The 121896-nt window shown below is 36.7% G+C and overlaps 1 protein-coding gene and 1 pseudogene across 1 annotated transcript; one reads left to right on the forward strand and one right to left on the reverse strand.

The window, feature by feature from the left end:
* Positions 1-65992: 65992 nt before the first annotated feature.
* On the reverse strand, positions 65993-111095 carry LOC106003695 (60S ribosomal protein L23a-like). Its single transcript, XM_045073243.1, has 2 exons — positions 110613-111095; positions 65993-66078 (listed from the first exon to the last, which is right to left on the reverse strand). Exons 1-2 carry the CDS (start codon positions 111088-111090, stop codon positions 65993-65995), a joined length of 564 nt encoding a protein of 187 aa, XP_044929178.1. The 5' UTR covers positions 111091-111095.
* On the forward strand, positions 94132-94215 carry LOC123390103 (annotated as a pseudogene).
* Positions 111096-121896: the final 10801 nt, after the last annotated feature.

Below are 121896 nucleotides of genomic sequence, written 5' to 3' on the forward strand. Positions count from 1 at the left end.
ATAGTCATTCAAGGACCCAGGTTCCTTCTATCTTGGTTTATGGAGGGGTTCCCTAGGACAGTGTCTTCATGGGCACAGAAGAAGCTGAATAGCAGCATGTCTGTGAGGGAGGGATATGGCCCACAAGTGATCCCATCATCTCTGTTCATATTCTATTGTCAAGAACCTAAGAAACTTGGAAGAAAGGGAAAAAAGATTTTGGTGCACAACTAGCAAAACTAATTATAATAATAAAGACATTTTTGGTATCAAATAGGTTAACACAGTTTAACTTACAAGTAGAACATAGCCAAAACAACACCTTTGCAGGCCAGGAAAGCAAAGGAATTGATGTCCCTCTGCACCATATATTTATATCCATGAATTATAATTTGCCAAATTTATATAGTATAGTCAGTAGACAGTAGGAATTTATTTTATAAGTAAGAAAAATAGAAGCTAGTCTATAGAAGCTAGAGGAGACTCTAAGAGTCTCATAGAACCAAAAGTCTTAAGAAAGAATATTGTTTGACTTAGACTTATATAAAACCTACTAAAAATGGGAGAAGAGAAACAGTAACTGAAAATATCTTGTTTAAAATCTTAGTAAGGATTCCTAAATTGAAGTAGTTTATAAAAATGAACCCCAAAACAAAGGTACAAACAGGATGTCAATAATAAACAAAAATGATAAGGACCTAAGGCCTAATAACAAGAATCTTATTATTTAATAACAATACATTATCAATTCTTGTTTAACCTATTAAACAAGACATGGAAAAACTAGCAAAAAGAAAATAATGCACAAACTTTTTGGTTAGGGATTATTGTTTCCCTTCATTCTATTCTCTGAGCAAGATTAATAAGATGTTCAATGTCCATATTCTAAGCAGAAGGAGATAACATGCAAAAACAGATTGCCAATCCTTAAACAGTGGCCAAATGCTAGAATATATATTTCTTTAAACAATATCTTTTTTAAATTCAAAAGTAGAACTAATATGTATTTGAAATTTGGAAAATGAACTCCATAGTATGTTATTAGAAAAGCAATGATTTAAAGATTTATAATAAGCTTTTGTTTTTTTAATAAATTAAATTTACATTAAATAACATTTTTAAATATGGCAAGTCATCACAAGTTGTGGGTTCTAGATTCTTTCTCCTTTGTAGTAGAATTTTTATAGTCATTTAATTAACTGATAGAATTTTTTAAATGATTAGGGATTCACTGTACCGTAGATATTCAGGTTCTGTACTATAAAGAAGCCACTTAAGAGGTTCACTTAATTTGGGCATCTTTGCAGTAACTACACCTGGCGGGTGAGTCCACCTGATTCAGAGAACCCTCATTAACAGTGGTTAGCACACACTTTAAACTCCAGACCAGTGCCTAGCACAAAGTAAGCACTCAATAAATGTAACTATTATTATTATTGTAAAATGTGCCCTATTTTTTAACTAATTATTTTTTAAAATTAACTAACTTTTACTCAATGAAATACTTGTGAAACCCATAAAAAGTATCTTTTCTAGATCAGATCACAGACATTTACCAGTTTTACAGCCTTTAGTTTTGTAATCCACCATAGTCCACCTCAAGCTGACCCATGTACAAATACTGACACTAAGTACCTGAAAATAGTCTGTGTGCACAGTTGCTCAAAGTTGTATAAAGAACAGAGTTTTCCTCAACTGTATTTTATCTCTGAATCTTTTAACTATTGTACAAACCTCAGTAGACATCAGATGAAATGGAGTCCTCTGTTGCTGTCCATTGCAAACATCTCTGCTCTGAGTTATTAGAAAGGGAGTTGTCTTTTGTTTGGTTATTTGGCTCTTTGTAATACATTTTATGCAACAAAAAAAAAAATAGCTTCTGCTTTGTGCTATGTGATAGAAATCTTAGTTCATAATTGGGTATAAAAATTATACATTTAGTTTTTTTTTTTAAAGATTTTATTTATTTGACAGAGAGAGATCACAAGTAGGCAGAGAGGCAGGCAGAGAGAGAGGAGGAAGCAGGCTCCCCGCTGAGCAGAGAGCCCGATGTGGGACTCGATCCCAGGACCCCGAGACCATGACCCGAGCCGAAGGCAGTGGCTCAACCCACCGAGCCACCCAGGCGCCCCTATACATTTAGTTTTTAACAAATTATTTAATCCTTTGTGACATATCTTGACATGGGAAATGAAACACAGTCTCCATAAATTTTTCTCCTTTCATCATGTTATAATGTTCAGTGAGAGAGGGTGCTTATGGTGCACATCTTTTGGTAATTGATGGTGGGGAGCTTTATCTGATTTTCAATGTCATATGACCACAAGAGTACCTACACAGATGTATGTCATCCCATCTCATCCTATCTCATCCCATCGTGTCCTCATCAATGTATTCCGGTTGCCCAGCAACATTCCTCCTTGCTCTCTGGCTCCTGCAAGAATTTAGCTCTCTGTTTCATCAGTGACATACTTGATGTCATGAAAATTTCTGCAAGGCTAACAAAGATCCCAGTTTCCTAAGTAAGACCTTGCTGCATTTGCCCCAGGGGTCTTGGGGGTATCTTCCCAGTATGATGTCTTTGAGGTCCCTCTTGGTCAGGTCTACTACTGTCCAGACACTTGTCACCTTGCCTTGGACTCACTCTTTCCTGGCTTAGCAGAAATTTCTCTATCTTCAATGGCTCCTCACAAATGACTTTGTGTTTTATTTGTTTGTCTTATAATTTGTGGACTCCTTCCCACTCCCATACAAGTGTGTGAAATTTGGGGATACATGTTATTTTGCAAAATCAGAAGTTCTCTGTGTGAAATTTGAAACTTGCCCCCCCCACACACACACAAAAAGAAAGACCCAAGGAAGAGGCCCAGATTTGTAGGTGGCAGATATAATAAGCAATGGAGCTTACAAGGCTGGTAAGATGAGTAGATTGCCACACCAGCCTGCCAGAATCTTGAAATTCTATATAAAGGCCTTTACGTGGTTCACTCACATTATACTATCTACATGGTCTCAACAACACATTACTCTCTCAAGGCTGCATCGTTGAAGCTGCTTCTAATGTGGAAATAGTAGGTGGAATATATATTCCAAGGACAGGGAGGGGACGAAGAGACTCTGATTCCCCTGGTCCAGCTCAAGGGTCAACTGAAGGTCACTTTCTCTCCATGATCCCCACTTTCTCTCCACTTTCTCTCCATGGCCCCCTCCAACAAAGTGAAAGCCAAGCTTTCATGGGATTCATTTTCCAAGCTTCAGTTTCCTTAGGATACAGGTGCTAAGATAGAGATGTGGAGAGTGCTCTCAGGAATAGTATCTATTAAGAATCAGAGGGGAACTGGATGAAGTAAAGGGGGAGTTCAACAGGGTACAGGTGCAACAGAGGCCACAGCTGATCTGATGGAAAGTTCAGAAGTAGGTGCATCTCTTAAGAGATGTCCCAAATTATAAAAGTGGAGCTTCATGCCTGCTCACCAACAAATCATTGGATAAGAGAGGACTTATCCTTGGACAAGCCTACTCCTTTCAGTCACAGACAATTGCTAGAACCATGGATAAGCTACATTCCTAGCAGCTGAGGTAATAATAAGCATCTCAGTCCTAAAGAGAGATCTGCTTCATCCATTACACTAGGGGTTCTCAAAGTCCACTGCATCAGAGTCACCTAGAGGTGACTCTAGGTGATTGTTTTTAAAACACAGAGGTGATTGTTAAAACACAGATTGCAGGTGCAACCCCTGAGTCTGTGTTGAAACACAGAGGTGATTGTTAAAACACAGATTGCAGGTGCAACCCCAGAGTCTGGTTCATTAGGACTGTGTTGAGGTTAGACTGTCTGCATTTCAAACAAGTCTCTAAGTGTTGCTGTTGCTCTTTTGGGTCACCCTATACCGCACTATTCCAAGCTTACTCTATTTTTTATCAGCAGAGTAAAAAACACCTTGCAAGTCAGAAAGTCCAAAGAAGATAAACAAAATAAGAGTGAATGGAGGATGAGAATCTATTTTTCAAATACTATCCTGTCGCAGCTTACCAGGATGATATGTCTTCTACTCATCACATTTGACCCTTAAACAACATGGGTTTGAACTACACAGATCCACTTATACACAGATTTTTTTTTCCCTACAAAAACCTTTATTGTTTCCTCTTGGCCCACATGGGGAGAGGGCTCCAAGATGGCTAAAAAACTACACAGTGGCCGCAGGGAGAGGCTCAGGGAGAAGCCCTAGCACGAGGGGGATGCCTCATGGCCCTCAAAGTCTGCTGCGCTCCTAGTCACACTTGAGGATGAGCCTCTGGAAAAGATCTGCACCTAGCCAGCACAGCAGGCTCCAGCCTGAAGAGATGAGTCAGGTGGTCACATCCTCTAGCTGAGTTTCACCTCCTCGCCTCAAAAGCAGTTCTGCAGGAAGCAAGGAATTGAGTGCCTGTGTGGGTTGAACCCGAGGTCTGCAGCTCCAGAAGGACCTGCTTCAGCTGTTCTTCAGGACCATGGGAGACCCCACGGCATCCAGGGTTCAGCCCCGAATACCTTGGGACAACTTCTGCATGTCTTTGAAGAATAAATAGCTTTGTGCTGGTTTTACATCTTCAAAAGATGCTGAATACCCTCATGTTTCTCCCCAGCCAACTCAGGAAGAAGTGGCCCACACCCTCCAGAGCCACATCATGACAGTCAAAATAAAAGTCCAAGGAGAGGTGAGTATAAGAGGCACATAGATGTGAGTTAGTCAAGCAGTTGATAGTGGCCTCCGCCTGAGTGGAATAATTCTGACAAATCTGGGAGCTCGTGGCTGATTGGCAATAAGGAGCTCAGCTCAGAAAACGGTGCTGGCGTGTCATTGAGGCAGAGAGTGGCAGAAAAGAAGCTTCTAAAGACTGTGACTAGAAAAGAAGTTGGAGGGTGGCCAGAGCCTGGAAGAAAGGGCATCCCTGGGTCTGTTCTGTCTAAACATGGTTAAAACAAGACAAACTCACAGGACTGTCAGAAGCACTGCCTATAAATTTTTTTACAGTATTCTAAATGTATTTTTTCTTCCTTCTGATTTTCTTAACATGTATTTTTTCTTCCTTATGATTTTCTTAACATGTTCTTTTCTCTATCTTACTTTATTATAAGAATGCAGTGTGTGATTTAAAAAAAACTTATAAAATATGTGTTAATCAACCTTTATGTTAGGGGTAAATCTTCCAGTCAATAGTAGGTTATTAATAATTAAGTTTGGGGCTAATCCAAAGTTATACTCAGATTTATGACTGCACCAGGATCAGCACCTCTAACCCCTGTGTTGTTCAAGAGATGACTTTACTGTGGATTTCTTTATATTTAGTTACTTTTTTCTTCTCTTAAGTAAATGTTCTTTGTTACATGATTATTTGCAGCAATCAACTTGTCTTCACCCTGGCAGCAGTAACTCAACATTACCCCATTCTAATCCACTTAATCATTCAGAAATTATTTACTCTGACCATATGTTTATGTTATATCTGAATTCACTGTTATGAAAAGTTTTGTGCAATTTAACTATTAAGTGAGTTATGACTGTACATACAGCTAGGAAAAAGCACAAGCACAAACCCTGTGTGGGGACAAGGTGAACTGCAAGTATGGCAATAAATGACAAAATGAACCCTAAACAGGAAGATAATGAGGTTTCTAAACAAATACAACACCATAGTACATAACATGGAGTGGAGTATAGGGTCCTGGACATATGTTTCTCATGCCACCCAGAACTGGTTTTGTTATCTCACTGAGAGTAGCAAGAGGACTTCATGGAGGACTTGTCTTCATTTTCTGTACTAAAAATACCCAATTCAGTAACACATTTAGTACCTGAGGATCATGCCCAGATAAGGCAAGGGCTGTAAAAAGTCCTAGTTCCTTCCTTCTCACCCCAATTTCCTGCACACACTTCTGCATGAAATTGGTATTTATTTATGACGTTTCACCTTGCTTTAGCCTCTCATGACTGTCCCTTGTTATTCTTTTTAATATTGTTTTGATGCATAAAGTGGTAGCAAATGGTAGCAAACTCCTAAGTTTTCCTTTTTATTTCCCTCTGTGAAGGTCCAAATCCTCCAACTCTTCACATATAACCATATCCTCTAGGGGTATAGACATTTTCCTGGGCATTATGTGTAATGAATGATGTATAAAATTTGGAAATGACTTATCCCTAATTAAGGAAGATTTTACAAATCAGAAAACAACATCTATAAAAAATATTAGAAAAACTGGGACTATTTAGAATGGAAAATACAGTTTAGAGATAAATTTAACAGTCTTCTTCAAAGATATAAATGGCATCTAATTGAGGGAAGGAGGAAATCAAGCATAAACTCTCAATTTCTGAAAAGAAATAAGGATAGTGTAAACTAGATAGAAAGGTTTTTTACCTAGGAGACAATTCAACATTAACTGAGCACATGAAAAAATTGTATTATTTGTTTTCCGGAGGTGGGGGGAGGGCTTAACAAAACAATATCATATTTCAAAATAGGATTAGGTATGGTCCTGTCAGGATATGGGTTAGTAGGATAGATGACCTCCTAAGTTCCTTTCTTATCCTAAGATTTTTATCTTTTATGATAGCAGTCAGAGACATGGTGCAGAGAAAAATTGATTTCTGGCAAAGGACATAGCTCCAAAGAAACATTTTTCATGGCTTTGTATATAATTTTTATTGATGCCATAATCTTCAAAGAATGAAGAGATGGCTCATGTAATGAAAATCCTTAGACTGCTCCAGCTGTTTGCTTGGAAGGATTTACATTTCTCTGATATCTTAAAGTTCTTAACTCATTGTGACTGTGTCTAATACCTACCTGCATCCTGGTTAACAATAAGTGTATGAGACTACAATAATGTACATTTGGAGCATAGCTCTACCCGAAAATATTTGAAAATACTATCTTTATGACATAGAATTTTGTTTTCCTCATATTAGTTTATTTTCATTCATAGGGATTTTTAAGGGTCAGATTTATCAGATAGAGAAAAGCAACCTGAGAAGCCTGGACTCACTCTAGGAAAAATCCGTAGGATGTCATGTGTATACTTTTGCCATTCTAAAATACAGTCACCAATACATTGGTACTAGATCAAAGGATAGAAAGTTGAAAAAAAGTGAGAGAGACACTGGTGGTATATTTTCTTTCAGCCTTTTTATGTAACAAATTTCCATTGTACCATTATTCCCCAGCTAAAATACCACCTTGTCTGGGAAACCCAAAACCACTACAGTCTTATGGTAGAACCAGTCAGATACCCCTCAATTTAAATCCTAATTTCAATAAGTACTATGTATAAAAACTTGGACATTTTACTTAACATCTCTTAATCTCAAAATAACATGGGCTTATACATGTCTACGAAAAAAATTAGGACAGTGTCAGACACAGAACAGGTATTCATCAAACAACAGATCCCTCCCTCAAACTGTTATAATGGGTCATTTTTATATTTATGATAGCAATTATTTCATTCTCTTCATCAAAATCGCTATTGCTTATGTGTCTGTATCTTACCTATTAAGTATAATTTCTTTAAGAGCAATACTGTGCCTTAGTTATATTAACAAATTCTTGATGGTTAATGCAGACTAGCATACAATGAATGCCAAGAATGTAGAGTATTAAACATGTTTTTTAAATCTCTAAAGTTCAAAAAACACTGAATGTCAAATACCTAAAAAGATACTAGAAAATGTTTTTAATAGTATAAAATGCTCATCATGATCTTAACCTCTGGCATAAATGAAAATTCTAAGTAAACAAAAAAATTATTTAAAAAACTGAAGACAATCTGTGATTTTATAAAATTTACTGTTATTCCATACCCTGAGAGGATTCCTGGGAATTTATGTCTCAAGGAAAAAAGTGCAATGGACTGAATGTTTGTGTCTCCCCCAAATTCACATGTTGAAACCCTAATCCCAATGTGATGATGTTTGGGCATTTGGAAGGTAATTAGTTCATGAAAGTGGAGCCCTCATGAATGAGATTAGGCCCCTTATAATAAGAGGTCATAGGGCTCCCTTGCCCCTTCCAAGGTGTGGGGCACAGGAAGAGGGTATTCACCAAAAGCCTGACCATGTGACTACAAGGTCTCCTCCTCAACCTCATCTAGCTGGTGAGAACTGTGAGAAATAAGTGTTTTTTGTTTAAGCTACCCAATCTGTGGTGTTTTTTATAGTGGCCTCAACTGCCTAAAACAAAAAATACAGAATGTTAGGATTATGTGGATAGAAAAAAAAATTCTGTTTATTATAATACCTTACATAAATAAGGTATGTATGATCAGAATTCTAAAATTAGGTCAATGTAAAAAAAATAAAATAACACAAAGATTACCTTTACTAATTTGGTAAATTTTCTTCCAGTATTTTCTATGTACTCTACATATTTCAGATTATATTGTATAAATGATATTTGTTATTTTAGTTTATTTTCCATAGTATATGGTAAGGAATGTCAACATTATTTCATTTTTAAAACATCATTTCATTTGTTGTCAAAGATGCCTTCATGCATATATAGTTATATACTCATTCTTTCGTTTCTTAATTTCTAAATTTACCTTTCATAAATATTCAAAGAAATTTTAAAACAAGTCGTTACCATATTGAAGTTTAAAAAAATAGAGCCACATTTAAATGATACCATCAAAACAACTTTAAACATTATTGAAATTACCTTCCTTAATAAATTATCAAGAATTATTTTATCTACACACAGAAGTTTACCAATTGTTTTACAATAAATTTATTGTTATTTTACAAAGTCTAAAACTAGAACCAAAAAAGTCAAACATTTATAAATTATACTTCCTTATTTTGCCCCAAACTATTACTTCTTATTAGAGAAAGGATGGGGGAATCAGCATGGTGATCAAGGAAATATGGAAACATGTATCACTATTATAAGTCTTTTACTTTAAAAACTCCCTGATATGTACCATAACTGATAGGAACAAAGAATGAAGAATTATCCAATACTTAATATGCTCTAACACCCTCCACATTTTCTTAGGTAACCAAGTTAAAAATGTATCCTGCTGCTTAGGTTTACAAAGCTCTCAGATGTAGCCCCAGCCATCCTCTCCAGCCTTGTTCTCTATATCCGCCCTGCACTAAACCTTCACTCCAAGAAAAACAGATTATTTGGCATTTCCTGACATGCTCCAGGCCTTTCCACTCTGCATCTCTACACATTGAAACCTTACTCTTCCCATCCTTCAGGGTCCACTTCAGACATCTTTTTCTGCCTGAAGCCCTTTCTAATAGCTCTCACTTGGTTATGGTTGGTTTCCTTTTACTTTCATGGTGCTTTTCTTCTCTACTGTGGCACTTACCTTGTTTCATAGAGCCTTTTAGTATAACTGAGTATATATTTACCATCTCTGATTGGATTGCCCCTTAAGGGTAAAGACTTTGTTCAATTTAAAATTTCTTTTTTCATCTTCCCATTAGTTCTCAGTCAACATTTAAAACATAATTTTTTTAAATTTTTTATTTTTTATAAACATATATTTTTATCCCCAGGGGTACGGTGATGCAACATGGGGGCTTAAGTGGGTAGGAGAAGAATAAATGAAACAAGATGGGATTGGGAGGGAGACAAACCATAGTGACTCTTAATCTCACAAAACAAACTGAAGGTTGCTGGGGGGAGGGGGTTTGGGAGAAGGGGGTGGGATTATGGACATTGGGGAGGGTATGTGCTTTGGTGAGTGCTGTGAAGTGTGTAAACCTGGTAAAACATAATTTTTTTATTTTTCACCACGACCAAGTGGGATTTATTCCAGGACTGCAAGGTTGGTTCAACATCCGCAAATCAATCAATGTGACACAATACATTAATAAAAGTAAGAACAAGAACCATATGGTACTCTCAATGGATGCTGAAAAAGCATTTGACAAAGTACAGCATCCCTTCCTGATCAAAACTCTGCAAAGTGTATGGATAGAGGGTACATACCTCAATATCATCAAAGCCTTCTAAGAAAAACCCACCGCAAATATCATTCTCAATGGAGAGAAACTGAGAGCTTTTCTGCTAAAGTCAGGACCACAGCAGGGATGTCCATTATCACCACTACTATTCAACGTAATACTAGAAGTCCTAGCCTCACCAATCAGACAACAAAAAGAAATTAAAGGCATCCAAATTGGCAGAGAATAAGTCAAACTATCACTCTTTGCAGATGATATGATACTAAATGTGGAAAACCCAAAAGACTCCACTCCAAAACTGCTAGAACTTGTACAGGAATTCAGTAAAGTATCAGGATATAAAATTAATGCAGAGAAATCAGTTGCATTTCTTTACACCAACAATAAGACAGAAGAAAGGGAAATTAAGGAGTCAATCCCATTTACAATTGCACCCAAAACCATAAGATACCTAGGAATAAACCTAACCAAAGAGGCACAGAATCTATACTCAGAAAACTATAAAGTACTCATGAAAGAAATTGAGGAAGACACAAAGAAATGGAAAAACATTCCATGCTCATGGATCGGAAGAACAAATATTGTGAAAATGTCTATGCTACCTTAAGCAATCTACACATTTAATGCAATCTCTATCAAAATCCCATCCATTCTTTTCAAAGAAATGGAAAAATAATCCTTAAATTTATATGGAACCAGAAATGACCTCGAATAGCCAGAGGAATATTGAAAAAGAAAGCCAAAGTTGGTGGCATCCCAATTCCAGACTTTAAGCTCTATTACAAAGCTGTCATCATCAAGACAGTATGGTACTGGCACAAAAACAGACACACAGATCAATGGAACAGAATAGAGAGCCCAGAAATAGACCCTCAACTCTATAATCAACTAATCTTTGACAAAGCAGGAAAGAATGCCAATGGAAGGAAGACAGTCTCTTCAACAAAGGGTTTTGGGAAAATTGGACAGCCACATGCAGAAAAATGAAATTGGACCATTTCCTTACACCACACACAAAAATAGACTCAAAAGGGATGAAGGACCTCAATGTGAGAAAGGAAGCCACTGAAATACTTGAGGAGAACACAGGCAGCAATCTCTTCGACCTCAGCCACAGCAACTTCTTCCTAGGAACATCGCCAAAGGTAAGGGAAGCAAGGGCAAAAAAGAACTATTGGGACTTCATCAAGATCAAAAGCTTTTGAACAGCAAAGGAAACAGTTAACAAAACCAAAAGACAACTGACAGAATGGGAGAAGATATTTGCAAAGGACATATCAGATAAAGGGCTAGTATCCAAAATCTATAAAGAGTTTATCAAACTTAACACCCAAAGAACAAATAATCCAATCAAGAAATGGGCAGAGGACATGAACAGACATTTCTGCAAATAAGACATCCAGATGGCCAACAGACACATCCAAAAGTGCTCCATATCACTCGCATCAGTGAAATACAAGCCAAAACCACATTGAGATACCACCTCACACCAGTCAGAATGGCTAAAATGAACAAGTCAGGAAATGACAGATGGTGGCGGGGATGTGGAAAAAGCGGAACCCTCCTACACTGTTGGTGGGAATGCAAGCTGGTGCAACCACTCTGGAAAACAGCGTGGAGGTTCCTCAAAAAGTTGAAAATAGAACTACCCTATGACCCAGCAATTGCACTACTGGGTATTTACCCTAAAGATACAAATGTAGTGACCCAAAGGGGCACATACACCCAAATGTTTACAGCAGCAGTGTCCACAATAGCCAAATTATGGAAAGATCCTAGATGTCCATCAGGAGATGAATGGCTAAAGAAGAAGTGTTTATATATCGATATCTATATCTATATCTATAGATATCGATATATAAACACTTCTTCTTTAGCCATTCATCTCCTGATGGACATCTAGGATATATATCATAGATGGACATCTATGAGATATATATATATAGATATAGATATATCTATATATATATATCAATATATATATATATATATATATATATATATATATATCGGCCATCAAAAGAAATGAAATCTTGCCATTTGTGATGACATGGATGGAACTAGAGGGTATTATGCTTGGCAAAATAAGTCAATCGGAAAAAGACAACTATTATATGATCTCCCTGATATGAGGAAGTGAGATGCAACGTAAGGGGTTTGGGGGGGTAGGAAAAGAATAAATGAAACAAGATGGGATCAGGAGGGAGACAAACCATAAGAGACTCTTAATCTCACAAACAAACTGAGGGTTGCTGGGGGGATGGAGGTAGGGAGAAGGGTGGGTGGGTTATGGACATTGGGGAGGGTATGTGCTATGGTGAGTGCTGTGAAATGTGTCAATCTAGCGATTCACAGACCTGTACCTCTGGGGCTAATAATACATTATATGTTAATAAAAATATATATATATTTTTAAAAGTCTATCATGTTAGATGTTTCAAGCCCTGCGCTAGGCCCTGAAGATGGAATATTAAGTGAGCAGAAGGTGATCCCTGCCCTAACAAAGTTTATGCTAGCCAGTGGAAGATAAAGAAAAGTAAATAGGAAATCAGAATAATGTGGAAGTACCTAGGTGCTAAAGCAGGATATGGCAAAAGTACCATCTAGATTGGGGAATATGAGATGTATTGTTCCAGAGAGAAGGAACAGAGTTAAGAAAGAACCTGGAGATAAAGGTGCCTGTGGTTTCAAAGAGCTGAAAAAAAGTACCACATGGTTATAGTGTAAAACAGGCTACAAAGATGGACATATTACAAAGTCATGTCATCAAGGCCCTCATAAGCAAAGCTAAGGAGTTCAGACTTTATTCTGAGATCACTAGACGTTGTTAAGCAAAAACATGTCTTGATCAGAGTTGACAGTAATACAGAAAAATCCATATACATTAACTTATTTTCTAATAAGAGTGTATTTGTTTATTGTATATTCTGCCTCAGTTCTAAAAGGATTTGATGTAGCTAAAAGATTTGCAGTGTAGTATATACAAATCAACATATTTCTACTTTCAAAGACAATTTTCAAAATACAAGAAAGTAAGATATGTTGATACTGAAATCAAGAATGCACACAACATGGCCACATTTCATGTCAGAAAACAAAACAAAACAAAAAAAAACACTAGACAAGTGGGTGTATAACAATACTGCATGATGATCTTTAAGCTCATTGGAGTTGTTCTTTTTTCTTAAGAAGAAGGTACACTCTTTAACACTTTCTGTCAGGTTCTTCTATGACACCAGAATACTCATTAAAATCTTTTAAGCAATAGACATAAAGGGAGATACATTATACATAAAAATAGATAAAAATTTACCTTCCAGAATTCCCCTTGAGGAGAAGATTCATTTGTAAAAATACTTTAACAATCATTGAGCCACTCCAAAAGCCTAATCAGTTAATGAAAAATAATTGCTAAGTGATGCATCATAGAATGTAAGGAAAAGCACTTGGTTGCCCTAAGAAGAGAAAAGATAAGAAGACAAAGAAGGCAAGAAAATTATGAGGAGAGATGAAGTAGTGGCAAAAGCAGGTGATACAGGACATGATTTCGTACCATAACTTGTCTTCGGAAAAATAATTAAATTCACAAAATCTTGGTGTGAGGAGGTTTTTGTCATCATCTTCTTCTTCTTCTCCTTCTCCTTCCTCTTTCTCTTCCTCTTCCCCTTCCCCTTCTCCTTCCTCTTTCTCTTCCCATTCCCCTTCTTCTCCTTCTTTTGTAACTGAGAGCAAGTTTTATGCTCAAAATGGATGAGGCAAAACAGGTATAATAAATACGGGCATATAAACATGAAATACAAGAAGACTTTAGTTGACACTAAATTACATACAGTATTTTCCAATAGGTCAAAATGTCAAGGCATTCAAAATAAAGTCTTCTGGTTGCTAGTAATTTAAGGTAAGTAACACTTCTAAAATTTAAAAAAAAAAAAAGTTTTTGTGTGTTGAGATTTTGAAATACACTTACTGGAAAAAGCCCAGAGATAGAATCAGAACAGAAGTACCTCTCACAGTGAGCCTCTAAGTAACAGTTTTGAGGTAAACTACTAAAAGTAGTTCTTCTTTCTACTTGCTGCAGTGGTGTCCAGAATTTAACAAACTTTGAAGAAGCTCCACACTTATGTACTGATAATTTCTACATCAAACTATTTTCAAGCTATCAAGATTCATAAATTTCAGGAGCATATGCTATATCAAGCCCATAGAAAATCAAAATATCTATGACAAATCTTGCCAAGAAGGGTAATGTGGCCTACTAATAGAAAGAGATAAATAGGACAAACAACAACAACAATAAAACAACAAACCCTTACCTTTCATTCAGTTTCCTGATTAAATGGCATTTCCAGTCTAAATGATAGAAGGGGGAAAGTCCTATTTAGTCAGAAAATTCAATACAGCAGTGCCTGGGTGGCTCAGTTGCTTGGGCATCTGTCTTTGGCTCATGTCCTGACACCAGGGTCTTGGGATCAAGCCCAGGCTTTCTACTCAGTGGAGAGCCTGCTTCTCCCTCCCCTCCCTGCTTATGCTCTCTCTAGCTATCACTGTTGCTATCTCTGTCTCTCTCTCTCATAAATAAATAAATAAATAGATAGCTAAATAAATAAATAAATAAATATCTTTTTTTTGAAGGTCCATTATTTACTTTTAAAAAATTCAATACAGAAATAGCACATTCAAATACCATACTTAATAGTATACCATTTAAAAGAGAGAAGCAATTGAAGTTGGAGATGAAATTTTATCTGACCCTTGGAAGGATTGTTTCGCTCAATCTTCATCTGTACAAATCCATCTGAGATAAAGAGAGTGACATAAAATTTGTATTTATGAAATTAAGTCTCATAGCACAAAGATGTACTGAGAAACATTAGGTCTGGGAAATTAGGAGACTATTAAAATAGATAAAGCTATTCTGCTTCTAGCAAAGATGGAGTCAGAGATACCAAATTTACCTTCCCACCTAAAACAACTCCAAAACTAGATGAAATATATGAAACTAAATAAATATAAGAGGAAATTACTTGAAGCCAGGGAGCAACTATCCTAATCAGAGAGAAAATTTCTATTGTTCACTCTGAGGCTGAAACAGTGATTGTTCCATCTAGCCAGACTGGAGAAACTCCTACTTCAAGGAACATTGGATAGAGTTCTCAGAAGGACTCTGCCTTAGTTGTGAGGAATAATTAGTCCATGATTAAATACAGCTCTGGTACTGCCTAACAAATACTAACAGCAAGACCCAAATGGATCACACCATTTTCAAGTAACTGTGTCTCATAACAAAGCTCAAAAATATTTAAGGGAACACAAAAATATCTAGCACAACACAACAAAATAAAATGACAAGCATTTAATAAAAAAAAAAAAATAGGTACACAGGAAAACAGAAAAATAGAACACATGATGACAAAAAAAACCAATTAAAACTGAACCAGACCACAAAGGGATACCCCTTCACACCTATCAGAATAGCTAGAATCAAAAAGTAGATGACAAGTGTTGCAAGGACGTGGAGATACTGGAACCCTCAAAAGCTGCTGGAAAAAGTGTGAAATGGTGCAGCCACTTTGGAAAACATTTTGGCAGTTCATCAAATGATTGAACATAAAGTTACCATAAGACCCAGCAGTTCTACTCCTGGGTATATACCTAAGAGAAATCAAAGTGAATATCCATGCAAAACTTTGAACGTTAATGATCATAGCAGCTCTTATTCAGAATAGCCAAAAAGTGGAAACAAAAAAGTACTCATCAATTGATGGGTGGACAAACAAAAGGTGATAGATCCATAAAATGGAAAATTATTCAGCTATTAAAAAGGAATGAAAGAGCGATACATGTCACAACATGGATGAACCCTGAAAACATGCTAAGTGAAAGAATCTAGTTACAAAAGACTATGTATTGTATGATTTCATTAACATGAAAATCCAGTAGGGAAATCTATAAGAAAGAAAGTAGACTAGTGATTCCTTGAGGTTGAGAGGGGGATAGGAAGATAAGGAATGATAGTTAATGGTCTGGGTTTTCTTTTTAAGGTGGTTAAAAATGTTCTGAAATTAATATGGTGATGCTTCGACATATCTGAATATATTAAAACCATATAGTTATGCAATTAAATACATAGCTGTATGGTGTGTGAATTGTATCTCAATAAAGCTCTTTCTTAAAAACCAACCCAGAATGGGCATAAACATTACTAGAAAACGAGTGCATTAGAACAGTCATCTTAAGAGGTGGGTACAAAGATGGCAGAGTAGTAGAGGACCCTAATTTCCTCTGGTACCAGGAATTCAGCTAGAGAGTTATCAAATCATTCTGAATACTTGCAATATCAACAAAAGGTCTGAGAAAAGAGCTACAAATAGAAAAGTGGCCACTTTTTGAAAGGTAGGTGTGGCAATGTGAATCAGAGGTGATATATTGGAAAATAAACTGTGGTGGGAGGGTGCCTCCATAAGCCAGGTACCAGAAAGACATATAACCCCAGAGGGTAAGATTTTTATTTATTTATTTGATAGAGATCACAAGTAGGCAGAGAGGCAGGCAGAGAGAAAGGAAGGGAAGCAGGCTCCCCGCTGAGCAGAAAGCCTTATGCAGGGCTCGATCCCAGGACCCTGGGATCATGACCTGAGCTAAAGGCAGAGGCTTTAACCCACTGAGCCACCCAGGTGCCCCTAAAAAATGAAATCTTGACATTTGCAATAACACGAATAGAACTAGAGGGTGTTACGCTAAGTGAAATAAGTCAATCAGAGAAAGACAATTATATGATCTCACTGATCTGTGGAATTTAAAAAAACAAAACAGAATCATAGGGAAATGGAAGGAAGAATAAAAATTTTTTGTTGTTTTTTTATAGCTAAGTTCTTCATGTATTTTGTGGGTTTTTTTAATTATGTTATGTTAGTCATACAGTACATCATTACTTTTTGATATAGAGTTCCATGATTCATTGTTTGTGTATAACACCCAATGCTCCATGCAATACTTACCCTCTTTAATACCCATCACCAGGCTCACCATCTCCCTACTCCCCTTCCCTCTAAAACCTTCAGTTTGTTTCCCAGAGTCCATAGTCTCTTGGTTCATCTCATACTCTGATTTCCCACCCTAGATTTTTCCCTTTCTTCTCCTAATGTCCTCCATGAAATTCTTTATATTCCACAAATAAGTGAAACCATATGATAATTGACTTTTTCTGCTTAACTTATTTCACTTAGCATAATTTCCTACAGTACCATCCATGTTGATGAAAAAGTTGGGTATTCATCCTTTCTGATAGCTGAGTAATATTCCATTGTATATATGGACCCATCTTTATCCATTTGTCAGTTGAAGGGCATCTCAACTCTTTCCACAGTTTGGCTATTCTGGACATTGCTGCTATGAACATTGGGATGCATATGGCCTTTCTTTTAACTATATCTGTATCTTTAGGGTAAATACCCAGTAGTGCAATTTCTGGGTCATAGGGTAGCTATATTTTTAATTTTTTTAGGAACCTCCACACTGTTTTCCAAAGGGGGTGTACCAACTTGCATTCCCATCAAGAGTTTAGGAGGGTTCCCCTTTCTCCACAGCCTCTCCAACATTTCTTGCTTCTTGTCAATTTTTGCCATCATAACTGGTGTAAGGTGGTATCTCAGTGTGGTTTTGATTTGAATTTTCCTGATGGCTAATGATGATGAACATCTTTTCATGTGTCTGCTGGCCATTGTTATGTCTTCATTGGAGAAGTGTCTGTTCATGTGTTCTGCCCATTTTTTGACACAATTATCTATTTTTTGAGTGTTGGGATGGAGAAGTTCTTTATAGAACTTGGATATCAGCCCTTTGTACTGTCATCCACAAATATCTTCTCCCATTCCGTGGGTTGCCTCTTTGTTTTGTTGACTGTTTTCCTTTGCTGTGCAGAAGCTTTTTATCTTGATGGAGTCTGAAAATTCATTTTTGCTTTTGTTTCCTTTGTGTTTGGAGACATGTCTTGAAAGAAGTTGCTGTGGCCGATGTCAAAAGGTTACTGCCTATATTCTTCTCTAGGATTTGATGGATTCCTGTCTCGCGTTGAGGTCTTTCATCCATTTTGAGTTCATTTTTGTTTATGATGTAAGAAAACAGTTGAGTTTCATTCTTCTATATGTAGCTGTCCAGTTTTCCGAGGACCACATATTGTAGAGACAGTCTTTTTTCCACTGGATATTTTTTCCCGCTTTGTCAAAGACTGCTTGACCAAAAAGTTGAGGGTCGATATCTGGACTCTCTACTCTATTCCCTTGGTCTGTAAGTCTGTTTTTGTGCCAGTACCATGCTGTCTTGGTGATTGCAGCTTTGTAGTAAAGCTTGAAATCGGTCAACGTGATGCCCCCAGCTTTGTTTTTCTTTTTCAACATTTCCTTGGCGATTCAGGGTCTTTTCTGGTTCCATACAAACTTTAGGATTGTTTGTTCCAGCACTGTGAAAAATGCCACTGGTGTTTTGATTGGGAGGGCATTGGAATTATAGATTGCTCTGGGCAGCATAGACATTTTAACAAAGTTTTTTCTTCTGATCCATGAGCATGAAATGTTTTTCCATCTTTTTATTTCTTTCATGAGTGTTTCTTACATGAGTTTCTTTCATGAGTGTTCTGTAGTTCTTCAAGTATAGATTCTTTATGTCTTTGGTTAGGTTTATTCCAAGGTATCTTGTGGTTTTGGGTGCTATTATAAATGGAATAGATTCTCTGATTGCCCTTTCTACAGTTGCATTGTTAGTGTCCAAGAAAGCAACCAATTTCTGTGCATTGATTTTGTATCCTGTCACATTACTGAATTGCTGTATGAGTTATAGCAATTTGGGGGTGAAGTCTTTTGGGTTTTCCACATAAAGTATCATGTCATCTGTGAAGAGAGAGAGTTTGACTTCTTCTTTGCCAATTTGAATACCTTTTATTTCTTTTTGTTGTCTGATTGCTGTTGCTAGGACTTCTAGTACTATGCTGAGCAACAGTGGCAAGAGTGGACATCCTTGTTGTTTTCCTAGTCTCAATGAGAAGGCTCTCAGCTTTTCCTCATTGAGAATGATATTTGCTGTGGGTTTTTCATAGACAGATTTTATGAAGTTGAGGAATGTTCCCCCTATCCCTGTACTTTGAAAAGTTTTAATCAACAAAGGATGCTGTATTTTGTCAAATGCATTTCCTCCATCAATTGAGAGAACCATGTGGTTCTCCTCTCTTCTCTTATTGATTTGTTCTATCACATTGATTGATTTGCAAATGTTGAAGCAAATCAATTACATCCCAGGGATAAATCCCACCTGGTCATGGTGGATAATCTTTTTAATGTACCATTGGATCCTAATATCTAGGATCTTGTTGAGAATCTTGGATCCATATTCTTGAGGGATATTGGCATGAAATTCTCCTTTTTGATGGGGTCTTTGCCTGGTTTGAGGATCAAGGTAATGCTGGCTTCATAGAAAGAGTCTGGAAGTTTTCCTTTTGTTCTTATTTTTTGAAACAGCTTCAGGAGAATATGTATTTTTTCTTCTTGGCATGTTTGGTAGAATTCCCCAGGGAATTCATCAGGTCCTTGACTCTTGTTTTTTGGGAGGTTTTTTTTTTTTTTTAATGTTTTAAACTGTACATTCTTTTTTATATATATATAATTTTTTATTTTTTATAAACATATATTTTTATCCCCAGGGGTACAGGTCTGTGAATCACCAGGTTTACACACTTCACAGCACTCACCAAAGCACATACCCTCCCCAATGTCCATAATCCCACCCCCTTCTCTCAAACCCCCTTCCCCCAGCAATCCTCAGTTTGTTTTGTGAGATTAAGAGTCACTTATTGCTTCAATCTCATCACTAGGTATTGGTCTATTCAGGTTGTCAATTTCTTCCTGATTCAGTCTTGGAAGTTTATGGGTTTCCAGGAATCCATCCATTTCTTCTAGGTTGCTTAACTTATTAGCATATAGCTGTTGATAATAATTTCTGATTATTTTTTCTATTTCCTTGGTATTAGTCATGGTCTCTCCCCTTTCATCCATAATTTTATTAATTTGGGTCCTTTCTATTTTCTTTTGGATTAGTTTGGCCAGTGGTTTATCGACCTTATTAATTATTTCAAGGAACCAGCTTCTAGTTTCATTGATATGTTCTACTGTAGCTCTAGTTTCTAACTCATTGATCTTTGCTCTAATCTTTATTATTTCCCTTCTTGTGCATGGGGTTGGCTTAATTTGTTGTTGATTCTCCAGTTCTTTAAGGTGTAAAGACAGTTTGTGTATTTGGGATTTTTCAATTTTTTTGAGTGAGGCTTGGATGGCTATGTATTTCCCCCTTAGGACTGCCTTTACTGTATCCTATAGGTTTTGTACTGAAGTATCTTCATTCTCATTGTTTTTCATGAATTGTTTAATTTCTTTGGTTTCCTGGTTGATCCAAACATTCTTCAGAAGGATGGTCTTTAGCTTCCAAGTGTTTGAATTTCTTCCAAACATTTTCTTATGATTGAGTTCCAGTTCCCGTTTCAAAGCATTGCAGTCTGAGAATATGCAGGGAATAATCTCAATATTTCAGTATCAGTTGAGAACTGATTTGTGACCAGTATGGTCTATTCTGGAGAAAGTACCATGTACACTCGAGAAGAATGAGTACTCTGTTGTTTTATAGTGGAATGTTCTGTATATATCTATGACGTCCATCTGGTTCAATGTGTCATTCAAAGATCTTGTTTCTTTGTTGATTTTCTGCTTAGATGATCTGTCTACTTCTGAGAGTGGCATGTTAAGATCCCCTACAATTAATGTATCCTTATCAATATGTCTCTTTATTTGGGTAAACAATTGGCTTATATAACTGGCTGCCCCCATGTTGGGGGCATAAATATTTACAATTGTTAGATCTTCTTGTTGGATAGATCCTTTAAGAATGATATAGTGTCCTTCTGTATCTCTTACTATATATAATCTTTAGCTTAAAATCTAATTTGTCTGGCATGAGAATTGCTACCCCTGCTTTCTTTTGAGGTTACTGGTATGAAAGATTGTTCTCCATCCATTCACTTTCAGTCTTTTTTTTTTTTAATTTTTTATTTTTTCAGCATAACAGTATTCATTATTTTTGCATCACACCCAGTGCTCCATGCAATCCATGTCCTCTATCTTTAGGTTCAAAATGAGTCTTTTGCAGATAGCACATGGATGGGTTCTGTCTTTTTATCCAATCTGCCACCCTGTGCCATTTTATGGGAGCATTTAGGCTGTTCAGGCTGAGAGTGATTATTAAAAGGTATGATTTTATTGTCATCATGTTTCCTGTGCAGCCCTCGTTTCTATAGATTTTCTTTGTAAATTTCTGTTCTTTATCACTCTTGGTGTCTTTCTCCTTTTATAGAACCCTTCTTAATACTTCTTGTAGGGCCAACTTAGTGGTCACATATTCTTTCAGTTTTTTCTGGTCTTGGAAACTCTTTATCTCTCCATCTATTCTAAATTATCTCTATCTCTCCATCTATTCTATTGCTGGATAAAGTGTTCTTGGCTGCATATTCTTCTCATTTATTACCCTGAATATGTCTTGCCAACCTTTTATAGCTTGCTAGGTCTCTGTGGACAGGTCTGACATTATTCCAATATTCCTCCCTCTGTATGTAAGGCGTCTCTTGCCCCTAACTGCCCTTAAGATGGTTTCCTTGGTTCTAAGATTTGTGAGTTTTAGTATTACATTCTGGGACGTTGGTCTATTCTCCTTGTTCTTGGGAATGGTCCTCTCTGCCTTTAAGACATGAATGCTTGTTTCACTCCCCAGGTTGGGGAAGTTCTCAGCTACAATTTGCTCTAATATATCTTCTAGTCCTCTCTCTCTCCACCCACTCTGGGGTCCCCATAATTCTGACATTGGAAAGTTTCATGAGATCATTTATTTCTCTAGTTCTGTTTTCATGGACTTTAAACTGTTTGTTTCAGGCCTCCTCCTGTTCCTTCTTTTCTATCAGTTTGTCTTCTAGACCACTAATCTGTTCTTCTGCCCCATTTACCCTAGCTATTAGAGTATCTAGATTAGATCAGATCTCATTGATAGCATTTTTAAATTCTGCCAGATCAGCTCTCATTTCTGCCGTTAGAGAATCTATGTTGCCATTAATGATTTTCTCCATCCTAGCTATTGTCTGCATAACTGTTAACTTGAAGTCTATTTCTGAGATCTTGCTTATATCCATATCCATTAGTTCTGTAGCAGAGGTCACGGTCTCTGAATTTTTCCTGTGTTGGGTGTTCCTCCTTTTAGTCATTCTGTTGAGGGGTGGTTGAGGGAATGTACAGAGCCAAATTACTGACCACAACGCAGGCAAGATGCACCTCTTTTATTGGACCTTAGGGTTGTCAGCCTCTTGTTCTTTCAGTCTGTCTTTCGGGAGACAGGCCTGCTGCACTTTTACTCAGGCAACCCTGTTTGGGCAGAGTTTCTCTGCCCTCTCTGAGGGGAATGGACTCAATGACAACTGGTTTGGGGCTTTTTTTCTCTGCTGGCTTTCCCTGGTGGCTTTCTGCATCTCTTCTAAGAGTCAGAGCAGAGGTGACCATATCCAAACTTCTCTCTCAGTATAGAGAGATCACAGTCTCCTCTTCAGTGAGCGCTCCAGGCCACACTGTCTCCATTTTTGTTTGTGCTGCTAAAAACTGCAGTGCCTGGAGTTGTGCACTGCACAGCAGAACTCCCACTCCTCACTTTCAGGTCCAGGCACATCTCTGCCCTTTGTGCTTCTAAAACTTCCAGCCACCCACCATTCACACACATGCCCCCTCAGCTCCAGGTTTCAGTCTGTGGGGCTTCCCTGAAGTCCTTTCCCTGCCACTACTGGTCTGTCAGTCTGTGCCCCGTCCCCAGCATGGGAGGCTTTTGCACTCCAGCAATGCAGGATCCTGGAGTCCCCCTCCCTCTTCCACTTCTCTTCTGATATCTGCCTGCAGAATCACAGCTCCCCACTTCATACTTCCACTGGAGATATTCTGTTTTTAGAGATCCAGATATATCTTCTTACATCTCCAGCTGATGTCTTGGGTGTTCAGAGTGGTCTGGTAGATATCCAGCTCAATTCAGGGAACTGGTTGAACTAGGGTCCCCTACTCCTCTGCCATCTTTTCCTGCCTCCATTTATTAGTGCTTTTTAAAATCAACTATTAGTTGGTAATCTCAGTTTTAGTCTTAGTAATTACTGCTCTTATTGTTATTACTACCTTTATTGGACTTGTCTCCTTCTTACTGTTGCTATTGTTGAGAAGTAACAGACTCACTGCGGCTTTTTTGTGCATCAGTCTGTTGTCTGACTTTTTTGATAGCTTCTTTTTATTTTTGGGTTTCTTCAGCTTTGCTTTTACATCTGTAAGTGTAAATCTGTTTTCTCTTTCGGAATTTGTTGATTTTTTTTTCCAATTTATTTATTTATTTTAGAGAGAAAGAGACTGCACAAGCAGGGGAAAGGGCAGGGGGAGAAAATCTCAGTCACACTTCTTGCTGGGTGCGGAGCCTGGTGCAGGGCTTAATTTCATGACCCATGAGATCCTGACCTGAACCAAAACCAAGAGTCAGATGCTTAATTGACTGAGTCACACAGATGCCCTAGGATTTTCTGAACTTTTAAAATCTATGGATTAATGTCTTTGATTATTTGGGGGAAATTCTGAGTCATTGTTTTTTAAAGACTTTTATTTCACAGTAGATTTATTTTTATATAAAAATTAGAAAGATAGTACAGAGAGTTCCTATATCCAGTTTCACATCCAATTCTCCCTATTACTAACATCTTTCATTATTATAATACAATTTGTCATAAATAATGAACCAATATTGATAAATGATACTGAAGTTTGTAAAACTTATAATAAAGTTATTGATGTGTATTTAGAAAGTTTATTTAGATTTCCTTAGTTTTTAACCCAATATGCTTTTCCTTTTTAGGATCCCATCCAGAATACTATATTGTATTTAGTTCTGTGTCGTCTTCAGCTCCTCTTCACTGTAATAGTTGCTCAGGTATGTCTACTTTTGATGACCTTGATGGTTCTGAAGGGTACTGGTCAGGTATTTTGTAGAATTTCTTCAGTTGGGATTTATCTGATGTTTTTTCTCATTAGTAGACTGGGGTTGGGATTTTTTAGGAGGGACATCACAAAGGTTAATTACTATTTTTATAACATAATAACAAGGGCACATATTATCAACAGCTCTGTCAATATTGTTAATCTTGATCACCTGGCTAAAATAGTTTGTTAAGTTTCTCCATTGTAAAGTTACAGTCACTCTCTTTCCCTTTTGCAAACTTTGGAGGAAAACCACTATGTACAGCCCACACTTAAGGATTGGGAGTTATAGCCTATATCCCTGAGGACAAAGTAATTAAATACATTGTTTGGAGTTCTTCTGCATGGGATATATATATATTTTCCCCCCATTTATTTATTTATTTGATCATTTATTTATATCAGTATGGACTCATGGATATTTATTTTATACTTTGCATTATAATCTGCTATTACTTTATTTGGCTGCTTAAATTATCTTAGTTTTGGCTGTCAGGAGTTCTTTCAGTTGACTCTCATGTCCCTTTGAAATACCAGATCATTGTAGTTTGCTTATATGTTTCATCTTATTTTGTTTTGTTGAGTATTTCCTTATTTTCTGGTACTACAAGATAGCCCACACTCATCTTGCATATTTCCTGCCCCAGTCCTAGAATCAGTAATTTCTCCAATGATCCTGCACTCCTTTCATTAGTATGAGAAACTAAGATCTGGGTGTTGGGGGTACTCACTGCTACTGGAGTGGCATTGCTTTTTGTTCTACCTGCTGACAGATCAAGGAAATATATATATATATATACCAGTCATTGTGTTTTATTGATAATCTTTATTTTTTAGAGCATCTTTATATTCACAGAAAAATTAAGCAGAAAATACAAAGATTTCTTGGGGTGACTGGGTGACTCAGTTGGTTAAGCATCTAACTCAGTTTTGGCTCAGGTCATGATCTCAGGGTCCTGAGACCAAGCACTGCATAAGGCTCCCTGCTCAGTAGAAAGTCTCCTTGAGATTCTCTCCCTCACTCTCTCCCTCTAACCCTCTGCACAGCTCACTTGCTCATTCTTTCTTGCTCTCTCTCTTGCTCTCTCTCTCCAATAAATAAATAAATAAATAAATCTTTCTTTTTAAAATAAAGTACAGAGATTTCCCATATACTGCTGACCCACATTTGTGTAACTTCCCTCATTACCAAATCTCCCACAAAAGTGGTACATTTGTTACAATCAATGAACCTATATCGACACACCATTATATTTCAAAGTCCATAATTTACAGTAGGATTCACTCTTAGTGTAACTTCTAGGATTGTGGACAAATGTATAATGACATGTATCTACCATTATAGTATCATTCAGAATAGTTTCACTGCCCCCAAGTCCTCTGTGCTCTGCCTATTCATCCATTCCTCCTCCCAACTCCTCACAGCCATTGATCTTTTTACCATCTCCATGGTTTTTTACATTTTCCCATATGTTATATAGCTGGAATCATACAGTATATAGACTTTCAGATATTACTTCTTTCACTTAGTAATAAACATTTAAGTTTCCTCTGTCTTTTCATGGCTTGATGGCTTATTTCTTTTTAGCACTAATATTTTATGGTCTAGCTGTACATATTTTGTCCATTCACCTACCAAAAGATATCTTTATTAATTCCAAGTTTTGGCAATTACAGATAGAGCTGCTATAAACATCTATGTGCAGGTTTTTGTGTGGATTTAAGCTTTCAATTCATTGGGTTAAATACCAGGGAACACAATTCCTGGATCATATGTTAAGATTATGTTTTATTTTGTAAGAAACTACCAAACTGTCTTCCAAAGTGGTTGTGTCATTCTGGATTCCCACTAGTAAATGAATGAGGGTTTCTGTTGCTCTACATCCTTTCTGATGTTTGATGATATTGATGTTTTAGGTTTTTACCATTCTGATAGATTTGTAGTGACATCTTATTGTTTCAGTTTGTCATTCTCTGATGACAGGTGATGAACTTTTCATATGTTTACTTGACATTAGTGTATCTTCTTTGGTGAGGAGTATGTTCAGATCCTATTTTTTGTCTATTTTTAAACTGAGTTGTTTATTTTTCTTATTGTTAAATTTTAAGTGTTCTTTGTATATTTTTGGAAAATAATCTTTTATCATTTAGGTCTTTGGTAAATATTTTCTTCCAGTCAATGACTCTTCTTATTTTCTTGATACTCTCTTTTGCAGAGCAGTTTTCAATTTAATGAAATTCAGGTTATCAATTATTTATTTCATGAGTCAAGCCTTTATATTTTTAGATATTGCTTTTTCCTATTTGTATCCTCATCTCCCACTAGAATTGAAATAAATATATGTTTATCTTTTCATTCTCTTTTTCATGTCTCTTATGGTTCATTTGACAAGAACTTTTATGGTTTTTTCTCTCTAGGATACATTTTATGTTGCCTTGCATGTTTAGATATTTTAAACTGCAAGCTACTCATTTTTATTAGAATTTTATTTGTGGAAAATCTTTACATTTTCATATTTTCCTCTTATCTATCTCATGCTGTCTAGAATGATTCTAAATTCTCAAAATAAATGTTTTTTAGATTATACAGAATCATAAACTCAAGCTGAATACAACATTTGGATTGTAGTACCAGATTTTCAGTGTTCTTTTTTATCAGGTGTCTACTCAATATCAAGTTCAAAATAGTAAGTTTTCCTTGCCAGAGTAAAAGAAACAGGTGTTTAATTTATTTCTAGTTCACCCTTACACTAAGGATGTAGTCTATAGAATCGCAGGGATATGGGAGAAAGAAATATATTCTTTTAAACTCACCAACCTGGTTGAGCTTTGGATTTTACCTCATATATCAGGTATCCAGTAAGACCATGAAAAATAAAACTCAATTGTACAAACCTTAACAAGTGCTTTCAGTGTAAAAACAAGCTTCTGTGCTATACCATCCTTTTCAAGTTTTTACTTTCACTAGGTTTTTTGGTCACCAAAAAAAAATTACTCCCTTGCAAGATCACCAATCCATTAATGATGCTTGAAGTTATTTTATCCATAATTTTGAGGGTTTGTCAACAAAAAGATCAATTCAGTATCCTAATATGCCACACAAGTGGAAATACAAATCATCCAGTCCATTTTCCTTCTTTTCTCAGTAGTAGCCACTGTAGCATCAAGAGCAAATTCTAGAGATATGCAATATGCCTACCTTAATAAAAGTCACAAAAACAAAAACAAACAAACAAACAAACAAAAACCAGCTTTGGTATCCAGAGTGTCCCATTAAGTCTTTCTAAAAGCTTTATACTCCCACACTTCCCCATGTGATTTACCGTGCCTTTTCATGCTAGAAAAAAGTGATCATCTCTGTAGTTTCACCATTTGATTCATGGCATCTCTAATATTTTGTGTCATTTTACAGAACCTATCATTTTAAAAAGCACTGAAACAGAACATAAAAATATTTCTTAACCCATATAAAATACTTTCTTTACAAAGCTAAAAACATTGCTGACAACTGATCTGGAAAACATAAACAGAAAGAATGGTTGCTCAATGTTGATTTTTAAGGATGCACTTAAAAAGAAAAACCAATATTTATCATGGCATGGTTTTTCCTGTTGATTTGCAATGACTGCAAAGGAGAGCTGCATCATTCTTCTCATTTTTGTTTTGTTTTGTTTTAAAGGAAAGTAATCCCATGAATTTCAAAATCCTTTTAGCAAGATTATTATTTTATTTGTCAAATAAAAATTGACTTTAAAATATTTAGGTTCTGTCTCTTAGAAAAAATATTTAACACAATTATTATTTCTCAATAACTATAAACATTCCATGTGGGAATAGGTATATTGATGTAAAGAAATAATTAGGATGTTGCCACTTTTGCTAAGCTGTATAAGAGTCAGTATGTTTTGACAGATCTATCTAGGAAGCTAGATATGGTCACCATCCTATTACTCTAATAATAATGATTTCACAGACATCAGAAAATTTCTGTTTCAATGTATCAATCCTCAGGCATCTAATGAGAAAAAGCTAAAAGCCAGACCTTATAAAAATCATTTAATCACCCAAAAAATAACCACTTTCACAATTTTATGTAACATAAAATTCGAAGACAAATTTGATAGACAAGATATCCATCAAAGTTTATGCCCTTGCTTCCATTGGCAAGAAGTAGTCAGAGTAGCCAGGATGGGTAAGGTTTAACAGAAATACAGGAAAACATCAGAGTAAAGAGCTTTTTGGTAATGCATGGAGGGAAAAGATAGGAAATAGTCATAAAATGAAGGACTCCAAAGTAATAGTAGCTGGACTGTGCTATTGATGTTGCTAATTGATTTACCCTCCTGTTTTTCTCCTCTTGGGTTTTGCCTACATCCAGCCAGCTTGGAGTCCTTTATCCTAGTGAAGCACAGTAGATGATGAAGATAACGATATCCTCTTGGCATTTTTATCAAAAAACATGCATTCTTGTGAGAGAGAAACTGTACACTTTTGCTCAGAAGAGCCTTAGGAGAAAAGTAGCTGGATTACATCTGAGGAAACAGGAGCTTTGACACACTTGCAAATATTCTCAAGGACTTCCGTGTGACTGATGGAATGGAAAGAACTAGATTCCTGAAGAGGTTAGGTAGTAGAGGCAAAGGATGTCTTGGGGACAATCTGGTGAATTGATGGCCAGTGATCAGAAGGATGACATACATCTCAGGAGATATCCTTGTGGACACCTATTGAAAATCAGATACAACTCTCCTTTTCCACACTTACTATAACAGCCACTAAGGATGGTCATGATAAATACGACCTTTTCATTGTATCTATTTGTTCCTTGGTAAAAGGAGAAGAATCCTACATTTATGAAAGCTAAGTTTCTTTTCCCATGTCAATGGAGCATAAAGTAAATTAGTGTTTTTTAAAACAAAATTATGTATTTTTTCACATCCAAGTTAGTAAGATTTGTATCCCTACTGCATTAAAAGTAGATATTAATCTTTTTTCAGCCAAACATAAGAAGTTATATAATAAAACAAATTCATGCCAATAAGAAAAGTCATTTTGCAGAGTGATAACAGGAATTCACCATTATTTTTAGCAGCACACTGATATTTATTGTACCAAAAGGACCAGAAATAGAATGACAGCTGAGAAAGTCTCTCTTTTTGACAAAATTTTGAACAATTGTGAACATAAACTAATTTCAGAGTTCTTAGACAATGACAGTTAAATTATTAAAAAACAGTGGTTTGGATCGCCTGGGTGGCTCAGTTGGTTAAGCAGCTGCCTTCAGCTCAGGTCATGATCCCAGCATCCTGGGATCGAGTCCCTGCGGAGCAAGGGGCCTGCTTCTCCCTCTGACTCTGCCTTCCACTCTGTCTGCCTATGCTTGCTCTCGCTCTCTCTCTCTCCGACAAATAAATTAAAAAAAAAAAAAAATCTTAAAAAAAAAAAAACACAGTGGTTTGATAGGGAATAAAGTAGATCATCAGAATGAAGGCCATTAAAGTGATAAACATGCCTGTCTATATCTAGGACAAACATTTCCCTCGACAGTACTGTGTATGAGTTTAGTTCTGGAAAGAGAAAGATTAGTTGTTATCATTAGAGTAGGTGATATATTTATATGAAATTTTAAAAATGATAACAACTACATTTATCATATACCTGTTATGCCCAGGACACTGGCTGCAGGTTAAAGTTGTGTTTCATCCATTTTTAAGATTCTCTGAATCACATGGACTCTCCTGTCAGAGAGTTACTACAACGGTGCCCAAACTACGCTGACCTATAAATATCATCTTTAAGGATGATATGTAAGGAATGAGTTCCAAACATACATTATGGCGTATTTTCTAGTGTATATGTTTGAGCTATTGATTAACCAAATGATCACAGAATTTCTCCTACATAGGAGAAAGATGTTTAGAATATAAAATGTGTGTCTATTTCATGTGACTCAGAAATGTCATTAAAATTAAATTTAACTAATAAGTATGTTAAAAAGAAAATATTAATGAATGCTTGCTATACATCAATAAATCATTGAATTTCCAATTATAATACTTAATGAGTTCCTGTTCTACATTTCAAATATCAGTTATTTTTACTTTTGAATTTTTAAAAGTTAATTATTAATGAATAAATTTTCTAATATTTCTCCACTACTGATTGAACCCCGCATAGGGCTCTCTGCTCAGCAGGGAGCCCGCTTCCTCCTCTCTCTCTGCCTGCCTCTCTGCCTACTTGTGATCTCTGTCTGTCAAATAAATAAATAACATCTTTTAAAAAATTTAAAAATTTAAAAAATTTTGGGCCTGGAACACCTCCTTACCAAGAGATGAAAAGTCTTCACAGACTGTGCTGGATTTAGCATCTTGTATGAGAATATATTTCCCTGTTTCAGACTCAATATGTGTTCCTATGTTCTTTGTAAGCATATGCATTATATGACACCTGGCCAACCCCACTGCTTTATCTGCCCCCTATAGGGAAGGGAGGGAATTAGATCCTTCATTCTTGGCCACAGTTGCCTTGTATTGACTTCCAGGGGAGACCTGCTGGCAGTAGGGGTCCAGTGCCCACTACTAAAGCTCATCTTCCTCTGTCTCTTCTCTTTGTTAGTAAAGCGTCATTCCTTCCAGTGTTTGACAGTTGTGTTTTCATTGGCAACTCCAATACCAAGATGCAGCAGACAAAAGTGTTTGGCCTTCTACTCCTGACACTAGAAAACATAAGCCACTTTCTCTGTATTCTGTACACCCCTCAATAGCAGTACTCCGTATAGGTCCAAAGTTACTTCTCCAATTCCAATTGGTTAATACATTAACTTCAAATTGCTGAGCAGACTTGAATGGTGCACAGACTGCCTTCCCAATGTCCTTATGAGGTAGATTGACCAAAGGAATTATAAGTCATCCTTGAAAGTTAGACACTGACCTGTATATCCTAGGTCTGAAATAATGCTCAGGATTAAAATGTATACCTATTGAGAAAGTGAAAAATATGTTTAGTTCATATTTGTGAATCTGTTATTTCTTTTGCTACCTAAAGCAATCTAACTTTCTTTATTTGGAAAGTGTTTATTGAGTCCCTCCAAAGAATCAGGCACTGCCCTAGCTGATGAGGATAGAACAGTGAACAGAACAAAGTTCGTGGCCCCTTGGAATCATATACTAGTAATGAAGACAGCTAGCAAACAAATATAAAATCAGCTGATAATAAGGACTACTGGGAGAAGAATAGAATGTGATGAGGATAGTATTTACATAGGGCAGTCCAAAAAGATCTTTCTGTGGGGATGATCTTTGAGCAGAGATCTGAATACATTGAAAGAGTAAGTTATATTAATATCTGCTAGAAGAGCACTCCAAAGTGAAACAGCGAATCTTCTCTAGTTTTCTACTTAGGCATCTTGTTTCACCCCAAAAATTACAGTGTTCTTAAAGACGTCTTCTATTTATTTTTTATCTACTTCATACAGGCAGTTTCAAATTGATCTGGTTATCAGTATATAAAAAGAGTAGTGGGATTTTATGGAAATAGATTCATATGTACTTATATTAAAAGTAATATTCTATATCCTGAGAATTCACTAAATTACAGAGGGAAATAGCCACTGCAGCTTCAAAAAGCACACTTAAAATAAACCTATGTCAATGACAGAAGAGGTCCCAGAACTAGCAACACATATGTGTGATCCACAGAAGTAAAATCTGAAGGCAGATTTTTACTGGAATCTGTGTCTTTTTGTGACATGATTATGTGTCACTCTATTACATGGATACTTATTTTCTAAGTAATACATTCAAAAAGCAGGATGAGGTTGAAGGACAAGAAAAATGATAGGAAATGTGCATGAGTGAAATCCAGTTTTTCTAGGAGAATTAAACGGTTAGATTTCTAATATCCTTAAAATTTATTTCAAAGGTGTATAAATACTATTTCCATATGAACATGTGAAGAAACTAATATGGGAAGGAAAGTTGGCCAACTTGAATTGCATTGTTTTGAAGTAGAGGTATTAATGCTAAGAAGTCATACAGATCTAGCAGATTAATCTACTCAGAATCAACCCATTCTCTTGTACTTCAGAAATCAAGTTTAAACTTTTTTAATACTCTAGCTCAAAATAGAACTTGTGCTTTAGCATAAAGTTATGCATATAAGCCTTAAAATTGCTCATATTGTATACCTTAGCTAAAAATAGTATATTCATTTGATTAGTTCTCTAAGGCAAATTTGTAAGAAAATAGACTTCCTGAAGTACCTGAAATCTAAGTAGACTGGTCCATCTTGATATCTAGAAATGTCAATTGGAAAAGATTTAGAAAAGAACAAAGCAAGGCAATTCTTAGTCACAATTAGGAGTTTAGACTATAAAACCAGGTGGCTGGGATTCAAATCCTGGCTCTGCCATTTACCAATCATGTATCCTTCAGTGAGCAGCTAACATCTCTGCTTCAGTTTCCCTAACTATAAAATGGAAATAGTAATACACCTCTTCAAGTCTACTCTGAAAAGTAAATGAGTTAAAATGCATAAAAGTAGGTAGACCAATACCTATTTTTGAAGTATTTTGACACATGGTACATACTGTAATATCTTTCTGTTAACAGTAATATGGCAGGGCTTCTCAGAAAATTAAATGAGAGGGGTACCCGGGTGGTTCAATTGGTACAGTTGGTTGAGTATCTGACTCTTGGTTTCTGTGCCACTCATGATACCAGGTTCAGTTTTCAGCCCCCCTTGTTGAGCTTTGCATGGTGCCCTGCATCTGGCTCTTCATTCAGCTGGGAGTCTGCTTCTCTCCATCTACCCCTCTCCACACTCTCTAAAATAAATAAGTAAATATTTAAAAGGAAAAAAGAAAAGAAAATTAAATGAGATAGTTGATATAATTCATATAAAGGGTTCAGGACAGGGGTTAATACAAATGATAATTTTAAATAGAAACATTACCACCATCAAAACCCTTGTCCCTAGCCTGTCATCTGGCAATTCTGATATACAAACAAAACAAAGGAAATGTTAATGGGTCCAGTGCAAACCCATAAGCTCTCTGTATGGAATAACCTACACCAAGACAAAAATAAACATTCTTAGGGCATAACATAGCAAGAACAGCCATGCAGTCCACCTCCTTATTCTGGGCTCAAAATTGAAATAACTATCTAGCCAGTATCTTTCTAAAATAATGCCTAAATTCCTGATGGCTAATGATGATGAACATCTTTTCATGTGTCTGCTGGCCATTGTTATGTCTTCATTGGAGAAGTGTCTGTTCATGTGTTCTGCCCATTTTTTGACACAATTATCTATTTTTTGAGTGTTGGGATGGAGAAGTTCTTTATAGAACTTGGATATCAGCCCTTTGTACTGTCATCCACGAATATCTTCTCCCATTCCGTGGGTTGCCTCTTTGTTTTGTTGACTGTTTTCCTTTGCTGTGCAGAAGCTTTTTATCTTGATGGAGTCTGAAAATTCATTTTTGCTTTTGTTTCCTTTGTGTTTGGAGACATGTCTTGAAAGAAGTTGCTGTGGCCGATGTCGAAAGGCTACTGCCTATATTCTTCTCTAGGATTTTGATGGATTCCTGTCTCGCGCTGAGGTCTTTCATCCATTTTGAGTTCATTTTTGTTTATGATGTAAGAAAACAGTTGAGTTTCATTCTCCTATATGTAGCTGTCCAGTTTTCCGAGGACCACATATTGTAGAGACAGTCTTTTTTCCACTGGATATTTTTTCCCGCTTTGTCAAAGACTGCTTGACCAAAAAGTTGAGGGTCGATATCTGGACTCTCTACTCTATTCCCTTGGTCTGTAAGTCTGTTTTTGTGCCAGTACCATGCTGTCTTGGTGATTGCAGCTTTGTAGTAAAGCTTGAAATCGGTCAACGTGATGCCCCCAGCTTTGTTTTTCTTTTTCAACATTTCCTTGGCGATTCAGGGTCTTTTCTGGTTCCATACAAACTTTAGGATTGTTTGTTCCAGCACTGTGAAAAATGCCACTGGTGTTTTGATTGGGAGGGCATTGGAAGTATAGATTGCTCTGGGCAGCATAGACATTTTAACAAAGTTTTTTCTTCTGATCCATGAGCATGAAATGTTTTTCCATCTTTTTATTTCTTTCATGAGTGTTTCTTACATGAGTTTCTTTCATGAGTGTTCTGTAGTTCTTCAAGTATAGATTCTTTATGTCTTTGGTTAGGTTTATTCCAAGGTATCTTGTGGTTTTGGGTGCTATTATAAATGGAATAGATTCTCTGATTGCCCTTTCTACAGTTGCATTGTTAGTGTCCAAGAAAGCAACCAATTTCTGTGCATTGATTTTGTATCCTGTCACATTACTGAATTGCTGTATGAGTTATAGCAATTTGGGGGTGAAGTCTTTTGGGTTTTCCACATAAAGTATCATGTCATCTGTGAAGAGAGAGAGTTTGACTTCTTCTTTGCCAATTTGAATACCTTTTATTTCTTTTTGTTGTCTGATTGCTGTTGCTAGGACTTCTAGTACTATGCTGAGCAACAGTGGCAAGAGTGGTGGGTATTAAGGAGGGCATGCATTACATGGAGCACTGTGTGTTGTTATACATAAACAATGATTTTGTTTTTGTTATACAAAAACTAATGATGTATTTTATGGTGGCTAGTATAACACAACAAAAAAATAAAATAAAATAATGCCTAAATTCAATTTCTATAAATTACAAAGACAGAATGTTAATTGACAGTATTGGAAACTATACAGTGAACTATATATGTCTTCAGAAACTGAGAATTTCCATATAAATATACATACAGTAAACCTAGTTGTACGTAATAGGATTGATTCTGCTACTATTTCTTAAATGTTCCTAAGGAATCAGAAACCCTTCATCAGACATAATGAAGGAAAATGTGTCTAAAAGTTCTTATCCAATTTCTCTCCTTTCCTCACATAAATTCTGAATTGTTGGCTAATGTCTTATGTTCCTTCCTATTCCGGTCTCATGGCTGTCTAGAATAAGCACTTGATTGTATGAGGACTTTTTAAACTGATTGCAGACAATGCATGCTATTTCTATCTAGTAGTACCCAGAATTCGGGTCTTTAAGAGGAATATTTCAGACAATGTTTCTGTATCTCTAGCTACTAGTGTTCAAAACTAAAAAGAATTTAAGCAGATTTCTCTGCTTTTAATGAAAGACACTGAGTGTCTACCTTTAGATGTTTATCACCAAGAAACAATTTCTTTCCATTTGCACAATGTCCAGCTTTCTCTCTGCCTTTCTATCCAGAGGATCATATAATCTTTATTTGCCTCTCCTTGATCCTCCTAACAAATATTTATTGAGTGTTTACTATAACCAAGAAATTCTCTAGGCCTGGGGAGATACAGTGAGCAAGATATAACCCAGAGCTTCAGAACTAACTGCGTTTACAGGAAGATTAAATCCTATCTAATTACTTAGATGGAAGAAATTTCATATTTAGTTATATGTGAGAAAAGTCTTGGTTTCTATGTTGTATTCAGAGTATTTTTATACCAAACATCCTTTTTAGAAGCTGCAACCTCTTCTGAAAAACTTAACAACAGTATCATACTGATTGTTAGTCCAGAGTGTCATTTTTCTAAATAAGCAAACACCACAATATGGTAGATGCTACTGATCACCATAATTGTGAGATGAACTCTGGTAGAGTAGAGTAGAGTCTTAAGACTGGAAAAGTCATAGGCTGTTAGATTGATTTCACATAATGTACCTCTAAGACTCATCCTTTTTATTTCAGAAGAGTTTAAAAGCTTCTCCAGTTACAACTACATTAGCCTTATAAGTGAATTCATGAGAATAGATTATCTCCTAAGATATTTCCACATTAGCTCAGTTACTTAATGAAGTAATTACCTAAAGAATATCAGAGTAAAATCTAATACAAAATGTGCATGAAAAAAGGGAAGAAATACTTTAAAACAAAGACTAACACTACCAAAGAGAAGGAATAATAAGAGAAGATTAGAATATCTCTTATCTTCTGATACAATAAATATTTTCTAAACTCCTAACATACATAAAGTACTGTGACAGATGCAGAAAGTACAATGATGAATATTACTCAATTGATGATTTTAAAACTGTAGGGTCTTATTGCAGAATGGCAGTGACTCTTCATTTAATTTGTATTAAATGTGTGGGAATACTTCAAGATTTTTTTAAAAACTCTTGTTTTTTATTCTCAATTATTTGATGAAACCCCTAAATTTTCAATCTTGTATTTCTATTTCTGTATATGTATATATGTATATACATGCATGTATATTTCTAAACATAAGTTCATATATGTGTATACACATATATTTAATTTATTAATAAAAGCACTCAGTAATTTTATCATATTTAGGTTGTTTTCTTGAATATATGAAATTATAAAAACTATTGAGATTATGGATATAGTTAATAATGGAACTGTATTATAAAACATTCCAAATTTGGATTTTTTCATTCAATTTATGGGGAATCATTGAAAATATTATTGTTTATACACATGGAACACTTAACCTCAAAACACTATTAAAAATTCTATTCTCATAAGATTGTTATATTTAAGACAATTAATTGATTAATAGCCTAGAACTTAAATGTTGTGAGTCTTAGCAGTTTTTATTTCTTCATTATTTATTCATGCAATTTTATCTAAGAACTCAAAAGTGCATTGTTTTAAGAACAATGGAATACATTCATGATATTAAAGAGAAAAAAGGCCCCACCCAAGAAGATTAAGATAATACCAGTTTGCTGGTCCAATAACATTTACCATGGAATACAGGCCCTTTCATGGCCTGACTCCTGCTTAAACTTTCCAGATTCCTCTTCTGTCATTTTCTGTCTTACACTTTATACTACAACAACATTAAATGATGTGCTATGTCATATACATATTTTGTTGTGTCTCATTTCATTGTCTCTGCTCATTCTTCCTCCTCTGTCTGGAATATTAGTGTCTCCCTCCTCCACTTTTTCTCTTGTCTTATTCATGCACATTGTCCAAGTGTCAACTCAGACATCTCAGACATCATCCTCAATTACTACCCACCTCTTCCAAGCTATTCTCTACTCTGTACTTCCAGAGAATTCTATTCACTGTGCAAATCACATCGTATTAGCAATGTTAGAGTGGCCTAAATGAAATTGCCATTATTTGGTTGATGTTGACCTACAAAAATGGTGAATTATTCTCTACCACCAGGATATAAATTTTTTTTAGAGTGGATCTTAACAATTAATCACTGTCTACTCCTTCCCTGTTCAAAATGGACTCCAACAGCTATCTGTTTACCTAAATGAATGGGTAATTTATAAACAATCACAGAAATTTCAGGGATGTGCCTCAGACTGTTCTGCGCCCTAAATTCAAGCTAGTTGTGTCCACTCTTCACTCCAATGGGATAAATGCATGGTTAAACCAAATATTTATGCTGGTATGTTGTGTTTTTGATAATGAAACGGGACTCCATGCAGTGTTTTTTGTTGGCTATTCTTGCGTGGCTTCTTTGTGAATATATCTTCAGCAGAGACCTAAGAAAATCTGTCCCTTAGCAATAGCTTTCTGTAAACTAACTCATAAATCAATACAAAAAAAGAAAGTGCAGATGTGTGGTGAAGCATTTGTGGTCTCTTGGTTGAGAATAATTTTAACATGACACAAGATTGATTTAAACTGATTATGGACTGAACTGTCTCTGTTCCTCCTTGACTTCAGATCTGTATACTTCAGCTTCACCCAAAAAGATCTTGCTTACAGCAGACTACATATGCTTTCCTAGCCATTCAATCATGCCTGGCAAATGGTTAATGAATAAGAAGCCAATCCATAATTTACCTTCTACCACTCACTACTCATCTATTCATATTTAGCAAGTGCCTGCTATGTTCTAAGAATTAAGCTAAGATTACAAAGATGGGTAAAAAGGAATAACCCTTGCACTCAAAAAGCTCAGAATTTAGTAGGGGGAATGAGACATAAACATAAACAATGGTCAAATAGAGAGAAACCCATATTAAAGATATATACCAAGAACAATTGCAGTGAGAAAGAGTTTTCTGAAAAATTCCTGTAGGATCTGATGATTAGAAGAATATTGGAGTCCCTGGTAAGAACAGTAATATGTCTACTGGAAAAGGATTCCAGCCACCAATTGGTTAAGCTAATATTTAAGGTTAAGGAAATGGATATATCAATCCATTTCCTATAGATAGGTATAGGTATCCAATAGATAGGTATTCTATCTCTTTAGCTTTCCATAAGTCAAATTTATTTCAGTATTAGTATTATAATTTATATCGGGTATACCCATAGAAACAAGTCTTAGTAAATAAATAGAAATATCTATATATCTAGAAATATCTATATATGTATACTCTTATTGACCCTACGTTTAGCTATCTTTATTTTGTGCCTTTTACAAAGAAGGTAGGCAATAAAATGGACTTGATCTGCAAAAGTAAAACCATCATTAGTTGGACTTTTTTTCATATTAAATCCATTTCCCCACATTGCATGTAGATTCAGTCTTTCAAAGCACTTTCACAGTTGATATTCTCAACCCTACCAGGCAATTAAATCAGGAAAAATACTGAAATTGGACAAAGATTAAATGATTTGTTCAAGGTCACATTGTGACAAAACCTGAATCTTATCTAGGACTCTTCCACCTTAAAAAAAAAATAACTTTAACTATTCCAATATTTGAATGGCCATTTAGACTACCTAAATGGCACAACACCCAAAGTCTAAAAGAAGCTAATGTTCTTCTTATAATTGATATCTATTGAACACCCTTTTCTTCTCTGCTCCCATTTGCCGAACAAGCTGAAGCAAAATTAGATAGTGATTAAGAAGTAAGAGGCAAGATTCTGCAGCCAGAAAGCCTCTGTTCAAATCCAGGTTTTACCACTTACACTGTGAACTTGGCTAAGTAACTTAACTTTGCTGTGACATAGTTCATTCACCTCTAAAATGGAGATGATAATTATACCTACAGCATAAAACTGTTTTGAGGCAAGCACTTTGGGTTTTTTTGTTTTGTTTTATTTTGTTTTAATTAATTATTTATTTGACAGAGATCACAAATAGGCAGAGAAGCAGGCAGAGAGGGAGGGGGGGATACAGGCCTCTGTATCCTGTTTTACCAGGATACAGAGTAAAAACATCCTCAAATTTTGTTTCAATTAACCATTTTCATTAAATTTTTTTTCACCAATAATTTCCTTCAGAATTTGTGGTAAAATCTCTCTCTTTTTAAACATCTCAGTGGAATAGCTGGATTCACAAGTAGTGGCAATTAGAAGGAATGGATCTGGCTATTTACTCTCTTCTGATATCTGTGTCATCTTCTTACTTATTATACAATTAAGAAATAATAATAATGATAGCAAATAAATATATAGTACTGACTGCATACAAGACACTATTCAAAGTGCTTGCCTCAGGGTGCCTGGATGGCTCAGTGGGTTAAGCCTCTGCTTTAGGCTCAGGTCATGATCTCAGGGTCCTGGGATTGAGCCCCACATCGGGCTCTCTGCTCAGCAGGGAGCCTGTATCCCCCCCCTCCCTCTCTGCCTGCTTCTCTGCCTATTTGTGATCTCTGTCAAATAAATAATTAATTAAAACAAAATAAAACAAAACAAAATTTTTTAATTTTTTAATATTAGCCCTAGTATTGTAGAGTTACTTTGATGTTTAACTTACCCCCTAACCTCAGAAAAACAATTTCTACCTTCTCCTTACATTACAATAAACTTCAATTCTTTTTTGTTTATTTTCATGAAAATTACCATGTTGAAGAAACATGCCTTTTCTTAATGTAAGAATTCAAGTCAGGGAAAAGGAAGTGTGAGGGGGGAAATGTTACAGAACAGAAATAAGTGAGATGTAGCTGAGAACAAATTTTGCCTGTTCCTATCTGATAGCTTCTCATTTCAGCCTTGTATCTCTTGAGGGAATATGCTGAGTCTTCCCATTTCATTAAATGGCTGCTCTAACTTATTCCTCTCAAATCTGAATATGCTTCCAAGAGAGAGAAGTAGACCACACCCAATTTGCCATTATTTTTTCAACTGGCTAGACCAAATTATGTTAGAAAGATAATATAGGTGTTTAAATAAGTAAAATTTGAAAGACTGTAATGTTTATTAAGAATCACTGTGTTCCTGGTCTCTAAGTTGACCCTTGCACAATACAGGTTTGAATTGTATGGGTCCACTACAGTACCATAAATGTATGTTCTCTTCTCTTAATAACATTGTCATTTCTCCAGCTTACTTTATTAAGGAATGCAGTATATAGGGGCTCCTGGCTGGTACAGTCAGTTGAGCATCTGATTCTTGGTATTAGCTCAGGTTGTGGTCTTATGGTCCCGGGATCAAGCCCTGAGTCAGGCTCCACGTCAAGTACCACACTTCACAGAGTCTCCTGGAGATTTTCTTTCTCCCTCTCCCTCTGTCCCTCCCACTGTGTCACTCTAACTTTCTCTCTAAAATAAATAAATCTTTTTTAGAAAAAGAATGCAGTATATAAGAGATACAATATGCGAAATATATATTTGTCAACTGTTAATGTTAACAGTAAGGCTTCAGGTCAATAATAGTCTATTAGTAGCAGCAATATCCACAATAACCAAACTACGGAAAGAACCTAGATGTCCATGAACAGATGAATGGATAGAAAAGATGTGGTATATATACAATGAAATACTGATTAAAAGAAATGAAATCTTGACATTTGCAACAATGTGGTTGGAACTAGAGGGTATTACGCTGAGCAAAATAAGCCAATCGGAGGAAGACAATTATCATATAATCTCTCTGATATGAGGAATTTGAGAGGCAGAACGGGGGGTTGTGAGGGAAAGGGAATGAAAAAATAAAACAAGATGATATCAGGAGGGAGACAAATCACAAGAGATTCTTAATCTCACAAAACAAACCAAAGGTTGCTGGGGGGTGGGGGTGGGATCAGGTGGTTGGGTTACGGACATTGGGGAGGGTATGTGCTATGGTGAGTGCTGTGAAATATGTAAGCCTGATGATTCACAGACCTGTACCCCTGGGGCAAATAATACATTATATTAATAAAAATAATAAAAATAATAATAGGCTATTAGTAATTAAGGTTTTGAGGCATCATATGTTATACATGGATTTTTTACCTCACAGTGGGGAAGAGGTTTGGCATCCCTAACCCCCATGTTGATCAAGGGTCAGCTACATTTTTAATATGTTATTTGACCCCGTAACTGTACTACAAAGTAAATATTAGCTTCATGTTACAGATAATAAAACTGAAGATCAAAGAAGCCAAATAATTTGCCCAAGACCACAGAGCGAATGAGTATAAACTTCTGTGGAATTTAAATATGGATCTAATTTTATTCAGAGAATGAAGGGAAAAAAGAATATGAGCTCTTTCTAGATTGAGAACCAAAAAAACATAGTAGCTATTACCAAAGTCCCTGAAAAAGAATATATATATAGATTGAAACAAATAAATTAACATTTGATTCTCCTCTATCATAAGCAAACAGATTTTGTATGTTAGCAATATAATAAGGACATAAAGACTATTTTCTTAGATTTTCATTTGAACATATAACTGTAATATGTACTTTCATCTCTATGTATCAGAGAATTGGCTAGAGACTTGAAATGTGACTTATGGAATATACTCTTGTTGTTCATGAAATATATAACTTATTTTCACTCCAGAAGTAAATAATATTCCCAATTATTATAATGATTTCCTTTCTTTGCTCCCAAAAAGCTATTGTAAACCAGAATATTTTTTGTTTTTAAGAGGAGTGGCATGACTCTTTATCTCCCTTTTGAAAAGTAAATGGGATAAATTGAGGAGGAGGCTGGAAGAGAGAGAGACTTTAAAAGAAATTAACATGTACTTTAAAAATCATTTTTAAGGTGTCAGAATATAATACACAAAGTCAAAGCATTGCCTCACTTTACATAAAAAGGGGAAATCAGAAATAATGAAGCCAAACTCTATTCACCAGTCTTACACACATTTTTACATTCACAAAGAGAAAAAAAGAGAGTTTTCATTTCACTTTGTTTTGCCTTTTATTTATTTATTTATTTATTTATTTATTGAAGATTTTTTTTTTAAAGATTTATTTATTTATTTATTTGACAGACAGAGATCACAAGTAGGCAGAGAGGCAGGTAGAGAGAGAGGAGGAAGCAGGCTCCCTGCTGAGCAGAGAGCCCAATGTGGGGCTCGATCCAAGGACCCTGGGATCATGACCTGAGCTGAAGGCAGAGGCTTTAACCCACTGAGCCACCCAGGTGCCCTGTTTTGCCTTATAAAGAGAAGTTTCTCTCATTTTCACAATGTCTTTTATGAAGGAATTAACCAGTCTCAATTTTGTACATCCCATGGGTAACCCCTTTGTTGTTAGATTTGGATTCTATTGCAATAGGATGCACCAAACATAATTATTATATGTTTAACATAAGTTATTTGGATCTAGAGTCAGAAGACATTATAATATATTCAATTCAATTTAGAAAATACTGACTGAGCTTCCTGTAGGAAGAAAATACTGGAGTAAGCACTATATGTACAGTGATTAATAAAACACTCTCTCTGCCTTCTAGCATCTCACAGTTTAGCTTTTAAATAACTCTAATACAAGACAACATGTCATAAATTCTACAACAAATATTCAGACAGAGCTTTATATTTGAGTTACCATCACAGTACTTATCCTAAATGTCTTGTCTATGTCCTGATCCTGAAGACTTCACTTATGATCTTCAACCAATCATAATATAGAAAGACTTATTTAACCAAAACCAATGGAATTTGTTTGCAATACTCTAGTCCTTTAGAGATTCACGTGTGCACCAACACACATATGCTGGCAGTCACTTCCATACCCTCCTCTCTCAGGCCTGCTAAGCACTATGGCCAGTCGTCAGTCGTCAGGCAAGGTTTTTTAGCAGTATGAGCAGAAGAGGCTCTGCTGAGAGTCTGAGATATATCTGAGATATACCCTATTCTCTTGAAGTAATAATAACAATAATAATAATAATAATTAATGAAGTAATAATAATAATAATTAACACTCTGCCTGAGAATGTTCTCTCTTATAACTGAGTCTATACAATCAGGAGAGATAGGCACAAAGTGGTAAAATTAGAAGGTGTTACCGCTGTCAGCCAAAATGTTAGATTCATTAAGTCAGGCAAGACAATCAGTGTCATTTTGGGGTCCTCTTACCTCCTCCTACTATCACCTCCTCCTGATAGAACCTACTAGTCATGCCTAGGTTCTATCAGGCTTGCTCCTAACCTCTTATGGTCCATTAAAAAGGCACTATTGGGGGGTAGCTTTTTCATGTCAGAACTTCTCCCAAAATAAGCTTGCCTTACCTTACCCCTGAGGCTTAATTTCTACAGATGACTTGCTAAGTAACAATTAATCCAAAAAGTAATCTGTGAGAAATGAATAATGAAACCATTTACCTCTGCTTTCTATGCTCTGACAACTACCTCCTCTTCCAAACCGTATGGAAGCATTCTAAAAACCATTCCTCCTGTTACCTATCTCACCCCCTCACTGCCACCAAAAAACAAAACAAACACAAAAACAAAAAAAACTTTTGATCACTGGACTGAGTTAACAGGAAGACTGTGTTGCCATAGTAATTAATTAGGGAGATGTTTGAGGGGACATGGATTTTCACAATGTAATCATGTTATATTATGTTTAAAAATGCCCAATAAGCATGTATATGAAACATATAAAAATATGGAATAAATAGTTATCAGAAGAAAGATAGTAATAAGTGAAGGGCTCTATCTTTTGTCCCAGCAAAAAGGCTTTTCTTGGTAAATCCAATACCACTTTACATATCCTCTAAGGATTTTAACTTGATCCTTCCCTTAGAACAGTTGTCAAGAACATTACCATTCTCTCTGGCTGAAAAACTACAGAGTTCTAGTCTTGTGGAAAAACATATATTCTGTGCCAATATAATTTTCAAGTCACATCTTAGAAAATCTAAAAAGATAATTTTCAAAAGGGGCACTAAAAAAAAGTTCCTCTTTTGATATGAGTGTTTTTCACAGGCAAGTATCTCATTGTGAAAAAAGAATTAGTGTTTTGCAATAGTTGGAAATTTTTCCTTGTTTTAATATTTGTAAAAAGAAAATCACATCAATTGATCACTTTTTTTAAAGCGGAAATTTTGCCTGAAAATTAAGCTAAAGTATAGGACACGTTGTTCTCAATTCTGCTGCAATGAGCCCCGTAAGTATTTCATTGTGCATGCAAATATAGGTCCTGGTATTTGTTTTTTGTAAAATAAATAAACAAATACTTCCCGCTTACAAAAAAAGAATCAATGAAGATAAGAACTTTCATGTAATCCTATCTTAAAGACCCCAGGCAACTGAAAAGGAGTATCATAAAAGCATCTTCCTACTAGAGGAAAAAAAAAAAAAAAGGAGGTAATTCTATAAAATCTAAGAAGATAGCTATTAGGAAGCAGAAGTAAAGTTTCCTTAATACTATTAGAATCAGACCTGAAAGGTACTTTGAAAATTTATTTAACTTACTGCTAATCTCTCATCTAAATCACCTTGCAAAGAAGATGCCCAACTACTTTTGTTCATCTCCCAAGCAGAGAAAGATTTCACAACATCCCAAGGAATTTAAAACTGCTTAGAAAATTTTTGGAGGACATTCACTTATGCATATTACGTAAATTTCACCTCTATTCTTTAAATGTACTTATATTCTTAGTGGAGTGCAAGAGCAAGTGGTTGTAACCTTCATATCATGACCTCTTCATATTTGGGTGACTATGGTTGTCTTTCTAAAGTTGTTCTTCCAAAAGCTAAATAAACCCCTGTCTTTATATATGCCAAGAAGGTCATTCAATGTAATCTCTTAAACATTGGAGTGACTTATCTCTGAACCTGCCAAATTTTTTACATCCCCATTTAGCTGGGGAACCCAGATGTCATCAAAATAATGAGGAGAGGGGTGCCTGGGTGGTTCAGATGGCTGAGCATCTGCTTTCAGCTTTGGTCATGATCCCAGTGTCCTGGAATCAAGCCGCCTATTGGGCTCCCTTGTTCACAGGAAGCCTGCTTTCCCTGCTCTCCCACTACCCCCTGCTTGTTTCCTACTCTCGCTGTCTCTCTCTCTCTGTCAAATAAATAAATAAAATCTGTAAAATAATAATACTAATGAGTAGAGACACCTGGATAGCTCAGTCAGTCAAGCATCTGACTCTTAATTTTGGCTCAGGTCATGATCTCAGGGTGGTGAGCTTGAACTCCTACATCAGGCTCTGCCCTCAGCACAGAGTCTGCTTGCAATTCTCTTTCTCCCTCAGCTGTTCCCTCCACTCATGTGTTCTCTACGTCTTTCTAAAAATAAATAAAATCTTTAAAAAATAATAATAATGAGTATAAAGATTATCTTACATCATCTATAAATAATGCATTAATTATCTGAATGATGATTTTAATTTTAATGCTTTTAGTAGAGATTTATGAAGAAAATTATTTAGACTATAATCTGATTCTCAAAACAAACAAAATTTCACAGTAGGTGCCATGGCTTTTGACTGATTAAGCGATAGCTTGATATGTGCATTCAAAAATTGATCATGGCTTCCTCCCATAAGAGAGTAACTGGTACCTCATTAGCCCTTGTTGAAGAAAACAAGAGCACTAATATATCCCTGTATATTCCTATATATTCCTGTGTCTACTAATACACTGGACAACAGGCAGTTTAGGATTATAAATCTGAGAGAAAAGAAACAAATGAGGTAAACTATACAATTGTCTGGGCTTTTTAGCTGGAGACACATTCTGGACTACTGCATAGAAAGGGGATCACAAACAGACTATGGAGGTATCACTGGCTTGACGAGATAGCAGAGTTCTGAGAAATGAAGATGAATGTCAGGTAGAATCTGGAGAATAAAGGAAAAAATAAATAAACAAATAAAAAAGAACTCCCCAAATCAGTATAAGATCCTTTGAGTCTATGGTTACTAAACTGCACATAAGTTGGGAATGAGACATATGAGGCAAAATAAAGAACAACTACTAGGGAAAAAACAAGTGTCAGAGTTTACACAAGGCTGGAAGATACCCAAATTTTAGCTAACAGAGGGAGAAACCTCACTAGGGTATTCAGGGGTATTCAGGTATTCAGGGTATTCAGGAGAAACTCTGAAAGGCCACATCCTTAGGATTAAGGCTAACCTAGCCCTAGCATAAAAATAACTCTGGATGCAATCTAATAAATCTCAGAAAGAAAACAAAAGCTCAAAGAATAAAACCATTCTTCAAGAAATTATCTACTGCCATAACAAAGAGATTTTAAAGTTAGATACAAAATCCAAACTACTCAACATCCAGTTAAGTGAAACAGAAAAAGATGAGCCAAAACCAGGAGGAAAATAAGTCAACAGAAACAAGACAGAGTGCTCGCTTTGACAGCACATATACTAATAAACAAGACAGAAATATTAAAGATTATAGACAGATAAGGAATTTTAAAACAGCTACTAAAAATATATTAAAAATTTAAAAACATGAACAAAAAAAAATAGGAAACAAGGTCAATTAGAACTCCTTGAGATGAAAAATGAAGTATCAGAAGTAAAAAATTCACTGAAATAAGAAATACACAAAAAGAAATTAATTTTACTGTGTTTAAATCATATTTCAATAAATTTGACTCAAAAAAAGAAAAAAATGTACTTAATGGAATTAGGTACTGCATAGGAAAAGACCAGGGAACTGAAGACAAAGCAACAGAAAATATACAAACTGAAGGGAGAAGAAAGGCATAAAAAACAAAAAACCCTTAAGACTTATGGAAGAGTATCTGAAGAGGTTCCAAGACAGAGGGGTAGTAGGTGGGCCTTGAAATTGCCTCCTCATTTGGATACAACCAGATCAACCTTCAAATATTTTGAACAACTAGGAAGAGAATAGGAGGAGTAGGGAAACAATCTGCACAGTTGGAGGGAGAGAATTTGGCAGAGGCAAGGTTCAGAGCCCTGGATTGGGGGATTGGTAGCCAGAAGGGGAGGAAGCCTGGTTCATGGAGCAAATTCAGGAAGAGGAGAAATTTGGAGAATACAGCGGTTTGTGACCACTCAATAAGCCATAGCAAGTGGATCCTTGGGTTGTTCAAGAAGAGATTGCTCCCCTTACTGGAGGGCATTTGGAGAGTATATTTATCCTCTTCAAAGACAAAAGGACAGCTGGGGAGCCACTGAGTGGAGCTCAGCAGCAGAGTCAGAGGAGAACGTAGAGGGCAGAAAATCGCTTTTCAGTGTGAGCCACAATAGTCTTAAACCTCTATGTGCTCACATAGGGCCTGACGTCCTGGGGCTAAACTGAACACGGCACAGAGACTGAAGTGGACTAGGGATAACCTGATCACTGCCTTTTGCTCTCTACCACTATAGGCTTAAACCTCTATGTACGTGGCAAAGAACCACTTTTCTGTGGCTGAACAGAGTAGAGCACAGAGACTGGAGCAGATTGTGGATAACCTGGCCCCCCTTTTTGGCTGTCTGCCATAAAAGATTCAAACCTCTGCAATGGCTTCTCTGGGACAAAGGGGAGTAGGGGACTGAGTCAAGTGAGGATGGCTGATAGCTGGCTCCAGATTTTCACTAAGTGTTACAATAAACTCTAACCTCTATACACACACTGTGCAATGGCTTTTTAGGGAAAGGACAACGCTGGGCATGACCCAAGCCACGCCTGGTGTGGGACAGGAGTGGGTGCACACATTATTAGGCCTTTTAAAACTTGGAGTTTTGAATCCCAGCCACTGGTCAGAGATAAAGCACAGGAGATCTGTGGCTCTGGGCATGCTGATGACCCTGACACAGACAAGATAGGGCAGGGAGCTGATGGGGACCTGGGTCACAGAGATTGCTCACTTTTCTAAGAGGGCCTCTGGAGTAGCAGCTACCAGGAATTCCAATCCCCAAGGACAAAAGGGAACATGATGCCATATTCTACCTCCTCTACCACCCCTCTCTCCTCCTCCCCATCAATACAGACTCCAGAGAGAAACTCAGCACCTCCAGTGGAGGCTGGAGTCCCCTACACTAAACCCCACTGCCCTGACCTGACAGAAGCACCTTTACTAGGGAAAGTCAACTTGTGACCCAGCACAGCAGGCCTCTCCCTCAAAAGAGCAACACAAACTCCCACATCTACAAAGTTACGGATTTAAAAAAAAAAAAAAAAGCTCCAAAATATCAGTTTCTGTCTTAACTTCATAAATGAATCAAAGCATAACTATTTAAAAGAACAAAACTCCCCACTACAAGCAAGGAGGAACTGTGTAGAGGAGGGACCAGTGGGAAAGAACAGCCAAACCACAATAGCAGTGTACATAGCATAGACCAGAATCACTTCCTGAAGTTGTTGTTGTTGATGATGATGATGATGATATTATTTTTGCTCCATTTTCTTTTTTTTTTTCTTTCACTTTCTTTTCTGGACAAAATGACTAGAAGGAGAAATTCACAGCAAAAGAAAGAACCAGAAGTAGTACTCTGCAATAGACATAATCAATACAGATATAAGATGTCAGAACTAGAATTCAAAACAGTGATTATAAAGATACTAGTTGGACTTGAAAAAAGCATAGAAGATACTAGAGAATCCCTTACTGCAGAAATAAAAGAACTAAAATCTAATCAGGCCAAAATTTAAAATGTTATTGCTGAGATGCATTAAAAAATGGAGGTTCTAACTGCTAGGGTAAATGAGGCCAAAGAGAGGGACAGTGATATAGGAGAAGAAATGGTGGAAAGTAAGGAAGTTGAGGAAAAGAGAGAAAAATAACTACTGTATCATGAGGGGAGACGTCAAGAAATCAGTGATACAATAAAATGCAATAATATTCAAATAATAGGGTCCCAGAAGAGGAGGAAAGAGAAAGAGGGGGTGAGGCAGAAAGTTTATTTGAACAAATTATAGTTGAGGCCTTCCCTAATCTGATCTGGGAAAGGAAATAGCATTCAAGTTCAGAAGACACAGAGAATCCACCCTCAAAATCAATAAAAATAAGTCAACACCCTGACATATAATAGTGAAGCTTGTAAATTTCAGAGATAAAGAGAAAATCCTGAAACCAGTTCAAGGCAAGAGCTCCTTAACCTAGGATAATAGAAACAGGCTTGCAGCAGACCTGTCCACAGAGACCTGGCAGGCCAGAAGGGGCTGGCATGATATATTCAAGGTATATATATAAATGAGGAATACAAATAAGGAAAAATATCCAACCAAGAATACTTTAACCAGCAAGGCTGTCATTCAGAATAGAAGAAGAAATAAAAAGCTTCCAGGACAAACATAAACTAAGAGAATTTGTGATCACCAAACCAGCCCTGCAAGAAATATTAAAGGAGATCCTTCGAGGAAAGAGAGAGCCCAAAAATAACAAAGACCAGAAAAGAAAAAAGACAATCTACAAAAACAGTGACTTTACAGGTAATACAATGCTACCAAATTCATATCTTTCAGTAATTAATATGAATGTAAAATGGAATAAATTCCATTTTACACAGGGTATCAGATTAGATTTAAAAACCAGACCCATCAATATGCTGTCCACAGGAGACTTATTTTAGACACAAAGACACTTCCAGATTGAAAGTGAGGAGGTGGAGAAAAATTAATCATGGTAATGGACATCAAAAGAAAGTTGAGGTAGCAATCCTTATATCAGACAAATTAGATTTAAACCAAAGACTGTTCTAAGAGATGGAGAGAGACTCTATATCATAATTAAAGGGTCTAACAAGAAGATCTAACAATTATAAATATTTAAGCCCCTAACTTGAGAGCAGCTAATTATATAAACCAATTAATAACAAAATTAAAGAAACACATTGATAATAATACAATAATAGTAGGATACTTTAACACCCAACTCATTGCAATGAGCAGAGCAACAAGGAAATAAGGGCCTTGAATGACACACTGAACTAGAAGTACTTCACAGATATAGTCAGAGCATTTCCTCCTAAAGCAACAGACTATACATTTTTCTCAAGTGTGCATGGAACATTCTCCAGAATAGATCACATACTGCATCTCAAATCAGGTCTCAACTAGTACGAAAATATTAAGACTGTTTCCTGCATATTCTTAGACCATAATGCTTTAAAAGTTGAACTTAATCACAAGAGAAAATTTGGAAGAAACACAAATACATGAATGTTAAAGAGCATTCTACTAAAGAATGAATGAGTCAACCAGGAAATTAAAGAAGAATTTTAAAAATTAATGGAAACAAATGAACATGAAAACTTGACTGTTCAAAACCTATGTGATGCAGGGACGCCTGGGTGGCTCAGTTGGTTGGACGACTGCCTTCGGCTCAGGTCATGATCCCGGAGTCCCGGGATCGAGTCCCGCATCGGGCTCCCAGCTCCATGGGGAGTCTGCTTCTCCCTCTGACCTTCTCCTCGCTCATGCTCTCACTGTCTCTCTCTCAAATAAATAAATAAAATCTTAAAAAAAAAAAAAAAAAAAAAAAAAAAAACCTATGTGATGCAGAAAAGGCCATCCTAAGAGGGAAGTATATAACAATACTAGTCTTTCTCAAAAAACTAGAAAACTTTCAAACACACAAGCTAACCCTACAAGCTAACCTCCTTAAAGGAGGTGGAGAAAGAACAGCAAATATATCCTAACCCAAGCAGGAGAAGAGAAATAATAAAGATTAGAGCAGAAAACAATGAAATAGAAACCAAAAGAACAGTAGAACACATCAACAAAATTAGAAGCTGGTTCTTTGAAAAAATTAATAAGATCAATAAACCCCTAGTTAGACTTATCAAAAATAAAAGAGAAAGGGCCCAAATTAATAAAATTATGAATGAAAGAGGACAGATCACAACCATCACCAAGGAAACATGAACAATATTATGAACAAGTATATGTCAACAAATTAGGCAATCTGGAAGAAATGGAAATAGAAAATCTGAACAGACACATAACCAGCAAGAAAACTGAAGCACTAACCACAAATCTCCCAGTAAACAGGAGTCCATGACCAGATGGCTTACTAGGGGGAGTTTTACCAAACTTTTACAGAAGAGTTACGACCTATTCTTCTGAAGCTGTTTGAAACAGTAGAAGGGGTAGGAAAACTTTGAAACTTGTTATTTGAGGACCGCATTACCTCCCCAACTCAGACAAAGGCCCCATCACAAGGAGAATTACAGACAAATATCCTTGATAAATAAGGATGCCAAAATTCTCACCAAGACACTCTCTAATAGGATCTAACTGTACATTAAAAACATTATTCAATACCACCAAGTAGGATTTATTCCTGGGATATAAGGGTGTTTTAACATTTGCAAACCAATCAATGTGACACATAACATTAATAAAAGAAAGGACAACAACCATATGATCCTCTCAATAGATGCAGAAAATCATGTGAGAAAGTACAGCATCCTTTCTTGATTAAAACTCTCCACCATGTAGGGATAAAGGGAACATACCTCAGTATCATAAAAACCATCTACAAAGAGCACAGAGCAAATATCATTCTCAGTGGGGAAAAACTGAGATCTTTTCCTGTAAAACCAGGAACACAATAGGGATGCCCACTCAGCATGGTCTTTAGACATTGTACTAGAAGTTCTAGCCTCAGCAATTAGATAACAAAAAGAAACAAAAGTCATTCAAATTGGTAAAGAAAAAATCAAACTCTCACTCTTCCCAGATGACATGATACTTTATGTGGAAAACCCAAAAGACTCCACCCTAAAATTGCTAGAACTCATACATGAATTCAGTGTTTGAGATGGAGAGATTTTTCTGGTTTGCTAAAGAGAAAGGAAAGTCAATCTAATCACATAGGTCTTTAAGAGTAGAAAACCTCTCCCAGCTATAGAAAGAGGATAATGTGATTATGAATAAATGGTCAAAGAAATGTAAAAATGTAGGCAGAGAGGCAGGCAGAGAGAGAGGAAGGGAAGCAGGCTCCCTGCTTTAAAGATAGAGAAATCAGGGCATGAGCCAAGGAATATGTGAAGCCTCTAAAAGCTAGGGGGGTGGGGCGGAATTCCCCCTAGAGCCTCCAGACAGGAACACCACCCTGCTGACACCTTGATTTTGGTTCAGTGAGGAGCAAGTTGGACTTTTAACCTACTGAACTGTAAGATAATAATTTTTTTGTTGTTTTAAGTCACCAGTTTGCAGCAAACTGCTATAATAACAAATGACTACAGATCTTTGAACTCCAATATTAACCAATAATACTTAATTATATGATGCTTTACCTGTGACTATCTAATCCTTATTTTAAGTGTAATTATAACAAGTTTAATTAGTTCCATTGGTGAGATATGGAAATACCTGATACAATTATGTGTCTGGTTTATGTAAGAAAGTAAGGAATTCCAATCACAAATCCCTACACAAGAAATAAGCGTTGGTCTTATATGAAAATACTGGCTAACAGAAATATGCTTATGTTTTATTCAAGTGAAGTATTAATTATATAACATAGTTATAGATCCTAGTTTTACTAACATTTTCACTGAAGATAAACTGTTTTCCCAATCATTGAGCAAAAAGAACTTCCACTGAATTACTAGAAACAGCTCACTGATAACAAAAAATAAGGTTGAAGATCCATGGGCAGGTGAAAGGGCTATGGAAAAATCTTAACACACTCAAAATAATAAATATACTCGAAAATACTAAATGCATAGAAACCTGGTAATGGATTTGGGGAACACCTGATTATATTACTATTTTTTCATGTGATACAATGACTGACTTTTATAATGACAAATATGAATTACCCAAAAAAAATTGAGCTAAGGCTTTCCCATGTACCAAAGAAACAGAAACTTGAGAAATAAGTTTTTAGGAGATTTTCATTAAAACTGCCAAAGTTAAATAAATGTTGATTCTTCAAATAATATTTGATGATTGGAAAATTCCCTTAAGAATCCTAAAAATAGGGGTGCCTGGGTGGCTCAGTGGGTTAAAGCCTCTGCTTTCGGCTCAGGTTATGATCTTAGTGTCCTGGGATCGAGCCCCGCATCGGGCTTTCTGCTCAGCAGGGAGCCTGCTTCCCTTCCTCTCTCTCTGCCTGCCTCTCTGCCTACTTGTGATCTGTCTGTCAAATAAATAAATAAAATCTTAAAAAAAAAAAAAGAATCCTAAAAATAGAAAACAGCTAGAAAAACAACAACCAGAAAACACTTTCATCAGCTATTGGCAATATATCCTAGTGACAAATGAGACTTCTGCCTTCATATTTGCAAGTGTAAAATGTTTGGAACCAATTTAACCAATTTATGTGTAATATTTAAAATGTTATATTAGTTTTCTATAGACCTGCCCCCCAAGTCTTCTACAAAAGAATATTCATATACTTGAGGTAACAGATTTTTCAAACTCAAATGTTCATATAACATTTTCAAATATATGACAGGTCAGATAAAATGTTATATTTTACACTAAGGGAAAATTTAAATGGCTATTAATGACATTAATAATTATAAGGAAGGGCTTTTTTCTTTTCAATTTAAATAGAAAGCTTTTAATGTTTCTGAAATATCAGTTACATTGAAGTCATTTGTTATTCTGGGTTTTAATGCCATGTTTCTGATAAATAATGTTTTTGTTATTTGTTACTTTTATGGCATTCTTTACTAAATCTGTACTGATAGGAAGACAGAGGAGAGCAGGTTATCAGAAACAATAAAATAAATATTTTGAGAAATGACATTTGTAGCCATTTACAAAAGAAAAAAGAAAACCCTAGACAAAAAGTTTAACTCTGTCAGCTTGTACTACTTTCTAAGTCACCTCAACCACATCAGTGCTGATTACGCTCCTTTTCATTTCTTTAAATAGATTACAAGAAAAGAAAGTGGAACAATAATCACAATTTTTTTTAAAAAAATCCAACTAGAAGACTTTCACTCCAGAATTTCACTAGAATTTTCACTCCACCCATATGGCAGAGAAAGAGAGAGACAGAGTGAGAGTTCTGTGTCACTATTAAAAATCTCTTTTCCTCACACAGAAGTTAAAAATTCATGCACTTATTCATTCATATTGCTGGTGATTAGACCTTTTTCTGGGAATCAGTTCACAGCTCATTGCATTGATGACAATTTTCTCCTGGTATGGAAACCAACTCAAAACATTATAAAAGAGTAGATGCAAATGACCTCATAAGGTCATAAAGTACAAGATGAAAAAGACTGATTTGGGAATTAAAAGAGACCTGGGTTTGCACACTAATCCTAATCCATACTAGTTATGTGAACATAAGCAAGGTCCTCTGTGAGACCCTCTGAATCTATTTTTCTTTGTAAAAGAGCTATAATCATATTTATTAGAAACTATAATATCTACTATAATAATATTCACTAGAAGTATAATATTTATTAGAATATGAATTGCAGATAATATTTGCAGTTAGATTGTTTGCAGTAAAACAGGTCTTGGTGAGGTATGAATGACATTTCCATCCCCTCCAATTTATTTCTTCTAAGTTCATAATCATGATCCGCGAGAATCATGTTCTACACAATATAAATGGTACCATGAAAAAAAAAGTACAACAGCCGAATACTTCCAAAATGCTTAAATGTTTAACTTAATATAATGATAAATAAAGACAATAATTCTTGGATGACTTCTTTGACTTCTTAAAAGCCTAAGATGCTGTTTATAGCAAGATAGCAAGGACCTCATTCAAAAGCCATGTTCAGTGTGAGTCTTTCATGTCTTAAGGTAATTGAAATAAAAAACAATAGAAACCAGCAAAGTATAGGAAATTGGAGCAAGGAGGAAAGACAAGAAAATCTGGCATTGTATAACCTAAAAAGTAAATGATAGGAAGGTAATATGTAGTTATTTTCCACTATATTACAATTCAAAATTGCTGACTTTTATGAAGTACATTAAGATTCTTTTCATTCATTTTCTTTCTCAACTTCTCATGAGCTGCACAAGATTTTTTAAACTAAAGCATTAACTCTTCCCCCACTAAGAGGATATATAACTATAAATGGAGGGAGAAAAGTCTACTGTGTGTCTACCACTCAGAGAATGAAGCAATGGAGAATTCAAAGTCTGACAGTTATGTAAGCAAAATTCCTGACCCTCTAAACTGAACCTTCACAGTGGGACTTCATATTTCATTTAAAGTATTCTAGATTTTCAGGGCGCCTGGGTAGCTCAGTGGATTAAAGCCTCTGCCTTTCAGCTCAGGTCATGATCTCAGGATCCTGGGATTGAGCCCTGCATCAGGCTCTTGGATCAGTGGGGAGCCTGCTCCCCCGCCTGTCTTTCTGCCTACTTGTGACCTATCTATCAAATAAACAAATAAAATCTTTAAAAGAAAAAAAAAAGCTTCTGTCTTCTGCTCGGGTCGTGATCCTGGGGTACTGGGATCGAGCCCGACGTTGGGCTCTCTGCTCAGCAGGGAGCCTGCTTCCCTTCTTCTCTCTCTACCTGCTTGTGATCTCTGTCTGTCCAGTAAATAAATTTTTTAAAAAAATTTAAGATTTTATTTATTTCTTAGAGAGAGATCACAAGTAGGCGGAGAAGCAGGGGAAGGGGGAAAGCAGGCCCCACGCTCAGCAGAGAGCCGGATGTGGGGCTGGATTCCAGGACCCTGGGATCATGACCTGAGCCAAAGGCAGAGGCTTAAATCACTGAGCCACCCAGGCACCCCAATAAATAAAATCTTAAAAAAAAAAAAGTATTCTAGATTTTCTTATCAAAATCAACTTTAAGAAAATCATACTGCAAAAGCAAGAGTTTTTTGGGGTGTGGAAATTTACATTATTTTGATTATCTAAGGCACTGGTTCCGTCCACTACCATGGACAACTGAAAGCTGACTTGCTACAACTGAGAATATAGTCTTATTGCATACACGCCTTTAATGATAGCAAGAAATACGGGAGTTACTTATGAAGATTTTTCTGACTAGCACACTTTTCTAAGTAGATTTTTTTTTAATTTTCCTAGAATTCATTAAGAAAATGAATTTCTGGGGCGCCTGGGTGGCTCAGTTGGTTGGACGACTGCCTTTGGCTCAGGTCATGATCCTGGAGTCCCGGGATCGAGTCCCACATCGGGCTCCCAGCTCCATGTGGAGTCTGCTTCTCCCTCTGACCTTCTCCTCGCTCATGTTCTCTCTCACTGTCTCTCTCTCAAATAAATAAATAAAATCTTAAAAAAAAAAAAAAAAAAAAAAAGAAAATGAATTTCTTAGGACTCTTTAAGAAAATAATTTTCATTAAGAAAATAAAATGATATGGACACTGGGTGGTTCAGTTTGTTAGGTATCTGCCTTCTACTCAGGTAGTGGTCCCAGGGTCCTGGGATCAAGCCCCACGTTGGGGCTTCCTGCTCAACAGGGAGCCTGCTTCTCCCTCTGCTTGCCGCTTCCCCTATTTGTGCATTTTCTCCCTCTCTCTCTGAAATAAAAAAGTAAATCTTTTTAAAAAGCAAAAACAAAAACAAATGAAAGAAAATACTTTAAAATTTTTTCCTATAGTTAAGACAGTGATTTTTAGATTTAAAGAATTCTTTAAGGAAATGATTCATTATGAAAATAACTTCTCTAGAATGAAGAAATTTTTTTTTTAGTTTTTAAAGGAAACTTCCCTAAAATTCTTTAAGAAAATCCTTAGGAAAATAGGAACCATATTTTTTATTTTATTTCATTCTAAGATCTGATTCTATAAGGCATGTGGACAAAATCTTTAAACGAATCTGTTTAGTTATATTATTTACAGATCTTAAGATGCCCAAATGTCTACTCCCTTATTTGATCTCCATATGAAAAAGAAATACCCTTCTGAGAATTTCCCATCTGTAAAACATCTTCATATTGATGGAACCTCATATTTTTTACTTGCATTATAGGAAAAAAAAAAAAACTTAGAAAAGGGGAAATGAAAAAAAAAAAAGAGGGAGAAAACAAACTATGGATAGAAGGAAGGGGAACAGAAGGTAGGCGCATGCTTCCCTTCTTCAGCTGCCCTTATCCAAAGTGACCCTTTCATTTTTTGAAGATAAAAGCTAGGGCCATGCCTCTCTTGCTTTCTTTTAGTAGGTCAAATACCCAGAAAAACAATTCTTTTGGCGATGAATACTATTCCACTGTGTATTTTGTCAGAAACTATTTTTTACCAAATAAAGTTAGTTCTGACCCTTTTTCAGCAGTGAAGAAAGGCAGCCTCACAAACATCTACTTTTCAGATTTGATTTTCAGATCCATTGTTTACAGTGGTTGTTTTAGTTTGATAGGGCCTACCATTTAAGGAGATAAATCTTTTCTCTTCCTTTCAAGCATGCAGTAGAACATGAGCTTTGTGATAACTGTTGGTCTTTCCTTCAGTGTAACAAAATTGTTTATAAAAAATGCTGCTTTTTATTCAGTTCAATAACCTCAGATATGATTCTCTTGTGTTTTCTATTTTTCACCAACAATTTTCATTATATTTTATGACGGCATTGGAGCACTGCAGTTCTCGCTTAACCCAGTTTGTCTTAAACAAGACATCAGAATTGTCAATTGCTTGCTTAACCTTAGCCCACATCTCCACCCTCCTTTCATCCTCATTCAAAGGTGTCTCAAGTAATTGTATTTCAGTTGAAGACACTGAAGCTTTCTCTTTAAGATAACCCATGTTACAATGTTCCCATCAAATCTAAGGCCTTGGCTCACTACTTTTCTATCTCCTTTCTCTCCTCTCCCTTGCTCCCTATATCCACAGTAACAATCATGATAACAATACACCCTTTGTTTCAGTTCATCCTTTTCAGTCTTCTCAAGATGTTACTTAAAACTATGTGTTGCAATAAACAAAATCCACTTCCAAAATGCATAAGCAAGCAAGAAGAATTTATCAGAAAGTTGCTAGGTTATCCCACAAAACTAATGGGGAGGAGATGAAGACTGGCCCTATAAAAGACAGGAACCAGGCAAAGAAATAATCCTGGTCATCTCTCTATTTTTGCCTCTATTTTGTGTTTACTTCTTTTGTCTCTTCTTCTCTTAGTCAGCCTGCACATTGTCCTCAGTTGCCTTGTCTCCAGTTCACAAGACCAGCTAGTGCTTTTCCAATCAAATTCCAAATTCTGAGAAGTAAAAACCTGGTAGTTGTCCACCCTAGTCCCCTTGACTACAACCAAGGATTCAGAGTCGCATAGTTCAAATATGACTATCAGGTTCCCATCTTGGGACACAGGTGAATGGGTTTTGAGAGAAAAGGGGTATGTGCTGGAAAGATCCCCCAATGTTCCTACTACTAGGATACAGGTTGTCAAATTAGTCCCATTTTAAATATGTGAAAACTAATGCATGTTTTATATAATGGTCCAAGAAGCCTACAAAAGACACTCCACTCCCTATCATTCAGAAAATTCTAAGGAACCAGGATGGAAAGCCAACTGAATTACTTATTATATAACATTAACTTATTTAATTATCAGAACATCCCTTTGAGGTAAGAATAAAAATTTTCAAAATTTTACAGGGCAGAAGGTGGTTGAGTAACTTGCCCAGAGTCTACACAGTTACTGAATAGAATGGAGAATCTGACTTCAGATCCTGTGTTTTTAAATGACATATACCTTTTGCTTCAGTTATTTGGCCATTGTTTAGAAATCTGATCAAGAAACTTCATGCCCTATCTGTCACCCTACAAACACTTCACTTGTGAGCATAGCATTATGTATGGAGAGATTGAATCACTGTATTGTACACCTGAAACTAATATAATATTGTGTCAACTACACTCAAATAAAAACTTTTTTTTTAAAAGTTCCAAGCAAAAATAATTACATGCCCCAAGCTATAAATAATTCTTTGACTTACCATGTCATACTTCCCAACTCAAAGATAACAATATTCTAGCCTTTTGTTTTCAAAAGAAAAAGGATTTTAAATCAGTGCTGTTTGTCATCTTCTTCCCTTTAAAACCACAGTTTTAAATAAGTTATAAATCTTTGCAAATTTGGATACAATAGTTTCACAGCCACTATCTTCAAAGTGACTCAGTACAGAGAATGTGGTAGGCATCTTTGTCCAACAGTGGTATTGAATATGGCATTGGTCTGAATGATTAATTTTAGTCACTGCAATAAACTGCCCCCAAATCTCAGTGGCTTAACACAATACAGATTTGTCTTTCACTGCATAAATTCCAATGAAGGTGCTGTAGTACTCCTCCAGGTGAAATTCAAGGATCCGGGGTCCTTACCTCATGTGGTCAAGCCATCCTGAAGTCCTTTACTTCCAAGCACTCAAATGAAAGAGAGAGCACTTGGGGAAGGTGAATCAGATACGTAACCAAATACTTAAGTGACGTGTGTCACTTCTGATCGTATACTATTGTCCAGAACTATTCAAATGGCCAATTGAATCACAAGGGGCCTGGAAAATGGAGATGCAACACATGAGCGTGGCTCAGCATTATTAATATTCTCTGTCACAGTCTGTACTTTGGTTATCAAATATCAATTTGATCTCTCCTTTTACCCACCCCCCCACAATAAGTAGACAATCCAAAGACCCAGCCCCCTTAAATACAGCATCGCATGTTCTTTCACTAGCTATGTGGGCAATGTTACTTACCCACACTGTGCTCTGTAAAATTGGGAAAAATCATTGTTCATACTGTAAAAAAAAGTTGTTATGAGAATCCAGTCTCCAAATCCTATCCATTAGATCTAGGCAGTGTATTCCAGTATTCCATTCTTCCTATGAATTGAAATACAGGTTATATATGCTCAGTATACAATGGTAGTACAGAGACAAGACAGTAGCACTGGATGCTCCTTCAGAAAACAGAAAACAGTAACTCATCTGTAGCAATTCTGAATTCTGAGGAAGAGACTATGGAGTCTCCCTGCCCTCACAGGATAGAAACTTATTGTTGCCTTCTGCCAAGAATAGCCTTGTCTCTGGTTCTCTGTGACCTGTTCTAAAACTCTTCTTGGGAGCTGTACAAAATCGTCAGTTACCTTCTACTTATAAAAGGTTAGGGCACAATGATTTTAAGTCTTGAACACTAAGAGGTTTTTTAATTCCATGTTCTGAGTTCCTCTGGCAATATCATTCCTCCAGAAATCTAGTATGCTTCTTAGTTCTGATTGCAACTAGTTCTGTGTGCTAATAGCCATGCTCAAAGTTTATCTTAGATATAATTCTGAACCTGATTTATTTTTTCTTTGCTGGTTCCTACCATATGTCTCCTAATAGTTACACTGTGATTACTTGAGTCTATCTATCACAGTGGATAGGAAGACCACATCCTTAGTCTCCTCTTTGAACTGAGACATTAATTCAACTGAAAAGTTTACAGAGGTTTTGCTCCCCCTAAGCAAGGGGCAGAAGGCAAAGGGCAGAAAGAGGAGAGATCTAGAAGCAATTAGTTTATAAATCCTTGAAGGCGCTGAATTACTGGACTATATTTGCCCTCCCCCTTTTAAAATAGCTCTATTGAGGTATAATTGACTAACATTAACTGTACATATTTAAAATATACCTTTTGATAGTATTTGACATATGTATATGTATATGTATATAAACTACCACCATAATACATATAAAAGTTGGACTTCATCAAAATTAAAAGCTTCAAAACATACTGTTAATAAAATGGAAATACAAGCCACAGAATGAGATAAAATATATGCAAATCACATTCCTCATTAAGGACTTGTGTCCAAAATATATAAAGAATTAAAAACTCAGTAACAACAAAGGAAAAATTCAATTAATATAAAAATGGGTAAAAGGTTTGAATAGACATTACTCTAAAGAAAAAAAAAGGTATCAAATAAACACATAAAAAGATGTCACCCATCATTCGTCATCAGGGAAATGTGAATAAAAGCACAGTGAGATACAGCTATTCTCCTATTAAAAAGCCTAAAATTGAAAAGACTGACCATGTCAAATGTTAATGCAAGTATGGAACAACCAATATCTGAATACAAAGCCAATATTGCATACTTATAAAAATCTTCATCTAATACAAATTTCTGTTTTGGTCACCTGTTTAGCTACTATCAAAACTAACCTCTGGGGCGCCTGGGTGGCTCAGTGGGTTGAGTCTCTGCCTTTGGCTCAGGTCATGGTCTCAGGGTCCTGAGATTGAGCCCCACACCTGGCTCTCTGCTCAGCGGGAGCCTGCTTCCCCCTCTCTCTCTGCCTGCCACTTTGCCTGCTTGTGATCTCTCTCTGTCTCTCTGTGTGTGTCAAATAAATAAATAAAATCTTAAAAAAAAAAAAAAAGTGGGGCGCCTGGGTGGCTCAGTGGGTTAAGGCCTCTGCCTTTGGCTCAGGTCATGATCCCAGGGTCCTGGAATTGAGCCCCGCATCGGGCTCTCTGCTTGGCAGGAAACCTGCTTCCTCCTCTCTCTCTGCCTGTCTCTCTGCCTACTTGTGATCTTTGTCTGTCAAATAAATAAATAAAATCTTTAAACAACAACAACAAAAAAGTAACCTCCAAATCTCAGTGGCTTACAACAAAAGTTTAGTTCTTACAAAGTCCTATGTGGTCTAGTGGCTCTTAAGTGTAGCCTGGTGGCTCTCCTCTACTACTGACTGGGAACCAGGATTCCTTCAAGCATATGGTCTCATTATCCCAGAATTCCTTCTTCCTGACCACATAGACAGGAGATAGAGTGAGGCAGAAATACCACTTAGTGAACCATCTTGTCCTGTGACACAAGTCACTTTGGATTACGTTCCATTCTCCAGAACAAATTACATGACCAACCTAATTGATTTTTGCTACAAATAGTTAATAATTAATTGTCTTTTATGTATTTTCCCTGCCTGTGCTCTGCAATATATCCTCTTCAGATTTGAGAACTTTTGTTCCAAGCTTCATTCTCTCCTTTTCTAATAACTTCAACTGTTGAATCATTTCCAATTTCCAGATTATTGAAAACATTTGGGTTGCCTTCATTTTCCCTTAAAATCATCTTCCTCTTTTTAATCCCAGCATTTTACAGTTTCACATTAAATGAATGTTCTATCTATACACTCTGACAGCCCAAAGCCTCTCTCATCATAACATTTAGATCACTCTCGAGCTACATTAAGGGCCCTCTCATAAAATTCAACCATTCTTACTCTGCTCTCATCCTACTCAATGTCTATTGCACTTTTCACAACTCCCTTTCCTAAGCGAATATTTTTGTTTTCTGGTTCTCCACTACTTCTTCTGGCATAATCCTTCCATAATACATTCCTTCTCAGTACTCTTAACTGTGGCCCAGTTCCTGCCCCTTTACTCTTCTCCCTTCATGGTACTATCATCTTAACTGATTTTTTTTAAAGTGTAATTAATAACAAAATAATTCAATATATTTCTATAACTATTCTCTTCTTGCTAGAGAGTTACAGTTCTGGAGTTAGAAAGATTGCACCTCCTAAACATAGAGTCAGGGATGTGTTGGAGGTGGAAGGGATATTTTGACTACAACTTTTCATTTTTCATCTTTCATTTTAAGGCAAGTCACAATATTCTGTGATTTGACCAAGGTCATTCCACTGCCAGCTCTCAGGAAAACTGAGACTAGAACCCCATTCCTCAATATCATATCCATTAAACTAGGCTGATCCCCTGATTTTTATTAATTCTTCTCTCTTTGTTTCCACTGATTTTTCAATAGACTTTGAATAAAATTCAGATAAAGATCTAAATCTTACGCAGAATAAAGGTATCTGAGTAAGGAACCAAATCAAAGTAAAGGCAAGTGTTGGTAATTATAAGACAATCGAATTGTTTATTTTTTTAAAAGATTTTATTTATTTATTTAATTGTCATAGAGAGAGAGAGCACAAGCAGGCAGAGTGGCAGGCAGAGTCAGATGGAGAAGCAGCCTCCCTGCTGAGAAAGGAACCTGATGTGGGACTCAATCTCAGGACACTGGAATCATGACCTGAGCCGAATGCAGCCGCTTAACGGACTGCGCCACCCAGGCATCCCCGAGTTGTTTATTTTTATTCTAGGGAGAAACTTCCATTTGTTTACCTCATTTAAAAATTTAATTTATGAGTTTTTGAAATTTTAGGAGTATGAAAGCTTGAAAAAACATTTTAATATTAAATGTCACCTTCTATAAGCAGGTTTAATCCTTTTTTTTAACATAAAAATAATTCTCCTGATATGTTGTGATGAATAACTTTCACTATCCTGAATGCCCCATTCTCTGACCCATCCCTTTTAATGTGCTGAGTTGTCTACCCTACGCAAGCAACTCAAAATATCATCACCTCTGCTCCACCTTCTCACCTGACAACACCCAGGCTCCAGAAAGCCTTCCCTGATCCTGAAACTAGATCTGACCTCCCAGATTCCATAACATCTTTGAGTAAGCTAAAGCACTACAAGAACAATTCAGTCTAAGATTAAAGCTCCAGTTAAGAGTTTCTATTCAGGGGCGCCTGGGTGGCTCAGTGGGTTAAAGCCCCTGCCTTCGGCTCGGGTCATGATCCCAGAGTCCTGGGATCGAGCCCCACATCAAGCCCCACATCGGGCTCTCTGTTCCGCAGGGAGCCTGCTCCCTCCTCTCTGCCCGCCTCTCTGCCTACCTGTGATCTCTATCTGTCAAATAAATAAATAAAATATTAAAAAAAAAAAAAGAGTTTCTGTTCAGAAAGCTATGGACAAAGCGTTCTTGGAATCATGTCTCTCTCAGGTTAGCAACATAGACATGGATGTTACATTCTTTTATATAGAAGTTGAGATGGAAGTTTCAGTCAAGATTCTAAAATAAAAGGGCAACTGGGTGGCTTAGTTCATTGAGTATCCAACTCTTGACTTCGGCTCAGGTCATGATCTTAGGGTCATGATCTCAGAATTGTGAGATGGAGCCCTGCATCAGGCTCCATGCTAGGGCAAAGTATGCTTGTGCCTTTCCATCCCCCTCTGCCCTTCCCCCTCTCTCACCACCCTGACTGGTGCTCTCTCTCTCTCTCCCAAATAAATAAAATATTTTTTTAAAAAAAGATTCTAAGGTAATAGATAATAAGTGCAAAACAAAACCAAAACACAGACCATTCTGCAGGAGATTTCTGGCCTCCTAGCCTCTCCTTCCTTCCTAAGTACCGGCTTGCCCCCCCGCAGGTGTCACAAACAGTAGCAGTGATTCAGTGGTAAAACAAAAAAGAAAGAAGCTTCCAGCCACACCCCTTTCACTAGTTATAGATGTCAAACCTATAGCATGACCTAGGTGATAAGAACTAGCATGGTCAGCTTTAAGCCATGGTGGGTCATATAGTAGCACTATGTTGTGGAGTCCACACTGACATAGAATTAATGGGCATGTTGCACAGTTTAAATGGAATGCATCAAGCAGAAAATTCTGGATTATACTATATTGTATGCATTCACTAAATTGAAGAAGATTTAAAATCTCTCCCTAAGTAATTTCCTAGAAATTAGTATTTAGCTCAGCATATATGGACTTGTGGTTTCTTGAGAAGTTAGAGTTTTTAGGAGCCTCTTGCAGCTATGGCAATGTCATGAGTTCTTTGGGACTTGCTTTTCTTCTCATTCATTAAAGTCTCTTTAGATAGTTTTGTCTAAACCCACACCTTTATTTACCATCAGGACCATGATGGCTCCCAAATGTGTATTTCCCAATTGAGACTCTTTCTTTGAGCTCCAGATGCATAATACATTCAAGTGTGTGCAATATATAAAGTCATACAGGGCTTATGCTTAGAAGAGCCACCCTTTAGTTTACTGTGTTGCTGCAGCCATGTTGAAATTATTAATCTTTTTTTAAATACAAGGGTCTCCATATTCATTTAGCACCAGGCCCTGAAAATTATGTAGCCAGACCTGCTCATAGCCTTCATTCCATCTCCACAAGGGTACCTAAATACACCGTAAATATCTCACAAGCTGATCTTATCTCCCTCAAATTTGAGCAAGATTTCCTCCTTCAGTGGTAGCAGCAACATCTATCTTGTTGAACTCCCAGCACCTCAGAGCCATCCTTGACCCCTGCCTCTACCTTACCTCTCATGTCATAAAGGCCTTTTGACTTTCTTCTAAATCCCTTTTTAATCTTCTGCCTTCTTTCCATTATTACTCCTTCCACCCTCATCCACGCTGCCATCCTTTCTCAGCTATAATATTACAAATGTTTCATAGCTAGCTTGCCTTCATCTGCCCAAATCCTTTGTAATCCCTGCTCCTTGTAGTATCAAGAATGGTTATTTTAACACAGATCTCACCGTGTAAACATATACACTATCAAACACACACACTTTCGCAATGCCTAAACCCTTTCAAAGCCTTCCCATTACTCTTAGATTACATTGGACCCCATGGTCTTGTCCCTTGCTACCAGTATTTTTTAATTGTTTACTTAATAACCATTCTCCTCTTTCTCCAACCCCACCCACATCCCAAATGTCGTGATTATAAAAACTATATTTTGTTTTATCACTTATGCCAGGACAAGAATGACACAAAGTAAATATTCACTGCAAATCTGATTAATAAATGCATGATTTAAAAATGCAAGGAAGAAAAAGAAAGGAGGCAAGGAAAACTAGACAGAAGGAGGAGTATATAAAAGGAAGGATAAAGGAAAGGAGAACCGGAGGGAGGGAGGGAAGAAAGGAAGGGAGAGAGGGAGGGGAGAAGGAAATGGAAGGGAGGGAGGAAGGAAAGAAAAGCAACTTATCGGGCCGGGAAAGTCCCCGCCATTACAAGATGGCACTTGGCTCACTGCCAGCAAAATACGCTGCAAGTAAACAACGAACTTTCTGGTGAAGCCTGCCTAAAGGAGGACATAGTCATTGGCTGTTTCAAATTTAATCAGCATAGTAACAAGACTCTCATTGGCTCTCCCCATTGCTTGGCCCCTTATTGGTCACCCTGCCGCATATAAGCTAAGGAAGTTGACGAAATAAACGGAATGAAGCACTAACACGATACCAGGCTTCTTGTCGTCCTTGCGGGTCGAGGGTGACCGCAACTGGTGGCAGATATACGAAGGCTTATGTTAAATCTTTATCTTAATTTATCAGATGTTCTGGGGATTTTTTTTTCTAACATGGAACTTATAATTAAACAGATACAAACCTACTAGTACGTGTTCTTTTCCACAGAAAACGCAGAAATATCCTGAAGAGTTTTATATCAGATATAGAAAAAAATGATTTTGAGTGCTTTTAGAGATGAAAATACTGCAGACTAGCTAAGAGTCTATACCATTGGTGACAAACTCAAATGTCTCCATGGGCCAATCACCTAACATAAATGATCAAAAGCAACCAAATGTCAAAGAATCAGATGTAATGGCTTTTGCTAGCTGAAAAGCACATACCCCATTAAAGGAGGCAACCACTACTCTGTACTAACCAACAGCTGCTCAATGGGAAAATAGGTCCAGTAGTACCTGGTGTTGCTACTCTGTCAAGAGAATCTGGAATTCTGATAATGAGTATCAGGCTTCTCTATTAAAATAATATGCAATCCAAACAAAGCACTTTGTTTGCAGTATGGAGCCTTCTGGTTTATAGGATCTAGTAATAGTTGTTATGAATGTATTCAAAGTCATCAGAACCTCCATATCATACTAAATAGTCTCATCACTTCCTTGTGAGATTAAATTATAAGGAGTTAAGTAAGTTTGGATTTGTAGGTTGGACATACGATCAAGAATCAGCAAGAAGGAAAGAATGTTCTATGAAATGTTTAAATGAGACCCAACTACCTGGAATTGTGAAGTACAGCTTGGAAAATCTGACACACGTGGACCACATTTGTGAAAGTGATTTAAAAGATTGAAGTTTACTGAGATTTGAGGGCTTCATTAGCTAATGAAAACTAAAAATGACAGAGATGCTGAGTAAAAGTACCACAGGTATACCTCATTATCTTGACAATGAACACATGAAAGGAAAGATATCAGTGGGCAGTGATAAACCAGTTCATCAATTCCAACAAAGGGAATTGGCAGTTTCCCTGTGCCTGAATCAATGTAGGGCTCAGCTTGGAAACAGGATTCTCTGATCTACTCCAAGTATGGAAATGTTGACCATGATTTTTAGTACCCAGATATCTGTCTCCTGTCACTTCATAGTCTCCAGCAGGGGCAAGGATAGTTGTATACTGGACATAGTTGTGACAGAAATATATTTAGCGGCAATCTGAATCTCAAGTATTTTAACCCTAATTTTAGAAGTAGAAACCCTAAAGGAGACAAAAATTAAATCTCAGAATGAATGTATTGGCTCCCAGGCATGCCAGTAGAAACTGATTGGTATAACCATATTAAGCCTAGTAATACCTTCAGATGAAACAGAAAAATCTCATTCATCTCAGAGAAGAAAAGGATATTGGACTGTGAATGGAAAGAGACCCTACGAGGCAAAATAGTATGCTGTATACTTCTCTATGGAGCACTACAGAGATTTTTGCTAAGGGAAAAATATAATGAGATGGTGAATTGTATGCAATAGAATTTCAGAAGGTTTGGGGTGCCTGCTTCAAACAAGGACAGCAAGTGATGAAACATGATTGCCAGCGAGCTATTGAATGGAAAAGAAAAGTTATCAGGGGCATGGGGAGAATAAGGAAAGGAAGAGAGGCAAAAGCAGCAAAATAGTGAGAAGGCTTCAGAGGGACAGAGGAAAAAACATTTAGCAGCTGCCCTGAGTGGAAAACTCTGGGCAGAGTAAGCAATATCTGAAGATGTTTTTAGTAAGACTTTTAAGTGCTAAGCTATATAAAATTACTATCTTGCTACTGTGAACAGATTGGCCATAAATGTCTATGCTGTTCTTTAACTTTTTAACTTTATGTAAAGACTTTTTAAGACTAAAATTGTTATGATGGTGTTGAGTTGGGGGAGGTGAAGTGGCAGGCAGGTGAGGAGGCAGACCAAGCACCCCATTTATAATCAGAGTACATTTGAGAGGCTATTTAGGATCAACATTTACTTAAATAGCAAACTTCAAAGTGAAATCTCCAATTCATCTATGGTAATACTATAATTTAAAATACATATTTTGGGAAGTGTATGAAGAGGAGGATCAAAATCTGTGAAAGCTTGGAGATATTCCCTCCCAGCGCACATCAGGCGAGATTTCTCTGTAGCAGCATGCAATGCTGTGTGTGTCATTATAAACTACCCAGGGCAACATTGCCCACAAGCACTGGAAATACTTACCAAGGAGGGACTTTTATGTCTACTTATTTAGAGAGGCACCCACTTTGCAAGAAGTCTCAGTTCGTGAACTAACAAAGTTTGATGTGTTTGTTCAGTGCTGCTGGGTATAATTGATTTTAGATTAGCCTGATTAAAGCAAGTCTAATTTTCAAAGTGCTGTTATATCAAAATTCCCTGTTGAAAAGAATACTTGCAAGGAGCATCTGACAGTTTTGGCTTAATTACTTTCCTGAAAGTTTCCCTGAAGTTGAAGAAACGAACAGAGAATATTCAAGCTTATGAATGAATGTTTTAATATTCTGACCCATGTGACAATGGGGAAAGCTTGATATCAAATGATAATTACAAAATGTGTTTTCTTCTTTTCCTATTACTAAGTAGAAACAAAATATAGATTACTACTGTTACTTAGGGAAAGAATTTGAACCCCTTGATCTGATTATAGACAACTATGTGGGGGACAAAAATGATAAGGGTGATGGTTTAGGAAGAAAATTACTTTTGAAATGAGTATTTCACAATAATTATTATTGTTAGGATAGTTGCATCATGCAACTTGGCTACTGTGGTCTTCTAAAGGAGACACACTGCTAATTCCAGACTCCTTTATTTACAGGTTGATTCATTGTCTGTTTTTTAGAGTCTAATGTATCAATTATTAGTACCACTTTGACACAGTAAATGGAATCATAAAAGCTTGAAAGAGTTAAAACATCACATGAAAGTTTATAAAATACAACCCAAAAATACCTCAGGAACTAAAACATGCTCAACTATGGCTGCACATTAGATCAGCTGAGGAGTTTTACACTTGATCTTAGCCAAAAGGCCAAGAAGTGTTGAAAAGTGCTTTAAGACAAAGCATACGAATGCCCTAGGCCCTCTCCCCAGAGTCTGGGGTCTGGGGTTGGCATCCACATTATTTTATATAAGCTCACCAAAGGAGTCTGATATACAACCACATTTGGAAGCCACTGAATCAAGAAATAATTACTATTTTGAAAATCAGTGAACAATCAACAACTGGCATTTATTATGAATTTTAATATATTAAATGTGATTCAAAAGATTAACTCAACACCAGAGGATGTTCACCTAGTAACCAACAGCTCTCAGAAGGAATAATAACAAAATATGTAAGTTCTACCAGTTCCATAATCTAGAACTCTGCATAAAACTACCCAGATGTTCCAAAATTGAGAATTGCTATTTTACATGACACATGAATATAAGAAAATGCATCATTATTTCAGCTTATCAGTTATTCATATCAAACTATGAAAAAGTACCTCAACCATCATTATAAAATGACATTTTCATATATACAGGCATACCTCAAAGATATTGTGAATTCCGTTCCAGACCACTGCAATAAAGCAAATATCACAATAAAGTGAATCAAATTAATTTGTGGTGATTGAGGTACTTTTAAATGAATCTTTTTATTTTCCATTATACATAAAAGTTATATTTACACTAGTATGTAATCTATTAAGTGTACAATTGCATTACATCTTAAAAAATGTACACACCTTAATTAAAAAGTACTCTATTGCTAAAAATGCCAACCATCATCTGAGCTTTCAGCAAATCACAAACACTTTGCTAGTGGAAGGTGTTACCTCAAAATTGATGGCTACTAACTACTCAGGGTGGTGATTGCTGGAGGTTGGAATGTCTATGGCAGTTTCTTAAAAATAAAGCCTTTCATATTGATTAGCTCTCCCTTCCACGAATGATTTCTCTGTGGCATACTATGCTATTTCATAATTTTATACCCACAGAACTTCTTTCAAAATTGGAATCATTCCTCTCAAACCCTGCCACTGCTATATTAACAAAGTTTATGTAATATTCTAAATCCTTTGTTGTCATTTCAGCAATTTTTACATCTTCACCAGGACTAGTTTCCATCTCAAAAAACCACTTTCTCTGCTCACCTATAAGAAGCAACTTCTCTTCTGTTAAAAGTTTTATCATGAGATTGCGGCAATTTAGTCACATCTTCAAGCTCCACTTCTAAATTCTAGTTCTCTTGCTATTTCCACCACATCTGCACTTCCTCCCCTAAAGTCTTGAACCCCTCAAAGTCATCCCTGAGAGTTGCAGTCAACTTGTTCCAAGTTCCTATTAATGCTGATATTTTTTACCTCTTCCCATGAGGTCATCATCATAAATGTTAACATTTGTGTGAATGTTAACATCACAAATATTAATGGCACTTAGAATGGTGAATCCTTTCCAGAAGGCTTTCAATTTACTTTGCCCAGATCCACCAGAGGAATCACTACCTATGACAGCTATAGCCTTACACAATGTATCTTTTAGATAACACTTGAAATTCAAAGTTACTCCTTGATTCATGGACTATAGGATGGATATTATGTCAGCAGGCATGAAAACAACATTAATCTCTTTGCGTATCTCCATTTAAGTCTTTGAGTGGCCAGGTGGATGGTCAATGAGCAGTAATATTTTTAAAGGAATCCTCTTTTTCTAACCAGTTGATCTCAACAGTAGGCTTAAAATATTTAGTAAACTGTGTTGTAAATAGATGTGCTGTTTACAACACAGGCTTTGTTCTCCATTGATTGAGCACAGACAGAGTAGATTAGCATAATTCTTTTGGGTCCTAGAATTTGGGGAATGGTCAATGAGCATTCAATGGCTTCAACTTAAAGTCAACAGCTGCATTAGCTTCTAACAAGAGACTCAACCTGTCCTTTGAAGACTTGAAGCCAGTGTCTTCCCTCTAGCAATGAACGTCCTAGATGGCATCTTTCAATGTAAGGCTGATTCATCAACATTGAAAATATGTTTAGTGTAGCCACATTTATTAATGATCTTAGCTAGATCTTCTGGATAACTTGCCATAGCTTTCTGTATCAGCACTTGGTGGCTTCACCTTGTACTTTTATATTATGGAGGCAGCTTCTTTCCTTAAACTTCTTGAACCAAACTCTGCTAGCTTCACACTTTTCTTCTGTAGCTTCTTCACCTCTATTTTGTTGTCTTGATTTAGTCATATTTCTCATCTTTTAATGAGTAATTGGGCTGGTTGTTGTTTAGATTCCCATATAGCTCTAATTCTACATTTTAATATAAATATAGCTATATTATAGATACATTGTAAAAATATATATATATTGGTTAGGGAATAGTGTTGGAGAGAGTGGAAAAATCTCACAGGAAAAAGAAAATGTGACACCTAGCCTGAAGAGCTTTTGTAACCCAGTACACACAGGCATATTTATTAAGGCCTAATGGGAATTTTCTTTTTTTTTTTTTTTCAAAGATTTTATTTACTCGACAGAGAGAGATCACAAGTAGGCAGAGGCAGGCAGAGAGAGAGAGAGGAGGAAGCAGGCTCCCTGCTGAGCAGAGAGCCCGATGCGGGACTCGATCCCAGGACCCTGAGATCATGACCTGAGCCGAAGGCAGCAGCCCAACCCACTGAGCCACCCAGGCGCCCCCTAATGGGAATTTTCAATGACTGAGTACACAGCTATAAAGTTTCACATTCTTGTCCTTTGAATCATTGATCTGACTAAAATAACTTGCATTCTCTATATTTTAATTTACACCTATTTTATAAATTTGTGTTACTCAGAAAGCATACACAATTGCATATTGAAATCTGGGAAAAACAGAGTCAATTGATTTTACTTTATATTTTTCAATGTAGTACATTCCTAGTATGCATATGTTTAAATAATTCAGAGCAGTTTTGCTTTGGATGTAATCAAAACAACATAAAACTTCTCAGCAGTAGATGAACTGGAAGAACTGGCTGTGTTAGACCTCTGGGAGAGATCAGTGTTTTATTTTGTCATGTTTGGTATGCAGCTTCATTTTGATTTTTATTACATTAGGCTTTTCCTTTTCACTTCTTTTACTCCAGCTCCTTTGTGAATGTAATATTACAGAAGCTTTAAAAATAGCATATTGAACAAAGGAAAAGGAATAAGACACCACTGTGGAATGGTGATTTGGCTGTAAAAGTCTTCTTTGAGCCAGAAGATTGGTTTATGATTAACTTTATTCGGATTTAATCATTTAATGTTGCATGATTTCAATTAAAAAATTTTTCTCTCTTTCAAAGGATACTGTTAATTTATAAGATACTTAAGAATTGCCAGTGAGATTGAGGACAAAAGCATATAGGATATTTCAATGTGTCTGTCCATCCTCGGACATGGATTGAGCTATGGAAGCCCAGACTGTTATTTATGCAGGGTACAGAAAGCGATTAAACATCATCCTGGACAACCATGCAGACTCTGGAGTCATTATAGTTTCAGTAAGGATGCTTCAATAAGGAGTGGGGGACAGAGAAGGCCACTGGGGAATGTGAGCATTCCTTCTGCACTTTTATAATCAGATACCTAGGAAATCCTCTAAGATGGGTACATTTATGCAGTAACTTTGGTGTGTCAAAGCACTGTACCACAGACCCTATTGTTATCTAATCCTTTCAATGGGCCATTGAGACCTTCCAGAGTTCTCTCTGTAACCGAAATTGTCCCCAAGTCTTACGTGTCTGAGGGTACAAATGAGGTTCTGTTAACACTAACACCCAAACTGCAATGGCACTTAGTCTTCCCTGTGCCACAGCCACCCTAACAGGCTCTCCTTATGGGTGTCTCATGTGGCTTGACAACAAGTCTACTTCCATTCCTCCACTCCAATTCCCACATTGATGGGACCAGCATCAGTTCTTTTGGGAATGTTCTTTCCAAGCTTTCCTGCCAGGCAGAATTACCCTGGGTTGGCACCTACCTTTGGATCCCTCAGCACAAATCTGAATTTGGGATCAGTAGTACCATGCAGTGCTGTAAGAGGATTATAGGAATTCAGGATAAAGGATGTCTTTATACCTATCTCTGTGCAGCACTTCACCTAGACCTAAAGTTGCACCACTGTACCATTATTATGCACACACACACAACTCCCACCTCACTAATTATTGCTTCATCAACTCCTGTTCTTCACTCCTCTTTACACTGGGGCTCAAGACAAATCCCCAGTTCATGTGAAGAAACAGAGAGACCATGTCCCTTCATTCCCTTCATATTCTCCATCCTTTCCTTCTTTCAGGTATCATAGCACACTACTCCCCATTCATCCCTCTTTCTTAAGAAACACTTACCCATATCAGCTCATGACAGTAGACATTTAAAGGGATCATGTACCATCCATTCCACACACAGATGGCCAGTCTTATGAACCCATTTGGAATTATTTGGAGAAACTAGCTAAAAGTCCCTGCGTGGCACCTGAAACACAGGGCAGTAGGATTCCAAAGGTTGTGTATTTCAAATATTATACTGCTTCCCAACCCACAGGCCTAGACCTTGCCTTGTTTCTGACTCAGTGTACTTTAGAAAACTAGTCACCAAACACCATTCCCAATACCTAACATAATGAATTTGAGGGAAAGAAAAATAAGAAGTATAGAGAGTATATTCTAAATTTTCCTACTTAAAAATTTCATGTTATGGGACAACTGGATATCTCCGTCAGTTAAGCATCTGCCTTCAGCTCACGTCACGATCCCAGTTTCCTGGGATCAAGTTCCACATCAGGCTCCTTGCTCTGTAGGGAGCTTGCTTCACCCTCTGCCTGCTCTGGCCACTCTCCCTACTTCCCTGCTGTGGCTCTCTCTCTTTCTCTCTCTGACAAATAAATAAAATCTTTAAAAAAAAAAAAAGTTTATGTTATTTGAAAGATAATCATATGCAGGGGTATTAAAAGGCATAATGCCAAAACAATGGTACCCAAAGAAAATTGAATCTGTTAGCGGAAGCTTCCCGTTTTCATGACATTTCGAAGGAAGTAGTTTATTTTCAGATGTATGATTATTTTTTAATGTTTTTAATTGTACCTTTTATGTGGTACTGAATAATTCATGTTAATCTGCACATTTCCGTTTTCTAGAATTCCTGAGCTTGCCTCCCAAGTTCCATAAAGAACACTGTGGGCCACCCTGATCTCTGCCCAAAGCTGTGATCAGTGCTCTACTCTGAAGCTCGTGATTCAGATTCCAAATGCATTTGTGGTAGAGAGGCCAACCATAGCTGTAACTTCCTTCTCTTCATTCCTTGGGAAATGTTTGCATTGCAACTGTCACTCTTCCTCCCACTGTGCTTAATGTCCCTGACAAAACATTAAGGCACCAGAAATCCCACTGTTTAATCATAATACAGATTGTAATATTTTATTGATACTTTTAACTTTTTAAAGCGTTTTGCTCACACAATCATATTTTATGCTGATAACAATCTTTTCAGAGGGATGAAACTAAAGTCACTAGCTAACTTATACATGTGACAGAGAAGAAATTGTTGAGAGGTATGCCCAGGATTATCCACTTTGTGGGTATCTTAACTCATTCATTGGAGTGTGTTGACTTTAACACATATGATCAGAAGCCTTGATGTAATGACCCTGGTTATGTTTTGATAATTTTGAAAAGCCATTAACATTAATAAAACGTTGAAAATGAATTTTTATTCATTCAGTTTTACATTCATTCATTAAAAATATTTATAAATACCTATTCATGTCTATGGATATAGCTAGGGAAAATATAATAAAAAAAAAAACTTGAATCTCATGGAGTTTATATTCTAGGAAGCAGGGAGTCCATAATTAAAACAAATAAGTAGGGTACATATTGTGCAACATGTTAATAAGTGCTAAGGAGACAAAGCAAGAAGGAGTTGGCAGTGGGCTGCATTTCAGACAAGGTGTCCACAGATGGCCTCACCAAGAAGATGACATTTGTATAAAGACCCAAAGGAGAAAGGCACTAAGGAGATTAGGTTTTTATAGTTTATTTTATAGTCCACAACTTTGGAATTGCTTACCTATTTATAATGTCATTTTCGTCTCACCAGGGAGAATATTACAGATGAGGAAAATGAACCTCAAGGATTTTCCCAAAATCATGCAACCACTTAGATTTTAAGATGTATCCAGAACTTTAAAAAGAAGATACCTAGTCACTGTTGTTACCACTCTACAAACTTTCCCTCTGTAAATGAAGACTGAACATCTTTTTCAGGTCCCTGGAAAAATGGATTTAATAGTGGATTTTTAAATTTTATTATAAAACTATTTAATTTGAAATGCAGAAATGAAAGTTTTTAAGATCTTTTATCACATTGCAATCATATTCAATTATTCATATTTGGTACAACTAATTGCTTTAACAACTTTTTGTCTACTTATATTCAATTAAATAAATTTTATTAAGTACCAGTTATTTATGCAAGAAAGTGTTCTGTTTTGTGGATTAAAAAGCCTGAATAGTCAAATGAGTCATCAAGGAATTCATGCAAGTATTTTTTGTGATTGCAACAAAGATCCTAGTTCTCGGATGGAACTGGTTCAGGTGAGAGTATATAGGACACAAAATTCATATTCCATATCCTTTAGTATATGTAAGTCCTCATGAGGTGGAACTGAGTTCTGATTTGCAAAAGTCTCAGAAATATGGCTGATTGTTTCTATTTAATTGTTCCTAAGATAACTGGAAAACAAATGCACAAAGATGCCTCCAACCCCTCAGACGCAGAGGACAAATAATGATACTTCGGGGTAAATAAAAAGTCTCATTGATTGCTCTTCTCATTCTTAAGATGTAAAACAATGATAAATGTAGTTATAAATTTCTTTCCACCACACTGAGCATTTAATGCTATAGCATGTAATGCATATTTTCTTTTTTTAAAGCTAAGTGAATGGCCAAGTCCTACCAGACTTGTTTTACATTGCTCAGAATTTTATGATACCCAATAGACTAAGGAACAATGTGTTAAATTTCAGTGTGGTGCCATTTTCACCCTGCCTCATCACCAGTCCTTTGGGGTAACCACCAGTAAACACAGGGGGTAATATTAGACTCCCATATTGCAGTCACAGTTGCTGCAAACTGCATTTTCCCAGGCCCCTTTGAAAATGACTACTTCATTAAGCAATGGACATGCTTGTCAATATCATCTTTGCCTCCTATAGTTCTCAAACTCCTGGCTTGCCTCTCTCTCTCATAATAAAATAAGCAATTTTCTCTAACTATGCTCACTGTTGTCCCTGTTTACTGAATTAGAGTTTCCAGGTTTGGTAATTGGTCTCCTGCAAATGTTGCAGCCACAAGTGGTTCTCATCACTCAGCTGCTGCTGTTACCATGGAAACTGATGTGTTTACCTTCAGTGTTATTCAATTTTTTTTTCCATCTCTGTAATTCAGTAAGAAGAAAAATTGATGAGTGAAAAGGAAAGATATTGCCTTAAAAAGGAACAGGAAAGGAAGAGGACTTTTAATTATAGGAATTAATAAAATATTCAACACCTACATGTGTGTTTGAATAGCTTATTAATATTCAAAGAAAACAAACTTGCTTTTAGAGGAAAATAATGAAGGCAGGGACTGGTGGCTTTGTGAGTAGCACTAAAATATTTCAAAATCAGAAATGAATATACATCTTATTTTAGGCTTGGATATAAAGAAAATTGCATTTACTATAAAAGTAAGAAATCGAAGTTTTATGTGAAGACAGTGGTTTTCACAATCTTCTGTAAAGTTTTTTCTTCCTAATCTTAAGATCTTTTGGACCTATTATGGACTGAATGTTTGTGTTCCCCAAATTTCATATGTTGAAACATTACCCCCTATGTAATGATATTTGGAGTTAAGGCCTTTGGGAGGTAATTAGGTTTTGAAAATCTTATGAGACTGGGGTTCCCCAGGACGGAATTAATTACTCCCTTTATATTAAATGGAAAAAGACACTCCAGAGCTTTTTTTTTTCTTTTCTTTCTTTCTTTTTTTTTTTTTAAGATTTTATTTATTTATTTGAGAGAGTGAGAGAGAGAGAGTGCAAGCACAAGCAGAGAAAAGAGGGAGGGGGAGAAGCAGACACCTCACTGAGCAGGGAGCCTGACATGGTGCTTAGTCCCAAGACCCTGGAATCATGACTTGAACTGAAGCAGATACTTAAGTGACTGAGCCACCCAGGTTCCCCCAGTGCTTTCTTTGTTTACATACATTTACCAACAAAAGGCCATGTGAGTATACATCAAGGAGATGTCTATAATCCAAGACGAGTTTCTCATTAGAACCCAACCATGCTGGCACCTGATTTCAGACTTCCCGCTTCTAGAAATTTGAGACAATAAATGTGTCCACTCCTCTCAAGTAAGGTATGTTGTGATAGCAGCCCCAACAGATTAAGACAAGGCCCTATCAGTAAGCCTATCATAATGCATTGTTCAAGACTGAGATGCTTCAAACATTGTAAAGCAGAATGAATGTTATTTCTCTGGTAAAATGTCCTGTGGATATATTCCTTGTGTTCCCATAACTTACTCTAAGGTGAGATAAGTTGCAGTTTGAGGACAGTCTTGGTCATACTTTGGGTCTGAAGACTTTCTGTTCAGTTAAACCTGGAAATAAAAGCTGAGACCCATTTTTATTGCTTTAAGTGTCCTGTAACTGATGTGTAGGAAAGTTGCAGGCAAGACAGTGTCATCAAATCATTCCATGCAAATGGCCAGGAACTAAATAATTTTAAATATAAATAAACTATTCACCTCCCCTTGATTTATTTTCTAAGGAAGTGGGATCTGGGGAGAATTCTTTGGTTTTACTGACTGCAGTGGTAAAAGGAAAAGCAATGACAAGCGTTAGGTGTTAGGTTATAGACCTACCAAGAAGAATAAAGACCAAGGAAAGTAGCAAGGAAGAAGACACATAGTGGAGGAGTGAAAAGAAAGACTGAGAGAAGTTTGGGGGACTTTAAAGGGAAAGAGGGAAGTGATTTGAATATTGCCACATGTAATGAAGCTTTGGGGCAATGCAGGAAGTATCTAAAGAGGTATGTAAGGATTATTGTGTTTTCTATGTGATATAATCGCCCCCTTTGCTGACTCATCAAATGGCCTTGGTGAAGACCTAGATTATTTTTCTGTTTTCTAAGTTGAACTAAGTTATGACATGATGGTGAGACTGGCAGTAAGCTAAACTGTAAGTTTTACTTGTTTATTTTAACTGCCAAGACTTCTTGGCATCCTGCATCACGGGACTTAAATGACTCAATTACCCACTTTAGATGTGGGTATTTCAAAATCAACATGAGGCCCAAATTTTACACGGTACTCTGTCCATCTTAATCTTAGTCTACTGCCTCTCTCTCTTCTTCTGCTCCATTTCTGAAACTTCAGAGCCATCCATGAACTGTCTGCCTACCCCTACCCACACATGTTTCTTCTCCATTTCATTAAAAGGAATTAATATCCACCTCATAGTTGAATCCCCAGCCCAAATCAGTTTTGTGGTAGAAAACCAATGTCTGTTAAATTCCTTGGAGCTCTTCCCATCAAAAGATGGCATCTGCACTGGCTCTGTGATACTCCCCCTAGTAGAAAACAATGGAAATGATGTTGTATAACTTCAGAGCCTCAAGAAACCTTCATCTTCCACTCACTCAGTCACAGTGTTTCTCAACTTCAATACTATTGACATTTTGGACCAGATAGATCATTCTTTATTGCTGGCACTGTACTGTTCAATGTAGGACATTTATAAGCATCCTTGACCACTACCACTAGATGCCAGAAGCAATCATCCCCACTTGCCACCTCACAGCCTTCACCCTTACTAAATAAATTTATTAATCTCAATATTTTAATTTTGGAATCTTTGGGATTTTTAACATATATAACCATAACATGTACAGTCTTTATAACATATTTCTTTTTATTGCCTTACTTCACTGACTGGGAACATAGTATTTTTTTTTTTCCAATCACCAAGAGAATGTTTTAAATATTATCAAGTATAATATTTGGTATTGATATCTTATAGATATACATTAACTGATTTCTTATAGATATAGTTTAACAGATTAAGGAAATTATCTTTGATTCCTAGTTTAGTAATAAGCTTTAAGAAGTTTTTTGATTGTTAAATTACTAAATTTAATTTAGCAATTAAATTTAGTTTAATTTAAGAGGGCAGAGGGAGAAAGAAAGAGAATCTTAAGCAGGCTCCATCATCATCAGGGACCTGCCACTGAAGCTCAATCTCACAACCCTGAGATCATGACCTGAGCCAAAATCGAGAGCCACCCAGGCACCTCTGAGTTTTTAAATCTTTTTTTCCATTAATTGAGATAATTACATGATTTTTCTCATTTGTTCTGTTAATGTACTGGATAACACTGATTTATTTATTTATTTACTTTTAAAGAGGGGGTAGGGGAAGGTTGGAGGGAAAAGGAAAGAGAGAATCTTAAGCAGACTCCATGTTCATGTTAAGCAGACTCCATGTTGCAGAGCCTGACATGGGGCTCAACCTTCAAACCCTGAGATTATGACCTGAGTGGAAATCAAGTCAGATGTATAACTGACTGGAGCACCCAGGCACCTGTGATTTATTTTTAAATATTAATTTTGCTTTTGTGAAATAGGCTCAATTTATCTAGTTTTATTATCATTTTTGTACATTGCTAGATTTAGTTTCCTAGTATTTTAGGGCTTTTTTATCTGTGTTTATGAGTATGGATGGTTTGTGATTTTTCTTTGTTGATATATTCTTATTAAGTTTTATTACCAAGGTTATGCTGGCCTTATAATATGAATTTGAGAGATTTATGATTCTTTTCCATTTTCACTATCATCTGACCTTTTTTATGTTCCAAAAGTTTGACTACTAAGAACAGAGTCATCCAAGCTATCCTGCTCTCTGTCTCTTATTTACATTTGGGTATGGGAGACAAGGATTAGAAAACAGATGATAAGAGGAGGTGGTGAATAGAGTATTCTTCCCACTATCTCCAGGTTTATTTGGGGCTACTTTTCTTTTAAACTACAGATTCTACTAGGAATCCCCTCTTGTGTGGCTCTACCTTTCATGGCCCTCTGATAGCCAGATTCACCTTTCTTGCTCTTTTAGATCTGATGGCAGTAGAGGCTTCCACTGTTGCAAGTCTAGGAATGCCTCACCATCATTTGTTTGTACTCTTAACCATGTACATCTCTATAAATAGTTCATTCCTTAAATTCTCTTCAGTTAAACTTTTTCATGCGTGCCATCTTTCTACCAGCATTTTTTTTCTTTTTTTTTTAATTTTTCTTTTTTTTTATTAATTTTTTATTTTTTATAAACATATATTTTTATCCCCAGGGGTACAGGTCTGTGAATCACCAGGTTTACACACTTCACAGCACTCACCAAAGCACATACCCTCCCCAATGTCCATAATCCCACCCCCTTCTCCCAAACCCCCTCCCCCCAGCAACCCTCAGTTTGTTTTGTGAGATTAAGAGTCACTTATGGTTTGTCTCCCTCCCAATCCCATCTTGTTTCATTTATTCTTCTCCTACCCACTTAAGCCCCCATGTTGCATCACCACTTCCTCATATCAGCCATCAAAAGAAATGAAATCTTGCCATTTGCGACAACATGGATGGAACTAGAGCATATCATGCTTAGCGAAATAAGTCAAGCAGAGAACGACATCTACCAGCATTTTGACTGAAGATCAAGTAGTTTAAGAACTGCATCAGTGGTAAGAAGTAAAGTCTCAAAATAGGGTTCTGAGTTTCAGTTGTTCATGTGCTTAATGAACACATGGATGATCTTGCTGGAGGAAATGTGGCACAAATATTCTATGACACTCAGCAGCTTCAGTTATTTAAATTATCACTGGTAGTGGCATGGGATAGAATACTAGAAGAGGGCAAGGTAATGGAATAGTGGCTCTGGGATTTAGTTGCTATGGTGACAGTGTTGATTGCAAAGATATTGAGGTAGGCTAGTCATTTATGAGTGCACTGGAGAGCTTACAAAAGTAAAAGCACAGAATTAAAATTAAAATTAAGGTTTTGGATTTCCAAGTAATATCGTGAATGAAGAATCACAAAGCTTTCATGATAACCTTGAAGAACATCCTTATTTATGTGGCCACAAGATAGACTTTGCTGATCATTAGACCACACATCTGATTGTTAAGGTTTACAGAGTTGCAAAGCATGGTAACCTGTTAAGTCCCTCTATGCTAGGGAAACTGATTGGAAGGAGTGGCTTACTACTTGGAGGGTGAAATCTGGCAGATAAAGACAAGGGTGAGAATTTTGGAACCCATACTATCTTGAATTATTTTTTGCTAGTGGAAGGGCCACTCCATCTCACTGTGCAAGCAGTTACTCCCTTGCATGAAACATCTTCAGAGAGAGGAGAGAGAGTGAGCGAGCAGCATACAGATGGATCACACAAAGTCATTGCCTGGAAAAATGAGAGGGGTTCCTTATTGTAAGTTTTTACAACCAGCAGAGCCCAAAGTCTGAAGTTTTAGAAGTCCATGCTGTGGCTGGTGTTGACTCTGGTGGGAACTGCAGTGCTCCTGTGGAGAAGGAGGACAGAGGCCCTGGGAGCGGACACCACAATCTGAGGGTCCCCTGGGATGCACTGGGAGAGAGAGTTTCCCTTTCTTGGACTTCATATCAGAGAGGTAGTATTGCCATTCAGTGGACAAAGAGCCAGTGGCACCATTGCACTCCCCCACTCCTTAAGCACAGGGACAGAGTCCAACCTGGACTCGGGCTTTTTGCTGTGCTTTACTCTAAATTCCAGGCTCCCATATGTTGGTGCAACTGCCTTTCTGGGACAAACTGGCACCAGCCCCAGCATGGTAAGACCCTCACTCAGAGGACCAGTGTGAGTCTGCCCCAAGCCAGTTCTCTAAAATTTGGGGGTTTGAAACGCAACCAGCAAGCCTGAGATAAAACACAGTACACTGCACTTCCAGGCAGGTAGAGGGCTCTTACACAGACAGGATGAAGGCAGGAGTCTAAGGGATTCCTGGAACACATGAGGGGAGATTGTTCATTATTCTGTGAGGGATTCCTGGATAGCAGCTGGCACAAACTCCTCTCTTCAGGGATACAGAAGAGGGCTGGAACTATTTTTCTACACTACCATAAGCATGAACTGACTTCAGTGAGCAGATAGTGCTCACAGTGGAGCCCTGAACTGCTTACACCAAGCTCTGCCCCCCTGCACTTCTCTACTAGGGCAAGTGTGACTTCAAACCAGAGCAGTGGGGCCCTCCCCCAGAAGACGAGCACAATGTGCCCCCCAACAGAGACCAAGTCTACTGACCATAGAGTGCTACAAAGCTTCATCTCTGGTGGAAATAGCATCAGGCCTCTTTTAAAAAGCAGACCAGAGCACATCTAGTTAAAACTCACCGCCCTCTGGACAAGGTCCAAACACTCCCCACTGCAGGCAAGGAAAAACTGCAGAGGACTGACCTGAAGGAAAGAACAGCCAAAACACAATAGCAGAATGCACACAGCACACACCAGAAACATTTCCTGAAGCACCAGGCCCTGAACAGTATATGAGCTCTTCTTCATAAAGACGTTCCTCTCAGGAGTAGAAAACATACCAGACTTATGTTCCCAACACATGGAAGAAGAGACCTAAAAAAAAATGTCAAGGTAGAGGAATTCATACCAGAAGAAGAAACAAGAAAAGGTCATCGCCAGGGATCTAATTGAAACAGATATAAGTATATGTCTGAACCAGAATTTAAAACAACAATCATAAGGATACTAGCTGGGGTTGAGAGAAGCATAGAAGACACCATGGATTCCCTTATTGCAGAGATAATAGACCTGAAAACTAGTCAGGTCGAAATAAAAAATTCTTTAACTGAGATGGGAAACCAACTGGATGTAATGACCATAAGGATGGACGAAGAGAGGATTGAGTAAGTGATATAGAAGATAAAATTATGGAAATTAATGGGGATGCCTGGGTGGCTCAGTGGGTTAAAGCCTCTGCCTTTGGCTCAGAACATGATCCCAGGGTCCTGGGATCAAGCCCAGCATTGGGCCTCTGCTTGGTGGGGAGCCTGCTTCTCCTTCTCTCTCTCTGCCTGCCTCTCTGCCTACTTGTGATCTCTGTCTGTCAAATAAATAAATAAAATCTTTTTTAAAATTATGGAAATTAATGAAGTTGAAAAGAAGAGGGAAAGAAAAATATTGGATCACAAATGTAGACTCAGGGAACTCAGCAACTCCATAAATCATAATAACATTCATATCAGAGGAGTCCCAGAAGAAGAAGAAATGGAAAAAAAGGGCAGAAGGTTTATTTGAACAAATTGTATCTGAAAACTTCCCTGGGAAAGGAAAGAGACATCAAATCCATGAAGCACAGAGAATTCCTATCAAAATAAACACGAGCAGGCCAACATCAAGATATATCATAGTAAAATTTGCAGAATATAGATATAAGGAAAAAATCCTAAAGGCAGAAAGGGGAAAGAAATCCCTAATGCACAAGGGAAGGCAAATAAGGCAAGCAGCAGATCTCTCCACAGAAACTTAGTAGGCCAAAAGTGGCATGATATATCCAACATGTTGAATGGGAAGAAGATGCAGCCAAAAATATTCTATCCACCAAGGCTGTCATTCAGAATGGGAGAGATAGTTTCCCAGATAAAAACTGAAGGAGTTCAGGACCACTAAACCAGCCATGCAAGAGATATCAAAGAAGACTCTTTTAGTGGGAAAGGTAGACCAAAAGCAACAAAAACTAGAAAGGAACAGAGAAGATCTCCAGAAACAAGTAATACAATGGAACTAAATCCATATCTATCAATAATGATTCTGCATGTAAGTGGATTAAATGCTCCAATCATGAGATATAGACTGTTAAAATGGATTAAAAAAAAAAAAAAGATCCATCAGGGCACCTGGGTTGCTCAATCATTTAGCATCTAGGTCTTGTTTTCAGCTCAGGTCATGAGCTCAGGGTCCTTGGATCCAGCCCCATGTTACCTTGATTCCAAAACCATGTTGGACTCCCTGCTCAATGGAGAGTCTTTTTGTCTCCCTCTCCCTCTGCTCCTCCCCATGCTCATGTTCTCTCTCTCTCTCTCTCTTAAGTAAATAAATAAATCTTAAAAAAAAAAAGAAGGTCCATCTATATGCTATCTACAAGAGACTCATTTTAGACCTAAAGACACCTGCAGTTTGAAAGTGAGGGCATGGAGAACTATTTATCATGTTAATGTTTGTCAAAAGAATCCTGGAGTAGCCATACTTATATCAAACAAACTAGGTTTTACCAAGAGATGAGAAGAGAACTATATCATAATAAAAGGGGGTCTGTCCAACCAAAAGATCTCATAATTGTAAGTATTTATGCCCTCAACTTAGGAACATCCAAATATATAAAACAATAACAAACAGAAAGAAACTCATTGATAATAATACATTAACAGTAGGGACTTTAACAGCCCACTTAAAGCAATGAATAGACTGTATAAGCAGAAAATTGATAATGAAACAATGGTTTTGAATGACACACTGGGTCAGATGGACTTGACAGTTATATACGGAACATTTCATCCTAAAGATTCAGAATACACATCTTTTTGAATTCACATGGAACATTCTCCAGAGTAGATCACATACAAGGTCATAAATCAGGCCTCAAAAAGATTGAGATCATACCATGCATATTTTCCAACCACAGTGCTATGAAATTTGAATTCAACTCCAAAAAAAAAAAATTTTTTTTGGAAAGACCACAAACACATGGAAATTAGAGAACTTTCTACTAAAGAATAAGTGGGTCAACCAGGTTATTAAAGAAGAAATTTTAAAAATGCAAGGAAACAAGTGAAAATGAAAACACAATGGTCCAAAATCTTTGGGATGCAGCAAAAGCAGTCTGAAGACAGAAGTATCCAGCAATTCAGGCCTATCTCAAGTAAGAAAAATCTCAAATGCACAACCTAAACTTATACCTAAAGGAGTTAGAAAAAGGACAGCAAATGAAGTCTAAAGCCAACATAAGGGAAATAATAAAGATTAGAACAGAAATAAATAGTATAGAAATTTTAAAAATAGTAGAACAGATCACTGAAATTAAGAGCTGGTTCTTTGGAAGAATTAATAAAAGTAATAAACCCCTAACCAGACTTATTAAAAAGAAAATAGAAAGGACCCAAATAAAATCACAAATGAAAGAGGAGGGATAAAAAACAACACCACAGATATATGATTATAAAAGAATATTGTGAAAAATTATATGCCAACAAATCAATCAGAAGAAATGGGTAAATTCCTAAAACAAGTCAACTACCAAAACTGAAATAGGAAGAAATAGAAATTTTGAACAAACCCATAACCAGCAAAGAAATTGAATCTGTAATCAAAAATCTCCCAACAAAAGTCCAGTATCAGGTGGTTTTCTGGGAAAATTCTATCAAACATTTAAAGAAGAGTTAATACATCTTCTCAAACTGTTCCAAAAAATAAGAATGGAAGGAAAACTTCCAAATTTATGCTACAACACCAGTGTTACCTTGATTCCAAAACCAAAGAACCCACTAACAAAGAAAATCATAGCCCAATATCCCTGATTAACATGGATAAAAATATTCTCAACAAAATACTAGCAAATGGAATCGAACAGTACATTAAAAGAATCATTCACCACAATTAAGTGGGATTTATTCCTGGGCAGCAGGGTGGTTCGGTATTCACAAATCAATCAACAGGATATACCACATCAATAAAAGAAAGGAAAAGAACCATATGATCCTCTCAATAGATGCAGAAAAAACATTTGACAGTATCCATTCTTGAGAAAAACCTCAACAAAGTAGGTTTAGAAGATACAAAGACTCTCCTTTAATATTTCTTGCAGGGCTGATTTAGTGGTCATGAACTCCTTCAGTTTTTGTTTGTCTGGGAAATTCTTTATCTCTCCACTCTGAATGACAGTCTTGGTGGATAGAATATTCTTGGCTGCATATTCTTCCCATTCAGCATGTTGAATATATCATGCCACTTTCTTTTGGCCTGCTAAGTTTCTGTGGAGAGATCTGCTGCTAGCCTTGTCTTCCCTTGTACATTAGGGATTTCTTTTCCCTTGCTGCCTTTGGGATTTTTTCCTTATTTCTACATTTCGTGAATTTTACTATAGTATGTCTTGATATAGATCTTATTTTGTTTTTGTTTAGGGGTCTTTGTGCCTCCTGGATCTGGATATTTCCTTCCCCAAATTAAGGAAATTTTCAACTATTATTTCTTCAAACAAATTTTATGGCCCTTTTCTCTCTCTTCTACTGGGACTCCTATAAAATGAAGTTAATACATTTGATGTAGCGCTGAGTTCCCTAAGTCTACTCACATTTTGCATAATTCTTTTTTCTCTCTTTTGTTCAGCTTGATTGCTTTCCTCTACTCTATCCTTGTTTCTCTGCTTCTTCCAGCCTGCTCTTCATTCTATCAAGTGTGTTTCTCATTTATTTCTGCTATGTTATTCCTTATCTGTGTTAATGGTCTCACGGATGTCCTCCACTCTTTTCTTAAGTCAGTAAATATCCTTGTGATCATTGCTTTAAATTCTCCAGCAGGCATGTTACTTCTATCTGTTTCATTTAGATATCAGGCCTACAATGTCCTGTTCTTTCATTTGGTGTGAAAGAAATTATTCTTTCTCATTTTGTCTGAATCTCTGTGCCTATTTCTGTGTGTCAGGAAAGTCAGCTGTATCTTCTGTTCTTGAAGGTAATGGCCTTATGAAGAGGAGGTCCTAGAGTACCCTGCAGTGTAGTGTTCCTTCTTCCCCAGGGTCTGGCACTTCCAGGAGCATCCCCAATGTGTGCTGAATGCACTCAGCTCTTGTGTCCTGGCCACTTTATCCCTTAGGCCTATCATTTGCAGAGGCTCTCATTGTTTGTGTGGGCAGTGTTTGGTCCCTGGCTTGAATGGGGTATATTTTAATTAGATGTGCTGTGGTGAAATGAGACCCATCAATATCTCCACTGGAATAGAGGCCTCACAAAACTCCCAGGTAGGAAGAAGTGGTGTTGATAGGAGTCTGGGCTGGTCTTCTGGGGAAGAGGGCCCACCGTGCTGGGACTGAGACAAGAATGACTGGGAAGGGCAGTTCTTCCAGAGACATTGGGGGATAAAGGTAGCGGATAGGGGGTGGGACTTATTGTAAGCAAATTAGGCAGCCAGTGTCAGTGATGCACTGTTCCCAAAGGTGCTTATGATGATAGGCAGAGGAGGAAAATGGGGCCTGTCAGTTCCTTCAATCCCAGAGGCTTCTTTCCATGAAGCCTGTCTCTCTGGGACATACTAACCTCCCCACTGCATGTCCCAGGCCCTCTTCAGATCAGTCTTTCCATGTTGTATGTCTGTGGGTTGGTTGCCTTTCCTTCTCCCCAAAAGCAACCTTCTAAGCTACCCCTGAGCCAAGCAGACTGACCTTTAAAAGTCCAGGCTTTTGGGGCTCCTGGGTGGCTCAGTCAGCTAAGCCACTGCCTTTGGCTCAGGTCATGATCCTGGAGTCCTGCGATCGAGTCCCACATCGGGCTCCCAGCTCTATGGATAGTCTGCTTCTCCCTCTGACCTTCTCCCCTCTCACGCTCTCTCTCACTCCCTCTCTCACTCTCAAATAAATAAATACAATCTTTAAAAAAAAAAAAAAAAAAGTCCAGGCTTTCTACATATTATATGACTCCATTTATATAAATGTCCGGAATGGGCAAATCTGGAGACAAAAAGGGAATAGAAATGATTGCTGATGGGTATGGCATTTTTTTTGAGGGTGATTAAATGTTCTGGAATTAGTGGTGGTGATGGCACTACCTTCTGATTGTACCAAAACCACTGAACCTACATTTAGTAGAGTGAATTTGTAGTATGCAAATTATATCTCAATAAATCTTTTATAAATCAATCAATCAATGAATTAATCTCTAGGCTTTAAGCCCTACTGGTTGCAAGAACTCACAAAATTCGAGACCCCTCATTTTCCAAGCCAGTTGCTATTGGCATTCGTTTTCCCCAGGTGCTTCCCTGAGTGTTAGTCTGTCTCTCACTCTTCTCCACAACTGCAGCTTTCTCCCCACTCCAGCAGCCATGATCCCTTTCTCTCCCAAGCTATATCTCTGCAGCTTCCTACCTTCTTCAATGCAGCCTCTTCTCTACCTTCAGTTGTGAAGTTTGTTTGCCAGTCTTCAGATTGATTTCTGGGGTATTATGGATGATTTGATAGTTATCTGGTTGTATTCATGGGATGTAGCAAGCCTAGGGTCCTGTCACCTCTGCCACCTTCTCCCTCTCCTACTTAAATTCTCTTTAAAAAGTATTATTTGAACTAAGGAAGAGAGGTATTCTCTATAGGAGGAGAATAGATCAAAGCTGTTGTTAAGAAAAGCCACTTTTCCTCCACCCTCTTAGGTTTAGTGACAAGGCCTTCAAATTTATAATAACAAAAGACCAATTAATAGGAGAAAAGGCACACAATTTTTATTAACATTTATGTGCACAGGAGTTTATAAAAAAGAAATGAAAGTCAAAGAAGTGGTTAGACTCACACGTTTAGCATTTTAACAAAAAAAAAAAAAGAGGGAGCTTGAGCTTCAAGGAATGATAAGTTATGGGGAAGTGACTAGGAAATATATGGAGAAGAATAGTGGGAGATAAAAATTTAGTTATTCAGACTTATCTTGATTCTGCCTCTCTGTCCTGGGTGATGTGTGGTACTCTCCTTCCCATGACAGGAGAGGGAGACACCTCATAAAGAAAATTTATGCCCTGCTTATAGGTGGGTAAGGGGAAGGCAGGGAAACATTCCTGCATCTGTGGATTCTCAGTTGCCTTCAGCTCAAAATAATCCTTATGCTAAAGTTTCATATCTTAGAGTAGCATACCCTTATCTCCTCCACAGTAGTGCAAGTCAATTTTGAATCTGTCACTTTGCTTTTGGTTTAGTTTAGTTCTTTCAGATATGTCTGTGTGTGCTTGATGAAGTAAAGTAAAATTAGTTATATTGTTAGCTGTAATAACGGAACAATATTGGGATTCAAAAAAACAGAAAACAGGCTAACAATCAAGCCAACAAAGGAACTCTTCAGCAACATTTCATCGTGCTCAATTTGTAACTGGGATAGTGTGTTCTACTGCTGTACTGGCTCAAAGGGCATTTCAAACTGGCTTTACCTCATCTCCTGATGTCAGGTAATAAGAATTACCTTTAAGTCAGCCCTATTGCATTAAGTATCTCGGTTCTCCACTTTGTTCTGGACAACTATGAGTTTCCAGAATGATTGGATCGTATATTGTCCCCTCGGTATATCAGTAGTATGTGGGTATTTATTCCAAAAAGCACAGGGTTTGTGTATCTATCTGTTCCTTGCTCTCTTGTTCATGTGATCATTCCTCCAGCTTCTTCTCCTCTCCTGTTCTCAGTTCACTGTCCTTGATATAATCACCCCTGGGCAGAAAACTTCACTCTGCATACGTGCAAAGGAATTTTTCCATCTGGGAATGCTTGCTTCTTTTCCTCAGTAAATGATTTGATGTAGATTTGGAAGAGAGAGAGTAAGCGACCTTAGGATTGATTTAAAGAATTTCATGACCACATGAAGCACCTGGGTGGCTCAGTCAGTTAAGAATATGATTCTTGATCTCTGCTCAGATCTTGATCTCAGGGCCATAGGTTCAAGACCCACATTGGTCCCCAAGCTGCATGGAGCCTATTAAAAAAAAAAAAAGTATTTCATGACTTCGAGTATTAGGGGAAGGGTGGGTGCTGGTTGAAGAAAAAAAACAAATAGATTAACAATACCCTTCTCTGTGTAAAATTTAAGCTCCTTGGGGCGCCTGGGTGGCTCAGTGGCTAAAGAGGCTAAAGCCTCTGCCTTCGGCTCAGGTCATGATCCCAGGGTCCTGGAATCGAGCCCCGCATCAGGCTCTCTGCTCAGTGGGGAACCTGCTTCCTCGTCTCTCTCTGCCTGCCTCTCTGCTGACTTGTGCTCTCTGTCAAATAAATAAATAAAATCTTAAAAAAAAAAAAATTAAGCTCCTTCCCTGACCTGGCTCCAGGTTACCTCTTTATACATCAAACTTTGTATTTTCTTTTCCTTCCCTGGAATAAGCTTCTTCCAGATCTTTGCAATCTGGCTCCTTAGAGTGTCATTTAGTCTCAATTCCAGTCACATCTACTCACAAAGGTCTCTTCTCAAAACCTAATCAAAAGCAGCCCTGCACATCATTATCACATCATAGCACTTTTGTTTACTTCATGGCATTTGTCACCGTCAGAATGTGCTTCCCTCACATTTGTCTACCGTGCATTGTTTAACTCCACTAGAACATAAACTGTAGGAAAACAAAGATTAATATTTCCTTTATTTACTGCCCTATCCCCAGTACCTATAATGTTGCCTGGAAGTAAGTCCTAAATAAATATTTGTGTGCTCAGTGATTGTACAACTGAGTAAAAGAATGATTTGTTGAAGTATGACGAAGGTGAGGAGTTCACTTAGCATAGCTGTTTGCGAATTTTTTCTCCAGAATCCTATCACATTCAAAATTATTAAGGATGCCCAAATAACATTTACTTCTGTGTTGTATGTATGATATTTAATGTATTAGCAATTAAAATTTTAAAATTATGTACCAATTCATTTATAAATAATAACAATCATAAATCCATTACCTGTTAACATTTTTTAAAAACCCTTTAAAATAGAAAGTATTTTCCAAAACAAAATAATGAGAATGATGGCATAGTTTTACATTTTACTAATCTATTCAATTTCTGGCTTAGTAGAAGACAGCTGGACTTTCATATTTTCTCTACAATCAAAACATGCGATATGTTATTTTGGTTAAAATATATAAAGAAAATCTGAGCTCATCCGGTTGTGGAGTTGGTAAAGGAAGGGATATTTAAATAGCTTTTTTAGATAATTGTGGCTATTCTTTTTTGCTACTACTGACAAAGCTTGACAAGTGGTAGTTTCTTAAGGTTAATTGCAATGTGGAATCTGAGTCTACATCAATGAACTTTTTGTACTTTTTTAATTAAAATCTTATTGGTCTATGTTGTACTTTGAATGGGTGTGTCTTTATCCATGTGTGATTTTGTAATGTATTTTATTGGCCACTTGCAAAATATCAATTGACTGAGTCATGCATATATGCCAAATGTTAATACATTTTATTAAAACCTGTAAAAAATCACATTTGTTAACATAACCCCAATATTATCCGAAGAGTCTTTAGGTATTAGGAAGCTGTCAAGTTCATGGTGGCATATGTAAGTTTTCTATTTTTGCTTGGAATCTTGAATTCTGTCATTTTCAATAAGTACTTGCAGTGATTTGTCTTGATTGATGAGCACACTTTATTCGTTTTTCAAAAACTTGTGTCAAATACCCAAGATGGAGTGATCATGGTTTGTCAGTCATTCTTTTAAATAAGAATTATTTTTATGGAAAAAGGTGACTAGTTCAGTTCATAACTCAAGTGATTGCAACAAATGCTTTTTCTTGAGACATCTTACTTCAATGTGCAGCAAGTGTTTATGTATAGCTATAGCAAAAAAATATTTAAAAGACATGCACTCAAATATTGAGATTAAAATTTTACTGCCTCATCAATCTTTTGTTAATTGGAACAGGTGACTTTTTTCCGTGAATGTATGGCCAATAAGAAATACCATGAATACCAGTACTGTTTGATGACACTGCCTTGTTTCATGCTGGTTAGGACACCTGTAGTTTTCCTCACAATTTTTTCTGCACTATCAGTACAAATTTTAATTCTTTGTAAAAGAGCAAAAAAAATAGTATTATAAAAATAAATGTTAACTTAATCTACCCCTTGAAAGGGGACCTTCCCACCTTCCCCAAAAGATGTTCTGAGAGGCCATACTCTAAAAAGTACTACTTTAGCTCATGGTTGCTGTAGGTCAGAAATAAAATATAAAAGAATATTTGACATACCTTCTTTTTTTTATTTATTTATTTGACAGACAGAGATCACAGGTAGGCAGAGAGGCAGGCAGAGAGAGAGCAGGAAGCAGGCTCCCTGCTGAGCAGAGAGCCCTATGTGGGACTCGATCCCAGGACTCTGGGATCATGACCTGAGCCGAAGGCAGAGGCTTTAACCCACTGAGCCACCCAGGCGCCCCTGACATACCTTCTTAACCCAAACTTCAATTCAATTGAATTTGCAAATATTAAGTTCAAGAAATGCTTTCTTCCTACATTCCCTTATCTATAAATATCTACCCAGAAATGAGCACAAAGAACAAGGTAGCAAGTGTGAGGTATCTTGTACAGCTAATGATTGCAATTATGTAGGCTCATTGCTCTATTATTATCTAGGCATTCTGATCTTCTACATAAGAGACTGGTCTTACATTTGTGCTTTGTCTTAGAAACATTTCTGTCATTTTCTACCTATGGATGGGTAAAGTATGAAGAGAGTAAAAAAGGGTATATAGTGACCCATAAGTTTTAAAATTCTTTCCCTAAAAGTGGTTTTGCAGTAATGTTGGCCAAACTTCTCAAAGAAATTAGAATGATCAATTCTGATGACAAGCCATTGTTTAGAAACTTGAAGGATCTTTTTACCCTATCAGAGATTGCTCAGGCCACTTGCTTGCACAGATGGTCATGTAGAAATCTTAACTTTATTCTGCTTTGAGCATGCTTGTATTTCCACTTGCTTGTTATTATATTGCAAGTCTATAAGCAAAGCTCTTTTATCCATACTCACAGACATCCAGGAAATGCTGGGAATTCAGCACAAGGAACAACCCTCAGCAACAAGGGTAGTAAATGAATACCGAACTTCCTTGTCCTTCAGTAAGATAATTCTAAGTTCCTGAGAGCATCCCTAGCTAGACTGAACCCCATTGTCTATATAGGTAACCCTTCTCATTTCATGCACCCTTTAGTGGGTTTTCTCCTTTCCCTGTTTCACCTCAGCTTCACTTGTGCGTCCTGGGATCCACCAGATAAACGACCTACACCCAATCCCTTTTATTCAGGATTGGTTTTTGAGAGGCCAAATAAAGACAAAATCTTCCTTCAAACAGAGTCAATGGTAATGAACAAATTACCATTTGGGGGGCAGAGAAGGAAGGAGGGAAGTAGTGTCACCTTTTACTTTACAACTGAAATATGTTCTAATTATAATATTCATTGATATCCCGTTATGTTAAAGAAGAGTTCATACAGGACATACTCCCCATTTTCAAACCACGGAAGCATGCCTGGGTGGCTCAGTAGGTTTAGCATCCAACTCTTGATTTTGGCTCAGATCATGATTTCAGAATCAGGGGATAGAGCCGCATATTGATCTCACATGGATGTTTTCAAGCATAGTTTCTGGAGCTGTATCCACCAACATACTTTTCTTATGATACTTGATTTTCAAAGTCACTAGATTTGTCTATGGACTCTACTCTTAGCTATCTGCCAAAGTTTATAAATTTACAAGTCATATTTTCATATTGCTTTCCCTTTTACTCTTTTTAGCTACTATCAGTCTGGCTGATAGTAACTGTTAATATATGAGTGACTACAGAAGGAAGGACCCCAGGAAGGGAAAGAGGGAAGAAGGAAGGAATAAAGGAAGGACAACTGAATTTGAAAATGCATTTGGTGCTAAGTCATTCAGTTCTAAAGGGCAGATTTGATTTATTCTGCATATGTAAATTACAGTATTTGCAAATTACTTGGTTATCTGTAATTCTTTTTTTTTTTTTTTTTTTTTTTTGGTTATCTGTAATTCTTAACAATAAGCCCAGATACTCCCTAATGTCAAGTGAGAAAATAAGTTTTACATATCAGAAACTCGGGAAAAGCACTGATATCTGGGAAGCATTCTTCAAAGGAAATTGAAGTCTAAAACCAAACAGAATTCAATAGAGGGAGTCAAAACAAGACATCCTAAGTTCTTAGCAGAATGGTTTAGTTCAAGGATATTTTACTCCACTTTAAAGAAGAACAAATAAGCTTTGTGCAGTGGCAGTATCGTAGCCAATGAGGTTTATCCGAGGCGCGATTATTGCTAATTAAAGAAGAACAAATAATTCAGAAATCAAGCACACATAAAGGAAAACAAGGTGCATGAAGTTCTGGGCCCTTAAAAGCATAATACAAATTTATCTACTTGAAGATGTAGGGAATGATGAGAAATCTTATGAAAATTAAAGTAGTGATACTTTACCACACAATCCAGCAATTGCACTGCTTGTTATTTATCCAACAGAGCTGAAAACTTATGTACACACAAAAACCTGAACACCAATGTTTATAGCAGCTTCATTCAGAATTGCCAAAACTTGGAAACCATAAAGATGTCCTTCAATACATCAATGGATAAATAAACTGTGGTCTTCCAGACAATGGAATATTATTCAGAACTAAAAAGAAATGAACTACCAACCATGGAAAGACATGAAAAAACCTTAAATGCTATTACTAAATGAAAGAAGCCAATCTGAGAAGGCTACACACTGTACAATTCCAACTGCATGACCTTCTGGAAATGGCAAAACTATGGAAACAGTAAAAAAGATCAGTGATTGCTAGGAATAAGAGGGGGATAAATACGTGGAACACAGATTTTTAGAGCAGTGAAACTACTCTGTATGAAGCTGTAATAGTGGATATATGCCAGTATACATTTGTCAAAACCCCAAGAATGCATACCAAGAATGAGCTTTATTATAAAATATTGACTTGGGGTGATAATGTGTCAATTGTAGGCTCATCAGTTACAACAAAAAAACCACTCCGGTGGGAGATGTTGGTAATGGGGGAGCCTATGCATGTATGGAGGCAGGCAGTCTCCTGTACCTTCTGTTCAGTTTTGTTGTGAACCTGAAACTTCTCTAAAAAATGTTCTTAAAATATTTTTTAAAAATATTAAAGTAGTGTATAATTTATTCTCACCAGCAGTTATCCATGTTGAACTGACACATTTAAGATTGTTCTTAAGTTCTTTCTTTTTTTTTTTTTTAAGATTTTATTTATTTATTTGACAGAGAGAGACACAGCAAGAAAAAGAACACAAGCAGGAGAAGTGGGACAGGGAGAAGCAGGCTTCCCACTAAGAAGGGAGCTTGATGTGGAGCTCAATGTGGGGCTCAATCCCAGAACCCTGGGATTATGACCTGAGCCAAAGGCAGACACTTAACGACTAAGTGACCCAGACACCCCAAGAAGTTATTTCTTTTGGGATGCCTGGATGGCACAGTCATATAAGTGACCTGATTAGGTCTGATCTCAGGATCATGAAATAGAGCCCCACATCAGGCTCTGTGCTCAGCACTGAGTCTGCTTCAGATCCTCCCTTCCTTTGCCTTTCCTTCTCATGCTTTCTCTCTCTTCCTCTCAAATAAATAAATAAATCTTTTTTAAAAAGGAGTTAAAAAAAAAATAAGTTATTTCTTTCGCTAATCCCCTCAAAATGAAATCAAAATAAAGAGAAAAATAATCAATCTTGAAATGCTTATGGCTTTTTATTTTCTCCATACCACTTCCTCCATATCATATTTTTACAAAGGGCCTAAGTGTGCAAAAATGTTTATAAAAATATTTTCTGTAAATTCCAGTCCAATCACTTTGGAACGTGTGTGATTTTTTACTTCCTAACTCAAGAATTAGTCTTGATTTTCTTTCCAAAACAAGCAGGCTTTAGTTCAGTTGAGGAAATACAATACGTAATTCATCCAGGCTGTAATTTCAAACTGTTGAGCTTCTGGCAACTTGCCCCTCCTCACCATTCTTTAGCTCTTCCTCCCCTCCTCCCTTTCTCCTCTTCACTCCCACACACCCACAGCCCCCAGATAGCCTCCATGGAAGCAACACGTTTGCATATTGGAATGATGGTATGGCTTTGAAGTCACTCAGGCATAATAATTTGTCTTCTATTTTAAAAAATAGATCTACTGGTAAAATAAATCAAATGTTAGGCAAAGTGTTTTGTGTTTTGTGCCTCTTTCTGAGAAACAAAACTTTCCCTCCATAGGGATGAGAAATGATTTAGAGCATTGGAATAAACTTCACCTCTCTGTCCCCAAATCCTTCATCTTCAAATATTGACTATCTTGATGAGAAATGCAGATGATCCCCAACAGGCCCAACTCAGAGAGAGTGCCAGAAAGCTTAATATGTGGCTATAACTGAGAAAGCAGTGCCTCTAGGTTCTTTTCAATGTTCACACCTCAAACATGGAAAGTATTATATTCACAAGTTATAGCTCACAATTATATAATATAATCCTTTGCTTCTTCTCTGCCTAGTTGGAAAGGAGAGATAGGAGCTGATAAATACCGAAGTAAATCCAAGCTAATAGAAGGAAAAGAAATAGTTTTATTATATATTTATAAATGTATACTGTTTATCTTAAAGATGCAGCCACACTGATCCCTTTGTAGTCATTTTGTTGGGTCCGTAATCAAAGGAGCAAGACTGATACAAAGCGAAGCTTTATTTCGTGCCAAGCATCGAGAATCAAACTGACTGGCCAGGGCCATCTCTTGCAAAGAGGCGACCTCTCTCTGCCTTACAGACTAGCTTTTAAGGGCAAAGGCCATGTGGTTGGGCCTGGCCACACACAGGCAGCCAATGAGATTGTAACACACAGAGAAAGCTGCACAGTTATGCTAGGTCACACAAAATTGACCAATTGAATTGCAATTTACCCTATAGTAGATATTTGAACTAGCCTATCACCTTGGTCAGAATTGGCGCCCAAAAGGCACCCAAAGGGCGGGACCCACACTCCTTGGTAGCTACGGAGACAGTATGCGCCCCCACTGATTGGATACCTCCACCTGGCCTAACCCACCCTTGTATTTGGGCTTTGTTACCTGGGACTGGTTTCCAGCACTAGTTTTTCAGTAAGTCTCCTGGGGGGAAGGGCAGGGCAGGGACAGTTTAAGTTTTACTGTATAAAAACAAAATCATTATTTAACTGGATGAACCTGCTCTGGCTAAATAGGCCCTTACAATTTTCAAAAAAGGTGAATGTTGAGGTCAAGCTCCATGCAACACTGTTTATAGGCATTAAATACCATTCCCAAAGTAATTTCAGAAAAATCCCGTGATCTCAGATATATCAGTGATGAAGACTATCTTCTTGACCAGCTCTAAAAGCATAGCTTCTAACAGCTTAAAGATGTGTCCCAATGATGGTATCCACTCCCTCTTAAAATGCTTCCTGAGAAAGCTTAAAATTATAAATCATTTGTCTGCTTCTTTGAGATCTAATTCTTCCACCACCCAGAACTGGCTCTTCAAGGACCTACGGGCCATCTCTTTTTAAATAGAACACTGAAGAAGATACCTCTCCCCCTGGCTCCTAACCCTGTGAGAAGAGCCTAACTTCCGAGGACACCTTGCCCCAACTTGCACAAACACCCCCAGTCATAAATATAGTAGAAGTTTCTTCCTCCTCTGGATAATCCCCAATTTGCCAGATGGCTTAGTTACATGGACCAACACCTCCTTCACACTCTGCATTGACACACCATTTAGCACACCTCAATATTTTAAAAGTCTTCTTTTGTTTCAGCAGAATTGAGCTCAGGGTTCTCTTCCCTATTGCAATCATTATTGAATAAAATGTCTTTATCACTGTTAACTGGTGTCCAACTTTATCTTTGACATCAGTCCCAGTTCAATGAAGAAAACAGTAATCACTTTAGGCATTTCAAACAGGAGAAATTTAAAGAAACGTAGTTGGGTATATACAAAAATCTTATTGGAAGAATTGAAAAATTGGAGGTACAGTTATTTCACTTACTGTCTAAACTAGGAGAACTTTTTAGAATGAGGGGGGCTCTGTTAATAATTACAGTAGTATGATGAGTATAAATCGGAACTGTTCTAGACATACAGATATATGATCAACCTAAAGTCAGATGGCCACTACCATGTCAAAATCATACCAGTTAGCTGCTATTCAGAGTTTTGAAGCTTCTGCCCCTACTGTTGTGGTCACAGTCCTAAAAGGCTCACACCCACAAAGCTAGAGACTAGAAAGGGAAAGGATAAGGTGAGTCCCCACAAAACTTCAAGCTGAGTGTGCTTGTCAGGAAAACAATCTTCTCTTCTGCCTCCCCACTGTGTCTGAGCCCCTCTAATCAATAGAACCTGATTCACATCTGGACCCCTCAGTGCAACTGAGTATGGAAATGTTATTGATAGTTTTCCAATCTCTCCACAAAGGAGGAGGATTAAATGCTATATAATATAAGCATCCACTATAATCTATCATACCAAGCTATGTGGCCTTGATATCAAATTGAAAAATAAGTCTCTTCCATGTCAGAGCTCTAAAACTGTGAAGTATTAAGATTTCCAAGTCCCCTCAATGTTGCCTAAATGAACTCTGGACAACCTGACACAGGATCACTCATTAGTTTTACCCTTTGTTAAGTGCTGAACCTAAATCTATTTACTGTGAAAGGAGGCAAAGATGAGGAAAAAGAGTTTTTTGCCCTGAATCTCTATTTAGTAAGTTATTGATAAACTAATACTTTTTCAAAGCAGCAGAATTGTTTTCTACAAGTATAATAAAAAGAACATAAAGGATCTGTGTGGCCAACAGGAGAACTGCCTGAGGAGTTAAACATACAGTGATTCTTTGATTGGGTTTATGTTCTAGCTGCTGAGTATATTAAGGAATACTCACTAATTCAGTTACTTGGTTTGTCCTTTGGGTGTTACTATGATAGATATTGAGGAGTGTCAGATAGCATCTACTGGGGAAGAGATAGAAGAGGGAGAGAAAAACAGAAAATGACCAAGAGTCAGTTAACAGAAAAGACCCAGAAAAAGACAAAAAGACCCAGAGAGATACAGAGAGACAAGGGCAGGCACTTGCACCTCCCTCCCCGTGATACAGGTATACACACATGTACATAGGCACACATGCACACCCTAACAACAAGGGAGTGAAGCAGATTAGGGAAGAGATAGATAAAGGAGTACACAAAAGCAAAATGAAAGAACAAAAGTAAAATCAAGAAGATAAAAACTTAAAGATTGAGAAAAGTCTTTGTAATGCTGAAGCTATGCAGAGAATCAGTACAGCACAGGAACACATCTTAGAGATTTGGGGTTTATTCTTAATTGTTTTGTTTCTGTGTTATTTTTGATATTTTTGTTTTGTTACTAATGAAGAATGTCACATGAACATACATTCTGATTGTAAAACTAGCTTTCGTCCAGAATTAAATTGTTGAGGTAAAAATTTAAGAGATTTTAAGAGGAAATATTTTTTGAGGTTTTCAAATTGTTATCCATGCTTCCTTCATCCCATATTTCTACTATTTGGATAATGTGACCACCTACCTTGCTGTAATAATTTTGATATTGAATCAAATAAGTATTTCCCTTTAGTGTGGTTGAAATTCCAACATGTCTCCCTGATTCAGTTATCTGGGTCATTATCTAAAGTATTATTGCTGGGTGGTTTGGTTATGGACATTGGGGAAGGTATATGCTATGGTGAGTGCTATGAAGTGTGTAAACCTGGAGATTCACAGACCTGGGGCTAATAATACATTATATGTTAATAAAAAAATTAAAAATTATAAAACAAAAAAATAAAGCATTATTGCTGTAATGAGATTACATTCAAAAATCTACAAAGCCAAACACATTCTTAGTAAGTACAAATGTTGATCATTAGGGTTTTAATTAGAATAAACTTTGAACCAAAGGAGGTATGGAAATAAACATAGCAAGTCAACATCATAACAAGCAACTATTTTAGGGCATCTGGGTGGCTCAGTTGTTAAGCGTCTGCCTTTGGTCTTAGGACCCAGCCCTACACCGTGCTCCCTGCTCCACAGAAAGCCTGGTATCCCTCTCCCACCACCCCCTGCTTGCGTTCCCTCTCTTACTGTGTCTCTATCAAAAATAAATAAATAAAATATTTTAAAACAAAACATAACAAGCAACTGTTTTGGCAGAAAATATATAAGTATGCAAGTAAGCTCTGTAAAGTCTTTTTACCCTCCCCTCGATCTTTTAAATACCTTTGTTTTTAAATACCTTTTATTTCCAATTTTGGATACAGACATTGAATATCAAAGTTTTCAAACTGAGCCAGCATTGACTCACACTTGACTTTGCAAACAATTATTACAACCACTCCAGGTCTTTGCTAACAACCATAATGAAGAGGAAACAGAAAATAATGAAGTCAACGGTCTGAAAGTATTTTCTTCATGTAGAAACATCTTGAGTTTTCTCTAGTAAGACTTAGGTCTCCTTGCCCTATTTCAGGGGATAACTACTCTAACCTTAAAACCCTCAAAAGACATATTCTGGATCTGACATTTAAAAAAAAGTAAAAAGTCTTCAACATAAAATAAATCACATAATTAAGAGGGTGATTATGAATAGTATTGATACTTAAGTGCTCAAACCAGGGAGGAGCCCTGTTGTGTAAAATGCAATCAATGAGAAATTAAGGGAGACATATAATGTGTTTTCCTAACAAGGAGCCTAATTTGATGCTGAGTATATAGCAGTAGGAAAGCCAAAGTAGCGATTTTGTCCCTGGTGCTATAACAGACAGTTAGGTTTTTTAAAATGTATAGGATCAATAGGGCACTGGGAAGGAAAGTCCATATGATGTAAAACTATGCAGCCATAAAAGACTAATGAAGGAGCTCTTTATGACTGATACAGAAATATGTCAAAATAACAATATTAAGAAAAAGAAGTAGGATATAAAGCAACATGTATAGTATGTAATCACTTCCTTTAAAAAAGTTTTTAAACTTTAAGAGGGGAAAGACAATATATTTGGATTGTTTTTACAAAAAACATCTCTACAAGGATGACATTGGGTTGCTGGGAGGAGAAATGGATAGCTGGCTATGGGACAGAGATTTTATTTCATTGTATATTTGTTCATTCATTCTAATAAGCATGTACTGTACCCCAAGAACTCTCTAGCTAAAAATTTTCTCTATGGATATAAACATATTCTAAAATACAGATTCTAAACAATACTCACTATAGCAACAAAATTAGCAGGAAAAAACTTGAGAAAACCTAAAAGTGCATCAGTGGTTGATTGTTTCTGTAAATTGTGGTAGATCACCAATCTATTGAGTATAATTAGAAAGAAAAGGAGAACACCTGTGTACTCTGAATAAAACTGTCCACCTGTCATCCCAGAATCCTAGCTCCTATGTGCTACCCTTAGGTGAAACTTGGGGAGCCTCTTTGGTAGTATATTTGGTCATATGTGGTTTAGAGGGAAAAATATCCAAGAGAAATACTACACTAGCATGTCAAGAACATGTCAAAGTGTCCAATATTTTACCCTACCTGCAAGCTAACAAGCTAATTTGTTCGCCACAGTTTTAAGAATCTTGTAGAAGACACAAGACTCCAAAATAGAGCACTTTACTGTTCACAGAATGTAGTAGCCAGAGTTTCAGGGGTTTCTATGCCAGTCCCAGAGCTTGTAAGACAGATTATTTACCACACTGGAGGTACCTTGGTGGCTCAATTGGTTAAGCATCTGTCTTCAGCTCAGATCATGATCCCAGGGTCCTGGACTGAGTCCCACAACAGGCGCCCTGCTCAGCAGAGTCTGCTTCTCCTTCTGCCTCTTCCCCTGGTTTGTGCTCTCTCCCTTGTTCACATATGTTCTTTTTCTCTCTCAAATAGATAAATAAATATCTTTTTTTAAAAAAGGAAAGAAAGAAAGATTATTTACCACACTCAAATCCTTGGAAAGACAGTCCATAACAAAGGTAATCGTTGTCCCTGTTGAGAAGATGTACAGAACTACAAGAGACCTAAGGAGAATTGTCTCCCAAAAATATCTACCTCTCATTTCCACACCCTTGTGAATTCTAGTGAATTTTCCAATGAATATACCACCATATCAACCACTCTGATTTGGCAAACAGAGGCTGAGACCTAATCCAGTCAATTTTTCTTATCCAGTGGTAGTCTTAACTACTTGTCTATCAACAAGACTCTAAGCCCCAGTATAAGGTCAATCTTCAGGATTGATCCATCATGCTCCACTGGGTCCAGGAACCAACTAGCTAAAAAAAAATAGCATAAATCATCAGTGTCTACATTAGAAACCCAGATGGACATTGCCTTAAGCTTCAGTATTGACCTCTCTGCTTGGCTGGAGACATAGATTCAGGTAGAAAAAATATATTTGCACTTTTTTATTTTCCACCTTAGGCCCCCAAAGCAGGAGTCTTAGGGAATTCTGTTATCCATAAAAGCACTTTCTAGTGAGTTGAAACTATTCTGAATGCCTTTTAGCACTGAGTTGGTGCCATTGATCAGTTTGGTGAAAATGAAAGACAAATTTCATACCACTTTTTCTAGTTGAATGACCTTCTCATTGTAGGGATAACTATTGAAAAAGTGAACATAAATAACAACTCAGTTATCCTTCTGGAAATCTCAAGGTAACCAGAAATAACCAATTTGGAAGGACTGCCATAGTCAACTATGGTCGACAGAAATAACTGAAGCTTTTCTCTAGATCCTTGAAAGTGTCATATAACCATCTCTAAGATGCAAATCACTATTTGTGGGATAGAAGCAAATTAATGCCTGCCTTCCACACAAGAAGTACACTTGCAGTGGTGCATATGGTGCCCTTGGGAAAAAAAAAAAGTATTGTTTACATTTTGGGGTTCCTCAAGCGGAGTTTACATCAGGCTAGATACCCAGGTTAATAGTGCTTCCAATGTGCCTGTCAGCCAACTATTGAGCCTTAAGATTCCCAGTTCAGTTCACATAAATGAATCTGATTCTTGTTTCTGGAATGACTATCCAAGGAAAGTCAGTCCAACCTGTCCTGTTTGTCTAGGCCACCAACCAGATGGCCCCTATTTCTGAATCTCTCACAGAAATCATTGTCCGTATCTCTAGATGTTTGCCCACCCTCATTCTCATACCTATTGCCCCATCATTTCACTGCATGGACAAATACTACCTGGCTGGTGTGTTAAAAGGTATGGGTTTCACTTTTTCCACAGAAAAGCATGAGGAGGAAGAATAGTAAACTCTAAGAGCACAGACTCTGGAGCTAGGATGCCTAGATATGGATCCTGATTCTGCCACAATTTTGTTGATATTACTACTGATCTGATCAGGAAAAAAAAAATCTTTAAGTACTAGGAAGCTGTCAAGCTTACAGTACCACATATGAGTTTCTAGACTTTGTAAAGTTTGAAAGCTCAAATTTTATCATTGGCAGCAAATAGTGTCAGTTGTGTTCCTTGAAGCAACAGGCTCACTTTCTTCATTTTTGAGAAAATGTCTGCCAAATTACCAAATCTGAATAACTATAGTTTGTCAGCCAATCGTTTTTTCAAGTAAAAATGTTCCATGAAAAACCAGTTAGTTCAACTTACAAATCAAACAATCACACAAGGGCTTTTTTTCAAAACAATCATCATACTACCGTATATAGCAAAAGGGCTTAATGAATACTTCCTGCCTTGTCATATAGAATATTAAAATGATATGTACTCAAAAGTTGATACTTAGTCAAATTATCATTTGTACTCCTTTATCAAAGACAATCTTAAGTGAAACTCATTTGGTAATTGACAGGGTTTAGAACACACTGGGCCTAACATGTGGCAATTTGGCATACCGAATATTTTAAACTGAAGGAATCTGAGAAACAACACATGCAAGAAGGACCCTCTCACATGTCCCTTCTCCCCTAAAGTAGGTCATAAGACCCTCAAATGAGAAGTGCCCTCCCAATACCTGAAAGAAAGGAATATCCTTATCTCCAAAGATGAAGAAATATCCAAAAGAATCCAAACAAATAGGCCTTGCTCAATTTTCTACAGTTTACTACCCTTAGATCATATCCCTTTTGTTCTGTCATGTTTTTCTACAACTTTCCATTCCTCATCAAACCTATTATAAAAATGCTCGAGCTTAGCTACTTCTTTAGGTCTTTATTTCTTTATAAAGATTCTAAAGTCACACAAAACTAATAAATTTGTATGGTTTTTCTCCTGTTAACTTCTTTTGCCATTCCAGTTTATAAAGCTCCAGTCAAAGAACCTAAGATAGATGGATGAAGAAATTCTTCTCCCTTACTCACTGAAGAACAAAATAGCTATTAGTACAGTTTGGTGCTATAGACCTAATTTGTGCTCAGGACCAGCATTTTTACCTACCATTGTTACGCACCATTAGTGCAAATGTCAGCATAGTGGAAAAAACAAATAACTTTCTAGTACTATTGTAGAACTAGGTTGATCTCATGGAACCTTTAAAGTGTTTTAGAGATCCAGGGATTTGCAGATCACATTTTGAAACTGCTGGTCTCTGTGAATATGGTAAATTCCTAAACTAGGGCAAGTACAGTAGAAATGGAAAAGCAGGGCTGTGTAGGGAAGAAATTTTTGAGTACAACACACAAGATTTTGTGACAAAGTACATGTGAGAACTGTAAAAGAGGGGTCAATCTTGCTGAAAATTGGCTGACTACCTGATATTAACATAAGGAACAAAAGAAGGTGGCAGGAAGATCAAGCAATGGGTCTATTTATATAAGGTTTTTGAGACTAATTTTCCCTGTAACCAAAGAAATACAAGGGAAAATATTTTGTTTAGAGACAATGATCCCAAGTATAGATGAGTTGATGGCTGAAGTTATCATCTAAGCCAGCGACCAGTGGAACTATGATGACTTCATTGAAGGAATTATAATTACAAATCTAGAATTATAGGAATTATAATTATAAATCTAGAAATAACTGAGAGAGGTGTTTCACTGAATTCTCACATAGGCATCAACATTAGAAGATTCTAGCCACTTTGGAATTTGGGTCTACAACAACAAAAGATGACACCTTTAGCATAAATATAGTGTCCTTGACAACAGATGGCAAACTTGGCTAAGACATTAGTGACTCTCAACAGAACAAGGGGCATCTTAACAAGGATATGTGCTGTCACTCATTGTCCCTGGAGCAAACATAAGCAGTCTCAACATCAGACATCATACTCCTTGGAATAAGCTTCAAGGATCATCAGTAACATTGGTAGTAAAGCATTGGGTGGCCATCAGCTACAGAGCTACATATGGGGTTTGCAAAAAAGAGAATCTCCATCTGAGACAGAGTAGGAAGAGTAGGGTATAGGTACATGATAATCAAAGAGCTAGTTCATGGAAAACATGAGAAATTATCTCTGGAGAAAATTCCCAATGCTCTTTGTGAAGAATTTACAGCAGGACATGTGTTCCCACAGAAATGTAAGAAAAGTCAGAGAAATATTGTTCTGAGATACTATTTTTCCTCCCTCAGTGATAAAACCTAACAAATGATTGATGATTGGGCATAAACAAAACCTTGACACATGGAAATAATTTTCTGGTTATTCTTATCTTCCACAGTATTGGCTTGATCCAAAATTCTATTTTAAGAGAAACCTGTTTTCTCCAAGAAATGTTGATTTAATTATACATCAGAAAGTGAAGAAGTTTCCCTTTTTTAAAAAAGTCATTTGCTATGGTTTTATTTTATCCTCAAAGACTCCATCTGTGTCTGATCATTAGTGATAACCACATAATCACTACAGAGTCTGGCATTTTTAATATCTATTTTCCACTCTATGCAATACTAATCTTTGGAGAATTTAAGTTGTTTCATTATATTTTAGGATGGTTAACCTACCCAAAGAATTCCCGTTACAAAAAATGTGATACGTACACACTGAAAAGTTCTGTAACCTGACCACAGCTGAAATATAGTATTTTACTGTATGGAGTTTTTAAATGAAGATTTATTAAATGCATTACTTACTATAAGTTATAAAACCTAAGATGATAATTAAAGAATTATGAACCCAAAATATATACTGAATACTTATAAAATGTTGGTTATCTTCTATTACCTAACAAAAATAGGTCATGAATAGAAATTACCCACCACTCTCCCCCTCACCACTAACGTCCAACCACACTGGCTTTTTTGCCATTCGTTAAACATGACAAACTTGTTCCTGCTCAAAAGCTTTTGTACTTGTTATTTCCTTTTGTATTGGTTTTGTATTTCTGCACAACAAAAGACCTCAAAACTTCATGACTTAAAATAATAAGCATTTATTACCCCACAGTTTCTGTGGGTCAGACTTTCAGGAAGGGGTTAGGTGGACACTTTGGCTCAAGGTCTCCTGCGAGATTTTTGTAAGGTGTCAGCTGGAGCTGTCATTCGAAGCTTACCTGGGGACTAGAGGGTCTATTACCACTACAGTTCCTTCTCCTGACTGACAAATTGGAGCTGAGTGGGTGTTGGCAGGAGACCTTAGCATCACCATGTGGCCCTGCCCCATATAGTTGTTTGAGCGTCCTTAGGGTATAGCAGCTGGCTTTCCCCATGAATGTTCCAGGAGATCAAGCTGGAGATGGAAATGTCTTTTATATCCTGACCTCAGAATGTGCATACCATCCCTTCCACTGTAGAATCTGATCATACAGACCAATCCCAATATACGTGAGAGGGGCTATAGATGAGCAAGAATACCAGAAGGAAAGGATCATTGGGGGTCGGGCCATCTTGGACTGGCCTACCACACTCCTCTCCAGTCTTTTAATTTTTTCCTTAGCTCACCTGATTCAGGTGTCTGCCAAAAGGTGAGCTCCAAGAAAAGATCTTTCTACCTGTCTAAAATAGATTCCCCTTGCCCTATTAACTTCTTGCCCTATTAACTTCTATCCTATTATCCTCCATTACTTTTATAACCCTTACCAATGCCTGAGATTATATTATTTATTTCCTTATGTATTTATTTTTTTAATCATCTATTTCCCAAGAAAAGTCAGAGAAATATTGTTCTGAGATACTATTTTTGACAGGAGAAACTTTGTCTATTCTTAATGCACAATTGGTTCTTAATGCAGACCGATTGTGGAGTATAGTGCCTAACACGTAGTAGGCACACAGTAAATATTTTTTGAATGAATGAATGATTTTTGAAGCAGTGGTGATGAATTTACACTCTGCTCTTCATGTTCTTTTACCCCATTTTGTAACTATACAAAGAGAAATACTAGCAGAAACCTGAAGGATGAAAAAAATCACAGGATTAGATCTCCATGATATATTGTTTCAGTGAATTATAGTGTTATAGTGTTAGCAATTAAGTTTTTCATTATTCAATATGAATGACTTTTACCTCAGTGAAATTTCAAAGATTTATAAAATATTTTAATTATTATAAATTATGAGAAAAAGTAAATAATTTTAAATATTGAAGTATAATAAACAGTAAGCCATCAGGAAAGAGTATTTGGAAATAACTGTAAGTGAATAAAGATAATAATTTTGGAAGGAGCTTAATTTCATTAAACAACATTAATTAAGAATTTAATACTTCTGGTTCTGGTTCATGGAGCTTTTTATTACCTCAATACCTGAGGTACATCTATTGCATCATTTTGTCACTAAACTGAATGAAAAAAGAAGTTTGCATGTTTTATACCGACAAGGGAGAATTCTCTCCACTGACCCTGTTCTCCCACATGCAACTCTCCAGGAGACAAATTGCAATTTACTCCTACTGTACTAATAAATATAATCAAAGTTAAAATCCAATGTTTAAATTTCATCTAAGATGCTGTATTTTATACTCTGAACCACACACATAAAAAAATGATTAGAAATCTTCTGTCGAATACTCATTTCTGCAAAGTCATTTGCACCTATGCAATTAGATTATCATGGCAATAATCTGTTCAGACTAATAGCTCTCATTGCAAATGCAATTATTCCAGATGTAATCTATTTTAACTGGGTAGGAGAGCAGAAATGGGAGGTCAGACAGTAAATGAACCTCTGACTCTTAGATCAAAGTAAGCAAAGAAAGGTTCATTCTAAAGTAGATTGCTAAATAATTTCTGCTGTATGATAATAGAATTATAAAAATGGAGAGAATATTAGAAATTATTTAAGCACCCTCCCGAGCCACAGCCAAAGTTTCTCCCACAATATCCAAGCTCTATTTGAACTTCTGCCAGTATTGAATGTCTCTCATCTCAAAGTATTTTTAGAAAATCCAGAGTTCAAATGTTGAGCCAAAGTAACTCTCTTTGAAGTTTCCACATTTAGAACCATAAGGCTAATCTTTCTGTCACTGATCAGTCCTTTAAATTAGTGATTCTCAAACTTGCTTTCACATTTGAGTTATCCGGAAAGCTTAACTACTAATGCCTAGATCCCATCAGCAAAATTCTGATTCATCTTGTTGGGGTGTGATTTGGGGATCTAAAGTTTCAGAAGCTCCTCCATGTGATTCTAATGTACAGGTTAAGTTTAAGAACCACTGTATTTGCAAAGAGCTGTCTCATTCCCAACACTTTGTCTTCTCTTCCCAAAACTAATTCTTCCCTTTTCCTTCAGTTATTTTTCACATGACCTAATGTCCAGATTGCCTCATCATCTTAGTTCAGTAAATATGCTCTACTTTATTGGAGTCAATCCTCACAGACAAAACCTAACAGTTCTCCAGTGGTCTGCCCAGTGCAGAATAAAGTTGCCATGGTGATTTCTTACTATATCCAGAATGAATTGCCTTAGTGTTTGAATAACTATGTGGCACTGGCAGCACATAGTGAGCCTACAGTCAACTAAAGCTCTTAATTCTTTTTCTTGTGAAATGACACTAAACCATGAATCCCCAACCCAAATGTACAAAGGTGATTTTCTGAATTTTCAATTTATTTTTTATCATTTTATAAGTTTACTTTCATATGTCCTACTTGTTAATTAATGAATCATTATTCAATAGCCCAGGGCAGAGGTTAGGGTAAGGCAAGTTTGGCATTCACCTCAAGGACAAAATATCATGGGCACCATCACTATCAGAAATCAAGACAGATTTTTTTCAGCAATAAGCAATAAGTGAAGTATAACTGACAAAATTGTAATGTATTTAAAGTATATAATGTGATGATTTCATATATGGATACTATGGAAGGATTCCCACAATACAGTTCATTAACACATATTTAGCTTTTTTTTTGTGAGAACACTTAAGTTCTCCTCTCAGTAAATTTCGATTATTTAATACAGAAGTATCAACTATAGTCACCATGTTCTATATTAGATCCTCAGATCTTACTCATCTTCTAACTGAACGTTTGCACCCTTTTATCCTTCTCCCATTTTTCCCACCTCCTAGCCCTGGTAACCACCATTCTACTGTTTCTGAGTTCATTTTTTTTTTTTAAGATTCCATATATAAGTGACATCATGCAATATTTTACTTTTTCTGTCTATTTCAGTTAGTATAAAGCCTTTCAGACTGATTCATGTTGCCACAAATGGCAGGATTTTCTCCTTTCTCTTGGATGAATAATATTCCCGTGTGTGTGTGTGTGTGTTTATATGTATACAACACATTTTCTTGATCCATTCATCCATTGATGAGCACTTAGATTGTTTCCATGGCTGGGCTACTGTAAATAATGTCACAATTAATGTGAGAATACAGATATCTCTTTGAGATAACACATAATATTTTAATGTCATGTTAAAAAAAACAATATTCACGCAAAAATATCCATGATAAATGAAATATCAGAATTTTAAATAGATACACTATTCTTTTGTATTTGTTTGTTTTATAACTCTGTACTATTACCCAGTGGGAGCAGTCATTTCCAAGCAACATGTGGTTCCCAGGCCACAGTGGCCATCAAACCCCCAGGTGCAGCCCACCTCATCTTCACTCTGGTGGGTTTATGGGGGCTGACACTGATATGCAAACAGACTGGACAAATTAGAGCTTTGTATATATACTCGTGTTTTTTTGATTATAGAGTTTTTATTACCATTTGATTCATGGACTGGGAGGATATTTTGACAAGTGTGTATAAAGGCACACGTTTTTCTTTTCATCCCAAGGCTCCACAGCATTGCAATAACCATTTGCTTCCACTCCCAGGCTTACATGTGTAATTTAATACACATGCATTACACATGTAATGTGTAAATTAAACATGACTTTCGTATTTTTATCTAAGACATTGATAAATATATTAATCAGGAAAAATTCAAGTAGGAACCTTAGCTTTCTGGTTGAGAAAGCTTGCTCCAATTTAAAAATTATTCAAATAATTAAAAATTAGTTTACCTGTAGTCATTTGTTCCAAAATTCTCCATCTTCATATTCCTGTACCTAAGAGATGCTCATTATTTACTAAATTGAGTTATACTTTTAGTTTTTGATAAATTAGAACACCTCATTTTACATATAGGCAAAACTCTCAGAAAACTTAAGGTGTTTTATTTAAAATGCATTGTAACTTTTATTGTCCATACTTTTCATCTGCACAGAGAAGAATGACTAATTGTTTCATTTGATTTACTTAGAACAATTACCTGTATAAATGTTTTTTTCTTTATTATTTTTTTTTTTATCATGAAAAAACTGTATTTAGATTTAGCCAGCTGGACTCAGTGTAGATGATCCTAATTTTGTTGGCAACATCCAAAGCATCATAGTTCGGGGCCAGCCGAACGTATGCCTTCTTCTCTCCATCAGGCCTGCTTAAGGTGTTGACCTTGGCTACATCAATGTCATAGAGCTTCTTCACAGCCTGTTTGATCTGGTGCTTGTTGGCCCTGACATCCACAATGAACACAAGTGTGTTGTTGTCTTCTCTTTTCTTCGTGGCTGACTCAGTAGTCAGGGGGAACTTGATGATGGCATAGTGGTCAAGCTTGTTTCTCCTGGGGGCGCTCTTTCGAGGGTATTTGGGTTGCCTTCCGAGAGGCAAAGTCTTGGGTCGTCCGAATGTAGGTGACCTGCGGATCCTTTTTTTGTGACTGTGGACGCCCTTCAGCGCCGCTTTCTTGGCTTTCAAAGCCTTTGCTTTGGCTTCGGCTTTGGGAGGGGCAGGGGCTTCTTTCTTAGCTTTCGGCGCCATCTTCGTAAAAGGGCTGTTTTTTTCTTTAAATAGCGGAATAAAGAGGTGGAAGTCATGGAGCATCACATTTTTATAAAGTATAAGAAAGAATTTTCTAACACCTGGAAATTTTCAAACTTAAATGTGAGCTAGTAATTCCCTTGTCACTAGCAGGCTTTAAGCATAAAAGGAACACCACTTGCTGCGCATGTCATAACAAGGAATCAAAAATGTAAGATAAGGAGCGTGGACTCAATTACTCTGGAGGTCCTTCCCAGCTCTAGAGCTCCATGATAAAATCCCACAAATAAGCAGTATTAGAGAGCTCCACAGAAGTAAAATTCAGTGGTTCCTGAAGCTTCGTATTGTATATAATTATGAGTCAAAAAGATATTTGAAAAAAAGCAATGTAATTATTTTCATGATTTCAAACCCAGGGGCTAAATGGGCATTCTGAATAGTCCCAATCTCCTTCTAAACAATCCATCACACCCTGTGGAATCCACCCTACTTCTCTGCCTGCATTACCATTCTGAACTGCACATTCTATGGATTCATCACTTACTTGTAAAGTAAAACATGTTATTCTATTTGTTCTAAAATTGCTTCTTTCTTACCTTTAAGGAAAATTAAAAGTCATTTATATTGTCTCCATACTTCTTTGCACAAACTGAATTGAAAGGTACTAACAGAATTTTGATGACGTATTTTACAAAAATCTGTTTACAGTGGCCCGAGGAAAGAATAAATTTTTTATCCCATTAGAGATGAAATACATATATTTGGCTTCTCTACATGAGCATTTCTCAACCTGGATATTCACTAGAATTACCTGGAAAGTTTAAAATACTGATGGCAAGGCCCCACCTTAAGCCAATTAACATCAGAATCTCCTAAGGGAAAAGGAGCCTGGGTAAGAGTATTTGTTAAAGTGTCCCAGTTATTTTTTATGTGCACCAAGTATGGAGATCCTCTGTTTTATTTATGTATTATTCTCTCTCTCTCTCTCTCTCTCTCTCTTCCTTTGGCACAGGTGGAACTTAAAAACAAAAACAGTCAGTGGTTCTCAGCGTGTAACTGATTCCACACCAGTAACTGAGACACAGGTGCAATCAGAATATTTTAAGTGCCCAAAGAGGACAGAAAGAGTGGCAATCACTGATTTCCAAGAGGAGTTTGCCTCCCTATTTTTAAAACTAGATTGAAAATAAACTATCCTAATTTATTAGTTACGATTATTTTTGTTTTGTTTTGATTTTACTATAAAACACAACTGAGAAATAAGTAGACCGTAATTTGGGACACTTCTAGTATGTCACAGTGCCCTGACTAACTGCCGGTAGGTTATATCCTAGCATCAGTACTGTTTAGTAATGAAAACTAGTAGCTTTAATGCTTTTTAAATCTCAGATGACTTTAATTTTAAAACTCAGTTATGGGTCTATCATTCTGATCGTTTATTTTAAAATAAGCATTCAATCAAATCTGTAGAAGAAACAGATCATGGATTTTAAAAAAATAAAGATCTACTAAAGTAGACTGTTTCAAAGACAGGATAAATGACATATATATGTCATCCTGAATGAAGGAGAAGGGAGTAGGTCTCTGGGATGTCAATGGGAAGGGAAAAAAATTCATAGGATGTTGAAAAGGAGTAAATGTTCGGTAAACAGATGTTTGCTGGACCATACAGAAACAATGGGACATAGAGAGGAATTTTAGAGACTTTGCTAAACTCCTTCTCTCTACCATGCCTCGTTCATCTTAGAATATAGTTAACTATAGGGATATCTCCCTTCCTGGAGCAGAACCTCTATCTAAACACTTTAAGGCTTAGGGGGAAGGTCAGAGTTTCTTCCTTAGTCTTTTGAGCTTTGACAATTTTCAGCTCAAAATAATCCATATGCCAAAAAGTAGCACATCATGGGGTGATTTTTATGAGCTGCTTTAAGACCAATACTGTTGTTTGAAAAAAATAAGGTTAAAAGTAGCTTTAATAGTAAAATCCCCTTTTTTTAAATATATGTATCTTTCATATATATCAGTCTTCCATATACACATGGAATATATATGTGAACTATATACACTAAATTATATGTGGAATTTTCTATTTGTGCGCTATTTATCCCTGGGCTTAGAATTACTGAGGATTTTTAAATTTTTGTTTCAATTGTTTGTTTTTATTTTATATTTTTTGTACAAACAATGAATTAGTTGTGTAATTTTTTTAAAAATATTTTTAGAGAAAGAGAGCAAGCAGGGAGGAGAGACAGAGGGTGAGGGAGAGAGAATCTTTTTTTCTTTTCTTTTTTAAAGATTTTATTTATTTATTTGAAAGACAGAGATCACAAGTAGGCAGAGAGACAGGCAGAGTGAGGAGGGGGAAGCAGGCTCGCTGCTGAGCAGAGAGCCTGACGTGGGGCTCGATCCCAGGACCCTGGGATCATGACCCAAGCTGAAGGCAGAGGCTTTAATCCACTGAGCCACCCAGGCGCCCCTCTATTTTATTTTTTTAATTTGAATTCAATTAGCCAATGTATAGTGTCATTAGTTTTTGATATACAGCAATTCAGCAATGTGCAAGATACAAAATCAATGCACAGAAATCAGTTGCATTTCTATACACTAACAATGTGACTGAAGAAAAATAAATTAAGGGAAAGAGAATTCTAAATAGACTTCACAGAGCTCAGTTTGGGGCTTGATCTCGCCACCCTGAGCCAAAATCAAGAGTCAGATGCTCAATGACTGAACCACTATGTGCCCCTAGTTAGTTGTGCGATAAATAATATAAAGTTTTATCAATTTATATGGCTTGAACTAACTCCAAGTTTTCTTTTTTTTTTTTTTAAGATTTATTTATTTATTTTAGAGAATGAGAAAGAGATAGCATGAGCATGAGGGGCAGAAGGAGAGAGAAAATCTTAAGCAGGCTCCACATCCAGCATGGACCCATTCATTATAGGGCTCACTCTCACAACCTTAAGATCATGAGCAGAAACCAAAAGTCTGATACTTAACCAACTGCACCACCCAGGTGCCCCCCACCAGTTTTTCTTATACTGTGGTTGAGACCCAGGAACCTGCTACCATAGATTACTTTCAAAGACACAGCAAAGCAAAGCTGTTTTAAATCAAATATTCAAGTTTCTCCCTTATCCTATTTCTTTTGTCTTCCCCTCCCTCTTTCTAGGAATAAGAGTTTATATCATTTTTTAGGCAACACAAATATTTTGTTGGATTATAAGAGATGAGAGTGACAATTTAGAAATGTGGGTATTATGTTTAGACATAGTCTATAATTCTATATTATATATACATATATTTAAGTATATATATTATATTATCTGTCATATACATGATATATTGTATTATGCATATAATATTATATATTTTATATTTTTATATATTACATATATTATATATATTATGCATATAATATTATATATATGATATATATCATTACTAAGATAATAGGGGAAAGAGTGATTTGGGGGAAGAGTAGACAGAAATACTAAGTTTATAGTCCAACCTCTTGATATTTTGGGTATTCTTTAAAATTAGTCCAAATCTCATCTACTATTGAAGACTTTCAGCATATTCATTAATCTTATCTCCTCTGAATTCTTATATTGTCTGTACAACACATTGAGATCAATATTGAATTACATTGTTATTTCACTTTTTGTGTGTGTAAAACTGACTTTTATAATGAGAATACGAACAAATTAAGGGCAAGTCTATAACCTACATGAGCCCAACCACGACCTTATGCATGTAACTATTCAATAACTATCTTTCACGTTCATTACTGAAACGGTGTCTTCTTGGTGGCCTTGCTCAATTGCACTCAGATTGTGAGAGATCTAAGTCTCTAACAATCTACTGGCACCCGAAATTAAATCAGTGATCTGTCACAGTTAAATCAATGATCTGTCACAGAAGATTATGCCATAACATGTTTGACAATAATTCCAACTTATTTAATTCATTTTTGTTTATAATAACTATCTCTTCATCTGATCATATGCACATTGCTTAATTAAACAAGAAATGCTTTACCTATGTAGTCTAGATAACAGACAAAATTTTTTTCAAAGGATGAATTTAGGGGAGGTCTCCCCAAAGTTTGCTTGGGATACATGAGAACATTAAAATACTCCCAAAAAATTATGGTAAAATAAGAATGAAAAATGGTGCATACTTAGGGTGCCAGTTGATAGAGTATGTAACCTTTGATTTCAGGGTGGAGAGCTCAAGACCCCCATTGGGTATACAGCTTACTTTAAAGAAAAAAAGAAAGAAAGAAAGAAAGAAAACAACTAGATATCCTTATGGGGAAAAAATGAACCTAATTCTTAACTCAGAGTATATGCAAAATTAAGTCCAAAAGGACAGATTTAAACAAAAAATTTTAAAAATCTGCATACTCAAACCAATCATAGAAATTCACGCTGTACATTAATATGCTAAGCTTCCGTGTGAATTCTTGAAGTGAGTAAACCTTTTTAATTTGGTTTAACCCAGCATTTCCCATTGAAACCATTTGTTGTATAACATTCAATAACATCTTGCTAAAAATGCTTTGGGAACCGCTGATTCTAACTTGCTGAAAATGCTTTGGGAACCGCTGATTCTAAGATTCAGAATTTCATTCCCTCTCTTAAAGGTCATACTCAAATAACACACTTTTTCATTATTAAAGTTTATTAGAGTTAATTAAGAAGGATCTTAACATCATAAGCCTTTGCTGTGTCCAAATTGCTCCTTAAAGATTTGTCATGCAGAAGACTTTCAGTGTCTGGAGAACCAATAAACAATCCATCTATTTTAAGGTCCTTAGAAACAAAGATGATGGGGCACCTGGGTGGCCTGGTGGGTTAAGCCTCTGCCTTCAGCTTGGGTCATGATCTCAGGGTCCTGGGATCCAGCCCCACCATCAGGATCTCTGCTCAGCAGGGAGCCTGCTTCCCCCCCTCTCTCTTCCTGCCTCTCTGCCTACTTGTGATCTCTCTCTCTGTCAAATAAATCAATAAAATTTAAAGAAAAAAAAAAGAAAGAAACAAAGATGATCATTTCATTTACCAGTTAGTCTCCCCAGAGCATAGGAAGGCTGTTAACCTTCCATTCGCTAATAACATTTTCTCAAAGGTTCATTCCTTTTCTCTGGTTCAACTGTTAGATCACAAATGGTAATACTTTAAAATATTCTATCTGGGAATGAATCCATTAACACCAAAGGAAGCTTTAGATTATGCACAGTGAGACTGCTTGACAAAAAAGAACAATGGAAAAGAACATCAATCCTGATAGAGAACAAAACCTTCTAGCTATGTTTAAAATATTAAAATCTGGTTTGCAGCAGCTTCTGTCCCTCTATGAAAACAGAGAAAGATGGTGAAAGCATAGAGCTGGAATAGGGTTCTGGATGCCATAGTAACGGCATCTTCAGTGATGACATTATGTACCACCTGGTGCTCTCCTGACTAAATTGCAATATTATGTCTCAGTATTCACCAAGGTGGGAAAAAGCCCAGGCATAAAACAGAACAATCACATTAAAGCAACAATTCACCTACAGGTTGCAGTAGGATGCATCAATCTTTTTTATATTCCTAATAATGTCCTTTGTGCTACCAGGTGTTAGCTCCACAGCAAGATTTGTGAGCAAAGCCAAATTTCAAAATAAAACAGAGAGCTATAAATGTGTTAATCACAAACATGCATTGAACACCCCACTGAAATCTAATTATTTCAACTTTAAAAATCTTGCCAAATTTCAGTCTATTTAATCAACGGAGGTTCTAAGACAGAGGCTGAATGACCACACTGGGGGAAAATGGAGGAGGGCTGGATAAGACCTTGGACTAGATGATCTATCACAACCTTCACTACATTAAAATGCAATATTTCTGTGATACAGTCACAGTATCCTACATTAGAACTGAACAACCTACTTGATTTGAGAAAAGTTCCACTTTTCCACCTGAGTAGGGAAAAACCCAGTTCTGCTGTTTGATTGCTTTACTCTCACATGACTACCACATCCCTGACGTTTCTAACACCAGATGTGTGGGGGTTTTCCCCAGAAAGCAATTTTATGCAATACCAGATGGGTGTCCTACAACTTAATTCAATTCTGACACTATCTACCTGGACAGAGCCTCAGGTCCCAAAGGTTAAGGGTTCAGTCCCACAAGATTACATAAGGTGAGGTCTGGGAGTGTTCCCCAACTTCTGTTCCCATGGAGTTGGGGTACATCACCCTCCTGGTACTTAAGTGTGTTCACCAACCTAAAAGCTCTCTGAACAACATACTACTGGGCTTTTTATGGAGAATTTATCACATAGGTATGATGGATCATTAACTCCATTTCTTTTCCCTTCTCAAGAGAATGGGGGCAGATCTGAAAATTCCAAGCTTCTGTTCATGGCACAGAACTTCTGGTGACCAGCCCTTATCTAGAAGCCATCAAGGAGCCATCCAGAGCTGTTTCATTAAAATAAAAGATACTACAATCACTCAGGGAATTATAAGGCTTTCAGGAGCCCTGTGTCAGGATCCAGGGTCAAAGACTAAACAAAAGATGCTCCTAGTACTCTTATTACTTAGGAAATTACAAGGGGTTTAGGAGATTTATGCCAGGAACTGGAGACAGAGACCAATATAAGCATTTTCTATTATCTCAGGCTACTAAATAAAGGTATTAGTAATTTTCTGATTTTCCATGAAAGAGAAATCCTTTATGATTTTATAGACCTCACCAAAAAAAGTTTTATCTAATGGTAGGCCCTAATTCTTTCCTAGATGTGTCAGTATTTCTTCAATAAGCATCTATGCATTGAGACTTTGTTCCATGTGTAGCATTATAAGTGCTATGTCATCATTGCTGTTCACTGTAAGGACCTATTTAATCAGAGTGACTCCGTCTTGGTTAAAAAGCCATTTTGTTGTTTTTGCAGTAAAACTTAAATTGACCCTCCCCCCCCCCAAGAGGAACTTACTTAGAAGCAAGTCTGGGAAACCAGTAAAATATGGTCGGCCAGTTCCTAATAACAGAGCCCAGAATACAAGGCTAGGTCGACCACTTCCTGATAACAGAGCTTAGAATACAAGGACGAGTCAGGCCAGGTGGAGATATCCAGTCAGTAAAAAGCACACATACTATCTCCCTAACCACCAAAGAATGTAAACTCTGCCTTTTGGGCAACAAACTTGAGCACCAATTCTGACCAGAGTAATGGGTTAGTTCAATTATAATTCAATTGGGTACCTGCGTGTGGCCTAACATGACTATGCAATGTTACAATCTCATTGGCCACATATGTGTGGTCAGGTTTTTGCTCTATAAAAGTTAGTCCGTGAGGCTGGGAGGGGTCGCTCTTTTCGGAGGCGGCCCTGGCCACTCAGTCTGACTTCTAATGCTTGGCATAGAATAAAGCTTTGCGTAACTTTAACTTTGTTTCAGTCTCATTCATCTGGCCGATCAGTCTGATTTCTAATACTTGGCATAGAATGAAGCTTTGCATAACTTTCACCTTGTCTCAGTCTCATTCCTTTGATAATGGACTTAACATTCATCAGATATTTCTGGCTCTGTCCTTTGAGAACACATAGTGATTGCACTTTCTGCCTCTTTATGAAGTTAAGTTTGAACATGTAATTTGTTTGGGCCAATGGCATATTTAATTTTTGGGGGTCAGTGGCATATTATTTCCAAGCAGAAGTTTTAAGATCCAGTGCATTTGTGATATTCTCTTGCTACTGCTTTCATGATTCTGGAAGCACATATCAAAATGAAGTCTCCATTATCCTAGGTCCTTGAGTCACTCCATGGAGCAGAGCACCACTGCTGACCCATGTTGGACATGAAATCTAAGAGAGAAATAAACTTCTGTGTTACATGGCTGAGATTTGCATTGTTACCACAGTGTAACCAACCTCTTCTATCTGGTAAGAAAAAAGATAATCACTTTTAAGAACATTCACTATTTACATAACACATTATATATTATTGCATTTATTCCTCACCACAATCCTATGATGAAAATATCTTTACCTTCATTAACAAAGAAGAAAAACACATATCAGAGGGATTAAGTAACTTGCCCAAGTTCAAACAGTTGGAAAATGGCAGAGCTACAGATCAAACCAGGTTCTGAATACATGGTCTTTCTACCCCCCATACAGCATGTTCTTGAGAGAACTAAATTCTAATCAGACTAAATTTTTTGAAAGATGAAACACCCTAATCTGAAACAAAACAAGTGTGTGATATATATACAGACAATGAAAAAAAAAAAAAAACTTTGCAAAAAATATAAATTAAAAAAAAATCTGTTTGGACCAAACTCAATTATTAATAGTGATATAGATGTGTCTTGAACCAAATTTATAAGATATTCATGTTTGTGAAAATAATCAACCAAATAACCAATCGATAAATTAATGTGTTAGAATTAGAATTAGATTCTGGATTGGTTTACAGCTGAAGAGGATGCCCCAAAAGTATGGGGAGGCACTAGAGACTTTTGAAAGAGCAGTAATATAATTTAACTCATTTATTATTATCTGTTACATTTGCACAGTGACTTGTTTCCTTTTGTAGTCCCTGCAGTACTAAAAATTGGTGAAAATACCAAGAAGCAATCCTGTTGAGGTCTTTTTTTTTTTTTAATTTTATGAAACCTTTGTTTAAACCACACTAAAATGCTTTTAATGGAAATAGTTTTTGTTATAAATGTACTACAATAGCTTTTTAATACTAAGTTTAGAAAATGTAATTTTAAGAAAGCTCCCATTCATAATAGTAAATAGTAATAACTATATAATGCTGAAGAGGAGCAAATTTTACCACCCCAAGATATGCTTCTTTGGCATATTGGTTATTTTAAGCTGGTCTCTTTTTTTAAGATTTCATTTATTTATTTGAGAGAGAGAGAGAGCATGAGCGGAGGGGAGGAGCAGAGGGAAGGAGAGATGCAGGCTCCCCACTGAGCAGAGAGCAGAAAGCCTAACGTGGGGCTCGATCCTCGAACCCCGAGATCATGACCTAAGCCAAAGGCAGACACTTAACCAATTGAGCCACCCAGGCACCCCTAAACGGGTTGTTTTTAAGAAACTGCAGACATGAGAAGCTCTGAAAACCTAGTAGAAGTTATCCTTTGGTAAGATACACTTACATTTATAAGGGCAATCTACATCTGTAAGGGTGTCTCCCTCTCTGTACCAGGAAGAAGAGGATGACTCAATTTCTAGAAACTTTATCAGTGGTGATGGCCAGACCTAAATCTGCATAGCAACCCCTCAGGTGTGTTCTAGAGATATTCTGGGGATCCTGATAAATGACTTGTTTTCCCTTAACCTCAGCTGCCTCTTTTCTAAAGTAAAGGTCTCAGAATAAAGGTCTCAACCAAGCTACCCCTAAGGTCACTTCTTATTGCAGGATTAACCAGCCTATCAAGCAGCTTCAAAACCATAAGCCAGATATCTAGGCCACCCATCACACTATGACCCACGTATGTGTGTGAATCGTATGTTTTAATTGCTTTATTTCTGTTCCGAAAGTTGTTCCTAAGCTGAAATGTTTCTCTCTAGAACAGATTCTACCTCTCATCTTCCTGGGGTCTAGAAACTCATGTAAAAGTCTCAAGAGATTTCATGGATCTTTTATGCTGCTGGCTTTACATTCTTATAAGAGAATTGTCTTCTTGTATGAACTCCTTAAAATTTTTTCTTTTACAGTTTTTTAAGTATAAAGTTTCTCAAAGGCTCCTGGTTAAGAAAAGTAGGCATTGCTTTCTAAAGTGCATATGCTGTGTATAATGGAAAGAATATTCACCTGAGAGGAAAGAGGGGTGGATTCTTGCTCCCCCAAAGTCACTAGTCTGTATATCATTAGTATCTAACACATAGCAGACACTCAGTAAATGCTTGTGGAACTGAATTGGAAATGCTAAGCCATTATTGGGAAGGATTTTGGTGTTGTAACACCACCACCTAGTGGGAAATCTGATCAGAAAAAAAAAAAATTCAAAGTACTGAACGTATTCTTTTGAACAACTTTGAATCAAATAAACTCAAATGTTGGAGGTCTGTTTGTAAACAACAAGCCAAATGTTAAGGCCAAATTTCTTGATCATTGGAGTCACAATATGAGAGTTAGTACATGAGAAAAGATACTTCTGGTCAAGTAATTTTGGACAATTCAGAGTAAAACAAAAATAAGCTTTTTTAAACATGAGTCTTCTTAAAGCATGTAATATGCTAATTTGCATTTTGATTCTCTAAGAAAGATGACATTCAATGTATTCTTAATTTTGTGGTACACATTTATTCACCTTATAATGTTTTTGGAATCAGAATTGAACTTACAATTGAGGTATATATTTAATTTAGCTATAGACTTTTCTCGAAAGTGATTAAATCAATGTCTAAGACTTACAACTATAATTATACTTTTACTGAGGATAAATATAGTAATATGCAAGTTTCACAACCTTTATTTGAATATTCTTTTTTTCAGAGAGTCTCATAGGAATATATTCCATATGACATATTCTTATCATGGATCAAATTTAAAATGTTGATCTAATAATATTGGAATGGTTGTCTTGATAAATTGGTAAATTGTACATTGACTTTGACATTCTTACTATACTAATCAGTTTCACCTTTGTGCTTTATTCAATGGCTTATAGTCCAGTAATTAGAGCACCTAGATAAAGTAAAATCTGGCTAAAAATACTAAAGTTAGTAGGAACAAGGAAATATGTCCTATAGAAGAGCAGTGAAGATATAAGGACCTAACATTATACTCTACATTC

The sequence above is a fragment of the Mustela putorius genome, unplaced genomic scaffold, assembly GCF_011764305.1.
Source record: "Mustela putorius furo isolate JIRA1106 unplaced genomic scaffold, ASM1176430v1.1 tig00537227_pilon_pilon_pilon, whole genome shotgun sequence".
Classification (NCBI taxonomy): domain Eukaryota; kingdom Metazoa; phylum Chordata; class Mammalia; order Carnivora; family Mustelidae; genus Mustela; species Mustela putorius.

Bases quoted from the DNA above. Each gene is read 5' to 3' on its own strand.
- LOC106003695 (XM_045073243.1), bottom strand. From the start codon at position 111,090: ATGGCGCCGAAAGCTAAGAAAGAAGCCCCTGCCCCTCCCAAAGCCGAA. The intron at 66,079-110,612 runs GCTGGCTAAATC...ATCTGCCACCAG, and splicing joins GATCATCTACACTGAGTCCA to TTGCGGTCACCCTCGACCCG.